This window comes from Strongylocentrotus purpuratus, unplaced genomic scaffold (assembly GCF_000002235.5).
Source record: "Strongylocentrotus purpuratus isolate Spur 01 unplaced genomic scaffold, Spur_5.0 spur5_scaffold_2, whole genome shotgun sequence".
NCBI lineage: Eukaryota > Metazoa > Echinodermata > Echinoidea > Camarodonta > Strongylocentrotidae > Strongylocentrotus > Strongylocentrotus purpuratus.
Genome location: NW_022145605.1, coordinates 39786980 through 39931158, shown reverse-complemented (window position 1 = coordinate 39931158; position 144179 = coordinate 39786980). Strand labels below are relative to the sequence as shown.

General features: G+C 36.3%; 5 protein-coding genes and 2 long non-coding RNA genes across 9 annotated transcripts; 3 read left to right on the top strand and 4 right to left on the bottom strand.

Annotated features, from left to right (window-relative positions):
- The first annotated feature begins 27626 nt into the window (after positions 1-27626).
- Positions 27627-28709, top strand: LOC115926872. Its single transcript, XR_004065321.1, has 2 exons — positions 27627-27911; positions 28575-28709. It is a non-coding gene; the product is annotated as an uncharacterized LOC115926872 (long non-coding RNA).
- Positions 28710-32850: 4141 nt separating this feature from the next.
- Positions 32851-33948, bottom strand: LOC115926871. The gene is made up of 2 exons (XR_004065320.1): positions 33706-33948; positions 32851-32935 (listed from the first exon to the last, which is right to left on the bottom strand). It is a non-coding gene; the product is annotated as an uncharacterized LOC115926871 (long non-coding RNA).
- An 11630-nt stretch (positions 33949-45578) lies between these two features.
- Positions 45579-49632, top strand: LOC105441769 (uncharacterized protein K02A2.6-like). Its single transcript, XM_030991292.1, has 2 exons — positions 45579-46091; positions 46129-49632. The coding sequence occupies exons 1-2, from the start codon at positions 45579-45581 to the stop codon at positions 49630-49632; spliced, it is 4017 nt and encodes a 1338-aa protein (XP_030847152.1).
- Positions 49633-51003: 1371 nt separating this feature from the next.
- LOC115926514 (lactadherin-like) lies at positions 51004-56533 on the bottom strand. Its single transcript, XM_030991291.1, has 7 exons — positions 56527-56533; positions 55353-55537; positions 53960-54115; positions 53630-53771; positions 52770-52954; positions 51367-51519; positions 51004-51174 (listed from the first exon to the last, which is right to left on the bottom strand). Exons 1-7 carry the CDS (start codon positions 56531-56533, stop codon positions 51004-51006), a joined length of 999 nt encoding a protein of 332 aa, XP_030847151.1.
- Positions 56534-69797: 13264 nt separating this feature from the next.
- LOC594558 (lactadherin) lies at positions 69798-94735 on the bottom strand. Of its 3 annotated transcripts, none has more exons than XM_030992432.1 (9): positions 94541-94734; positions 84501-84685; positions 83097-83249; positions 82783-82924; positions 72863-72937; positions 72293-72477; positions 71370-71522; positions 71036-71177; positions 69798-70099 (listed from the first exon to the last, which is right to left on the bottom strand). In XM_030992432.1, exons 1-9 carry the CDS (start codon positions 94716-94718, stop codon positions 69963-69965), a joined length of 1350 nt encoding a protein of 449 aa, XP_030848292.1. In that variant the 5' UTR covers positions 94719-94734; the 3' UTR covers positions 69798-69962. The 3 variants fall into 3 exon arrangements, with proteins under 3 accessions (XP_030848292.1, XP_030848294.1, XP_030848293.1); XM_030992434.1 differs by lacking the exon at positions 94541-94734 and adding an exon at positions 86438-86571; XM_030992433.1 differs by lacking the exon at positions 72863-72937 and having other exon boundaries at positions 94541-94735.
- Positions 94736-103766: 9031 nt separating this feature from the next.
- On the top strand, positions 103767-107394 carry LOC115926870. Its single transcript, XM_030992431.1, has 2 exons — positions 103767-104854; positions 106970-107394. Exons 1-2 carry the CDS (start codon positions 103862-103864, stop codon positions 107021-107023), a joined length of 1047 nt encoding a protein of 348 aa, XP_030848291.1. The 5' UTR covers positions 103767-103861; the 3' UTR covers positions 107024-107394.
- Positions 107395-111232: 3838 nt separating this feature from the next.
- Positions 111233-125530, bottom strand: LOC756501. Its single transcript, XM_030991290.1, has 22 exons — positions 125462-125530; positions 124558-124710; positions 124244-124385; positions 123500-123684; positions 122596-122748; positions 122282-122423; positions 121539-121723; positions 120635-120787; positions 120321-120462; positions 119573-119757; positions 118669-118821; positions 118355-118496; positions 117603-117787; positions 116698-116850; positions 116385-116526; positions 115645-115829; positions 114741-114893; positions 114427-114568; positions 113673-113857; positions 112769-112921; positions 112467-112608; positions 111233-111488 (listed from the first exon to the last, which is right to left on the bottom strand). The coding sequence occupies exons 1-22, from the start codon at positions 125528-125530 to the stop codon at positions 111352-111354; spliced, it is 3381 nt and encodes a 1126-aa protein (XP_030847150.1). The 3' UTR covers positions 111233-111351.
- Positions 125531-144179: the final 18649 nt, after the last annotated feature.

Here is a 144179-nt window from a genome sequence, read left to right as displayed (position 1 = left end):
ATGATGATCATGATGAACATGGTGATGATCATGATAGTAAAGGTGATGATGATGATGATAATGATAATGTTATATGACGATAAAAACGATAATGTTAATGATGATGATGAGCATAAGCATGATCCTGACAACTGATTGAAAAAATGAGGAATTTTTTAGATAGCAAATAGTCTCAGCTACAACATACTAAAATTTGGGAGAAAACTGTTGAATAACAACCGAGATACTGGTCAAAACACATTGTCATGCAGATTCATGTTTTGAAAAAAGTGACCTCCCATAGACATAACACGCAAATATAACAAATTATGCATTGTCGTCTTTAATCGAATATTTAACTATGATGACGTAATTGAAATGAAAAATAAATGCATATTTTTGATAGAAAATTATCTCAGCTACAACATATCGAAATCTGGGAGAAAATCGATCACTGATAAGCGAGATAATCTCAATTAAACAAAGACAAAAATGACGTCATCAACAAAATACATTTTCTTTAGTTTAGATGCAATTATGAAGATTTTGTTTCACTTTGTACGAGTCAGGGTGGTATGAAATCATATCTCCAACTCATGCTTTTTCCAACCATGATATAAAAATTGGGGGTCGACGGACTATCTGAAGAGCTATTTCGATTTATAAAGTAGCATGTTTTTGATCAAATTTACATTATATTGCCCATAGCAGCACGCGCGGAATTTGAACTTTGACGCGCGCTCACGGCCTTATGAAAGGTCAAGAGTGACTGAAATTAATGTAAATTGTCATTTACGGTAAGAGGAATCTAAATCATGTAAACAAATTGAATTTGACCTTTTCCGCGCGTTGTGAGCGCGCGCACCGCGCGCGGGGACAAGTACGGACGAAAATTTTTGAAATGCTTCAAATGACCTGATTCGTACTCTCCTTTAGTAGTTAAGTGATTTTGAGAAATTTTAAATTTTGACGCGCACATACGCGCGCGTCATGACCTTTATGTGACCTTTGATGACATGACCTGTTGACCCTTGACCTGAAGTATATGTGATATGAATATGAATGAACTTTGAGTACGCATCATGAAGATATGATGGATAACGTGATTTAACAAAATGGCGCCTGGATGACGTCACGATGACCTGATGACCTTGAAAAGGTTACTGTCACGTCTCATGACAAAGACCTATGACTATGTCAAAATTGAAAGAAATTAACACAACCGATCTTGAGTTAACCGATGAACAAAAAACGGGGAGAAATAAAAATAAATAATAACTAGACTTTAATTCGTCACTTTGACGAATTAGGTGATACGTAGCTATTTTTCTATCATGAAAGTGTGCCGATGATGATCATTAATACGATAATGAAGACATTTGACTTGATTTGATTTGATTTGATTTATTGGTTTCTGCATCTTTTTTTCTTTTTTAATCATACATTTTCATGAACATAATATGGTTTGATACAATATTTTAAGTGTATATAATTTTTAACAGATAATAAACGAATTTAAGCAAATATATTGAATACATAATTTTTTGGTTTTAAATGACGATGACCATGATTAAAAGTGGTATAGCGCCCCCTTCAGGTATTCGATAGAAAATTGTTATATGATATAACTACTAATTTACCAAACAAGCTCAAATTTTCGCCTGATTTTTTTTCTTCAAGTAATGCATGGAACTGTAGGTAGCTGAAGATATTATTTGGAAAGGAAAGGAGCTTAGCAATTATCGAGGCCAGGATGGTAAAAAAAGAGACGAAAATGGAAGTTTGATTTTGACCCATCGTCTTTGACCCCAATTTCCTTCATGATTCCGTCATCAAGAAAGAAAATAAGTTGTATAAGGAACTTAGATCATAACCTCAGCTACTACATATTAGAATTTGGGAGAGATTCGAATAAAGATAAATGATATATGGTTAAAAGTGCATTGTCGTTGATTACGAAATCAATTAAAATCGATTGAAATTAAATGATTTAACTTTAACGAGCAATATGATGATGTCGGGAAATTCGATTAGCCAAAAAGATGTAGGAAATAATATCTACAACTCATACTCTATCCACATATAATAAAACAATTGAGGTATCCGATCATTTTGAGAAATTATGGCCAATTAAACATAGGCCTGTTTTTTTTTTCTGGGAAATGTGCGCACGAGCGTGCTGTTATCTTTGACGCGCGCATATTACATCAATTTGAGTCAAAAATGACTGAAATTTACAGGGATTGTTAATGAAATTATCGTTAATCCAAAACGAGCAAAAAAACTAAGAAATTAGATCTGCGTGCGATACAAACGCAAATACGCGCGCGCTGACCGGCACGCGCGGAAATTTTTGAAACGCTCAAAATTGGCTGAAACGTATGCAAAACTACTTAGTTTGAAGTTTTGAGCATTTCGTTTTTTAATTTCTTTTTGACGCACGTGTACGCGCACGTTAGAGGGGGCAGACAAATTTGCGTGGGCTAAATTTCTGACCCATGACCTGAGCATGATTGATACCAAATTTGAATTGAAATCGATATTGCATGGCTGAGATACGACCATTAATGACATTTTACATAATGACGTCATGATGACGTCACAATGCCCTGGCGTCACTGAAAAGTCACGCAGTTCTAAGTTGAACTAAGATCGATCTTCAGAGAAAGTTTCATGACAATGGCTTCAGCCATTCTTGAGATATCCTGCGAACAAAATTGAGGAAGAATAATAAAAATTTCTTCTATACAGACACAAAATAAATACTAGACTTTAATTCGTCACTTAGACGAATTAGGTGATACGTATGATAATGGTCTACATAACGAATAATGCATTACACGATATATTATTTTGTAAAATGCTTCTCCAATTCATATGCTTCTCCCATTATGATCTAGTCATATGTCAAGATTAAATTGTGTCTCCTTGATCATCATGGATCTAGGGAAGATAGACTGAAACAATATATGACCTTTGACCCTGTGCAGTAACCAGTTACACATTTGACTCTAATTTACATCATGAAGAACACCTTTTGACGATTTTTATCTTATTCAAAGAAATGAAAATTTAACTGATAAATGATTATCATCATTATGATAATGATTATCATCATTATGATAATGATGATCATGATGATCATGATCATGATCATGAGCGCGATCATGACATCTTATTGAAAAAATGAGGGTCGATTTAGATAGCATATAGTCTCAGCTACAACATACTCAAAAATCAACAAAATCCAAGCCGAAATAACGGCGATATTGCTCGCAAAAGACAGGAATGTAGACTCCAGATTTTAGAAAAAGTCATCTCCCATAGGGATTACACGCAAAAAGTAATGGATTAAGTAAAAATAGGGTAATAATAAAGTAAAAAGCGTTATTTATGACATTATTTGCGAATCTACGTGTTTAAATAATCAAAGGAGAGGGTACAGTGAAGGTCAAAAGGAAAAAAAAGTAAGAAAAAAAAAGTGTTGGAGACACCCGGACTCGAACCAGGGATCTCGAGGTTGGAAGTCAAGTGCGTTACCGATATACCAAAACATCTCCCATAGCGATTACACGTAAACGGGAAATGGAATTCAGAAATCCTACTTTGCAAGTGAAATATGAGCATAATTCTGGCATCTAATCGAAAAATAAAGGGCACACTTTTGATAGCTCATTGTCTCAGCTACAACATATCCAAAGCTCAGCGAAAACAAAGCTAAAACAACGGAGATTTTGCTCGCGAAAGACAGGAGTGTAGAATCCAGTTTTGAGAAAAAGTCATGTCCCATAGAGAATACACGCAAAATGCGAAAAATTGACATGCCTCATTTAATCGCAAAAATACACCATGATAATTTTGTCAAAAATAAAAATTGTGAATACTACATTTGTAGAAAATTGTCTCAGCTAGAACATATCAAAATTAAAAAGAAAATTGATCCATATTTACAGAGATACAATCAATTTTCCAAAAATATGCTGACGTCATAATATGCAAATTAAAATTTTGAGTTTGGAGGCCATTATGATGACGTCATGAGTTAATTGAGGATAAAATGAGACATGAAATCATATCTCCAACTCATAATCTATATAAATATGAAAAAATATTAGGAGTTTCTATCTATTCTAAAGAGTTACAATGAATTTTATATAGGCATGTTTTCGCCCATGTATTGTGGATAAAGATAACGCAAATCCGCGCGTGCTGTCAACTTTGACGGACGCTCATTGCGTTAATAAAAGGTGAACAAATTATCAAAATGCTTGGAAAAATGTACCGAATATGATGACAGAAAAAAATCGGCGATTCTATGTTGCAAAATGCCAGTACGCGCGAAAACGCGCGCGCAAGCGCGTGTGCGTAATTTTTTTATCAAATGCTCCATATGGCCTGAAACGTATGCAAAAAATTTTTTGGATGATTTGGAGCATTTTAAATTTTTGCGCGCGCGTAAACGCGCGGACGAACGCGCACGCGCGCATTTGCGCACTTTTATTGACCTCAACTTGACCGGACGGATATTTATCTTAATCGTGATAATTATGAATGAGAAATACTTTTCCGTTATGAAGATATGATCATTAGTTGATTTTCACAAAATGGCGCCTGGATGACGTCACGATAATTTTGACTCTCTAAAAAGTCACGCAGTTCTAAGTTAGACTAAGATCTATCATCATGGCAAGTTTCATGATAATGGCTTTATTCAGTCTTGAGATATCCTGCGAACAAATTCGAGGAAGAATAATAATAAATAATAATAAATAAATAAATAATAAAAATCTTGACGAAATCAAAAGGTGATACGTCTACGTACGTATCACCTAACTAGACTTTAATTCGTCACTTAGACGAATTAGGTGATACGTATGATAATGGTCTACATAACGAATAATGCATTACACGATATATTATTTTGTAAAATGCTTCTCCCATTCATATGCTTCTCCCATTATGATCTATTCATATGTCAAGATTAAATCGTGTCTCCTTGATCATCATGGATCTAGGGAAGATAGATTGAAACAATATATGACCTTTGACCCTGTGCAGTAACCAGTTACACATTTGACTCTAATTTACATCATGAAGAACACCTTTTGACGATTTTTATCTTATTCAAAGAAATGAAAATGTAACTGATAAATGATTATCATCATTATGATTATGATGATCATGAAGATCATGATAATGATCATGAGCGCGATCATGACATCTTATTGAAAAAATGAGGGTTGATTTAGATAGCATATAGTCTCAGCTACAACATACTCAAAAATCAACAAAATCTAAGCCGAAATAACGGCGATATTGCTCGCAAAAGACAGGAATGTAGACTCCAGATTTTAGAAAAAGTCATCTCTCCTAGGGATTACACGCAAAAAGTAATGGATTAAGTGGAAATAGGGTAATAATAAAGTAAAAAGGGTTATTTATGACATTATTTGCGAATCTACGTGTTTAAATAATCAAAGGAGATGGTACAGTGAAGGTCAAAAGGAAAAAAATAAGTGGAAAAAAAAGTGTTGGAGACACCCGGACTCGAACCAGGGATCTCGAGGTTGGAAGTCAAGTGCGTTACCGATATACCAAAACATCTCCCATAGCGATTACACGTAAACGGGAAATGGAATTCAGAAATCCTACTTTGCAAGTGAAATATGAGCATGATCCCGGCATCTAATCGAAAAATAAAAGGCACACTTTTGATAGCTCATTGTCTCAGCTACAACATATCTAAAGCTCAGCGAAAACAAAGATAAAACAACGGAGATTTTGCTCGCGAAAGACAGGAGTGTAGAATCCAGTTTTGAGAAAAAGTCATGTCCCGTAGAGAATACACGCAAAATGCGAAAAATTGGCATGCCTCCTTTAATCGCAAAAATGCACCATGATACTTTTGTCAAAAATAAAATTTTGAATACTACATTTGTAGAAAATTGTCTCAGCTAGAACATATCAAAATTAAAAAGAAAATTGATCCATATTTACAGAGATACAATCAATTTTCCAAAAATATGCTGACGTCATAATATGCAAATTGAAATTTTGAGTTTGGAGGCCATTATGATGACGTCATGAGTTAATTGAGGATAAAATGAGACATGAAATCATATTTCCAACTCATAATCTATCTAAATATGAAAAAATATTAGGAGTTTCTATCTATTCTAAAGAGTTACAATGAATTTTATATAGGCATGTTTTTGCCCATGTATTGTGGATAAAGATAACGCAAATCCGCGCGTGCTGTCAACTTTGACGGACGCTCATTGCGTTAATAAAAGGTGAACAAATTATCAAAATGCTTGGAAAAATGTACCAAATATGATGACCGAAAAAAATCGGCGATTCTACGTTGCAAAATGCCAGTACGCGCGAAAACGCGCGCGCATGCGCGTGTGCGTAATTTTTTATCAAATGCTCCATATGGCCTGAAACGTATGCAAAAAAAATTTAGGATGATTTGGAGCATTTTAAATTTTTGCGCGCGCGTAAACGCGCGGACGAACGCGCACGCGCGCATTTGCGCACTTTTATTGACCTCAACTTGACCGGACGGATATTTATCTTAATCGTGTTAATTATGAATGAGAAATACTTTTTCGTTATGAAGATATGATCATTAGTTGATTTTCACAAAATGGCGCCTGGATGACGTCACGATAATTTTGACTCTCTAAAAAGTCACGCAGTTCTAAGTTAGACTAAGATCTATCATCATGGCAAGTTTCATGATAATGGCTTTATTCAGTCTTGAGATATCCTGCGAACAAATTCGAGGAAGAATAATAATAAATAAATAAATAAATAAATAAATAACTAGACTTTAATTCGTCACTTAGACGAATTAGGTGATACGTATGATAATGGTTTACATAACGAATAATGCAATACACGATATATTAATTTATAAAATGCTTCTCCCATTTATATGCTTCTCCCATTATGATCTATCCATATGTCAAGATTAAATTGTGTCTCCTTGATCATCATGGATCTAAGGAAGATAGATTGAAACAATAAATGACCTTTGACCCTGTGCAGTAACCAGTTACACATTTGACTCTAATTTACATCATGAAGAACACCTTTTGACGATTTTATCTCATTCAAAGAAATGAAAATGTAATTGATAAATGATTATCATCATTATGATAATGATGATCATGATGATAATGATCATGATCATGATCATGAGCGCGATCCTGACATCTTATTGAAAAAATAAGGATTGCTTTAGATAGCATATAGTCTAAGCTACAACATACTCAAAAATCAACAAAATCCAAGCAGAACTAACGGCGATATTGCTCGCAAAAGACAGGAATGTAGACTCCAGATTTGAGAAAAAGTCATCTCCCATAGGGATTACACGCAAAAAGTAATGGATTAAGTGATAATAGGGTAATAATAAAGTAAAAAGGGTTGTTTATGACATTATTTGCGATTCTATGTGTTTAAATAATCAAAGGAGATGGTACAGTGAAAGGTCAAAAGGAAAAAAAAGTTAAGAAAAAAATTGTTGGAGACACCCGGACTCGAACCAGGGATCTTGAGGTTGGAAGTCAAGTGCGTTACTGATATACCAAAACATCTCCCATAGCGATAACACGTAAACGGGAAATGGAATTCTGAAGTCCTACATTGCAAGTGAAATATGAGCATGATCCCGGCATATGATCGAAAAATAAAGTGAACACTGGAGATAGCTTATTGTCTCAGCTACAACATACCCGAAGCTCAGCAAAAACAAAGCTAAAACAACGGAGATATTGCTCGTGAAAGAGGGAAATGTAGAATCCAGTTTTGAGAAATAGTCATGTGCCATAGACAATACACGCAAAATGAGAAAAATTGACATGCCTCCTTTAATCGCAAAAATACGACATGATACCTTTGTCAAACTGGAAAATTGTGGACATTGCATTTGTTGAAAATTATCTCAGCTAGAACATATCAAAATTTGCAAGAAAAAAAATCAATATTTACAGAGATACAATCAATTGTCCAAAAATATGCAAACGTCATACTATCAAAATTTAAATTTTGAGTTCGGAGGCCATTATAATGACGTCATGAGTTAATTAAGGGTCAAATGACACATGAAATCATATTTCCGACCCATAATCTATCTAAATATGAAAAAAAATTGGGAGTTCCTATCTATTCAGAAGAGTTACAAAGAATTTTGTATAGGCATGTTTTTGCTCATGTATTGTGGATAAAGAAAACGCAGGTCCGCGCGTGCTGTCAACTTTGACGGACGCTTATTGCGTTATAAAAAGGTTAACAAGTTATCAAAATGCTTGGAAAAATGTGCCAAATATGATGATAAAGAAAATTCGGCGATTCTATGTTGCAAAATGATAGAACGCGCAAAAAACGCGCGCGCATGCGCGTGAGCATAATTTTTTGTCAAATGCTCCATATGGCCTAAAACGTATGCAAAAAAAATTTAGGATGATTTAGAGCATTTTAAATTTTTACGCGCGCGTAAACGCGCGGATGAACGCGCACGCGCGCATTTGCACACGTTTATTGACCTGGTATTGACCGGTAGGATATTAATCTTAATCATGATAATTATGAATGAGAAATACTTTTCCGTTATGAAGATATGATCATATGTTGATTTTCACAAAATGGCGCCTGGATGACGTCACGATGACTTTGAGTTTTTGAAAAGTCACGCAGTTCTAAGTTAGACTAAGATCTATCATCATGGCAAGTTTCATGATAATGGCTTTAGCCATTCTTGAGATATCCTGCGAACAAAATTGAGGAAGAATAATAATAATTTCTTCTATACAGACACAAAATAAATACTAGACTTTAATTCGTCACTTTGACGAATTAGGTGATACGTAGCTATTTTTGTATCATGAAAATGTGCCGATGATGATCTAATGATAATATTCATTAAATTGATAATGACGATATTTGATTTGATTTGATTTGATTTTATTTCATTTATTGGTTTCTGCATCTTTTTCCTTTTTTTAATCATACATTTTCATGAACATAATATGGTTTGATACAATATTTTATGTGTATATAATTTTAAACAGATAATAAACGAATTTAAGCAAATATATTAAATGCATACTTTGTTGGTTTTAAATGACGATGACTATGATTAAAAGTGGTATAGCGCACCCTTCAGGTATTCGATAGAGAATTGTTATATGATTAAACTATTAATTTACTAAACAAGCTCAAATTTTCGCCTGATTGCAGAGCCTACTACTCATTGAACTGATATTTCGACGTACTACATACGCAACATAATGAACAAGTCTAGACTGGAATGTAGTATCAATCACCTCCCATAGGCATAACAGGCATATTAAGCAAAAATCTAACGACGTCATCAAAATGAATAAATATTGGTAATAATCTTGTGAAGAATTGTCTCAGCTACAACACATCAAAATTTAGAAGAAAATTGATCAATATTTGCAGAGATACACTCATTTTCCGTAAATATGTTGACGTCATAATATGCGAATTCGTATTTTGAGTTCTAAGGTCAATATGATTATGTAAAAATATACTTAATGGCCAAATGAGACATGAAATCATATATCTCCGACTCATACTCTATCTAAATATGAAAAAAGAAATGGCAGTCCTTATTCATCCCGATGTACTTTTTATAGGCATGTTTTTGCCCTTATATGCTATGTAATACATGAGCTAGCACGCACGGATATTTATCTTCAACGGACGCTCATTACGTTGTTAGTAGTGATAAAGAGATGAACATGGTATCAAATTGTTCAGAAAAATATGAGGAATATCCTGTCAAAAAAAATTGAGGGGTAATTATTTTTCGTTCGGCCGTGACGAACGAAAACGCGCCAAAATGCGTGTTTTGCGCGATTTTTTATGAAATGCTTATAATGGCCTAAAACGTATGCAAAAAAAATTTAAGACGATTTTGAGCAATTTAAAAATTTAAGCGCGCGTAAACGCGCACATCTAGGCGTACGCGCAGTTTTGCGCGCATTCATTGACCTGAAATTGACCGGACGGATATTGATCTTAATCATGATAAATATGAATGAGAAATTACTTTTCGTTATGACGATATGATCATAAGTTGATTTTCACAAAATGGCGCCTGGATGACGTCACGATAACCTTGAGTCTTTGAAAAATCACGCAGTTCTAAGTTAGACTAAGATTTATCATCATGGCAAGTTTCATGATTATGGCTTAATTCATTCTTGAGATATCCTGCGAACAAATTCATGGCAGAATAATAAAAATAATAAAGAAAATCTTGACGAAATCAAAAGGTGATACGTCTACGTACGTATCACCTAATAAAAATCTTGACGAAATCAAAAGGTGATACGTCTACGTACGTATCACCTAATAATAAAGAAAGAAAATTCTGACGAAAACAGGTGATCTGTCGTTGACAGACCACCTAATAATAAATAATAAATAATAAAGAAAAATCTTGACGAAATCAAAAGGTGATACGTCTACGTACGTATCACCTAATAAATAAATAATAATAAAAATCTTGACGAAATCAAAAGGTGATACGTAGACTTCGTTACGTATCACCTAATAAAGAAAATCTTGACGAAATCAAAAGGTGATACGTAGACTTCGTTACGTATCACCTAATGATTCCGTCAAAATTTGCAATTTCAACTTTCGATTGAAAATTCCGACATGATCCCAACATCCGATGAAAAAACAAAGTACACCGTTTTTATAGCCCATGGTCTCAGCTATAACATACCCCAATTTGGGAGAAAACAGAGCACACATAAGATAGATAGTGCTCATAGATGAATGCCATGCAGATTCATGATGTGAACGAAATTCACCTTCCATAGACATAACACGCAAATGACGAAAATTCTGACATGTGGCCTTTAATTGAATTTTGTACTATGATGACCTCATTAAAATGAAACTTAGTGAAAAGTGATCTTGTAGAAAATTGCCTTATCTACAACATATCGACATTTCAAAGAGAATCGATGAATATTGAGAGAAATACACTACATTTTCCATAAATACAATGACGTCATAATATGCAATTTTGTATTTTTGACTTCCAAGGCCATTATGATGACGTTAAGATGTACTTAATGGCCAAATGAGATATGAAATCATACCTCCGACTCATACTCTATCTAAATATGAAAAAAAAATTGGCAATCCCTATTCATCCCAATGGACTTTTTATAGGCATGTTTTTGCCCATATATGCAATGTATTACAAAAATCGCGCGTACGGACGGTTATCTTGAACGGACGCTCATTCCGTTTTTAATAGTGATAAAGAGCTAAACATGGTATCAAATTTTCCGGAAAAATATGAGGAATATTCGGTCAAAAGCTTTTGCGGAGAAATTATTTTTCGTTCGGCCGTGACGAACGAAAACGTCCAAAAATACGTGTTTTGCGTGATTTTTTATGAAATGCTTATAATGGCCTGAAACGTATGCAAAAAAAATTAAAGACGATTTTGAGCAATTTAAAATTTTACGCGCGCATTAACGCACGCGCCTACGCGTACGCGCATTTTTGCGCGCATTTATTGACCTCAAATTGACCTGACGGATATTGATCTTATTCATGATAAATATGAATGAAAAATAACTTTCCGTTATGAAGATATGATCACTAGTTGATTTTCACAAAATGGCGCCTGGATGACGTCACGATAATTTTGAGTCTTTGAAAAGTCACGCAGTTCTAAGTTAGACTAAGATCTAACATCATTGAAAGATTCATGACAATGGCTTTATTCAGTCTTGAGATATCCTGCGAACAAATTCGAGGAAGAATAAAAAGAAATAATAACTAGACTTTAATTCGTCACTTAGACGAATTACGTGATACGTATGATAATGGTTTACATAACGAATAATGCATTACACGATATATTATTTTGTAAAATGCTTCTCCCATTTATATGCTTCTCCCATTATGATCTATTCATATGTCAAGATTAAATTGTGTCTCCTTGATCATCATGGATCTAGGGAAGATAGATTGAAACAATATATGACCTTTGACCCTGTGCAGTAACCAGTTACACATTTGACTCTAATTTACATCATGAAGAACACCTTTTGACGATTTTATCTTATTCAAAGAAATGAAAATGTAATTGATAATTGATTATCATCATTATGATAATGATGATCATGATGATCATGATCATGATCATGAGCGCGATCATGACATCTTATTGAAAAAATGAGGGTTGATTTAGATAGCATATAGTCTCAGCTACAACATACTCAAAAATCAACAAAATCCAAGCCGAAATAACGGTGATATTGCTCGCAAAAGACAGGAATGTAGACTCCAGATTTTAGAAAAAAGTCATCTCCCATAGGGATTACACGCAAAAAGTAATGGATTAAGTGAAAATAGGGTAATAATAAAGTAAAAAGGGTTATCTATGACATTATTTGCGAATCTACGTGTTTAAATAATCAAAGGAGATGGTACAGTGAAGGTCAAAAGGAAAAAAAAGTGAGAAAAAAAAAGTGTTGGAGACACCCGGACTCGAACCAGGGATCTCGAGGTTGGAAGTCAAGTGCGTTACCGATATACCAAAACATCTCCCATAGCGATTACACGTAAACGGGAAATGGAATTCAGAAATCCTACTTTGCAAGTGAAATATGAGCATGATCCCGGCATCTAATCGAAAAATAAAAGGCACACTCTTGATAGCTCATTATCTCAGCTACAACATATCCGAAGCTCAGCGATAACGAAGCTAAAACAACGGAGATTTTGCTCGCGAAAGACGGAAATGTAGAATGCATTTTTGAGAAATAATCATGTCCCATAGACAATACACGCAAAATGTGAAAAATTGACATGCCTCCTTTAATCGCAAAAATACACCATGATACTTTTGTCAAAAATATAAATTGTGAATACTACATTTGTAGAACATTGTCTCAGCTAGAACATATTAAAATTAAAAAGAAAATTGATCAATACTTACAGAGATACAATCAATTTTAAAAAAATATGCTGACGTCATAATATGCAAATTGAAATTTTGAGTTTGGAGGCCATTATGATGACGTCATGAGTTAATTGAGGATAAAATGAGACATGAAATCATATCTCCGACTCATAATCTATCCAAATATGAAAAAATATTAGGAGTTTCTATCTATTCTAAAGAGTTACAATGAATTTTATATAGGCATGTTTTTGCCCATGTATTGTGGATAAAGATCACGCAAATCCGCGCGTGCTGTCAACTTTGACGGACGCTCATTGCGTTAATAAAAGGTGAACAAATTATCAAAATTCTTGGAAAAATGTACCGAATATGATGACAGAAAAAAATCGGCGATTCTATGTTGCAAAATGCCAGTACGCGCGAAAACGCGCGCGCATGCGCGTGTGCGTAATTTTTTTATTAAATGCTCCATATGGCCTGAAACGTATGCAAAAAAAATTTGGGATGATTTGGAGCATTTTAAATTTTTGCGCGCGCGTAAACGCGCGGACGAACGCGCACGCGCGCATTTGCGCGCTTTTATTGACCTCAACTTGACCGGACGGATATTTATCTTAATCGTGATAATTATGAATGAGAAATACTTTTCCGTTATGAAGAAATGATCATTAGTTGATTTTTACAAAATGGCGCCTGGATGACGTCACGATAATTTTGACTCTCTAAAAAGTCACGCACTTCTAAGTTAGACTAAGATCTATCATCATGGCAAGTTTCATGATAATGGCTTTATTCAGTCTTGAGATATCCTGCGAACAAATTCGAGGAAGAATAATAATAAATAAATAAATAAATAATAATAATAAAAATCTTGACGAAATCGAAAGGTGATACGTATATTTCATACGTATCACCTAATTATTATATCTTCATCAATTTTCAATATAGGATAAGACAATGAACGGATAATGACAAAGGGGCCTACTATGAACTGTTATGATAATAATGAAGTTTGGATAGATAGCAAACAGTTTTATAATTATGATATTTTTTCTCACATCCGGGTTAATGGCGGCTGGGGTATTGATAACAACCTTCATTTAATAATGCCCTTAATAATATCAAGTTATCATCCTGAACACCTAGTGGGGGTATCTGGTATAACACTTATTATCAGACTCAAGGTTTTATAGAAGCATCACTTCTGTAACTAGGCATGATAGTAAGGGATCCCTAAAACGACTTCCCCCAACATGGATTTCTAATCCTTTACATTTAGATTATAGCGTGTCTAAGTACCAGCAAAAAATATGTACCGTGGCGCTATGTAGAGTATTAAAGTATCAAGTATCGTGTTTTTTTTTTTATCACATGCGCATCATATTTCCAACATTTTCTTTTCATGAAGCTTCGTAATTCCGAAAAATTTATCCTGTACCAGAATGTTCATGTATGAGAAAATGGAATTGGGTTAATGATTCAAAATTGTTGCTTTACTCTAAAGGTTCATTGGTCTGAAAATGAAATTGTTCCGAAGCTTAATAATTCTGAAAGTGGGATGGGGGCTCCATTACACCAAATAGAACATGTAGTTACCAATGTTTAGCAACCATTACATCATATTCATAAGCGAGAGAGCTCTCTGTATTTCATTATTATTTGATTTTGTATATTTTGATAATTTTGATAATTAGATTAGGTAGTGAATTTTTTATATAATTTAATTTCTGCATTTTTCTAAATACAATAACTGAATAACAGTAACAATCATATATATATATAAAAACGAAACTTAATTTTTCTATAATATATTATTATAAATTTAAAGTATTATCCGAACTCTCTGTGTAAAAAGTACAGGAGACTGCAATTAAGGACGATGCTTTTCAAAAATGGGGGATGGGGGATATATCCCCCCCCCCCCAATATTTCAGGTGGGGGATGGTCTGTACAATCATCCCCCCCCCCCAATAATTCACCATCAAAAAAAATGAAGAGAAAAATTAATGATGAGAGCCCGATGAGAGTAGTTAATGGTTATTACTCGCAAGATAACCATCAATATACACATTTTGCTACCTCATTTTTATAATACATATATATATATATATATATATACGAAGTAAATGAGATAACCGTATATGAGACAAGAATAAATTGAATTCCCGCTCATACGGCTTCATCAGGAATTTATGAATTTATTCAATCAACTGCATCATAGAAATGCAGAGCGCCAAATGCAAAGCCGCAGCGTTAAAAAGCAACGAGCAACGAGCTAAATATTATGCTACCCACCACTCGGGCTGTGCATGCAAAGATTTGCGAACGAACGTTCCAAACGTACTTCATGTGGGGAAACTGAATTAAGACAAGGATTAATATACAGAGCAGTAAAACGAGTCGTCTTCTTTCTCTAATAATTAAGTTCAACGGCTAAGCTTCCGCGCATTGCGCGGGAGGGGGGCAACTGAATTCAGACTAGGATTAAGAGTTATAATTAAATGAAACGTCAAAGTACACGATACAACGAATCGTCTTCTTTTTCTAATAATTTAATGAAACTTGAAAGCTTCCGCGCTATCCGCGGGATGGTTGAAAGTGATTTCAGACGTGGATTAAGAGTAATAATCAAATGAAAGGTCGAAGCTTCCGCGCTTCTCGCGGGATGGGGGAAAACTGAATTCAGTCAGACAAGGACACGATATACAAAATCGTCTTCCTTCTCTAATAATGTAATGAAATGTGGAAGCTTGCGTGCTTCGCGCAGAAATGAGCGAAAATTAATTCAGACAAGGATTAAGAGTAATAATTTATTGAACCGTCAAAGCTTCCGCGCTTCGCGCGGTAAAGGGGAAACTGAATTCTATATCATCATCTTCTTTCTCTAATAATGTAATGAAATGTGGAAGCTTGCGCGCTTCGCGCAGGAATGGGCGAAAATGAATTCAGACAAGGATCAAGAGTAGTAATTTATTGAAACGTCAAAGCTTCCCCGCTTCGCACGGGAGGGGGGAACTGAATTCAGACAAGGATTAAGAGTCGAGAATGGTACATCGAATCGTCTTCTTTCTTTAATAACCTAATGAAACGTCAGAGTTTCCGCGCTATGCGCGAAAGAAGAGGAACTTGATTCAAACTTTAAGGATTAAGAGTCGAGAATGGTACATCGAATCGTCTTCTTTCTTTAATAATCTAATGAAACGTCAGAGCTTCCGCGCTATGCGCGGAGGAAGGGAAATTGATTCAAACAAGGATTAAGAGTCAATAACGGTCCAACAAATCGTCTTCTTTCTCTAATAATTTAATGAAACGTCAAAGCTTCCGCGCTTCGCGGGGGAGGAGGGAAACTCCTCCCTCCCTGAACCCAACCCTATATGGGGAGCGCGCTTCGCTAGCTCACTACCGACCTCCTAAAATGAAATCCTGGCTACGCGCTTGGGAAGGGGATACAACCTGCCACATGCTTCTACCCCTTGGTTGCTTAATTGATCCATTGCCGAAAATATTTTGGCACCTGTCATCCCCCCAACCACGGATACAAATCGACACCCTTGATAGTCGGCAAGTAGCGCCAAGCGGCGGCAAGTTCAAACCAATTTGGCGACCTTTGGCACAAACTAATCACCAAGTGGCGCAAAGTAGCCGTCTATTGGCGCGAATGGCGCCAACAGGGTGAATTTTGGAATCAAATGGCCGTGTAATGTCGCGAACTGGCGCAAACTGGCGCAACATTTTGGAGCAAGCCGGGTGGCATTTGGCGCACGCCATATGGCACCCAGTTTATTCCACTTGGCGACACATGCCGAGCGGACATTAATTCGGCGCCACAGCGAGCCACTACGCGCCAATCACATAATCTTTGGCGCGAACTGGCACCAACTGGCGCTGGCCCAGTGGACTTCTAGCATTAAGGTGAGCTTTAAAATGAAAATGTGTTTATACAATCTTTGTGTATAAGTTTGTGAGTGTTATATGTGAGTGTATTGTGTGTGTGAGTGGATAGTGTGCATTTTGGTCGACAAAGGAATGATGATAAAGAACTTAAAGCACTCATTGTATGATGTATTCTTTTATGTCTTCTTTAATTTAATTTTATATTGTTCCATACCTTGATTATTTGTGTATTATCAGTGTCCATATCTTTCCATTCGTTGTTATGGAATGGATTTGAGTTTTGTTTGTTGTCTTGTTTTTTTCCTCTGTATTGAATTGTTTAGTGAGTTATTAATAAACTGTATTAAGAACAATAAAAAAACAAAAGAAAAAGGATTTTTTTTTTTTAGGGGAAGCGGAGGGGATTTAAGGGGAAGACGCAGTTTGAGGTATTTTATGTTATACCTCAAACTGTAAGTGTTGTGAAATAGGGATGGGAGTTGATTATGAGAATATTTATACGTAAAATATGCCTGTCTGACAAATGTGAAAATCTTTTAGTTTTCATGTTTAAAAGGTTCCGTGATTATGTGATAACTAATTGAGTTATTAATCATGCGAATTGCTCTTTTTCGAAACTCAACTTTTTAGAAATGTGATTTTCTCTTTGAAATTCAGATACCGTCCGCCGACTTTTTGGTTTCCTCTCTTCATATTCATTTTAATCACTAATGCGCGAAATATGCATTTTATGAGTTGCATCGAATGAAAGAGGAGGATCTAAGCATTCCAAATATGTGTCATGTATCAATTATAATCGTGATACAGTTATGATAAAACATCGATAATTCTCGGTTTTGTATTTTTCTGGTACGCACTGTATAATATAATGATAAATCTTTCAGAAAGATTGTTTTAAATACTTATACAGTATTCCAATATTCTTTTAAATTGATGTTACATCAATTTGTAATATGCATATTACGTAAATGCTCATTACGTCAATTTTAAATGAGAGTCAATAGTGACTCCAAAGGTTACATATTCTTTGTCAATGAGAGGCAAGCCGTAAATATCAATATTACAATTCCTTTTATCATGCATGTTAGCCCCAGATGTTAGTCTTTTTAAATTAAATGAAAAATGTCTTACTAAACATTTAATGATAATTTTTAAGACTTAGACCAGTTAGAAAATGTTCATTAACTCACAATTTAACTGCGTCATGACGGTTACGATGGTTGTATTAAGAAACTGGAAAGATGTTCTTCTGGCAAAAAAGACCATCAGACCATCGTGCCATTGACGAAATCAGGGCCATACGCATCTGGGACCAAGTGACTATAATGCAGTAACTCTCTGTGTACATTTAGATAAATGTTTGGTAGCAACCTTTGCCCTACGTGTTACTTACCACCTTGCCCTGCAATCCAAAAGGCAGATACGAGGATCAAAATCAAAGTAGTTGCGTCTTGATCCATTGATGATGCCGCCAAGAAAACCACTCGAAAATATAAATTAAATCAAGCAATGAGGCGTATAGACTGCACTGTCCTGGAAATGTTCTGATCATCTATCTGAGGTGCTTTAATAATTCATTGAAGCTACATCTAGTTGATATTATATACCGAATGTAAAGAGTCAAGGACTCTGATTGTTCAAAAATGCAGGCATGATATTCACTACTGAATGTATAGCGGAAAAAGAAATATCAGCCGGCCAAGGTTCTACTCGCGTGAACAATGCAAGGACGCAATAGATACGCATGAAGTTAACAATGGATTTTTAAGAATCCACAACAATCCACAAGCGGAAATGCGGTATATTAATCATATATTAATTATTTGACTGCCTAATTTATGGGTAATGTTAAAGCTTATCTGTACTATTTAATAAGAGGGAAAGACTACAATGCAAGGTCACTGGACAGGTGGTGATCTCATGAACTCAGCTCTCAATTAACATAAGAAAAAGAGGATCGTGGGGGACCAATGGTCACCAATTAGGCATTGTTTTCTATATAGAGGGAACAAGTAGCTACAAGTAGGACAGTGTGGCTTTAAAACTCTAGATCTTCAGTGATCTCGAGCCTGCACTATACCCTTAGACCTCGTTTCCAAGCAGTCATTATTTGTGTAATATCACTAGACAGATAATGAACGAAATAGTGAACTGTTAACAAATCGTGAAAGGGACTTGGTAACATTGTTCAGATGAGAGATAGTGGTGCCAAGGTAGTGACTTCAATGCTAGATGTACAATTAAAGATAATCTGAAAATTTGAGTGAAAACGGATCATTATTCATGGTACAAATTGGGAAAAACTGATCTGATTGATTCCTTAATTCTCCCAACTATATTATTCTACTTCTATTCTGCTACTTGTCAAAGCCTGTTCAGCATCAAGACAAGGACAATTTAATTACATTTTAGGTGAATGTAAATCGTCACAAAGCAATAAAATGGCTCTACATTACGTTCCAGACATTTAAGTGTTGACAGATTTTTATAGCCTGTTTTATGTATTTTTCTCATGGAAAAACGGTTGGGAAAATTCAAAAATGGTTGGGAGAATTTAATGTTAATCACTAGTAGAGGGTGCCTCACATCGACGCCTTCAAAGAAAACCATGGATATCTTTGTCAAGGTAGTTGCGTCTTGATCCATTGATGATGCCGCCAAGAAAACCACTCGAAAATATAAATTAAATCAAGCAATGAGGCGTATAGACTGCACTGTCCTGGAAATGTTCTGATCATCTATCTGAGGAGCTTTAATAATTCATTGAAGCTACATCTAGTTGATATTATATACCGAATGTAAAGAGTCAAGGACTCTGATTGTTCAAAAATGCAGGCATGATATTCACAACTGAATGTATAGCGGAAAAAGAAATATCAGCCGGCCAAGGTTCTACTCGCGTGAACAATGCAAGGACGCAATAGATACGCTAGAAGTTAACAATGGATTTTTAAGAATCCACAACAATTCACAAGCGGAAATGCGGTATATTAATCATATATTAATTATTTGACTGCCTAATTTATGGGTAATGTTAAAGCTTATCTGTACTATTTTATAGGAGGGAAAGACTACAATGCAAGGTCACTGGACAGGTGGTTATCTCATGAACTCAGCTCTCAATTAACATAAGAAAAAGAGGATCGTGGGGACCAATGGTCACCAATTAGGCATTGTTTTCTATATAGAGGGAACAAGTAGCTACAAGTAGGACAGTGTGGCTTTAAAACTCTAGATCTTCAGTGATCTCGAGCCTGCACTATACCCTTAGACCTCGTTTCCAAGCAGTCATTATTTGTGTAATATCACTAGACAGATAATGAACGAAATAGTGAACTGTTAACAAATCGTGAAAGGTACTTGGTAACATTGTTCAGATGAGAGATAGTGGTGCCAAGGTAGTGACTTCAATGCTAGATGTACAATTAAAGATAATCTGAAAATTTGAGTGAAAACGGATCATTATTCATGGTACAAATTGGGAAAAACTGATCTGATTGATTCCTTAATTCTCCCAACTATATTATTCTACTTCTATTCTGCTACTTGTCAAAGCCTGTTCAGCATCAACACAAGGACAATTTAATTACATTTTAGGTGAATGTAAATCGTCACAAAGCAATAAAATGGCTCTACATTACATTCCAGACAGTTAAGTGTTGACAGATTTTTATAGCCTGTTTTATGTATTTTTCTCATGGAAAAACGGTTGGGAAAATTCAAAAATGGTTGGGAGAATTTAATGTTAATCACTAGTAGAGGGTGCCTCACATCGACGCCTTCAAAGAAAACCATAGATATCTTTGTGGTTTGAGAATTTGTTCAGGATTTGTTTGCATGTCAGAGGGTTAGTATAGTAGAAGGAATATTGTAAGTAACATTTCATACAAAAATTAAGCCATTTTTTTCATCAACCTTCAACAATGTTACCGAGTCACTTGAAAGCCACAGGTTAGCTTAATACCCCCTGCAATATGAATTGTATGCGTCCTTCTCCGTAGTGGAACCTTTCCCTGTTATACGACATTACCATCATCACTGTTATCCCAATTAGTAGTATCATATTGATTTTGTTTACTCTTTTTTTAATACGCATTCATTTAAAGATATTTCAAGAAATAAATTAAAGGGCAATGTCTTTTCATTATGTTATGTCATTGCCTGTAGCAATCATGCTTGAATGACTCAATATGCCATTGGTTTCAACAGAATAATTTACCAATAAACTAAGAGAATATTACAGCTATTTTAAAACATTCAAATTAGAAGAGTTTGGCATGAAACGTGGGTGTCTGGTCGTGTATGTGTGTGTATCGTGTGTGTGCGTGCGTGTGTGAGTACATAAAATAACATGGCAGTGAAATTATCTTTCATGACATTAAATGTTAGAGGAATAAGAGATAGGTTAAAAAGAGTGAATATTTTTGAATGGTGCAAAATTAAATAGAATAGTATAATTTTCTTACAAGAAACATATAGTACAGTAGAGATAGAAGAGCGGTGGAAACAAGATTGGGGAGGGCCAATGTTTTTTAGTCATGGGTCAAACCATAGTAGAGGGGTTCTTATTTTATTTTCTAATCATTTAGATTTTGAAGAAAAAAAAATTAAAGTAGATGAAGAGGGGAGATACATTATTTTTAAAGGTGAAATACAAAGGGTTAAAATGCTATTGGTTAATGTTTATTTTCCAACGAGAGATAAAGAAACTTTACAAATTGAATTTTTGAAGAAGTTAGATGAAAGTATTTTTGATCAGTGTGATCGGGACTATTTAGTTTTATTAGGAGGTGATTTCAATAGTATATTGGATGGAAAATTAGATTATGTGGGGTCAAAAACACTTGATTTGATTAAGGAATTTTTAAATAAATACGATTTAGAAGATATATGGAGGAAAAAAAATCCGAATGTAAAGCAATTTACTTTTCGACAAAATTGGCCGGTGGTGCAAAGCCGTTTAGATTATTGGTTTATACCTTGTAGTGTTGAAAAATTGGTGGGTACGTGTGAGATTTTGACATCTATTACGCCAGATCATTCTGGCATTAGGCTAGAATTTAATGATCTGGTTGATAAGTTTGTTTGGGGGAAATCATATTGGAAATTTAACAGTAGTTTATGTATGGATAAAGATTTTGTTGAAGAGATGAATAAGGAAATACAGGAATTAAAAGCTGAATGGTCATTACAGATTTTGAATAAATTAGTATTTTGGGATTTTTTAAAGATGAAAATGAGAGAATTTATTATAACATACTCGCGGAAAAAGGCAAAAGCAAGGAGGGTTGAAATAGAACTGTTAGAGAAACAAATCAAGGATTTAGAAGGCGAACTGGTAGTGGGACCTCCTAAATATATTGTTGATTGTATTGAGGAGAAAAGGGATAAACTAAATAAATTGTATGATTTTTCTCGACAGGGCATTAAAATAAAATCAAGAGCACCTTGGTTTGAAGATGGAGAAAACAATACGCAATATTTTGAACAGTTGTTAAAATCGAATAAAAGGAAAAGTGTTATTAGGGAGGTGTACAAAGAAAATGGGGAAACTACTAGAGATAAGGAGGAAATTTTAAAGGAAATTAAACTATTTTATAAAGATTTATATTCTTTAAGGGCTGATATAAATCAAAATGACCCATTCTTTTTTATATAGATATTTTGATATTTCAAAGTTAAATGAAGACAATAGGGAAATCTGTGAAGGTAAATTAACTAAAGATGAATGCTTGAAAGTTTTAAAAGAAATGAAATTGAATAAAACCCCGGGAAATGATGGGTTAACAGTTGAATTTTATTATACTTTTTGGCCAGCTTTGGGTGATTTGTTAGTAGAAGTATTGAATGAAACATACGAAAGGGGGGAATTAACGGCATCTCAAAAACAAGGGGTAATTACCTTAATTGAGAAGGAAGCGAAAGATACTCTCCATATCAAAAATTATCGACCCATCACGCTTTTGAATGTAGATTATAAAATTGTATCTAAAGTTCTAGCAAAAAGAATGAATGAGGTTTTAAATGAAATAGTTCATCATGATCAAGTTGGATATATAAAAGATAGAAATATTGGGGAAGCTGTACGATTGATAGATGACATGTTATTTTATTCTATGCATTATGGGGAACAAGGGAAAGGGTTTTTGTGTGCAGTGGATTTTGAGAAAGCTTTCGACTCTGTATCTCATAGATATTTATTTCAAATATTGAAATTGTTCGGTTTTGGAGATTCATTTTGCTCTTGGGTAAAATTATTGTATAAAGGGATAAGTAGTTGTGTTATGAACGGTGGTCACTCCACGGGGTATTTTGAAATAGAAAGGGGAGTAAGGCAAGGGGATCCATTATCGCCATATTTGTTTTTGGTTGCCATCGAAATTTTGGCGCATGCAGTAAGGAGGGACAACGGTATTAAAGGGATTACATTTGGAAAATCTGAAATTAGGCAAGTGTTATATGCAGATGATATGACAATATTTTTGAAGGATATTGATTCGGTTAGAAGGTTGCAATATATTTTTGAATCATTTGAAAAAATTAGTGGTCTTAAAGTGAATAAAACAAAGACACATTTTATGTGGATGGGTGAGGATGAAAACAAACCTGATGGGCCTTTATTTGGAAATTTGGTTAAGGAAATACATATTTTAGGGGTTAGTTATTCATTAGATCGAAGATTAAAAGATGATTTGAATTATAAAGAAATTCTAAGTAAAATAAAAAAAATTGCTTGTATGGTGGAAACAAAGAGATTTAACTATTATGGGTAAAATACATTTGCTAAAAACTTACGCGCTTTCAAAATTAAATTATATTTCATCTCTCGTTATTGTCCCTCATTGGGTATATAAAGAAGTTGCAAAAATTTCATTTGAATTCATATGGAGGGGGAAAGATAGAATTAAACGGGCAATAATGTATTAGGATTATGACTTTGGAGGATTAAGAATGATTAATTTTGAAATGTCCGTTAAAATACAGCGCATAATGTGGATAAAACGTCTTTTATATGGAGAGAAAAGTTTGGGATGGAAATTGTTTTTTGATCATTGCTTACAGTTTGTGGGTGGTAGATTTATTTTTTTATGTGATTATGATTTAAACAAGATTAAACTCGTTTTAGATATTCTACCATACTATATGGAAATGTTGCAAGCATGGCAAGAGACAAGTAATTTAAGATATTTGGAGGGTTATATTAATCCAATTATTTTTAATAATCAGAATATATGTATAAATGGGAAAAGTATATTTGATAGATACTTGTTTGAAAGAGGGATTGTTCAACTGAATCATTTGGTTGAGAAAGGTCATGTTAAGCCTGTTAAATATTTTATGAACCTCGGTATGAAAGGTAATAATTTGGTTATGATTATTGATATTTATGATGCGATACCCAGGTTATGGAAGGATGATTCAGGGTTAATAGAATTCCTCGAGGTTGATTTGATAAGCTTTAACACTTATTTCCATATTTCTAGAAAAAAAATAAAGTTTGTGGATGTGGGTTCAAGAACAATCTATGATTATTTTATCAAAGCACTGCAACGAACGTATGATCTGCAGGTAAGGGATGGGCAAAATGATTATGATTTTATAGATAAAGAATTAAAAGAAATATTTGTTAGACCAAGAATGACTATACTCATTAGAAAACAACGTGAATTTCAATTTAAATTATTGCATGGAGCCATATACACTAATGAGCATCTTCATAGATTTGGTTTTGTTGGTGATAATTTATGTTCGTTTTGTAAGCAGGAAATAGAAATATACAAACATTTATTTTTATCTTGTGGGAGCGTTCAAAGGTTATGGCAGGCTTTAATACAGCTTTTTGAGTTAGATGAAATTAAAGATTTAGAATGGCGAGATATATTTGTTGGGTTGGTAGGTAGTTCATATAGAATAAAAATGTGTAATACTATCATTTTCATGGTGAAGTATGTTACATTTATGTCAAGATCGGGGGGGGGGCGAGTACTAACTTTAGAAAAGATGAAAAAAAGCATTTTTAAGTATAGGGATGAGGAAAAGAAAATAGCAATTAAAATGGGAAAGCTAGGATCACATTTCTTAAAGTGGGAGCAGCTTAAGATTAATTAAGATTTGCTTTCTTCTCCACCGTGAGCCTGTTAAAAGCGTAACTCGATTTTGCGGCCTGGATAATTTATTTAGTATATTTTTCTTGAGTTGAGAATTTTGACAGACATCCACTGAGTGAGTACTGTGTGTGTGTGTGTGTGTGGGGGGGGGGGGGGTTGGTGGGGGTGGGTGAGTATGTGTGTGAGTGGGTGAGTATGTTTGTGTGATAGAGGGTGAGTATGTCTGTGTGATGGAGGGGGCAGGGAGGGGGCAGGATTGTTTCAGTAAAATTACCTCCAGATTTTTTTTGTTGTTGTAATATATAAGTAAATAACATTTACAATTGACATATTATGTTTAGGTACTTATACGTTTACTTTGTTGCTAAGTTATATTATACTGCAAATAAGTTTGTGTTTAATTATGTTTATGTAAAAGCATCAATATTGAACACGTTTATTTTATTCAATTGTATGTCATGGTTTGTATTACACATCTGGAGAAAAAAAACAAAATTGTTTAAAAAAAAAAAGTGTGTGCGTGTGTGTGTGTGATATGTGTGCGCGCGTGTGTGTTTGTGTGCTGGAGTTATGCACTGAAAACGATAACAACATCACCACGGCTGCATTGCGAGCTAGATCCTAACTAGAGTCACAGCTTTCACTTCATATATAAAGAGAATTAGAGAGACAGACATAGAGAAAAAGAGAGAGAGAGAGAGAGAGAGACAGTTAGACAGACAAACATATAGGAAGAGCGAGAAGAGAGAGGGAAGGGGAGGGGGTGGGTAGAGAAAACAATATTTACTCGCGCATTTTAATCTCGAATCTAATTGTGAGCTTTGACGACGTTTTGCAGTTTGTTCCATATCAATTCCTTGTGTGCGGTGTTATACGTAGTAGTGGCATACGTATCGGTGAAATAATGACATATGAAAACGGTTACTTAGTGCGGAAGTGACATCTTGATAGGGAAATCCAACACAAATATACAACTATTCTAAAAGAAGGCAGAACAATCAGAGAAGCAAACTGATAAAAGTTTTAATTAAATCGCACTAAATATGAGCAAACTATGAATTTTTGCACGTTGTAAGCAATTTAGGTATAGGCACTTCAAATTAGCTGAAGTGGTAATGTCAATGTATAAAACATGCAGAATAACTAAAATTTGGACAAAACATGCTATCTATAATATATTTGAGTAGTGCCAAAAGAAAGAAGGAACTTACGAGAAAAAAACACAGAAATTAATGATATTTGTGTACACGGCAAATGGGAGATTTATCCACTACCTACGTCACAATCCACTGACCGTACTACTAATATGAGATTAGCATAGACTTAGTGATCTCATATTTCAAACTTTCATAACTTGCTTATCATTGGTCGGATTCATTTCAAACTTTTGCCATTCTGTTTCTGTGATCTTTTAATGAGGTCAAACAAAAAGTATTCATGAAGTACCTCTACCACTTCGGCAGAGAATATTTTAAAATACGCAAAGTTAGACTTCTCGATACATGTGTAGATGATCTGTACATACTTAGGCTCAACTGTACTATCTCCGAAGTGATCTATAGGTTGGGCAGGATGTTTAGCCATTTCTTCAGAAACCGTTGATGGAGGCTTCGGCCAAATGTGGGATTTCCCTTCTCTTTAGTTTCGCCTTCACTAGTCTATCAATTTTATTTTGGCAGGGGCGGATCAACCAGGAGAGAGAGAGGGGGGGGGGGGTGAACGAAGTTTAACCATATCACATTTTCACTTGGCTGCCAAGTGAAAATGTGATATGCATAGAAAAACGCCATCATTTGTCCAGCCCACACAGTATCCGCATCGTCATTTGGTCAAACCCCGCTTCCCCTCTCTGGATATAACTTTGTATTAAACTGTTACTTGATTTTAAAAGACGTTATCATGCGCTGCTTTTTATGGTCTCCATTGTGTTAGTAGATGCCAGGAAAACATCACTTACGGGGCTTCAAGAAAGCCCCCCCCCCCCCCCCAAACAAAAAACCAAATAATAAATCGACTCGCCGCTATGCGGCTCGTGGATGATATGCCCCGCATAGTTATTGAGTCGACCCCCCACTCTGGATATAACTGTGTAATAAAATGTTACTTGATTTAAAAAGACGGCCAGGGTTACGCTCTAATTAATGTAATGAGTATAGGTATTGTTTCAGGACTGAGGTCAGTGAGAAATATAGGGAGCATAGAAAAGAAGTGCTTATGATAGAAGTTGAGTGTTTAAAAGCATTGCATGTTGTTTGTATTTTTGTTGCTAAGGGGATATAAATTATGGCACTTAAAACAATGATGATTAAACTTTGTCCGACTATTTAGCCACACGAGGGTTTTATAGCGCCCTCTCTCATTGTAAACTTTATTTCTCATCTTGCAGATTGCTATAAAAGAATATTTTTACATGTTAAATTGATATGGAATAATAGGAGTAAGAGCTCGTGTTTAGGGTTAGACCAGGAGATTATTGGAGTTTGTTTGGAAGTAAGAAAAGCATGGAAGATAAATATTTGGATTGGAGTGGTTGGTGAAAGTTGTATTTGATGCAGATATAAAAAGATTTATAGTTTCCAGGATTTATCAATGTTTCTGGTTTTGGGATACTGTGATTTTTTTAAATTCAATTTTATTTCCAATTTACAAATCAATAAATGTGAAAGTTGTAATCTTGTATTTGTCAGTTAAAGTCATTTTATTTAGTATTTATTGATTTAGCTTGACATTGCAATAATAGAACAACAGAGGGCGTTTGGTCAAAGATTATTTTGACAGTTCTTATTTAAAGTTTTTCTAGTTTGAAGGTCAGAAACTTGTTTGGCGCCACCTGTTGTTGGCTGATTTGAAATGATCATGTTTGCAACATGATTTCTGTTTTGTGAGGAAAATCTGTGGTTTTCTGGAGCATCCTTTGTTCCTGAGAGCTGTTTCTACAGTATTATGGAGGCACAGAGGTTAGTTAAACCACATATTTGAGCATTATGAAAATGAATGTCAAAAAGGTAGTTTTTAAGATGTTTACATTGTATGAAACTTACACAGTAGCACAGTAATTTGTATGGCAAATGTATAACATGTGTATACTGTGTACCCACACATAGGATAGACTAGAGATATCTATTGCACATTTAATATGTCATTACATCTATAATTGATGTTTAGTTTTACTTAAAGTTGAAAGAAGTATAGTCAAGTAAAATGTATGATGCAGAATAAGACATTCTATGATGAAAAGGGATGAGGAATGTGAGCATACTTGTGTGAATGACAGGTCAAGGTCATGACTTTGTTATTGTATTCCTTGACTATGATAAAGTCATTCAAGCTCGTTAAATATGGTCACATTTTTAGTTGAAACCGTGTTAAATCTGGTTTAGACATGCTAGAGATGATATAAGTTTAATTGTGTGTTAGCTGTGACATTCTACATAAAGTTCAGATAGATTTGTCAAGACAGTGTCTGACTTATATAAGATTTACAAGCAAACATGAAAAGGAGTTATAATTCAGATAATGTCTTTGATTTAGTAGAATGCTATATCTGCTTTAATATTGTGGAACTTATATTCATGAACACATACTTATTATGCATTCCTGTTATGCTTTATCATGTACAGTTTTCACGGAATGAAGGGAAGAAGAACGGAATAAAGCAGTGAAAGGAGTAAAGATAAAGATTCGTTCGTCAAAGACAGAGTTGCATTTCCCTTTGATGGTTATGACTCTAAAATAAACTGACATTCCCGTAAAAACCTGAGTCGTTGTAATTATTCAGCGTTTCGCCTCACAGACAGTCACAATAAACATATACATATGAATAATAGTGGCGGGGTCATGAAAAGCACTAAACTGGTTTATTGAAAATTACCCGTTTACAAGTATTTACATAATGTACAATAATTTAAAGCAGTGATATTTTGTCTTTATTCCATTATTATTCCATTGTTAGTTTCATTATTCATTCTTTACTATGTGCTTACTTTGAAAAAGGGAAACCAGGATAGCCCTATTGAAGTTTATGTTATTAGAATATTTGCATTGTCCCAATAATATAATGTACAAGTTAAATGTATATTTTATTGAACAAAAATTAAGTAGTGATATAGAGGTCACATGATAAGGTTATTAAACCTAGCGGGGTGTGTTTGTTTATCCATATTTGTGAATGTGTTGCTCTATATGAGTTTAATATTGACTGCTACGTATTTGCTCAAGTATTTGGCATAGGTATTTACCTGTGTTAAAGTTGAGAGTTTCAGCTACATTGTACTGTGGCAACAATTTTTTAAAAGGCAAATGTATTCGTTTTATATTTGATAAAATGACATGTTTTCGGGAATGCATGATCGCCATGAGAATCAGCATTATTAAGTGATATGTAATGTGTCAGTTACTGATTACTACTAATAAACATACCTTTTGCTTGTCCCTCTCACAGGATCCGTCTGTCTGTCATTGATCTCGAGATCTCGACCACCTCACAAAAAGAAGGGTGACTTTTGTGAAAGCACACAATTATTTTTGCGCTTTCCCATTTTTTAAAATGGATTTCCCTTGTGAAAAACTGTTCTTGAAATGCCTCCCCAATAGTCCACACATGCCTAAAATGTATTCAAATTGCTCTCCTGATTTTTGATGCCGCATGCAAAGTATTGTTTACTCGTACTTGCGTGCAGAGCTTCTCATTGTCAGTGGTTAGAAAAAGATTAAGTCAATAAATTGTCATTTCATGTTTTCATTACCTAACAATACCTACTTGATCAACCATTCTACATAACTTGAGGACAATATCTTAAACTATGCAATCACGTGACCCGTTTCTAACCTGTAATTCTTCCATTGAGGTGTCCATGGTTGTTGATGCTTCAGTTGATACTGGGGTTAAACAGAAAATACTTACCTTTTTTATTTAATTATTCATTTATTTACTCTTTTACATATTGAATTATTCATCAAGTTTTTCATATATTTATTTTGTATACCATTTAATCCCTTCAGATAATTATACATTTAATGCAGGGCTCATTGAGAAGTGATCTGCGATGATGTTCTGTTAAAAACCTCTATACCTATTTCATCAAAGAAAACAATAATTACACTGCATTATTACATAGTAACACAAAATAGAGCATAATAGAAAGATATAAAAAAAAACGATATGTTCAGTTCAGTTCAGTTTATTAAATTCCATCTTTAAAAACATTTTTACAAGTTAAAAACATGCAATTTCATGTAAAATATAATACATAAATTGGGACAACATATACATGTGAAATTAATTAATACAAAACAGAATAAGGCACAGCTGTAAAAAAAAGAAAGGAAAATAAGAAGAAAAGGTTTTGACTTGACAGCTTCCTATCTAAATAGATATAATAAATATAGTAAGAAAACAAGTAGCAATTAAAGTTTTGGATAGTTTCATTCAGAAATTGCATAACACTGAACCGGCAAAAACCAAGTACACGAAATGCATTATGATATGATGCAAAAGTCAGAAGATGTCAAAGGCTAAATGTGAGGGGGAAAAGAAGAAAGGAGAGAGAGAGAGAGAGAGAGAGAGAGAGAGAGAGAGAGAAAGGGCGATAACAAGCTGGCTAAATACATTCAGTGTGAGTCATGCGCAATCAAGAAACTTTTGAGATAAGTTTAAAACTGTTGTAAGATGAGATGGAATTTATATTAGTTGGAAGCAAGCTCCAAATTTCAGGTGCATGATGTCTGCAAGAATATGATGCAAAATTTGTATTAACACACCATCGATGATATTTCTTCTTATTTCTAGTATTATAGTTATGTATTGTACTGTTTGTTATTAACATATTGGATACGTTTTTAGGAAGCAGAGATATCATTCCTAAATAAAAATATTGCACACAAATATTAATTTAACTGGTAAACATTTAATATGTTAAGTTGTTTAAAAATTGGTCTTGAATGAGACTGCAACCCTCTTTTTTTTTTAGAATATATAAACAATGCAGTATGGTTGGGTAATTATTTGCCCAAACAATGTTGCAATAACTAAGAAACGGAAATATAAGTGTATTGTATAACATAAGGAGAACAGATTGAGGCACAGTATGGCGGAGTTTGCTGATGACGCCAGTATTCCTAGACATTATCTTATTAATAAGGGATATATGTGTTTTCCAGGATAAGTTTTCGTCAATAAAAATACCCAAGAACTTGGTATGAGCAACACGATTAAGAATATTATCATCCATTTTGATTTGATATGAATTGAGGAGCTCTATAGAATCGGTTTATATTTGGAATCAAAATATATAAAATTTGACTTTCTAGCATTCAAGATTAATCTATTGCATTTGAACCAATTCGATACTTTACGCATATCAATATTAAAGTGCTATATAAAAAAAAACAATATCATTTCAAGTGTAGAGAATATTGGTTTCATCAGCAAAAAGAATGAATTTCAATTCATCTGAACAATATGGGAGGTCATTAATATAAATTAAAAACAGTAGGGGCCCTAGGATTGACCCCTGGGGTACAACACATGAGACTTCCGAATAATCAGAAAAAACACCATAATATGATACACATTGAGTTCTATTATGTAAATAACTTTTGAACAAGATGAGTGGTAAACCTCTTATCCTATAACAGGCAAGTTTAGATAATATAGAAAAATCAATTGTATCAAATGCCTTGCTTAAATCTAAGAAGACACCAATAGCATGTAATTTGTTTATTAAATAATCTTGAAGATAAAAAAAAAGCCAATATCGACACATGCTTTACAAAACCGTACTTACTTTCATCCAACATAGAATTTGTGCATAAATAACTATAATTTGTACGATTATAGACGAGCCTTTCTAGGATTGTTGAAAAGTAAGGAAGTATAGATATATAGGCCTATAATTATCAACCTTATGAATATATGAATTTATGAACAGATACAACTTTTGCAATTTTTAATCTAGAGGGAACGACTCCACTAGAAATCGATAAGTTGAAATATAGTGTATTACATTCTTTATGACATCAGGATTGAATTCATCAAGACCACAACTGTTTGTACAATTTAATTTATTCACTACATCAATAATTTAATTTTCAGATACAGCTTTAAAATATACAGAATTGGAATTTTGCTTTGGCCAAAATTTTGCAAAGTTGTCAGTATTGCTTAAGAATAAGGATCTTTTTCAAAGACAGACCAACATTTACAACAAAAAAAGTTAAAATGACTGGCAATATCTTTAGAATTAGATAGTTGTTTCCCATTTACATTCGTGAAATTAGGTAAAGCATTGTGAAATTTACCCAGGATACCATTGATTAATTACCATGTTTTTATCTTCATATTTCCCTTTATTGCATAAAATTTCATCTTGTAGTAGTTTTTGTGGGCAAGTTTTAATAACGTATTAGTGTTATTTCGTATTTGAACGTGTTTCCTCTTGTTATTTTCTGTACGTGAATGACAATACCTTCCATTTATTTTATTTTGAAACCTTATCTTTTTATACAAGTCAAATGTAATCCATGGTTTTCTAATCTTTTTACGAACAGATTTAAAGATTTTCTTTACAATGCTCTGTTATACAGTATTGATAATGTTGCCGAGAACTTTACAAAAGCTGCGACTACATCGCTAAATTTGACGGTATAGATCATGACTAACAGGAGCGAGAAAAGGATTTAAAGCGCAAGAGAGAAGGAAAGAAGGGGAGAGATGAGAGCAAAGAGAGAGAAAGAGTGAGTGGAAAGAAAGAGAGAGAGAGAGAGAGAAAAAAAAAAGAGAGATAAAGAGAAGGGATGAAAGAAAAGACAATTTATTCGTTATATACAAGGAGAGTGGTATCTCAATTGACATGCCTTTCACTCATGTAATTTCAAATGTTACGGCTTTTTTTTTTCCGTCGTTGGTGTGATTCTGCAGTCATCAATATGAGATTCTTACAAGTTCATACATCCGCTGAGGGCGTTCTTGGTCTGGTTCCACCTTTGGTAGGGAGGTAGAAGAAGGATTGAGAGAGAGAGAGAGAGAGAGAGAGAGAGAGAGAGAGATCGAAAGAGAGCTAGATTTTATTTGTCAAGACAGTGCACGTAAAAAATAAAAAGTATACTAACATTCAATCTTACAAAAACCAAGTGAAATCGATACTCCAACACTATTACATTTGATAATAGTTATATTCTTTGTGAATTGAATAGGCTGCTCATCAAAGTGTGATTATGGATGGCTGAGCGCTAACAACGTATAATAAATATAAAACTAAAATGGTCGCAACTACATTAGAAACATCAACTTTAGAGCAATTCAGCACCCCATTGTTAATATGCCATAGAAATCACGATCGGATTATGTAAAACGTCATTGTAATGTTCGCATGTTTCAAACGGTGATAGAGGGAGCTATTGAACTTCCCTTAAGCTAATATTTCGAAAGTGGTCGCAATCATGCGTGTTAAATCGCCTTTACCTAAGTTGGAATGAACGATGTTCAGGAGTTGAATAATAAGATGTTTTCTGATTCATGTCGATTTTGCCTCTGCTTAAGTTTTGAAGAAATACAGTATGTGTGAGTACTTGCTATTCATATAAAAACCATTTAACGAAAGTTTTGATTGACTTTTATTTATTTTTTCTTCAAAACTTAGGCAGAGGCAAAATCGACATGAATCAGGAAAAACAATACTGTTTAGCTGTCTTTGCCAAGATTCAATCAATTAAGTTGTCAAATCAAATCGTTAGTTTAAATATTTCGCTCACCTCTTTTTTCTTTAGTCCTCTAATCCAAAGGACGATAAAGCGCAGAAGGAGAGCCAGCATGAGAAATGTGAAATAAAAAATCAAGGGCGTCGAAAGTCCAAAAGTTACGGTTTCTGCCTCGTTCATATCCGCTAAAACACGCAACAGACCTGTATCTTCATTATACAGAAGCACGATAATGTACATGACTCAACTGCGATGTAGCTTTACTCATCATGACAAATATCATCTTATTCTTAACAGCTTTAGATTTGAATAAAATACTTTAGAAAGACATGATAATTTAATCAATAATCAGTTATAAATCAATTCCTATTTAAATTTCAAATTCGCAACATATTGTTCAGAAATACACTACGTTTCGGTACATAGCTATTAAAATGGCGGGAAACGCCAATTCAGATATACTATCTACGCATGTGCAGATTAAAGGCCGGGTATACAAAACTGTAAAGCGATTCGAATCGAAGGCTGGAAAAGGATTCTTGAAAATGAGGCTATCATCAACGAGGATGTCGTCTATGCTACACAAGCGGAAGTATTTTCTTCATGAGGTCAAACAACAGGTACTCACGAAAAACCTCAACCACTTGGGCAGAGAATACTCTAAAATGAACAAAGTCTTTAACTGTACAAGCAGACGCGGATCCAGGGGGGGGGGGGCCGAGCGGGCCTTGGCCCCCCCCCCCCGCAAAAAAAAAAAAAAAAAAAAAGAGAGAAGAAGGAAAAGAAGGGAGAAAGGGAAAAAGGAGAAAAAGGGAAAGAAAGAAGAGGAAGAAGAAAAGTAAAGGGGGAAGAAGGAGATCGGGGGGGCCGAAAGGGCCTTGCCTCCCAGGCTGTTAACCCCCCCCCCCCCCCCCCCCCCTCCATCAAAACAAAATAAGAGAGAAGGAAGGAAAGGGAAAGAAAAAAAAGGAAAAGAGGAGATACTGGCGTACTGATAGAGGGGGGGGGGGGCTTGGGGGAAATCAAATTCAAACGTGGTTTATTTCTGATTCCACAACGGTGTATTACAAATAATGCTGAAATGACATAATTTCCGAAATGTTTCCTCACTTTTTAGTAAATTATACGTTTGTATGTGTTTGTTGGAAAATAAAAAAATTCCTAAATTTACAACCAGGCAAAAAATATGATTCTTGAGATTCCTACATGTCAGGGCCCGAGGTACGGCGGGGATCGAGAGCCTCGAGGCATTAAAATATGCTCATCTGACCGTGATTAAATGCCTAAAACCCCTAAGCTTCCGGGGGCTTTGCCCCCTGGATTCCATCTAGGGCCCTACGGCGGGCCCTTAGATGATCATCTGACGGTAATTTAATGCCTAAAACCCCTGATTTTTTGGGGCTCCGCCCCCTGAATCCCACGCCAAATAGTGACTTGCCAGTGTCACAAAATAATAAGGCATACACAAAAATATGCTCATCTGACCTTAATTAAACGCCTAAAACCCCTGAGCTTCCGGGGCCGGCTCCGCCGCCTCGACCCCACCTCTTTGAAATTCAGACAAGGATTAAAGAGTATAGAGAACGGTACAACGCATCGTTTTCTTTCTCTAATAATAAAACGTCAAAGCCTCGCGCAGGAGGGGAGGAGGGGGGGGGGGGGGGACTGAATTGAGACGAGGATTCAGAGGCGAGAACGGTAATACCAATCGTTAATTATTTGATGAAACGTAAAAGCTTATGCGTTTTGCGCGGGATGGAGGGGGAACTAAATTCCGATGAGGATTATTTTCGAGAACGGTACAATGAATCTTCTTCTTCTCTAATGATTAAATGAAACGTAAAAGCTTCCGCGCTTCACACGGGAGGGGGGGGGGAACTGAATTCAGACGAGGATTAAGAGTCAAGAACTGTACAACAAATCGTCTTCTTTCTCTAATGATTTAATGAAACGTAGAAGCTTCCGCGCTTCGCGCAGGAGGGGGAGGGGGAGGAACTGAATTTAGACAAGGATTAAAAGTCGAGAACGGTACAACGAATCGTCTTCTTTCTTTAATAGTTTAATAAAACGTCAAAGCTTCCGCGCTTCGCGCAGGAGGGGGAGGGGGAGGAACTGAATTTAGACAAGGATTAAGAGTCGAGAACTGTACAATGAATCGTCTTCTTCTCTAATGATTAAATGAAACGTAAAAGCTTCCGCGCTTCGCACGGGAGGGGGGGGGGGAACTGAATTCAGACGAGGATTTAGAGTCGAGAACTGTACAACAAATCGTCTTCTTTCTCTAATGATTTAATGAAACGTAGAAGCTTCCGCGCTTCGCGCAGGAGGGGGAGGGGGAGGAACTGAATTTAGACAAGGATTAAGAGTCGAGAACTGTACAACGAATCGTCTTCTTCTCTAATGATTAAATGAAGATTAAAAGCTTCCGCGCTTCGGGCGGGAGGGGGGGGGGGGGGAACTGAAATCAGACGAGGATAAAGGGTCGAGAACGGTACAACGAATCGTCTTCTTTCTCTAATGATTTAATGAAACGTAGAAGCTTCCGCGCTTCGCGCAGGAGGGGGAGGGGGAGGAACTGAATTTAGACAAGGATTAAGAGTCGAGAACTGTACAACGAATCGTCTTCTTCTCTAATGATTAAATGAAGATTAAAAGCTTCCGCGCTTCGCACGGGAGGGGGGGGGGGAACTGAATTCAGACGAGGATTTAGAGTCGAGAACTGTACAACAAATCGTCTTCTTTCTCTAATGATTTAATGAAACGTAGAAGCTTCCGCGCTTCGCGCAGGAGGGGGAGGGGGGAGGAACTGAATTTAGACAAGGATTAAGAGTCGAGAACTGTACAACGAATCGTCTTCTTCTCTAATGATTAAATGAAGATTAAAAGCTTCCGCGCTTCGGGCGGGAGGGGGGGGGGAACTTAAATCAGACGAGGATAAAGGGTCGAGAACGGTACAACGAATCGTCTTCTTTCTCTAATGATTTAATGAAACGTAGAAGCTTCCGCGCTTCGCGCAGGAGGGGGAGGGGGAGGAACTGAATTTAGACAAGGATTAAGAGTCGAGAACTGTACAACGGATCGTCTTCTTCTCTAATGATTAAATGAAGAATAAAAGCTTCCGCGCTTCGCGCGGGAGGGGGGGGGGGGAACTGAAATCAGACGAGGATAAAGGGTCGAGAACGGTACAACGAATCGTCTTTTTTTTTAATAGTTTAATAAAACGTCAAAGCTTCCGCGCTTCGTGCAGGAGGGGAAGGGGGGGGGGGCTGAATTTAGACAAGGATTAGGAGTCGAGAAAAGTACAACGAATCGTCTTCTTTATCTAATGATTTAATGAAACGTAAAAGCTTCCGCGCTTCGCACGGGAAGGGGGGAACTAAATTCAAACGAGAATTATTTTCGAGAACGGTACAACGAATCGTCTTCTTTCTTTAATAATTTAATAAAACGTCAAAGCTTCCGCGCTTCGCGCAGGAGGGGGAGGGGGGGGCTGAATTTAGACAAGGATTAAGAGTCGAGAACTGTACAACGAATCGTCTTCTTTCTCTAATAATTTAATAAATCGTAAAATTTTCCGCGCTTTGCGCGGGAGGAGAAAAACTAAATTCAGACGAGAATTATTTTCGAGAACGGTACAACGAATCGTCTTCTTTCTCTAATAATATAATGAAACGTCAAGCCTGGGAGGGGGAAACTCGCCCCCCCCCCGCATTACGTCACTGTTGGTCACCATAACGTTCCAATATTTGGCTCGCATAATTTCAAATTTGGGCCCCCCCCCCCCCCCCTAAGAAATCCTGGATCCGCGCCTGTGTACAAGTTCTATCTTCTAAGTGGTCTTCTAAGTAACGCTCGGCTGGAATGCTCCACAGGGAGTGGAGATTGTGCACACATGCAGTGTGTGCGGGCAAGCACTGAATCCTATGACCGGGTAAATAGTATATTTGTAAATCGCTTAGAGACATTTGTATTAAGCGCTATATAAAAATTAAATATTATTATTACACAAAGGATATTAAGGCAGGATATTCAGTCATTTTTTAAAAAAACAGTTGATTAACGCTAAGGCAAAATGTGGCATTTCCCTTTTTAGTCAGGTCAAGATATGAAAAAAAAGGGGTCAACCTAGAACTAATTGCAACAGAAACGATTCCACTTGCATATAATCTGGAATAGCCATGAAAACAACATACTCAAAGTTGACAAAAATTGAAGTGGTGGATCAGTGCCTAATTTGCATAAATTCAAAATGGCCGCCATGTCAGACCCTGGTAGACACACAAAACCTAGTTTAGCCTATATCTCTAGATCTTAAACACATAGAACGCTAAACGAAGTGTCTTTACACATGTTTGGGGGTCAATAAACATGATTATAGCATTATCAGCAGCTAAGAACTACTCCTTGACTCTTAATTTGCATAAATTTGCATAAAATTAACCCTTTTTAAAGTCAAAATGGCTGCCATGTTTCATGTTTAAAACTATTTCTCATCTGATACTTACAGAAAGTTGATTTAAGTGCCCTTATCCATGTTTAGGGGGTCAAGGAAAAATAATTATGGCTTTATCGGCAGCTTAGAACTATTCCTTGACTCCTAATATGCATAAATTTGCATATAATTAACCCCTTTTAAATTCTGAATGGCTGCCATTTGTTCATGTTTAAAACTATATCTCTAGATCTTATACACATAGAAAGCTAAACGAAGAGTCTTTACCAATGTTTAGGGGGTCAAGGAACATGATAATAGCATTATAATCAGCTTACAATTACTCCTTGACTCCTAATTTGCATAAATTTGCATATAATTAACCCTTTTTAAAGTCAAAATGGCTGCCATGTTGCATGTTTAAAAGTATTTCTCATCTGATACTTAAAGAAAGTTGATTTTAGTGCCCTTTTACAAGTTTAGGGGGTCAAGGAACATAATTATAGCATTATCAGCAGCTTAGAATTACTCCTTGACTCCTTATTTGCATAAATTTGCATATAATTAACCCCTTTTGAATTCTAAATGGCTGTTTTTCATGTTTAAAACTATATCTCTAGATCTGAGACACATAGAAAGCTAAACGAAGTGTCTTTACTGATGTTTTTGGGGTCAAGGAACATAATTATATCATTATCAGCAGCTTAGAACTACTCCTTGACTCCTAATTTGCATAAATTTGCATATAATTAACCCTTTTTTAAAGTCAAATTGGCTGCATACGTTGCATGTTTAAAACTATTTCTCATCTGATACTTATAGAAAGTTGATTTAAGTGCCCTTATTCATGTTTAGGGGTCAATGAACATATGAGCAATGATTATATAATTAAGGTGCATGTATGATTTAATACTTTCTTTAGAGTAGCTCACAATATACGTCACGGTGTTGCCAATTTATGTGTGCTTGATTACAACTTTAAAAAATCATAATTTTCTTTAATATTTCTTCTTGTATTTTGCTCAAACCTTCACTGATCTGTTTCTTTAATTTTTCTGCTTCTGTTAAAACCAACTTCTAATCAGGGTGGACTTCTCATTAAAGTTTGGTGTTTTAACCATTTTCTTTGGTTAACAAACTTGACTGTACCATTTACTTCAATTCAATTCGTTTATTCGTCCATGTAAAAATATAAAAATAAGCTTCAGTCATATAGCGTGATGGATTTAAAGCAATTATAATGAGTTTAGTGTATAAAAATGTAATGGCAAGTCAAACCATTCAAAAGGGGATATGACCCGATTCTGATAACTAAAATCTTTTGCTTGTAAATACACAGGATATGGGTTAATTAACACTCAAAGAAACCAGACTTTCAAATTGAAAAACCCCCGGAATGATATTAAGGACGGCATTTGTTCCCTCTTGAAACGCCGAAAAATACCCCGGTGTGTGCAGCTGAATATACAATGGCGTCTTATTTTGTTTACAAGCGACACATTCCTTTAGTTTTGTATCGCTGCATTTGTCATCAAAATAAAAACATGCGCGGGGTTTAGAGTGAGGCAATAGATTATACATTTAGCCTGAAGGTAGTGAAGTAAGAGAAAGAACTCAAGAGAAGATGAAAACACAGGCACTGAACATGTGTGAGATGTCATGGGACATCGTCTGCTTGTGCAAATCATGTCCATACTGTGATCTCACACATCTTAGCAGCGTTCAGAGAACTCTTCAGGTGCTATTCCGGGGCTGTATTTAAGCGTTTTGAAATTTATAATAATCAGTACTTCGAATGTTTCCAAGCATTGAATTTTGATATCATTGTTGAATCAAAGTTTCAACTTTGCAATAATGAAAATAGAGTAAGTTTTTAGAATTAATGAATATCTACTTTAATTTCTGTCTCCCTTACAGCTTTGACGATAAGAGACACGACGTTAAAACCGTCTGTGTTTCTTTCATCACTGTACGTGGATGAAAATAAAGTTATTTTTTAAAATCAATGAATATCTACTTTAAGCAAAATGACAAGGCTCACCTAGTGTTCAGAAAATTAGAATGGTTCTTAACAGTTTGCTAGGAATGCTTTCTGATTAAAATAAGGACCTATGCATTTATACCAAATACAACTTGATGACACTAATTTGCAAAGTAGAAAGAAAATCATGAAAACAAATGAGCATCCATATTAGAATATGATGCATTTATCAATCATTGGATGTAAGGTGCAAATGTTTATGGTTGATTATCTGGCAACCTGTGGATAAAAATAAGAATTAGAAGTTGTGCTTCTTAATGTCTCAACCATTTTGCAAAAGTATCTACCATTTACATTTATATTTCTTCCAAGAAAAGTGCTGCTTCAAGGCCTTGAAGATTGCGCACTGTGTGTGTATGTGAGGAGCCTGTGTGAGCCTGCTGGCCAGGATCCTTGTGCATATATGTACAGGGTGCAAGTAAAAACTTTTAATCCTGTGGGGGCAGTTAGGGGTGCTTAAATGCCTCAAGGGAGAGTGAGCAGGCTGGATCTACTGGAAGGTTGTTCCAGTCCTTGGTAGTTCTGGGGAAGAAGGAGATGATGTAGGCTTGGCTAGTGCACAGTGTCGCTCCGAAGCGGAATCCGTGACCTCTTGTTACAGATGTTGCTGCCTTAAGGTATTGTTGCCATTCAATGTCAACAAGACCAAAGCGGATGCGATACAGCATTGCAAGATGGCTTTGCAGACATCTACTAACTAGCGAGGGCCATTTTACTTTCTTCATCATAGATGTAACACTGCTGGTACGATCGAAGTCGCCACAGACATACCACGCACTCCTGCATTGAACCATTTCGACCTTGTTGATGTTTCTTTGGGTGTGTGGATCCCATGCTGTTGCAGCATACTCCACTATGGGCCTAGTGTATGTGACATACGTAGCCTCCTTGATCTTGTGGTTGCAGTGTCGAAAGTTACGGCGCAGGAAGGCACAGACAGAGTTAGCCTTCTTGACTGTGGCATCTACATGGGCATGGGCGTCAATCCTGGGGGGACGGGGGGGGGGGGGACACGTCCCCCCCCCCCCCACGAATTTTCAGGTGGTGAAATGTCCCCCCATGATTTGGGGTTTAAATATTTTTTTTTTGTTCTCTCTTTCTCTCTTTCTCTCTGTGTTGAGAAAAATCAAGCAAAATCAGGCGATCAGATTTTATTAAAAGAAGCGTCATTAATATTACATTCACATTACCGGAAGTTCAAACATTGGTTACGATGAAGACAAAAAATCTTTTCACCAACTGAAAAAAAAATCTCCCTTGTATCTTCCAAACCTTATGGCTGATTGTTCAATGGAAACGACAAATTCATCCATCTACCCCCTTGCATTCTTGTTCCTGTTATTTGATCTTAAGACTGTTTTCTCTTTAATTTGGCAAAAATTATGCCCCAAATCAAGCCATCTATCCATCAATTTAACTTCTGAGGGGGGCACATCCCCCCCACAGAGACCCCCTGCGTTCTTGTTCCTCGTTAATTGAACTTAAGACTTGTTTTCTTTTTAATTTGGCAAAAAGTATGCACCAAAGCGAGCCATTTAAGCATAAATTTGAAACAAAATCTTCAACTTCTGAGGGGGCACATCCCTTCAGACACCCCCCCCCCCCTGTGTGGCGCAGCCCATTCGCCTCCCTAACAAAATAACCTGGCGTCGCCCTGTCTGAACTTGTGTCCCCCCACTCCACGGTCTAATTTGGATTGACGCCCATGTACATGGGCATTGAAGTTCAGCTTCTGATCAATGTGGACCCCGAGGTACTTGGTTGAGTTGACCTGCTCCAGCTGATGACCATGGATGGTGTATTGGCCTAGGAGTGGCTTCTTCTTGTTGGTCACTCGCAAGACCTGGCACTTGGAGGGATGGAATTCCATCTGCCACGTCTTCTCCCAGTCCTGGAGCCTGTCTAGATCTTCTTGCAGTTTGTCACAGTCCTGGATCGATCTGATTGGTTTGTAGAGCAGACAGTCGTCAGCATAAAAGCGTGTGGTTGAATGCCTAATGCAATCTTGTAGGTCATTGATGTAGATCAAAAATAACAATGGACCTAGGACGCTACCCTGGGGTATGCCAGATGTGACCTTGGCTTCCGAGCTGAGTTGGCCCTCCAGTATGACTTGTTGGGTACGGCCAGTCAGGAAGTTCTCGATCCACTGAAGAGTAAGGCCGTGTATACCACAATCTTTGGCTTTGAGAAGGAATCGTTTGTGAGAGACCTTGTCAAAGGCCTTAGCAAAGTCTAGTACGATTACATCATACTGACCCGTGTCTTCCAGTCCTCTAGCAAGGTCATGGATGGTGAGGGTCAGTTGTGTCTCACAAGAACGGCGCTTCCGAAAGCCATGCTGATTGTCAGATAGAATGTCATGATGGATGAGGTGGTGGATAACTGCACAGTGAACAACATACTTACACAGCTTGCATAAGATCGCAGTCAGTGAAATCGGCCTGTAGTTACCCGGGGATGACTTGCAGCCCTTCTTGTGGATGGGAACTACAAGTGCCTTCTTCCACATCGATGGAACGCATCCTTGATGAAGGGAGGCTTGGAAAAGCAGGGTGATCGCAGGGGAGATCTGATCGGCAGTTTCCTTCAACATTCTGGCAGAGATTCCGTCTGGCCCTGTTGCTGTTACTCGACAAAATCAAAATTGTTTTTGCAACCACTGGATTATTTATTTGGAATGGACCAGTCATCTGCCAGAGCACAAAAATTGTGTTGGATTCAAAGAATAAAAGAAGCCGATAAACAAGGATGGTTTCAAATTCTTCAATTGTATCTTTAAAAGAACAGTAGTTTGTTCCTGCTTAACTGTAACTATGGTTATAAAATGTTAGACAAAAACATTCCTAAGTTCTACCAAGCTATTTTCCTTGACCCCCTAAACATGAATAAGGGCACTAAAATTAACGTTCTATAAGTATCAGATGAGAAATAGTTTTAAACATGCATCATATTATGGCAGCCAATTTGACTTTTATATAAAAAAGGGTTAATTATATGCAAATGTATGCAAACTAAGAGTCAATGAGTAGTTCTAAGCTGCTGATAATGCTATAATCATGTTCCTTGACCCCCTAAACATCGGTAAAGACACTTCGTTTAGCTTTCTATGTGTATCAGATCTAGAGATATAGTTTTAAACATGAAAAAATGGTAGCAATTTAGAATTTAAAATGGGTTAATTATATGCAAATTTATGCAAACTAGGAGTCAAGGAGTAGTTCTAAGCTGCTGATAATGATATAATCATGTTCCCTGACCCCTTAAACATGGATAAGGGCACTAAAATCAACTATCTATAAGTATCAGATGAGAAATAGTTATAAACATGCAACATGGCAGCCATTTTGACTTTAAAAAGGGTTAATTTTATGCAAATTTATGCAAATTAGGAGTCAAGGAGTATTTGTAAGCTGCTTATAATGCTATTATCATGTTCCTTGACCCAAAACATTGGTAAAGACTCTTCGTTTAGCTTTCTATGTGTATAAGATCTAGAGATATAGTTTTAAACATGAACAAATGGCAGCTATTCAGAATTTAAAAGGGGTTAATTATATGCAAATTTATGCATACTTGGAGTCAAGGAGTAGTTCTAAGCTGCCGATAATGCCATAATTATGTTCCTTGACCCCCTAAACATGGATAAGGGCACTAAAATCAACTTTCTGTAAGTATCAGATGAGAAATAGTTATAAACATGCAACATGGCAGCCATTTTTACTTTAAAAGGGTTAATTTTATGCAAATTTATGCAAATTAAGAGTCAAGGAGTAGTTGTTAGCTGCTGATAATGCTATAATCATGTTCCTTGATCCCCCAAACATTGGTAAAGACACTTTGTTTAGCTTTATATGTGTCACAGATCTAGAGATATAGGCTAAAATAGGTTTTGTGTGTCTACCAGGGTCTGACATGGCGGCCATTTTGAATTTATGCAAATTAGGCACTGATCCACCACTTCAATTTTTGTCAACTTTGAGTATGTTGTTTTTATGGCTACTCCAGATTATATGCAAGTGGAATCATTTCTGTTGCAATTAGTTCTTGGTTTTTTCCTATTTTGACTGTATTTCTTTGCTTTAGCTTTCACTAATCTATCCATTTTATTGTAGGGAACAATAATATACGAGGTTTACCTTGAAGCTGCGGAGGCGTTGTTCTGGTCGGTGTGGTCATACCGACAGTTCGTTTACTTGATGTCTTCAAGGCTTTTGATGCTGTACTGGTCGTTCCTGGATCATTTTGTGTCGTTTCCAAATAAACGGTAGTCTCACCTGCAGTACTCTAGGTTTTTTTTTAAAGAGATGGGTAACTTTTGTGTTAGCGGAAAATTATTGTTGCGCTTTCGCATTTTCTTTTTATTGATTTCCCTTGTGAAAGAATGTCATAGTAGCAATGCCATAGGCTCTTCTTGAAATGCCACCCCAATAATCCATACATGACCAAAATATATTCAAAATGTTCACCTAATTTGAATGCCGCATGCAGGGTGATTTTTACTCGTAATGTAGAGCTTTACATTGTCAGTGAATCGAAAAAGATTGAGTCAATTAGTTGTCATTTGATGTTTTCAATACCTAAAAATACCTACTTGATCAACCATTCTACTTTAGTTGTGTGAACAGAATCTTAAACTATGAAATCACGTGACCCGTTTCTAACCTGTAATTCGTTCATCGTGGTGTCCATGGTTGTTGATGCTTCAGTTGATACTGGAGTTAAGCAGGAAATACTTCATTATTCATCTAATTATTCATTTATTTATTCTTTTACATATTTGAATATTTATTAAGTTTTTAATTTAATCATTTTTCTTATAAACTCATTTAATGAAGTCACTTAATTATACATGTACAGAATAGCTCAATTAAAATTGGTCTTCCATAAGGTTCTGGTAACAACCTTAATACCAATGTCATAATAGAAAACAATAATTAGACTGCATTATCACGAAGTGAAACAATATTGGGCAAAATAGACAAAATTGGAGACAGTATTTCTTCCTTTGGCTGAGATGCTGTGCTTAAAGCCTGTAATATGTGATCTTATATATTGACTCAATGCTACATGCTATACACACATACACACAGTTAATGTACACTGTGGTGTATGGGCTCTTCTATACACAATATAACCAGTCATGCTGGATTGCAACTTCACTCTGATGTTTCTCTATGTGTCTTCATTTGAGTACTAACCATACAGCTAAACAACCCCACATTATATGGTGGCAGCGATATAGAACCTACTGGACAATATTTGTGAACTTTGCATCATTTTGGAGAGATTTTGGAGGCCATCTTACTGACACACTGTCATGGGATCAACAGGTGCTCCTTTCTACAGTCCCATATGATGGTTTTACTGTAAGTAAAATGTGCATTGACATTTGCATTACTATTGGAGTTTGAGTAGCTGGTATGAACTATGAATGAATCATTTACACCCCGCATGAATTGGGAAGACCCCGACAGAGCCAATGCTGTTAAGATTTTTCATCAGCAGTGTGACTTATACTTCTCAGTCAAGAATGTTGCGATTGGTAAGCAAGTGGATCATGTTCTTTTGTTCACTGGTGCCACGGGTATCAAGCTTTACAACTCGTGGGGTCTGGAAGGTGACGATAAGAAGAATCCAACTGTTGTTTGGGAGAAGTTCGAGACACAACTGAAGCCAAGGGCAAATTTCCGTGTAGCTAGGCTATACCTTCAGAAATATGTGCAGAAAGAGAGGGAAAGTGCAGATGATTATATCTCGCGCCTGAAGCTGCAGGCATATGACTGTGAATTTCGTGATGACACTGAGCTCCAAGAACGCATCATTGAGCAGTTCATCACAGGCACTAGATATCCTGAGCTCCAGAAAGATCTTCTAGGGAAGAACAAGTCCCTCACTCTTACACAGATGCTTGAGCTGAGTAGAACATTTGAAGCATCGCAGATGCACATGGCTCAACTAGCGCAAGTACAGACACATATTCAGCCTGCATCGATTGATGTAGTTCGTCGGAAGACTAACACTAGTAACAAGTGGTAATCATGCTCGCAGTCCACGGGAAGCATGTCCGGCTTATGGCACCAAGTGTAACAGCTGTGGAAAGTTGAATCACTGGAGGAGTGTTTGTCGGTCTCCAGCTCCAAGTACACAGTGGTCTGGGAGATCTCCAGCTTCAAGTACCCAGAAGTGGAAGCAGAAAGCTAAATACGCTACGCCACATCGTGGAGGCAAGAACGTTCACTCCATTCAAAGCACGAACAATATTGAAGCAGCAGCAGCGGTCCCACTACTGAATGACGCTGTGGATGTCCTGTCGTTCAATCGAATTATTGTGTCAGGTATTAGTGCTGTGCAGGTGGATGACAGGGACGACCTAACAATAGCGTACGTGGAAGTCAGACGGGATGAGAGAACCATAATGAAACTGCGTTCGAAGGTTGACTCCGGTGCGGAGGGCAACACACTTCCTCTTCGGATGTTTCGAGGGATGTACCCTGGGCATCTCACTAAGGATGGAGTTCCTCACCCTCAATCAGTGCATAATTCAAGTGCACGGTTGTTCGCTTACAACGAAACACCAGTGATGCACTTCGGTTCGGTTCGGCTGCCCTGTCGTTTCAACAACTCAACTTGGCTTTATGCTACATTCTACATCGTTGAGTCCAGGGGTCCAGCGATTATCGGATGTGACACAGGCTTGAAACTGAAGCTGCTTACTCTACACACACGCATCAACGAGATCAAGCATTCAGCACAGATAAGCTCTACTGATGACCTAGTAAGGCAGTATCCAGACCAGTTTGACAAAATTGGCAACTTCCCAGGAGAATATCGTATTGTTCTTGATCCAGACGTTCAGCCTGTTGTCCATGCTCCTAGACGGTGCCCAATCCACCTACGAGATGAACTGAAGCGTGAGTTTGATGACATGGAAGGTAATGGCGTGATCACTAAAGTCATTGAGCCTTCAGCATGGGTCAGCAGCATCGCTGTTTCAAGGAAGTCGAATGGCAAACTCCGTGTCTGCTTGGATCTCAAGGATCTCAACCGAGCTATTCGACGTTGCCATTATCGCACTATCACGACAGATGAGGTGATACACAAGCTATCAGGTGCTCGACACTTCAGCAAACTCGATGCCAAGAACGGTTATTGGTCTATCAAGCTCGACCATGACAGTTCACTTCTGACTACCTTCAACAGTCCCTTTGGACGGTACAGATATCTCAGGATGCCTTTCGGTCTAGCAATGTCTCAGGATGTATTCCAGCAGCGAATGGACGAAATCCTCGAAGGTTGCCCCGGCACAATAGGGATCGCTGACGATATTGTTGTGTTCGGCAAGAGTGAAGCAGAGCACGATCAGAATCTGCACCACCTCATGTCCAAAGCTGTGAAGTACGGTCTGCAGTTCAACAGTGGCAAGTGCAGCATAAAGGTCAACCAGATTTCCTTCTTCGGTATGATCTACGATGCAGATGGCGTCCATCCGGATCCTCACAAGGTCGAGGCAATCAAGTCAATGTCTCCACCTGAGAACAAGAGCCAGCTTCGTGAGTTCCTTGGTATGATAACCTACCTTAGCCCATTCATACCAAATCTTTCAGCCCAGACTGCAAGCCTACGTGGTCTTTTGAAGCAGGACGCTGAATTCCAATGGACTCCAACGCACCAGTCTGCCTTCAATGATTTACGTGACAAGGTATGTCACGATGCAACTCGGGCGTATTTCGATGTTAACAAGCCTACGGTACTGCAGGTAGATGCTTCTCTGCAGGGCTTGGGAGCGACTCTACTGCAGGATGGAAAGGGTATCGCGTTTGCATCAAAGGCCCTCAGTGATGCAGAGACGAGGTACGCCAACATAGAGCGAGAGCTGCTTGCAGTGGTCTTCGGCTGTGAACGATTCCACATCTTCCTGTACGGGAAAAGTTTCATAGTTGAGACGGACCACAAGCCCCTGGAGATGATCCAGTATAAGCACCTGGCAGCGGCTCCACCTAGACTCCAGCGTATGTTACTTCGTCTACAGCCATACAAGCTGACAATTGTCTACAAGCCTGGTAAGGATGTACCAGTAGCTGACTGCCTATCCAGACGTCCTCTTGGTCCTCCAGAACACATCCACCTTGACCTGCAAATCAACTTTGTACAGTTTGCTCCAGACCGTTTGAGTCAGTTGAAGGAGGAAACAGCCAAGAATGCAGAGTTTGCAGCACTACAGACGGTGATTGTGAAAGGGTGGCCAGAGAAGAGACGTGAGCTACCACTGCAGCTGCAGAGATACTGGGCCTTTCGAGATCAACTTGCAGTTGAGGATGGACTGATCCTGAATGGTGAACGAATCCTTATTCCACACTCCATGAGGGAGTACATACTGAGCAAGCTTCACGAAGGTCATCAAGGTATCGAGAAGACACGACTTCGGGCTAAGGCTTCTGTGTACTGGGAATCAATCAATGACGATATCGAGGTCCTGGTGAAAGGCTGCTCAGTCTGCCAAGAGTACAAGCCCTCGCAGCCCCATGAGACTCTTCTCCAGCACGAGATACCTACACGATCCTGGCAAGTCTTAGGTACAGACTTATTTCACTTTGAAGGGAACAATTATCTCATCATTGCAGATTACTTCTCAAAGTTCCCTTTCATCCGGAAAATGCCTCAAGAGTGTACCAGTGCTGCAGTAGTCAATGCGACCCGTCAGGTGTTCGCAGAACAAGGAGTTCCAGAAAGAATCGTTAGCGACAACGGAAGACATTTTGACTCCTCAACATACAGAGATTTTGCTACACAGTGGGGATTCAGCCATGTTACTTCCTCTCCCCACTACCCCAGGTCAAATGGCTTCATTGAGCGAATGATTCAAACTGTCAAGAATACGCTCAAGAAAGCTAAAGCGAGTGGCATCGACCCCAACATGGCTCTACTATGTATCCGTGCCACTCCCATTGACAGCCGCATACCAAGCCCAGCTGAGCTTCTTTACGGGAGGAAGATGAAGGACAACTTACCAACTCGAATCCGCAACAACTCCCCTGGTCGTGATGATGTTAACCATCGTATGCAGCTTCGACAGCAGAGCCAGAAGTATCATCACGACAAATCAGCCCATGACCTAGCACCACTCTCACCTGGGCAGCTTGTGAGAGTCCAAGACCAGACATCACGTCACTGGATAACAGCTACTGTTCGTGAGCAATGCCATGAGCCTAGGTCATATCTCGTCGAGACGCCTAATGGAAGGGTGCTACGCAGAAACCGGCAACACCTCGCTGATATTGAGCCCAGGCGTATCCATCATGATGAGGAGGTAACCAAGACACCCGATCCTCATACACGCGAAGAGATGACGCTTGATCCAACGCCCGACATCAGAGGTTCTCCTGCCCCAACCCCTGCCCCAAACCCTGGCCCAAACCCTGGCCCAAACCCTGTCCCAATCCCCAACCACCAGCAGACCACCCGCAGTGGCCGGGTAATCAAGAAGCCAGAAAAACTGACTTATTGATAGGACTTCATCTTTGGATACTTCAAGTTTGGACATTATGGACTCAGTTTATTTTTCTGTAAGGGGGATGTAATATGTGATCTTATACATTGACTCAATGCTACATGCTATACACACATACACACAGTTAATGTACACTGTGGTGTATGGGCTCTTCTATACACAATATAACCAGTCATGCTGGATTGCAACTTCACTCTGATGTTTCTCTATGTGTCTTCATTTGAGTACTAACCATACAGCTAAACAACCCCACATTATAAAGCCCAAGTCCACTCGAAAAATAACTTACTTTCAATAGAACCAGACAAATCAGAAAAACCAATCAAAATAAGTTTGAGCTGAATCGGATAACTAATAAGAAAGTTATGAATTTTTAGTGCCATGAAAAACTTTGAAAATCACTACACAAATTGGCAACTCACTCATGAATCTGTGACATATGGTCCTCACTATCCACTAATTATTTTCTGTACATTGATAATATAAATTTTCTATTTTCACCCTAAGAATCTTATTTCTTCACACCAGCATCCAAGTTAGATTGTTAGTAATTATGTGTTTGTGTGGATGCACAAATAAAGAGTAATTTTTGTCAAGTTAAATCATGAGAAAATTGAATTTTGATAAACTATTTATATAAAAATCAATAATTATGAAATACAATATTCAGAAAATAGTATCAATTCTTCAAAATTCATAAAAGTTTTTGGGAAATGTCATGAACGCAATATGATACAAATCATATAACCTGGGCAAAGGTATTGGGAAATCAAGTTTTGGGGATAAAAAGGGAAATTAATGGGATTAAACTATGTAAAGCAATTGATAAGTTGTGAGGACATGACGTCATAAATTGATAACCATCTTGTCAATTTGTGTTGCGATTCTCATTGTTCCATAGTTTTACATACTTTTTCAAAAATTTATAACTTACTTATTAGTTATCCGATCTTGCTCAAACTTTTTTTTGATTGGTTTGTCTGATTTTTCTGCTTTTTTTGAAAGTAAGTTATTTTTCGAGTGGACTTGTCCTTTAAATCTACTGACATGACTGTAGAGCTGATTTAAAGTTGCCTTACAACTATGATTTTTGTTGTTGTTTGTTTTCATATTTTTCTCGAACTTTCACAGTTCTGGGATGTTTCTCTTCTTCTCATTTGTTCTAATTTAATGATTAAACGGTAAAACTCAATAATGTTTTGTATTCTACAACATTAGAGAACCTGATAAGTTGTTGTCTTTACTCTGTAAACCGTGAACATCCCCCATTTCTTGGGTACGTGTTTCCTCGGGCAAAAGCCCGGGACCGTCACCCTGATACACTAGCTCATTTAATATAAATATACTATGTCACATTCTACCCTTTCTTTATACGAATGAAGGTGATTGAAACTCACGAAGAAGTTCTCCAAAGAGCTCCATACGAAGAGAAATACGTTCACGCCAAGTGTAAGGTAACAGGCGAACATATCGGCACAACATTGGCACGGGAAAGCGATTGTAAATCACGGTGTTTCGGTCACTATTGCCGGCAAAGATCTGAAGAAAACACGCTAGATCAATTACTTGAGAATAGAATAAAGTGTAATTTCAAAGAGAGAGAGATAAATGCTATGATTAACATCATGACAAATAAAAGAAATTGAGAAACGCTCAATAAACGAATCACACGTGACCGGTAATCGACCAATTAACTGATACGGGTCGAAGGATGAGTAAATCGGTACGTACGTTGTCGTTGTCGATGGTATTCGGGTCTTTCACTGTATCAAAGGTAATACTATTCAAACTGCAGGCAATCTTGAAGCTGGATACCCACTGGAACTGGTCCTGACGACCTTGCGTTGCCATTCCTACGATGGTGTACGTAGCTAAAAGATCAACCTGAGATTTGAATGATAAAGACGTTGAAGATAATAGATTTTTTAGATTTTTGTTAATGTTCATGTATATATATATATATATATATACCATTTTGTTTGTATTAACAGGACATCTATATACAACCCCACATGAGTTACCTCGTCAATTCCTCAAGAAAATATTTAGCAATAGTTAATCGTTCTCCGCTCATTGACTCAAGATGTAATTCGATTTATTATATTGTTCCTTCTCATGCTTATTTTCTTTATAACGCGCATTTCTCTTTCCTTATGTCCTTTTCAACCCCACATGCAGCTCATCATTTAGTATTATTTTCTGTACCCTCGATCTCTCACTCCTTTTTGCCATTGTCTACTCTTTGTATTATGACCGGGTTCTTCTATCTTTGCCGTGTAAAGTATTGTCTTATCCCTTTCTCGTCTCTGTTGGCATCCCCCTTTTTCTTTCGCCTATTTTGTACTTCCTTTTGTAGTTACAGATTAGTTAATTTAATTACTCATTATTCCTAAGTTTCATTTGAGGTGTTCATACTTGTACAAGCATTGCTTTTTAGTGAACCCTCTGTTTCCAACATGTATTTCTTAATTTTTTTTTTAAATGCTTATAATTGATTTGTAATGTTTTGTTGGAAACATAAATGAATTTGAAATCTTCAAATCTTGTTAGCAATAATTTAGAAAGAGCCTCATGTTAGTCTGTCGGCTGCTCTGAAAATTAGTTTTTTGATTTTCGTCATTTGAATCTTGTTTTTATTCTTTTTTTTTTTTTTTTTTTCTTCTTTTTCTGAAAGGGAGTTGGGGAAACTGTTTGCCATATTCTGATATTTTTTGGTTTATTTTATTAAAACTGCGTTCCTTTCCTAAAGAAAGTTCTGCAATAGAATGCAGATGTTGATTGGTCACGTGGTTCAATTGTGGGATAGCCTTTTCTTGCACGCTTGATCGGAAGTATTTATGACTATTTGTGAATATGTATCTGTAGTAATACGGCTCATCGCTCGGACTGCATGGATGTGTGCATCAAATACTAAATTAATACATGTATAATTGAAAATGCTGTAGATCATGAGCCCTGAATACGTCGGGATTAAATGATACATATATGTAGTTCAAAATATTCTGTCTGTCAGTATTTTTGGAAGGAATTAATATTTGACGGAACCTTTTTTTGTTTAATCTCTTGGTTGAGCGTGTAATGAGGTGAGATAAACTTCAAACAAACAAGAACAAAAATCAGGAAAAGAGACTGACCTGAATCCATTGGTTTAAATCGTTTGTTTTGGCAGTCCATGCTCCGAATAGGGCTCCGACTTGAACTACGTTTAACCGTCCTCGACGCGGACCGTGGTTGGCGTCCCACTCACTAAAAGCTGTCAAGCTCGAATCTGGGATTGCCCCACTTTCTAGGCCTACAGGGCTAGCATCCTGGATAGGACCTTATTTTCAAAGAAAGAAACTATGGCTTTATAAACGAAATAGATTCATCCATCCTAACAAAAGTCATGTACGTATAAATAATACATATTGGCCGGAGCTGCATAGTCTTCAAACTCAATAAAGCTACTGGACCTCACTCATTGGCATTGTATTTGTATGTCAGCAAATTTCGAAGACATTTCGTAAACAATCAAAGAAATCATTGCAGGCAGAACGTCTTTCTCTGGCTAAAATGTTATGCTTAAATCTACTGAAATGACTGTAGCGTTGATGAAAAGTTGAGTTTAAATATTATTTTTTTTCTTTTTAATTCTCTTTTATTTTTTTATATTTTTTTTTCTTCTTCTTTTTTTTCCTTCTTTTTACTTCTTTTTTCATATTTTTCTCGAAGTTTCACTGTTCTGGGATTTTTTTTCTCCATTCATTTGTTAATATTTCCAATATTTAAATGACAAAAGTAAATAATTTTTTTCATTCTAAAGCATTTCATAACCTGAGTAGTTATAGTCCTTACTCTGTAAACCTAGACTCCCAGCCCCCCCCCCCGAACATTTCCGGGTCGTTTCTGCTGGCAAGAGCCCGGGACCGTCACCCTGATAAACTAGCTCATCTAATATATATAGACACTACATAACATTTTACCCTTTCTTTGTTTAAATGAAGGAGGAACTCACCAAGGGGTTTCCCAAAGAGCTCCATACGAAGAGAAATACGTTTACGCCAAGTGTAAGGTAACAGGCGAACATATCGGCACAACATTGGCACGGGAAAGCGATTGTAAATCACGGTGTTTCGGTCACTATTGCCGGCAAAGATCTGAGGAAAACACGCTAGATCAATCACTTGAGAATAGAATAAAGTGTAATTTCAAAGAGAGATAAATGCTATGATTAACATCATGAAAAATAAAAGTAATTGAGAAACGCTCAATAAACAAATTTCACGTGACCGGTAATCGACCAAATAACTGATACGGGTTGAAGGATGAGTAAATCAGTACGTACGTTGTCGTTGTCGGTGTTATTCGGGTCTTTCACTGTATCAAATGTAATACTATTCATACTGCAGGCAATCTTGAAGCTGGATACCCACTGGAACTGGTCCTGACGACCTTGCGTTGCCACTCCTACGATGTTGTACGTAGCTAAAAGATCAACCCGAGATTTGAATAAAATGACGTTGAAGATAATATTTTTTGGGGATTTTTTTTAATGTTCATGTATATATATATTCATATATAAATATATACCATTTTTGTGTATTAACAGGACATCTATATATAACCCTACATGAGTTACTTCGTCAATTCCTCAAGAAAATATTTAGCAATCGTTAATCGTTCTCCGCTCACTGACTCAAGATGTAATTCAATATTGTTCCTTCTCATGCTTATTTCCTTTCTAACGCGCATTTCTCTTTCCTTATCCCCTTTTCAACCCCACATGCAGCTCATCATTTAGTATTATTTTCTGTACCCTCGATATCTCACTTCTTTTTGTCATTGTCTACTCTTTGTATAATGACCGGGTTCTTCTATCTTTGTCGTGTAAAGTATTGTCTTATCCCTTTCTCGTCTCTGTTGGCATCCCCCCTTTCCCCCCTATTTTGTAGTTCCTTTTGTAGTTACAGATTAGTTAATTTAATTACTCATTATTCCTAAGTTTCATTTGAGGTGTTCATACTTGTACAACCATTGCTTTTTAGTGGACCCCTGTTTCCAACATGTATTACTTAAATTTGTTTTAAATGCTTATAATTGATTTGTAATGTTTTGTTGGAGACATGAATGAATTTGAAATCTTGAAATCTTGTTAGCAATAATTTAGAAAGAGCCTCATTTTAGTCTGTCGGCTGCTCTGAAAATTAGTTTTTTGATTTTCGTCATTTGAATCTTGTTTTTCTTCTTTTTTTTTTTTTTTTTTTTCTTTTTCTGAAAGGGAGTTGGGGAAACTGTTTGCCATATTCTGATATTTTTTGGTTTATTTTATTAAAACTGCGTTCCTTTCCTAAAGAAAGTTCTGCAATAGAATGCAGATGTTGATTGGTCACGTGGTTCAATTGTGGGATAGCCTTTTCTTGCACGCTTGATCGGAAGTATTTATGACTATTTGTGAATATGTATCTGTAGTAATACGGCTCATCGCTCGGACTGCATGGATGTGTGCATCAAATACTAAATTAATACATGTATAATTGAAAATGCTGTAGATCATGAGCCCTGAATACGTCGGGATTAAATGATACATATATGTAGTTCAAAATATTCAGTCTGTCAGTATTTTCGGAAGGAATTAATATTTGACGGAATCTTTTTTTGTTTAATCTCTTGGTTGAGCGTGTGATGAGGTGAGACAAACTTCAAACAAGCAAGAAAGAAATTCAGGAATAGAGACTGACCTGAATCCATTGGTTTAAATCTTTTGTTTTGGCAGACCATCCTCCGAACAGGCCTCTGACTTGAACTATGTTTAATCGTCCTCGGCGCGAACCGTGGTTGGTGTCATACTCACTAGAAGCTGTCAAGCTCGAATCTGGGATTGCCCCACTTTCTAGGCCTACAGGGCTAGCATCCTGTAAAGGACCTATTTTGAAAGAAAGAAACTTGGCTTAAATGAAATAGATTAATGTGTTCTTACAAAAGTCATGTATCATAAAAAATATTACAAATTGGCCAGAGCTGAATAGTCTTTTAACTCAATAAAGTTACTGGACATCACTCATTGGTATTTTAATTGTATGCATATCGCTCCGTTTAGTCTCATTACACAACGCCCCCTATCGTCAGAGTCAGCAGCTTAACATGTTGGAATTTTACCCCCCCAAAATCGTTAAAAAATCTTCTTTTTTTTGTTAAAACGAAAAGCACATCAACCCCGACGTACGTTTTCACTAGCTCTTTCATTGGAACCCGCATGTCCCATTGACTTTTGAAAGTTCACCCACCGTAATTTGATCAAAATGGGTTGCAAGCTCGTCATTGCCTATAATACACATGTGAAACAAGTCGAACTTTGGACTCAGTTTGCCAAGCGATTTTAAGATTATAGGTCAAGCACACGAAGGATAAGAAGCATGAATTATCATAGATCTCTTCTGCTTGGTTCATTTAGTCCATTTCATCCAACCCCCCCACCGTAATTTTTCCATTTAGTAAAAGAAAACATTTTGCCGAGGTAAGCAAAAACATGAATATTCATGAACGGTCAGACAATACAGCCTTTTAGTACGTAACGTATAGTGAATAGGAATGGGCGATGATCCGTCCAGGAGGTAGAGGTCAGTGGTTTGTGCTGGCAATGTTCCAGCGAGCGAAAATGAGACAACCGGAGCGATATGTCTACAAATTATGAAGACATTTCTTTGAGCAAAAAAATGTTTGCAGTGCAAAGAAATATCGATGTCTGGAAATAAGTTTTACACATCATTAATTACAAAAGTGACACAATTACTATTTTGCATAAAAAAGCAAAAGCAACAACTTTAAACTGCTTCAACTTATTCCCTGTTAGCATCCAATGTTCCCATCTTTACCAAAAAAAAAATCCTGTGTCAAAATATGAACCAGAAATACCCTTCATGTATATCCGTGCAGGACCGAGACTCGAATCTTAAACCTATACATCAACTGCCAAGTGTTAAAACCACTTAAGCACCACATTTCCGACTCTGGCACTTCTTGTATAAATGATGTCTTCGAGTGATATCTGTTTCATAAACAGTCTAGGCCTACTGTCAATTGCATTACCTTTCAATTATCCTACTGGTGAAAATATTCACAATGTATCTATTTTCTTTATTCCCCTTTCATTGGTTTAGATGGATGTTTCATTCATAAACAAGGATATCATTTGGCAATTTGTTGGCCTCGGTTGGCTCGTCCACTATTTGATCATAATCAGCCCCCCCCCCCCTCTATTGTTCTCATCTACGTACATGACTTGTATATGCATATGCTTTAACTGATGCTGGTATCGTTTGTTGCTTTTATCTCTTCGATTGCTATCTTTATTTAAAAGAAAAAGATATGCCTAATCCATTGCGGTAGTAAACAACACATAATTGTCTTTTCATTAATTTTGTCTTCGAGGTTAAATAGCTATTGAGTTCATAACGTCTTCGAGTTTCTACAGGCAACATGGTGTAACCGACAAATAAATAAACGTGAAAATAATAGCACGATTATCATCTAAAGTACTACAAACTTACTGATATATCTTCCCCTCTACGAAAAAATCCCAAGAAGATCAAGAACAAGCAAAAGAACAACAACATCAACAACAAACACAACAACAATGAAACAACCTTTTTTTTTTACCAACAGTGGGTTGAGATGTCAGAGTTTCCGCCTGTACAGGTGTCAGTGTTGTTGGGTTAGTCATGGGTTCGGTCGTTGCTGTAGGAATAAGAGTGGGGACTATTGAAAACAAAGATTACAATAATGACTGGGAACTGTGAGGGACGGAAAGATGAACGATTACGATGAGGTAAAATTGTATAAAATGTATATAGTAATGATAAACAATAACAACAATAGTTTAAAATACACAATAAACAAAACAACAACAACAGTAACATTAACAACTAAAAAGATATCAGAGCAAGTAGGAAGAAGCGAGAAGAGAATTAACTCGGAGCATATTTGTTAAAGCTCCTTTCGTTTAGGGATATGTTTTGGGATATCTGGACCACAAAGCGAAAGTTAATATACTTTACTTGCAAGTTAAATGGCAATGCAGTTAGTTAGCTCTTAAATCCTGTTAAGGTACCCTACCTAAACAGTTTTGCTTAGAGTAGATAGACAAGGTTATCAAAATTTAATGCTTGGAAACATTCGAAGTAATGATTATTATAAATTACAAAACACTTAAATACAGCCCCGGCATAGCACTTGAAGAGCTCTCCGAACGCTGCTGAGATGTGTGAGATCACAGTTTGGACATGACTTGCACAAGCAGACGATGTCCCATGACATCTCACACATTTTCTCTCAAGTTCTTTCTCTTACTTCACTACCGTCAGGCTAAATGTATAATAAACCCCGCGCATGGTTTTATTTTGATGAAAAATGCAGCGATACAAAAATAAAGGAATTTGTCGCTTGTAAACAAAATAGGACGTCATTTTATATTCAGCTGCACACACCGGGGTTTGTTCGGCGTTTCAAGATCCTGTTAAGGTACCCTACCTAAACAGTTTTGCTTAGAGTAGATATTCATTGATTTTAAAAACGAACTTTATTTACATTATTGCAAAGTTGAAACATTGATTCGACAAGGTAAGAAATTAATGAATTGATATGTAAAGTTTTACTAAATCGAAGATTACATTCTGTATATGGGACACGTTGGATTAATGATGTAATTTTTAGCAATTCAGATAATAATTTTCCAGAAATACCATTATAGGATAGAAAGAACCTTTGGGAGTTAATCAATGAAGAATATAGTTTGTATGTGTATGCGTGTGCGTGTGTGCGTGTGTGTGTGTGTGTGTGTTAGGGTGCGTGCGTGTTTGTCTAATAAGAGGGAAACAGTGGAAAGGGAATTGTATGATGAAAATGAATGTGTTGAATATGATAGGAACATAATTTTGGCGATGATTAGGAAGTTTTATTCAAATTTATATGCGGAAAAATTAAGTGTTTTTAATAAGGACACGAACAATTTGTTTTTCAAAAATGTTAAAAAATTAAGTAAAAATGGAAGGAAAGAATGCGAAGGTAAAAATAACAAAAGAGGAGTGCTTAAAGGTATTGAAGGCTATGAAATTAAACAAGTCTCCTGGCAATGATGGCCTTACAGTTGAATTTTATATTACGTTTTGGTTAAGTATCGGAAATATTTTGCTAGATGCTTTAAATGAATGTTATGTCATGGGGAGTTTATCCATATCACAAAAACAAGGGGTCATTACTTTGATTGAAAAGGAATGGGAAGACCCTCGATACATAACAAATTATAGGCCGATCACGTTATTAAATGTTAATAGGTGTTAGCTACAAGAATTAAAGGAGTACTTGAGGAAGTCATACACGTAGACCAGGAGGGCTACATGAATAATCGTAATATTGGAGAAGCGGTACGTTAAATTGATGATATGTTGTGTTTTTTAAATGAGGAGTCAGATGATAAAGCCAGTAGTTATTTGATTGCGGTTGATTTCGAAAAAGCATTCGATTCCGTATCTTATACTTTCCTCTTTAGAGTCTTAGAAAGGTTTGGGTTCGGTCCCTCATTTTGTTCATGGGTAAAAATTATTTACAGTAATATAAGTAGCTGTGTTATGATTAGGGGTTTTGCTACTGGGTATTTTGATATTAAGCAAGGGGTTAGACAAGGAGATCCACTCTCGCCCTATTTATTTATTCTCGCTATTGAGATATTGGCAACAGTAGTGAGGAATGATGAGGCTATTAAAGGCGTTAATATTGGAGGAATTGAAGTCAAACAAAGTTTTATATGCAGATGACATGACAATATTTGTTAGAAATAAAGAATCCGTAGAAAGAGTAAAGGAGATTTATACGTTATTTAAGAAAATAAGTGGTTGACGGGTTAATGCGGACAAAACTAATATTATGAAATTGGGGATAAAAAAAGACAAATCAGAAAAACTTCCCTTCGGGAATGTGGTGAAAGAAATTAAGATTTTGGGAGTGTATTTTGCGTTAGACGTCAGAATAAGAGAGGAATTGAATTATAAGCAAATTTTAAGCAAGATAAAAAGACTTCTCAGAAGGTGGAAACAGATGGACCTTACGGTGTTTGGAAAAATTCTTGTATTAAAATCATATGCTTTATATAAATTAAATTACGTTTTTGCTTCACTAGTGGTTCCAAAGTGGGTCATATCGGAAATACAGAAAATATGTTTTGAATTTATATGGAATGGGAAAGATCGAATTAAAAGATTAATATTGTATCAAGGTTATGATGAAGAAGAGTTACGAATGACTAATTTTGACTCGTTTGTAAAAACCCAACGGGTAATGTGGGTGAAAAGACTATTGTAGGCTCGGTGTAAAAATGTCAGAGGAAAAAATGTCAGAGGTAAAAATGTCAGAGGTAAAAATGTTAGAGGTAAAATATATAAAAAAAAGCATGTTACAGGTTGAATATTGGTAATGTTTTTATATTTGGCTTATCGAAAAGATATAACGAAGGATGCTCTGCAGTCAATAATTTCAGCGCTGCTTTATTTTCTTCTTTCTGTAACTTTTATTTACCTTTCTGCCCGAAATTGGGACTTTTTGCCCGATTATTTCCGAGGGCAGACGGGGGGGGGGGGGGTGTATCCTTCTTTTGGGGGCATAGTGACCCGGCTGCTTCCCCCTTATATGCCTTTGTCTTAGCAAGTGATACTGGTACTGAGCAAACTTCTGGGTCAAAATAATGTCTAAAATCGAGTAGTTTGGCCATGAATAATTATAGGCCGAGTTGTGGCTCGATGGTGTAATCATTAAATAAAAAGAAAATTCATCACAGCCCCCCCCCCCCCCAAAAAAAAAAAGAGGATTAGATATCACGCTGTGAGTCCTCCGCCCCTACTTCCCCATCCATTCTGAAGATTGATGGACATTTTTAACGTGGCAATGACTACTATAAAATGTAATTTCCTACAAAAGCATATTTCAAACAATTTCACTTTCTTGTGGGCTCGATACTTTGATACTTTGATACAAAGCAGAAAGCCGCCCATGTTACATCTAATGCTAACCGCACCGTCACATTCCAGAGAAGCGCGCACTTTGCAAAGAGTTGATTGTCGATCACTTTTGCGGTTTAAATAGTCTGGGAGAACATCAATAAGCAGCTTTGATACTCTGATACAAAGCAGAAAGCAGCCAATGTTACATCAAATGCTAACCGCACCATCACATTCCAGATAAGCGCGCGCTCTGCAGAGGTTCTGTTTAAACTACATCGTTCTATAATTATTTGCTGTGAGAGATCAAACTCTGAAATTAATCTTGAAAGTAACTGTTAAGGTGACATGTAATTGTGTCCCCCCCCCCCCAAGCTCAAACTCGGATTGACGCCCTTGATCATGATGCTATAAATGTGTACAGTAAAACTATGTTTCTGATATGTTATAACATATTCATTTAGGGTTGTCTGGTAACTCCCCACTAAAAAAAATGTTTTATACAATTATTTTTGCATTGAAATATTGGATATATAGATGCAGGGGAAAGTCCGTAATATTGTCTTTGGGGGAATTTCAAAAAGAACTGTTAAAATTTAGGGAAGAAGAAAAGAATATTGCAGGGAGGGCAGGTAAATTGGCCTTACATTTACAGAAGTGGGAACAAGTAAAGTTTTCATGAACTTTTTACACTGGACTATTGTAGTCTCGTTTAAATGATTTTGTTTTAAAAGTTTAAATAGATTGTTTCGGTTTTGTCTGTCGCTCCAATTTGGGGTATTCTGAGGGGGCTAGGAACAGTGTGTGGTGGAAGTGTGGTCGGATGGAGTGTGTGTCGCACGATGGGGAGGGTGGGGGTGGGTAGTAGTAGTAGTAGTGTATTTGGTTGGATGGGGTTATTTTTTTATGATACAACTGATTTCATTTTTGTTTTCATCAATTGTACAATGTATGTAATGTAAATGTTTTGAATTATGTCAAGGGAAAAAAAGTACTTTATTTCTAAAAACTAATTTGTATTGTTTGGAATCAATAAAAAAAAAACTATTAAAAAAAAAAAAGTGTGTGTGTTGGGGGTGCCTGCGTCCCCATAATTTTCTTATTGCAACCCCTTGGCTTAGCTTGCATGTATAGTTCCATATACTTCTTTTTAACAAGTAAAGGGAAAGGGCATCGTTCTTCCAAAGTTTTCTTTGGAAAAAACGATTCCTATAACAGAATTTGTATAATTCAGAAAATAGCATCGAATTAATGATCATCAATTGTTGCATTACACTAAAGGTCCATCGGTCTGGAAAAGTAATACAGTTTATAGTTCTTAAGCTAAGTAATTCTGAAAATTACACGGGGGTTCTATTGCACCCAATAGAACATGAAATTACCAATATTCTTAAACCGCTATAGCAAATTCTCGAAGCGAGATGCTCTTTTTTATTTCAATATTATTTCATTTCGTATATTTTGATATTTTATATAATTAGATGAGCTACATGACATTAAAGGCGAAATTGATGGGGCCTTATACGTATATGGGACTACATGTAAGTGATTAAACATATTTGGGCTTACACCCAGTAAATGAGATCGATTGATCGATCTGTTTTGAAAAGCAATACACAAATATGTTTGAATAATTGAAATTTCTCACAGAAAGCATTATATTTATATATTAAAAAATGTAAGTGATTGTAGTACAGTTACTCCCAGTTTACATTTAGATAAATGTTTGGTAGTAAACTTTACCCTATTTATTACTTACCACAGCGCCCTCCAGTACAACATATTGATACAATGATCAAAATGAAAGCAGTTGCGTCCTGAAACATTACTGAAGCCGCCAATAAAAACACTCGAAAATACCAAATGGAAAACACCTTCAATCAAGCAGTGAGGAATATAGACTATACTGCCTTAGAAATGATTTGACCATCCATCTGAGGAGCTTCAAGTATTCATTAACTAAATGTAGTTGGTATTATATAACGAATATAAAGATTCGAGGCCTCTGATTGGTCAAAACTGCAGTCATGATATTCACTACTGACTGTTTAGGTCAATGACCCACAACCAGCAACTTTTTTTAGTTTCGACTGTCTACTGTCCGTTTTCTCCTTCATTTTTAAAAAATGCATTTTGGCTCTGCTCGTATTCACTACTCATTTTTTTAGTATTTAGTATTCATGACGTATAATACCTGAATTTCTTGAGTTTTTGTGATTTCTTTTCTTTATTCTTGCTTCATACAGTGTCAGATTTAATGGTACAGTTTAAAGAAAAGTACTATCATGTGTCTGTTTTAAGAATATTATGGAAGAAAGTGTGTTGTTTAAAAAATAATATATATTGATAGGAAATAATATCAAGCATTCTTGCTTATGATAGTTGGCCTCTGCATTTATCTTGATTAATTTTTACTTACCTTGGCACTTTCAAGCTTTCAATTATGCATTTTCTATTTGTGTGTATTTAAGTTGTCACTCTTTGTGTTAATCAATTATATTATATACTATTATTTGATGAATAAATGCGGAAACATCTGCTGAAAAAATGGAAATTGCGTATTTTGAACTGAGTAACTGTTATTATTTGTTTTAGAAATGTTAAAGGAGAATGATATATCTACTTTAATATAATAATATACTAATAAATTAAGAGAAAATGACAGCTATTTCAAAGCATTAAATAAGAAGAGTTTGGCATTGTACGTCAGTGTGTGCGTGCGTGGATGTTTGTGTTGTGTTGTGTTTGTGTGTGTGTGTGTGTCAGATCAAATGCCTGCCTGTTGCATAGGGGTTCAATGAAATCTAAAACGATAACACCATCACCACTGCAGCATTGCGGGTAAGAACCTAACTAAAAACACAGCTTTTACTTAAAAAATATCACATGATTTAAATTATTAATTATGTTACATGAATATTTTGTGCTAGAAAATACCATGTAATATCATACTGATACCAAATTTGACTGTAAAATTAATGACTGACAGGAAACGGAAGGGGATTCAAAGCGCAAGAGAGGAGAGAAAAGAGGGAGTGGAGAGCGCTTGATATATAAACACTGTCGCTCATATAGTTGGAATATTTTTGTTTTACTCCAATATATGGAATTATTTTAAAAATAATTTTAAAAATGTAGATCTCGATAATAGTATACATTCTCAGATTTTATTGAATAATAATTTGCCAACGTGTGTTTTTTGCGTGACTGCTAAAGCATGTGTATGCTTCTATGCTTATCAACTAGGGGACCTACGTCCTTAAGTCATTAATGACAGTAATGAGGATTAATGCCCCACAAAAGGGCACTAATATAGCATATCGACACGGTTTTGATCCTGGGGCCTCACAGTTACGAGGCCATTGCTTTGTCACTGAACTATGACTGTACGCAGCGGGGGCTAGGGTATGGGGCAGTTTTCATAAATTGAAAACAAAAACAGAAAATGCAATAAATTTTCAATATTTTATTGCATTTTATCCCGGTCCCCAACATAAAAAATCCTCTGGACGGCCATGCATTATGGCTCAAGGCATGGGCACACAGAGGATTATTTTTTACCATAACCATTTGGCAAACGGTTTTAAAAATGTGTAATTCTAATCATAAATATCTTGATAAACAGACAGACGATCGGCTTGTAAAAGTCATGCGGTTTCTGGCTGACCTATCATTGCAGCATGAGCTAAATCCAGGACTTTGTTTCAGAATCTGGGACAATGTAACCGGATCCCTTTAAAGAGAATCAAACCTTGTTGTTGATAATGATGGGCAATGGGTTCCATGTTTTCTAACCAGATGATTTCGATACCAAGCACTCATGTTAAGGTGTGTTTGCTGAATGACAAAAAGGCGAGTTCCATCTGACGGACAATGTATTTTGAAAGTGAATTAGCTCGCATATATATAATCATCCTACACTTGTACTCCCATAGACCTTGAAGGTAGGGTTCAATTCCAATGCTAGATCCTGTATCCTGCACTGGACCGGGTTCGTGTAGTGACTCAAGAAAATCATGTCACACTCATACAATAGGAGCGACAGATAATTTTAAAGTATATATTCATTGATTTTAAAAACTAACTTGATTTCAATATTGCAAAGTTGAAACTTTGATTCGACATGGTTATCAAAATTCAATGCTTGGAAACATTCGAAGTAATGATTATTATAAATTATAAAACGCTTAAATACAGCCCCGGCATAGCACCTGAAGAGCTCTCCGAACGCTCCTGAGATGTGTGAGATCACAGTATGGACACGATTTGCACAAGCAGACGATGTCCCATGACATGACAAAATAAAGTCATCTTTTACAAACCAGGTTTTTAAAAAACGCGTCAAAACGCGTCATATGACGCATGAAAACCAAGGTTTGTCGACAAAACTCCTTTGTAAATTCGGACCAATGTGTATGTTATCTTGTTCCAACACAATTGCTCTCTTTTTGCATTGACTATTAGACAGTAAGGAAAAAAGTGATAACATCAACTTAAACTCAAAGAAATGCTTATTACAAGCAAAATTTATGAAATTCTCTTCGTTATGGTGATTAAAGTTTTGCCTTCATTCTCATCCCTTGTTTAAGGTAAACTTCCAATTGAGTGATAACAAATTGATAGGGTTTATCAAGGATGTTACCTTATATTTAATGAATGTCTTTCGTCAATTTCTTCGATGTTTACCATCGTAAATGTTCTTTCTTGCATTGGGTATAAAAGTAACCTTTGATTTTTCGATCGCTATTCGATATAAATACCTTATGCTCCTTACGCGTATGAAATGGCGCAGTATACAAGTGAGCAGAGAGAACTTAGATATCATAATACAAGAAATTAGTAGACTGTTTAAAATAAATAAAGGTTATCCTGTCGATTGATACAAGCTTCTGTGAAAGCCTATTTACATCTTTTTGAACAATGAAGCACTGAAAAAGGCAGAATTTAACTTTTTTTTATTATATGGCCTCACTTTAATACATTAGTGCCTAAGGCACAAACTTGGAACAAGACGATTTTGTCAACACTTTTTAAAGACCTTGCTGCTCATTCACCCGTGGCAGAAATTATTATCAATAGGGTATCATTGGATAGGAAATAGGTTTTGATTTGATTTGATTTGATTTATTGGTTTCTGCATCTTTTTTCTTTTTTCATCATACATTTTCATGAACATAATATGGCTTGATACAATATTTTAAGTGTATATAATTTTTATACAGATAATAAAAAAGGTTACTTGTTATCATGAAAACAATCCCAAGGTCATATTGGTTATGAATGTTCAATTAGGAGCAACCAAAGTAGGGTAAACTTGTTATTGATACACTCTGTACAATTTTACTTTGTTGAAAATACAAATATTTCAAGAGATTATTTTACAAACATTATGAACATGCAATTTCCATGAAAGTTTATCACTTACTATTATTCCCAGGAATTTCGTAGAACAGACTTTATGTATGACAGTATTATCAAGTACAGTATTTCCTGGTCAGTTATCAATAATATTAATAAAGAGCATAAACTTTTTTGTGTGTGTAAATTCAATGAAAATTTATTTGCCTTGATCCAGTCAGCATCTACTCGTAATTGATAGTTCATTGTTATCAGTTAAATTTCGGGGTCTTGATGAGAACACAAAATGTTAGAGTCGTCACCAAACAAAAGGAAGGGCAGGGTTGTTGAGGACATGTAAAAGTCATCAATACGTACAATAAAAAGTAATGGACCTAACTAGAACCTTGAGGCACACCACATTCAATGGTCTTTATTAATGTGCATCATCTAGGAGTCATATTGCTTTCTACTGTGGAGGTAGTTCTTAAACCAATCTAAGGCTATTCCTCTGATTCCGTAGTTAGACATTTTTGTATTTTGTTTTCGTGATTTATCGTGTCTAAGGCCTTCCAGAAATCCAAGAAAAAAAAAACCGTATGGACGAAATTGTCAATAGAGCGAACCACCTTCTTTACTTAGAGTCAAAAGGGCATGTGTTATACTGTGCTTTTACGGAAGCCAAACTGTGACATATAGGAAATATTACTAGTACATAGTTATTCATTTACAACTGCAAGCCATGCATATAAACATTACCTGTTTGATTGGATAATTTATACCTCGTCTGTTTATTGCATCTGTAGTTCATAATCATTTTGTATCTTAATATGTGAAACCTATGTCCCGGATCTGCTCTCTCTATTGGAGGATTTTTTCTCGGTTCTGCATCATAATTGGATCATTAGAGTTTAAATGTGAGGTAGAATTGAGAACAGATTGATTCCTGATAAACTAAGTATAATATTACTAATCCATATGTTACTATTAAAGGTAATACAAAGTTTTGGTATGGGGTCATGAATATGGTTCAAATGAACATATTGGAAGCACATACGATCCTACAATATTCAGTGATCGTTGTCGCGGTCGAAATCGACTCTAAAGTTATGAAATTGCAAAAAATAAACACTTTATGTTGAATAGCTCCCTCTCAAGGTCGAGATATTAATTAAGCTATAAAACAATGTTTATTGACTAAAGTCGACCGATTAGCTATTCACGTTCGGAAATTATATACCACAACTACATACTCTGAGATTTTCATGGTTGCAGCTACCATTGTACGGCCGTAAGAGCTATTTGAAATTTATCAACATTTACCGGGAGCACCGGTAAATTTTTATATTCAATTTTTCTCGAAAGCGGAAGTGTTTTAGGGGCTAAAATTCTGATGTTTTTAATACATCCACAGGGGCATCCAAATATATCAAAATTGTAAAGAATCACTATCCACCCATTTTTCAAAATTTCCCAAAACTTTGTAATACCTTTAAGACATCAAATACGCTGCCAAGTAGTGCAGTGATTCCGTAACAAAGTGTTTCATCAAAGGGTTCCATAATTGTTAATGTACTTTATATGGTTAAGGTGCTCAAAATGTGCGAGCTTGTCATATTGAAAGATAATCATTTAGTAAACGCTTTAGGATCTCATCATCATTCATTCTTATGTTATGCATTTCATGTTAACCTATCATTATCTCCTCACATTCCATTCTCGTTTCATAGCAAGTTCACTACCACCATCATACTAGTACGACACAGAAACTTTACATGCAACCCAGCTATTATACCTTTAATCAAATAAATTGGTAATAATGATTAATATTCATGAATAATGATGTAAAACTGTTATCCATTTTCAATACAACAATGTATCTTCTGATGAATTTAGTTTTCACAAAGCACACCATAAATGTAGGGTACTTTTAATATGTAAATGGTACAAGTTTAGGCAAAAATGTTGATTCTTTGCAAACATTGCTGCATACTCTTAATAATGTTCCCTTTTCCATTATTGGTGTCACTGAAACTTTGGTTCATATCACTTCGCGTACTTTATTTCACTTGCAAAATCTTACATTGATCAGACTATGGCCATGTATTATAAAGCCTTGTGATTGACCGTACGGTTGCTATGGAGCGTAAGTCTATGGCTTATCGTGTATTGATTAATATAATATCAGTCATAACTCTTTATAATACCCGACCTAGATCTTGAAGAAATACAATGAGGTGGTGTCGCATGTTATGTCAATGAACATTTACAATTTAAATCCGAAAAGAACTATCTTTAAAACGAAGTGAATCATTATGTTTAGAAATATTAATCCAAACAACACACAAATAATCGTTGGATTAGTTTATACAACCCCTCATGGTCATACAGATTTATTTTGTGAAGATCTTGATATATTCTTTCATACTCTTACTGGAGAAAGTAAACACTTATACTTAATTGGTGACTTCAATATTGACCTGTTATCTAATTGTAGCTACCAGGATACACTTTGTTATCCACATATAAATACACCAACCATAATTTAATGGTCAATTTTCAACCCATATAGACAGTATTTTGTTCATATATCTTTGATAAAAATATTACCGGTGGATTAATATATTCTGATATATCTGATCATTTGTCAATTTGTTTTAAAGTAATAATGACATTTCAATGAAAAAGTCAGCCTAATCAAACATGTACAGAAAACTCCACCCTAATAAAGTGTATCATTAAAAGTTGATCTACAAACAAAGAATGGTTGGGGTCTTTCATGAATCAAATGCAGATATGGCATACACAAAATAAAAAAATCAAACGAAAAAAAATCAAAATTACCGACATATTTTAACCAATTTTTTTTTCTAGTATCAGCTAACAAGAAAAATAAGCGTCGTAAAATGCAATGGATAACAAAAGAAATTCTACGGTAGATACACACAATGAATAAACTGTACCAGGCTTATAAAAATGAACTCTACCATTCATATTAAACATACCAATTTTTTAAAATTAATTATAAATAATTTGATTGGAAAGAAAAAAAATGCCCAATTAAGATTTTACAATAGTTGATACAGTTATAAAGTCTGAAGATATATCCGATACCTTTAATTCCCATTTGTAAATATAGGACCTAATTTATCAAATAAACTTGATACACCCAATGAAAAATTACTACCCTAAATATATTACTTATTACGGATATAGTATCGAAAATAAACCGCTGGTGACATTCGTTTGTCTCACAATGTATCGTCAACAAGGGATCTAAAAGATCACGACGTTTCGTGTGCCGCTGCTACAATTCGTCAGGTGATAAAATATATTGTAAGCAAGCGTCTTTTATACTCTACGGATGGACCGGGTGGACCGGCGGTCGAATAGTTAGAACAATAACGGACCATGCCTATTGGTCGAGTACGCCAATGTTCTCCCCGGGCAGGCGAGCCGAGGCGACGGCCTGTTGATTGGTTGAGCACCCGTGTGCTTTGATCAATTGGCTTTGTCCGGTATTGTTTTAATTATTGACAGCCGCTCCACCCGGTCCATCCCTAGAGTATAAAAGACGCTTGCTTAATAATATATTTTATCACCTGACGGAGTGTAGCAGCGGCACACGAAACGTCGTGATCTTTTAGTTCCCTTGTTGACCATACATTGTGAGACATACAAATGTCACTAGCGATATCATTTTCGATTTAGGAGTTGTTACGAGTTATTACGAGCTATTTACGGTCTATCACGGATTGTTACGAGTTATTACGATGTATTTACGGAAACAATTTTACGAGTTGTTACGAGTTGCGACGGATAACTATGAGCAAATTACGGGCATTTCATGACCTTTTTACGAGTTGTTACGAATGGCTACTTGTTAGTTACGATTTTTAGTTGCGATTTTGTAGATTTCGTACGTTTTCCAAATCGTAAACAATACGTAAAAATACGTAAAGTATACGTACCTATTCGTAAAGTACTCGTAACTACGTGTTAAGTGCTCGTAATAGCTTGTACCATTCAGTAAAGCCATCGTAGCACGACCCCGAATAGAATCGTAAACAGCTGTATGGGCTTTGTACATGTTCTGGGCGATGCGTTCATAGCGACAGCTCCTTCACATGATGTATTCAAGGTTGTTGATACTTCAGTTGATGCTGGAGTTTAATAGAAAATACTAAATTGTTTATTCAGTTATTCATCTATTTACTCTTTTACACATTAGATTATTTATTAAATTTTTCATATATTAATTCCTTACATCATTTATTCAATTCAAATAATCATACATGTACAGGATGGCTCATTTAAAAGTGGTCTTCTATGAGGTTTTGCTAAAGGTATAGACCAGTTCTGGGAACGCCCCCCTCTCAAAAAAAAAAGAAATGGAAGCTCTTATTACCAATACGTTTTGACTAAAACGTGATGATACAAATTTTGCCGGGAACCCGCCTAGTAAATTATATAATTGGTAAATTTTCATATCTATCCGGCCAGGATAGATATCGCGTAGTCCCATATACGTCTTTATGTGTACAGCGCTTGTGACTTTACCAAGAGTGGGCCAAATTTCTTACTTTGAAGATTCCAGAACCTTGCAGTACACACCAATACCTATATGGTAGATGATCAACCATTTCTGATCGATTCCACTACGTTTCTTTCACAATGCAATCGCATGACAACCTCCATACCAAATTTTATTATAGACAACACTCATTAGACTGCATTATCACATAGTGACACACCATTAGGCATAATAGGATGATATATATACAACATTATGTAATCCAAATTAGTCCGTAAATAATCATAGAGCAAATTGCTGTTCTGGGAATTTGTTTTTCTTCTTCTCATTGGTTAATATTTCCAATGATTAAATGATTAAAGTTAATAATGTTTTTCTTTATTATAAAGCATTTCATAACCTGAGCTGTTATATTCTTTACTCTGTTAACCATGAACCCCCCCCCCCTTCAAATATTTCCATGGGCAACAACCCGTGGCCGTCACCCTGGTAAGCTAGCTCATGTAATATATACCACATCACATTTTACCCTTTCTTTATTTGAATTAAGGCGACTGAAACTCACCAAGGAGTTCTTCAAAGAGCTCCATACGAAGAGCAATACGTTCATGCCAGGTGTAAGGTAAAATGCGAACATATCGACACGATATTGGCACGGGAAAGCGATTGTAAACCACGGTGTATCGGTCACTATTGCCGGGAAAGATCTGAGGAAAACACGCAAAATCAATCACTTGATAATAGAACAACGTGTAATTTCAAAGAGAGAGATAAATGCTATAATTAACATTATTAAGAGAACAATACTAATTAAGAAACGCTCTATAAAAGAATCACATTTGACTGGTAATCGACCAATTAACTGATTAGGGTCGAAGGGTGAGTAAATTGGTACCTACGTTGTCGGTGTCAGTGTTAGTGGGGTCTTTCACTGTATCAAAGGTAGTACTGTCTATACTGCAGGCAATCTTGAAGCTGGTTACCCACTGGGAATAATCCTGACGACCTTGTGTTGCAACTCCTACGATGCTGTACGTAGCTAAAAGATCAACCTGAGATTTGAATGATAATGATATCGAAAATGGAAATAGTAAGAACTGTGTTTGTATATATATATACAAACTTGTTGTATTCACCCTACGTGAATTACCTCGTTAATTCCACATGAACAAAATTAGCAATAGTTAATACTAAAGTCCGGCTAACATAATAGCGGCAAACGAAGGAATCACAACGAAGCTTCATTTTATTCTGACGACTGCTCTAAACATTTGTTTGGGGATTTTGGGCATTAAGACCTTGTTGTTGTTCCTTTTTTTTTGTAGAGGGTGGTATTTCCGGAATTTGTTGACATTTTCTGTTTATTTAATTAAAACTGTGTCCATTTCCTGAAGAAAGTTCTTCAATAGAATGCAGATGTTGATTGGTCTGGTGTTTCAATTGCGGGTAGCTCATTCTTGCATGCTTGATCGGAAGTATTTATGTCGATTAGTTAATATGTACCTATAGTAATACAGCTCAGCGCTCGGAATGGGTGTGTGCATCAAATACATGTATAATTGAAAATGTTGTTGATCATGAGCCCTGAAAACGTCGGGATTAAATGTTAGATATAGATAGTTGAACAGATTTACAGTCTGTCAGTGTTTTTGGAAGGAAATAACATTTGAAGGAATATTTGTTCTTGTGATCTCTTGGTTGAGCGAGTAACAAGGTAAGACAGGTTTCGTGTTGTGACGGAGAGATACCCTTTATGAGCTTGAGAAGCTTCAGGAGTGAGACTTCAAACAAACAAGAAAAAAATTCAGGAATAGAGACTGACCTGAATCCACTGGTTCAAATCGTTTGTTTTGGCAGACCATCCTCCATACAGGGCTCCGTCTCTGGCTATGTTTAACCGTCCTCGAAAAGGACCGTGGTTGGCGTCGTACTCACTAGAAGCTGTTAAGCTCGAATCTGGGATTGCCCCACTTTCTAAGCCTATAGGGCTAGCATCCTGGAAATGCCCTATTTTCAAAGAAAGAAACTTGGCCTAAATGAAATAGATTCATTTGTTCTTACAAAAGTCATGTATCTAAAAATAATACATACTGACAGGAGCTGCATGCTCTTTTAACGCAATAAAGTTACTGGACATCACTCATTAGTATTTTAATTGAATTTCTTCCTATTTAATTCATAACGTCTTCGAGTTTATATAGGCAACATGGTGTAACCGACAAATAAATAAACGTGAAAATGAGAGCACGATTAACATCTAAAGTACTAAACACTTACTCATATATAGATGTGCCCTTTTACCAAAAAATCCCAAGAAAATCAAGAACAAGGAAAAGAACAACTACAACAACAAAAACAACAACAACAACAATCAAACCATTTATTTCTTTACCAACAGGGATTAAAGATGTCACAGTTTCTGAGTGTACAGGTGTCAGTGTTGGGTTTGTCGAGGGTTTGGTCGTTGCTGTAGGAATAAGAGTGGGGACTATTGAGAACAAAGATTACAATAATGACTGGGAACTGTGAGGGACGGAAAGATGAACGATGGCGATGAGGTAAAATTGTGTTAACAACGAAATGTATATATTAATGATGAACAGTACAAAATAGTGTAAAATAAACAATAAACAAACAACAACAACATCAACAATAACATTAACAACTAAGAAGATATAAGAGCAAGTAGGAAAAACTTCTATTTGGTAGGGTTTTAAAAAATTTCCGGACATGTTCCAATCGGCAGGTGTTAAGCAACGACTGTATGGACCATTTTGAGTGGAGCAGGAATGATATTCTAATACTATGAGATTTAAGTAGTTTGGTTATGAGTACTGTTCTTACGTATGAACCAAAGCACCATTTCTTTTCTTGGGTCAATGCAAACACTACTTTGCATAGTTCTGAACAGGCGCGTACGCAGGGGGGGGGGTTTGGGGGGTTAAACCCCCCCCCCCCTTTGGAATTTTTTTGTGTGTAAACCCCCCCAAAAAAAACCTAAAACCCCCCCCTTTTGGATTTTTTTTTTTTTTTTTTTTTTTTTTTTTAATTATTTAAAAAAAAAAAAAAAAAAATTATTCCCATGGCCGACCTAAAAAAGGTGACCTTACCCCCCCCCCCAACGGAGCAAAATGTCAAATTCAAAATTTCGAGACCAAAAAAAAAAAAAAAAGTGTCCTCTTAGCTTATTCAGCGGTCGACTGAGTCGTTGCGATTTTTTTGGGACCAAAAAAAAAAAAATGTGTCCTCTTACGCATTCAGCGGTCGGCTGAGTCGTTGCGATTTTTTGGGACCAAAAAAAAAAAAAATGTGTCCTCTTACCCCCCCCCCCCCCCCGCTTATTCAGCGGTCGGCTGAGTCGTTGCGATTTTTTTTGGGACCCAAAAAAAAAAAATGTGTCCTCTACCCCCCCCCCCCCCCCCCCCCCCCCCCCCCCCCCGCTTATTCAGCGGCTGGCTGAGTCGTTGCGAATTTTCGGACCGATTTATAAATGTTAAAACCCCCCCCTTGAAAAAATCCTGCGTACGCGCCTGGTTCTGAATGCATGTATATCAATTAAGATCAGCAACCCCATTACATTCTTAAGGCTAAATTCGTTCCACGATGCTTTCACATCGGATCGGGTAGTCTAGTTACACGAACATTTGCGAAAACATTCCCCCCATATATCCATGAAAGGTCGGGTAATTCAAATGATAATGCTAATCTTTTACACATTTCTGAAAACTATCCAATGCAATGTCGATGTGTCGATAGCTAACTATTTTACTAACTCTTATGTGGATTATTCACCTCGTATTCAAAAGTATGGGGTCAAGTTGCGACTTTTTGTAGCTTTGCTGTAAGTCTTTTAGAAAATGTTCGGGTATACTTGACATAACGCTTTGGTGATACGAGGAGTGCATTCACAAGTGCTGCATGGGGAATTAGGGGTTGATCATTCACAAAAGTAAGTTGATTTTTGTTGTTATTCTCTTATTCTAACTAAAATACTTCATTTCATCAATGTTCAGTATGAGATAAGACACTGAACGAATCATACCTAAGGGGCCTATTCTTGGACTGTTATAATTATGTTGGAGTTGGGATATAAATCTGTTATTCAACTGTTTTTTTTAAACCCGCTTAAATCTGATCAAGGTAGCTGTGGTATTGATAACAGCCTTCCCATAACTATAGTGCCCCGAGTAATATCGAGTTCATCATCTTGCTCACCTGTTAATTGGTGCTCACTGATATACTTTTTACTCGGGTCAAGATTTATTAGAAGCATCCCTTATGTAATTCCGCATAATGGTGAGAGATCCGTAAAACGACACCCCCAAAAGTGGTTTTCGATATTCAGTTCATTTAGATTATAACGTGTTTAGCGTACCAGCAAAATATTATATAGTGGCGTAGAGAAGAGCAATTAACTATTAAGTATCGTTGCTTTAAAGTGCCCGTTCAAAGAAAATCACAAATATGGCAAATAACGTATCACTAGAAACTGTTAGGCTAACAGATGGCAATCGTACGAGTTTAGCTCAACTACATATCGGGTGATTTATAAAAAGATAAATAAACCAAAAACATAGCATTTAGGTTATACGAGAGATTCTCCAGAAAAATAAAGATTTTTTTCAATGAAATCACATTATTAACCGGTTTCGCCCAACCAGACGACGAAGAATAAACATAATTGCAATGCTGTTAGTTCTCACATTATAATGAGTTTAGTGTATATAAATGTGATGGCATTTTACACCATTCAAAACGGAATATGAAACCGATTCTGATGACTAAATTCTTGTATTTTAAATACACAGGATAAGGTTTAATGAACAATCAAAACAACCACACTTTCAAATTGGAACCACCCCCCCCCCCCCCCGAATGATAGCGTAGACGGCATTTGTTCCCTCTTGAAACACCGAACATACTGCGGCGTATGCAGCTGGATATACAATGACTTTATTATTTTATCCCTGCATTTTTCATCAAAATAATTCCATGCGGGGGGTCTAGAGTAAAGCAATAGATTAAACACTAAAGCATATCAATTCCTTTCATAGCAAAAGTGCTCCTCACAATTTCTGTAAATTTGACAGTTTAACGCTACAGTTCAACGCCTTGACCGGACTGTGCGGTATCTGTGCAGTTCTGTGTGTAGAGAGGTCGGGCCGTATTCATTATTTCTTGGGGGTGCATAAATTGCTCTAATTATACGTACGCGTGTAATGCGCAATTTCATTGTGACGGCACTAAACCCATCCCACTCATTGTTCCCCTATTTTCATAATGGTACTGACCCAATGAAATGTGCAGTGCGCTCGTACGCGCTGCGCTGCATGTGTACATGTACTGTACTTATGCATGTTCAGTTATATGTGTATGCATAGCATTACGTACATGTATGCATACACGGCTAGCTGGCACAAAACCCTGGGTCGGGCTTCTAAAATGGGACATGAATGATTTGACATGAACATTGACGGGGCTAAAATGAATCAATCAAAATGAGCTTTATATGTATGAAAAGCTTACGTATTATATGTCATTGTCTGGGATTGAGGATTTACAAATTTGACGCAAAACGCGTTGCTGCAAAGTTGAAGATTGGTATATTGAAAGGCAATCGAGCACAGTGCGACCGATCAATGGACATTATGTATGAGAAAGTAAAACAAGTTAAATGGATTGTAAAGTTTAACGTCAAAATGACGGAGGTTTTTTTTCAAGTAAGGGCATGGTTTTACATGGAATGTAAAGGAAATGTTTCCTTCTTCTCATATCTCGATTGAGGATATTATACTCAATTTCGATTTTTTTATGGTAAAGAAAAGTGTAAAAAGATGTCGAGAATTTTACAATATGTCATGTAATATAAAATGCGCGCCGGTCGGTTGATCTCCCAAAAGGAGCGCGAAGGAATTGATATGTTAGTTTTAAAAATCAATTAACCTTCTCTTTAATGGTCAAAGATCCACAAATGCCTCTGCGATCGTGTAACATTTGAAACCTTCAAAGTATAAGTACACTCTACCATGAAAATATGAAGGAGTATAAGCGACTCGAAAATACGGTGAGAAATTAATTAAAGTTTTACTAAATCGAAGAGTACATTCTGTATATGGTACACGTTGGATTAATGATGTAATTTTTAGCAATTCAGATAATAATTTTCCATAAATACCATTATAGGATCAAAAGGACCTTTGGGAGTTAAGCAATGAATAATATAGTTTGTGTGTGTGTGTATGTGTTTGTGTGTGTGTGGGCGTGTGTGTGTGTGTGTGCGTACCCATTATTCTCGTATTGCAACCCTTGGCTATTAAAGATTGCATGTATAGTTCCAGATACTACTTTTAAAAAAGGTTAAGGGAAAGGACATCGTTCTTCCAAAGTTTTCATAGGAAAAAACGAAAATCTGTACTAGAATTGTTATTATTCAGAAAATAGCATCGAATTAATGATCATCAATTGTTGCATTACACTGAAGGTCCATCGGTCTTGAAAAGTAATACAGTTTATAATTCTTAAGCTAAGTAATTCTGAAAATTACACGGGGGTTTCATTGCACCCAATAGAACAGGAAATTACCAATATTCTGAAACCGCTATATAATATTCCTGAAGCGAGATGCTCTTTTTTATTTCAATATTATTTGATTCCGTATATTTTGATAATTCTGATAATTAGATGAGGTTATCATGGCATTAAAGGTGGATTTTTTTTCCAGCTAGCTTCAATAGCTTAACAAAAACCATGAAACAAACTGGAAAGTTGGTTTTCTAGCAAGAGACGTTTGATATTCTATCGATCCATTGGCGAAATTGATGGGGCCTTATACGTATATGGGACTACATGTAAGTGATTACTTAAACATATTTGGGCTTACACCCAGTAAATGAGATCGATTGATCGATCTGTTTTGAAAAACAATACACAAATATGTTTGAATAATTGAAATTTCTCACAGAAAGCATTACATTTATATATTAAAAAATGTAAGTGATTGTAGTACAGTTACTCCCAGTTTACATTTAGATAAATGTTTAGTAGTAAACTTTACTCTATTTATTACTTACCACAGCGCCCTCCAGTACAACATATTGATACAATGATCAAAATTAAAGCAGCTGCGTCCTGAAACATTACTGAAGCCGCCAATAAAATCACTCGAAAATATCAAATGGTAAACACCTTAAATCAAGCAGTGAGGCATATAGACTATACTGTCTCAGAAATGATCTGACCATCCATCTGAGGAGCTTCAATTATTCATTAACTAAATGTAGTTGATATTATATAACGAATATAAAGATTCGAGGCCTCTGATTGGTCAAAACTGCAGTCATGATATTCACTACTGACTGTTTAGGTCAATGATCCAAAACCAGCAACTTTTATTAGTTTCGACTGTCTACTGTCTGTTTTCTCCTTCATTTTTTTAAAAATGCATTATGTCTCTGCTCGTATTCACTACTCATTTCTTTATTATTTAGTATTCATGACGTATAATACCTGAATTTCTTGAGTTTTTGTAATATCTGTTCTTTATTCTTGCTTCATATAGTGTCAGATTTAATGGTACAGTTTAAAGAAAAGTACTATCGTGTGTCTGTTTTTAAGAATATTATGGAAGAAAGTGTGTTGTATAATAATATATATTGATAGGAAATAATATCAAGCATTCTGCTTATGATAGTTGTCCTCTGAATTTATCTTGAAAATAAAAAAAAATAAAAAAAATCCTCTGGACGGCCATGCATTATGGCTCAAGGCATGGGCACACAGAGGATTTTTTTAATGTTGGGAACCGGGGTAAAATGCAATAAATTGTTGAAAATTTATTGCATTTTTTTTTTTTTTTAAATTTATGGAAACAGCCCCTATCCTAGCCCCCGCTGCGTACAGTCATGGTTCAGTGACAAAGCAATGGCCTCGTAACTGTGAGGCCCCAGGATCAAAACCGTGTCGATATGTTATATTAGTTCCCTTTTATGGGGCATTAATCCTAATTACTGTCATTTATGACTTAAGGGCGTAGGTCTTCTAGTTGATAAGCATAGTATTATACACATGCTTTAGCAGTCACGCAAAACACACATTGTCAAATTATTATTCAGTAAAATCTGGGAATGTATACTATTATCTAGATCTATTATTTTAAAATTATTTTTAAATTAATTCCATGAATTGGGATAAAACACAAATATTCCAACTTAATGAGCGACAGTGTATATATATATATACATATATATATATATATAATATATAAAGAGCAACAGACAGAGAGAAAGAGAGCGTGAGAGAGTGTAAGGCCCGAACAGACTGACAGAAAGACAGAGGCAAACAGACAGTGAGAAAGTGAGAAAGCAAGAGAGAGAGAGAGAAACAGACAGACAGAGGGGAAGAGAGAGAAAGCGAGAGAGAAGGGGGAGGTAGGGAAAACAATATACATGTAATCGTACATTTTAATCTCGGATCTAATTGTGAGCTTTTACAACGTTTTGCAGTTTGTTCCATATCAATTACTTGTGTTCGTTGTCATCGGTAGTAGTGTCATACGTAGTAGTAAATATTGATGTTCACATATCAAGGCGTTGACTTTAGTTCGGAAGGGGTATCTGTAAGCATCGTCTGCAGAGAACGAAGAGGGCGATGTCTTAATTGTCATGAATGAAAATTAGAGCAGGTAAAGGCATCGTTTAACAATGTTAAATCTAAAATGCACGGCCCTACGTGTTATCAGTGTCTCTGATATGGTGTGATATTGAAGCCCTAAAAGAATTGCACTTCAAAATGATCAAGAAGTACCTCAAAAAACCAAAAATATTTGAGTGACCGGTTTTACCATACTTGTTTTCCCCAACTTGTTTTCCCCAGTAGACTGTACTATGTTATGAAAACCGTTTGGCAAACGGTTTTAAAAATGTGTAATTCCAAACATAAATATCTTGATAATCAGACAGACGATCGGCTTGCAAAAGTCATGCGGTTCCTGGCTGACCTAAAGGTTTATAATTATCACTGCAGCATGAGCTAAATCCAGGACTTTGTTTCAGAATCTGGGACAATGTAACCGGATCCCTTTAAAGAGAATCAAAACTTGTTGTTGATAATGCTGGGCAATGGGTTCCATGATTTCTAACCAGATGTTTTCGATTTAAAGCACTCATGTTAAGGTTTGTTTGCTGAATGCCAAAAAGGCGAGTTCCATCTGACGGACAATGTATTTTGAAAGTGAATTAGCTCGCATATATATAATCATCCTACACTTGTACTCCCATAGACCTTAAAGGTAGGGTTCAATTCCAATGCTAGATCCTGTATCCTGCACTGGACCGGATTCGTGTAGTGACTCAAGAAATTCATGCCACACTCATACAATAGGAGCGACAGATACTTTTAAAGTAGATATTCATTGATTTTAAAAACTAACTTAATTTCATATTACAAAGTTGAAACTTTGATTCGACAAGGTTATCAAAATTCAATGCTTGGAAACATTCGAAGTAATGATTATTATAATTTATAAAACGCTTAAATACAGCCCCGGCATAGCACCTGAAGAGCTCTCCGAACGCTCCTGAGATGTGTGGGATCACAGTATGGACACGATTTGCACAAGCAGACGATGTCCCATGATATGACAAAATAAAGTCATCTTTTACAAACCAGGTTTTTAAAAACGCGTCGAAACGCGTCATATGACGCACGAAAACCAAGGTTTGTCGACAAAACTCCTTTGTGAATTCGGGCCAATGTGTATGTTATCTTGTTCCAACACAATTGCTCTCTTTTTTCGTTGACTATTAGACAGTAAGGAAAAAGTGATAACATCAACTCAAACTCAAAGAAATGCTTATTACAAGCAAAATTTATGAAATTCTCTTCGTTATGGTGATTAAAGTTTTGCCTTCATTCACATCCATTGTTTAAGGTAAACTTCTCATTGAGTGATAACAAAATAATAGGGTTTATCAAGGATGTTACCTTATATTTAATGAATGTCTTTCGTCAATTTCTTCGATGTTTACCATCGTAAATGTTCTTTCTTGCATTGGGTATAAAAGTAACCTTTGAGTTTTCGATCGCTATTCGATATAAATACCTTATGCTCCTTACGCGTATGAAATGGCGCAGTGGACAAGTGAGCAGACAGAACTTGGATATCATAATACAAGAAATTAGTAGACTGTTTAAAATAAATAAAGGTTATCTTGTCGATTAAAACAAGCTTCTGTGAAAGCCTAGTTACATCATTTTGAACAATGAAGCACTAAAGCACGAGGCACAATTTAACTTTTTGTATTATATGGCCACACTTTAATACATAAGTCCCTAAGGCACAAACTTGGAACAAGACGATTTTGTCAACACTTTTTAAAGACCCTGCTGCTCATTCACCCGTGGAAGACATAATTATGAATAGGGTATCATTGGACAGAAAATAGGTTACTTTTTATCATGAAAACAATCCAAAAGTCATATTGGTTATGAATGTTCAATTAGGAGCCACCAACGTAGGGTAAACTTTTTATTGATACGCTCTGAACAATTTTACTTTGTTAAAAATACAAATATTTCAAGAGATTATTTTACAAACATTATGAACATGCAATTTCCATGAAAGTTTATCACCTACTATTATTCCCAGGAATTTGGTAGAAAAGACTTTATGTATGACAGTATTATCAAGTACAGTATTTCCTGGTCAGTTATCAATAATATTAAAAAAGAGCATAAACTTTTTTTTTGTAGTATCTGCTTACAAGAAAAATCAACGTCGTAAAATGCAATGGATAACAAAAGAAATTCTACGGTAGATACACATAATGAATAAACTGTACAAGGCTAGTCAAAATGAACTCTACCATTCATATAAACAAAAAAATATAAAACATACCGAATTATATTAAATTAATTATAAATAATTTGATTGGAAAGAAAGAAAAAAAAATGCCCAATCAAGATTTTACAATAGTTGATACAGTTATAAAGTCTGAAGATATATCCGATACCTTTAATTCCCATTTGTAAATATAGGACCCAATTTATCAAATAAACTTGATACACCCAATGAAAATTTACTACCCTAAATATATTACTTATTGCGGATATAGTATCGAAAATAAACCGCTAGTGACATTCGTTTGTCTCACAATGTATCGTCAACAAGGGATCTAAAAGATCACGACGTTTCGTGTGCCGCTGCTACAATTCGTCAGGTGATAAAATATATTGTAAGCAAGCGTTTTTTATACTCTACGGATGGACTGGGTGCCGGACCGGCGGCCGAATAGTTAGAACAATAACGGACAAGGCCTATTGGTCGAGTACGCCAATGTTCTCCCCGGGCAGGCGAGCCGAGGCGACGGCCTGTTGATTGGTTAAGCACCCGTGTGCTTTGATCAATGATTTTGACGATGATTTATTTCTACTAGATCTAGATAAAAGTATACATTCTCAGATAACAACTAGGGAATATGGGAATAATAACAACTGGGGATAATAACAACTGGGGAGTGTTTGTTTTGCGTGAATGCTAAAGTATGTTTGTGCTACAGTGCTCATCAACTAGAGGACCTACGTCCTTAAGTCATAACTGACAGTAATGGGGATTCAATAATTCATTGTATTTTGCCCGACCCCCAACATTAAAAAATCTTCTATGTGGGCATGCCTTGAACCATAATGCATGGCCCTACGGAGGAATTTTTCCTAAAGTAATGAATTGTAAATAATACACTCTTTATGTTGTATAGCTCCCTCTCAATGTCAAGTTATTAATTAAGCTATGAAACAATGTTTCTTGACTGAAAGTGACCGATTAGCTATTTTCGTCTGGATATTATATATCACATCTACATATTCTGAGATTTGCATGGTCGCAGCTACCATTGTACGGCCGAAGGCGCTTTTTGAAAGTCATCAATTACCGGGAGCACGGGTAAACTTTATACTTAATTTTTTTCGAAAGCAGAAGTGTTTTAAGGGCTAAATTTTCAAGTGCTGTCAATACATCCACAGGGACCTCACTCATTAGCATTTTATTTGTATGTCAGCAACTTTTGAATACATTTCGTAAACAATCAAAGAGAAATTGCAGGCAGTATGTCTTTTCATGGCTTAAATATTGTGCCTAAATCTACTGACATGACTGTAGAGCTGATGAAAGGTTTCCTTTAAATAATGATTTTTCTTTTTCTTCATATTTGTCTCGAAATATCACTGTTCTGAAATATTTTCAACAACAAAAAATCAGGGTGCGTTCCGCGGGCAATAGCCCGGGGTGTCATCCTACTAGCTCATCTACAAACTCACCAAGGAGTTCTCCAAATAACTCCATACGAAGGGAAATATGTTGATGCCATGTGTAAGGTAAGAGGCGAACATATCGACACGACATTGGCACGGGAAAGCGATTGTAAACCACGGTGTTTCGATCACTATTGCCAGGAAAGATCTGAGGAAAACACGCAAAAAGAACAACGTGTAAATTCAAAAAGAGAGATAAATGCTAAGATTAACATCGTGAAAAAAAAGGAATTGAGAAACGCTCAATAAACGAATCACACTTGACTGGTAATCGACCAATTAACTGATTAGGGTCGAAAGATGAGTAAATCGGTACCTACATTGTCGTTGTCGGTGTTAGTGGGGTCTTTCACTGTATCAAAGGTAACATTATCCATACTGCAGGCAATCTTGAAGCTGGTTACCCACTGGGAATAATCCGCACGACCTTGTGTTGCCACTCTTACGATCCTGTATGTAGCTAAAAGATCAACCTGAGATTTGAATGATAATGATATCGAAAATGGAAATAGTAAAAACGGTTTTTGTATAAACACATATATGTACAAACTTGTTGTATTAACAAGACATCTATTTATATAACCCTAAGGAGTTCTTTCGTTAATTCTTCATAAAAAAAATAGCAATAGTTAAACTTAGCAATTTGTTTTTGGATTTTGGGGCATTTGAACTTGTTCTCCTTCCCTTTTTCTTCTGTTTTTGGTAGGGGGAGGGGGTGGGGGTATTTTTCGGAATTTGTTGATATTTGTTGTTTATTAAATTAAAACTATGCCCCTCATCTAAGAGAAGTTCTTCAATGGACTGTAACTGTTGATCGGTCATGTATTTTATTCTCACAATACTCGGCTTTGTAACACATTTCATTCATGGAAAGTAAAATGTTCATTCTCTCAAAAATCTGTAAGACATAGTTTGCCAAACAAATGGAACACTCTACCTCCAGTCATTCGCCTATATAAAAACAGTCCAATGTTTAAAAATTAAATAAAACTGACCTTTTATTTTGAATACCATTAAATTTGCCTTCTAAACCCTCCCCCCTCCAATTTTAAATTATTTCATACTTGTTTTGTAGTGTTTTTATTTCTTTTTATTGTGTTTATCGCTGTATTTTGTGATATCTTTAACTAATATATGCTCAGTAATATAAATAATATAAATTATAATATTCGGGGAACTTCTTATACAAGGCCATCATGGGCTTTTCCTTTTTTCTCCCATTTCATTTGAAACTATTGTATTAACTGAATATTCTTTGTATCTATATAACCTTGTATGTTTTTTTGCATTTGTTGTGTTTTCTATGAAAAAGAAATGAATAAACGAACTCGAACTCGAACTATTCTTGCACGCTTGATCGGAAGTATTTATGTCGATTCGAGAATATGTACCTCTAGTAATACGGCTCAGCGCTAAGACTGGGTGTGTGCATTAAATACTAAATTAATACATGTATAATTATAAATGCTGTAGATCATGAGCCTTGATTACGTCGGGATTAAATGTTAGATATAGATCGTTGAACAGATTTACAGTCTGTCAGTGTTTTCAGAAGGAATTAATATCTAATGGAAAATTTGTTCTTGTGATCTCTTGGTTGAGCGAGTAACAAGGTGAGACAGGTTTCGTGTTGTGACGGAGAGATACCCTTTATGAGCTTGAGAAGCTTTATGGAGTGAAACTTCAAACAAACAAGAAAGAAATTCAGGAATATAGAGACTGACCTGAATCCACTGGTTCAAATCTGTTGTTTTGGCAGACCATCCTCCAGCTTGGCCTCCGACTTTAGCCATGTTTAACCGTCCTCGACGCGGACCGTGGTTGGCGTCCCACTCACTAAAAGCTGTCAGACTCGAATCTGGGATTGCCCCACTTTCTAGGCCTAGAGGGCTACCGTCCTGGATAGGGCCTTATTTTCAAAGAAAGAAACTTGGTTTAAATGAATTAGATCAATTTGTTCTTACAAAAGTCATGTATCTAAAAAATAATATATATTGGCAGGAGCTGCATGGTCTTTTACGCAATAAAGTAACTGGATATCACTCATTGGTATTTTAATTGTATGCATATGGCTCCGTTTAGTCTCATTTCACAACGCCCCCTATCGTCAGAGTCAGCAGCCTAACATGTTAGCCTATGGAATTTTGCCCCCCGAAATCGTTAACAATTTTTGTTTTTTTAAACGAAAAGCACATCCACCCCGACGTACGTTATCACTAGCTCTTTCATTTGAACCCTCATGTCCCATTGACTTTTGAAAGTTCACTCACCGTTATTTGATCAAAATAGGTTGCAAGATCGTCATTGCCTATAATACACATGTGAAACAAGTCGAACTTTGGACTCAGTTTGCCAAGCGATTTTAAGATTATAGGTCAAGCACACGAAGGATAAGAAGCATGAATTATCATAGATCACTTCTGCTTGGTTCATTTAGTCCATTTCATCCAACCCCCTCCCCCCCCCCCCCCCCCCCACCGTAATTTTTCCATTTAGTAAAAGAAAACATTTTGCCGAGGTAAGCAAAAACATGAATATTCATGAACGGTCAGACAATACAGCCTTTTAGTACGTAACGTATAGTGAATAAGAATGGGCGATGATCCGTCCAGGAGGTAGAGGTCAGTGGTTTGTGCTGGCAATGTTCCAGCGAACGAAAATGAGACAACCGGAGCGATATGTCTACAAATAATGAAGACATTTCTTTGAACAAAAAAATGTTTGCAGTGCAAAGAAATATCGATGTCTGGAAATAAGTTTACACATCATTAATTACAAAAGTGACACAATTACTATTTTGCATGAAAAGCAAAAGCAACAACTTTAAACTGCTTCATCTTATTCCCTGTTAGCATCCAATGCTCCCATCTTTACAAAAAAAAATCCTGTGTCAAGATATGAACCAGAAATACACTACATGTATATCCGTGCAGGACCGAGACTCGAATCTCAAACCTATACATCAACTGCCAAGTTTTGAAACCACTAAAGCACCACAGTTTCGACTCTGACACTTCTTATATAAATGATGTCTTCGAGTGATATCTGTTTCATAAACAGTCTAGGCCTACTGTCAATTGCATTACCTTTCAATTATCCTACTGGTGAAAATATTCACAATGTATCTCTTTTTTTTATTCCCCTTTCATTGGTTTAGATGGATGTTTCATCCATAAACAAGTATATCATTTGGCAATGTGTTGGCCTCGGTTGGCTCGTCCACTATTTGATTATAATCAGCCCTCCCCCCCCCCCTCTATTGTTCTCATCTACGTACATGACTTGTATATGCATATGCTTTAACTGATGCTGGTATCGTTTGTTGCTTTTATCTCTTCAATTGCTATCTTTATTTAAAAGAAAAAGATATGCCTAATCCATTGCCTCGGTAGTAAACAACACATAATTGTCTTTTCATTAATTTAGTCTTCGAGGTTAAATAGCTATTGAGTTCATAACGTCTTCGAGATTCTACAGGCAACATGGTGTAACCGACAAATAAATAAACGTGAAAATAATAGCACGATTATCATCTAAAGTACTACAAACTTACTTATATATCTTCCCCTCTACGAAAAAATCCCAAGAAGATCCAGAACAAGGAAAAGAACAACTACAGCAACAACAAACACAACAACAATGAAACAATTTTTTTTTTAACCAACAGTGGGTTGAGATGTCAGAATCTCCGACTGTACAGGTGTCAGTGTTGTTGGGTTAGTCGTAGGTTCGGTCGTTGCTGTAGGAATAAGAGTGGGGACTATTGAGAACAAAGATTACAATAATGACTGGGAACTGTGAGGGACGGAAAGATGAACGATGACGATGAGGTAAAATCGTATAATTTTATATAGTAATGATAAACAATAACAACAATAGTTTTAAAAAAAACAATAAACAAAACAACAACAACAGTAACATTAACAACTAAAAAGATATAAGAGCAAGTAGGAAGAAGCGACATGAGAATTAACTCGGAGCATATTTGTTAAAGCTCCTTTCGTTTAGGGATATGTTTTTGGATATCTGGACCACAACGCGAAATTTAATATAATTTACTTGCAAGTTAAATGGCAATGCAGTTAGTTAGCTCTTAAATCCTGTTAAGGTACCCTACCTAAACAGTTTTGCTTAGAGTAGATATTCATTGATTTTAAAAACGAACTTCATATACATTATTGCAAAGTTGAAACATTGATTCGACAAGGTTATCAAAATTCAATGCTTGGAAACATTCGAAGTAATGATTATTATAAATTAGAAAACACTTAAATACAGCCCCGGCATAGCACTTGAAGAGCTCTCCGAACGCTGCTGAGATGTGTGAGATCACAGTTTGGACATGACTTGCACAAGCAGACGATGTCCCATGACATCTCACACATTTTCAGTGCCTGTGTTTTCATCTTCTCTCAAGTTCTTTCTCTTACATGGTTTTATTTTGATGAAAAATGCAGCGATACAAAAATAAAGGAATTTGTCGCTTGTAAACAAAATAGGACGCCATTGTATATTCAGCTGCACACACCGGGGTATGTTCGGCGTTTCAAGAGGGAACAAATGCCGTCCTTAACATCATTCTGGGGGTTTTCAATTTGAAAGTCCGGTTTCTTTGATTGTTAATTAACCCCTTTCCTGTATATTTACAAGCAAAAGATTTTAGTTATCAGAATCAGATCATATCCCCTTTCGAATTGTTTGACATGCCATTACATTTATTAACACTAAACTCATTATAATTTGAGAAATAATAGCTTTGCAATTATGTTCATTCTCCATGGGATGTCGTCTGCTTGGGCAGTGTTGGTCCATATAGTGACGTCATTAAAACATCGTTATTTTTCCGGCGAATCTCTTGTATATCCCAGCTGCTATGGAGGTGGTTGTATTTGTATTTTTATAAATCACCCGATATGTAGTTGACCTAAAACTTGTACGATGGCCATCTGTTAGCTTACCAGTTTCTAGTGATACATTAGTTGAAATAATTGTGATCTTCTTTGAATTTCACCTTTAACTGGCAGGGTTCATGTAATCCACCCTGACGGAAAATGTCATTAAAATAAGGAACCCAGGATGTGTATTAGTGGTGTAGAAGAAAAGCATCACAGTAGTGTCGGATCGAAGGTCGTCATAAGTGCACGTGAGAAAAGATATGTGCCCCAAGATGTACAGCAATTGTAGCCCGTTAAGTTTTTCAGAGAACTTCTTTTTTTATTTTTTTATTTTTTTATTTTTTAAAATTTCCGGACATGTTCCAGTCGGCAGGTGTTAGGCAACGACTATATGGACCATCTTGAGTAGAGTGGGGATGATATTTTAATACTGTGAGATAAACCTAGTTTAGAATATTTAAAATACCGTAGTCCTACATTAACCAAAGTGCCATTTCCTTTCTGGGCGCAATGTGAACACTACTTAGATCAGCGAAAATGTGGTGTCGTGGTCAAGTGGATACGTCGCCGGACTGTCGATCGCAAGGTTCGCGGTTCGAGTTCCGCCGTGGCACTAATGTCCTTTGGCAAGACATTGATCTACATTTGCCACACTCAACCCAGGTGATGTAAATGGGTACCTGGTAGGAATTAATTCCTTGAAATGCTGGATAGCTGTATAAACGGCTGCTAGGCTAAAGCCAGGGTAATAATAAATGTGCCTAGGAATAGAATTATCTAGATAGATGGCGCTATAGAAATGCCAATTTGTATTATCATTATTATTGTTAGCTTGGCATCTGGGGCCAAGGAAACCTACAGCACAGTACTCCCATCTTATCAAGGTTTTGGTAGTGTAACACCAAACAGAGTCTTCATTATCCGGGTTTCTGCAATAGTTGTCGTCTAGTTCCGCGTTAGGATAGTTTATAGCTGGAGTCCTAGTGTAATTATGGGGATACTGAGAGGTCCATGCTTGACAAGTATGACCGTGGATTGTCTGAGATAAGTTCCCTCTGTAGTTCACTCCTGTAGGATCTTCATGACATGCAGCTGCGTCTTAAGAAACACAATCAAACGATGTTGTTATAAACATGACAAGTCTGAAACTCTGAATAACAATTTGGTCCACCCATTTTACCCGTGACATTTAAATTTAAACACGGATGCGGATACTAGTATGCAGTCCACCCATGGATGGCATCAAAGGGAGTAAAACCGAATAAAAACAAGCCCTAGCTAGTTGATTTTTTTTGTTATTCTCTTGTTTTAACTAAAATACTTCATTTCATCAATTTTCAGTATAAGATAAGACACTCATCGAATCGTACCTAAGGGGCCTATTCTGGGACTGTGATAAATATGTTGGAGCTGGGATATACAACTTTTATTCAACTGTTTTTTTAAAACCCGGTTAAATCTGATCAAGGCAGCTGTGGTATTGATAACAGCCTTCCCTTAATAGTGCCCCGAGTAATATCGAGTTTATCATCTTGTACACCTGTTGATGCTCACTGATATACTTGTTACTTGGGTCAAGGTTCATTAGAAGCATCTCTTATGTAATTCCACATAATAGTGAGAGATCCGTAAAACGACACCCCCAAAAGTGGATTTCAATATTCTGTTCATTTAGATTTAATACTGTGAGATTTAAGTAGTTTGGTTATGAGTACTGTATTTGTATGAACCATGGACCTTACTCATTAGTATTTTATTTGTTTGTCAGCAACTTTTGAATAAATTTCGTTAACAATCAAAGAGAAATTGCAGGCAGTATGTCTTTCCCTGGCTAAAATATTGTGCTTAAATCTACCGACATGACTGTATAGCTGATGAAAAGTTGGCTTTAAATAATTATTTTTCTTTTTCTTCATATTTGTCTCGAAATGTCACTGTTCTGAAATATTTTCTTATTCTCATTTGTAAATATTCCTAATGATTTGATGTAAAAGGTTTATAATTTATTTCATTCTAAAGCATTTCATAACCTGAGCAGTCAAAATCTTTACTCTGTTAACTATGACCTCACCCCCCCCCCCAAAAAAAAAAAATCCAGGTGCGTTCCGCGGGCAATAGCACGGGGGCGTCATCCTGGTAAACTAGCTTATCTAGAAACTCACCAAGGAGTTCTCCAAACAGCTCCATAAAATAAAATAATACATATTGGCCAGAGCTGCACAGTCTTTTGACTCAATAAATTTACTAGACCTCACTCATTGTTATTTTATTTTTTATAAACATGAAAAGTCGGCAGACGTTCTATTCTGAATAACAACTTGGTCTACCCATTTTACCAGTGACATGTACATTTAAACACGCATGCGGGTACTAGGATGCAGTCCAGTGTAGATGGCATCAAAGGGAGTAAAACCCAACCAAATAAGTCCGAGTTTAATAGTTTTTGTTTTTATTATCTCATTCTATTCTTGCAATAATAATAACGTGGTAAATGATTATATTTATATATTATATTTATATTTCATGCCTACTCTTGGTCTGTGAGGCCATTATTCAATTGTTTTTCCTAAACTCGGTTACATCTGATCAAGGCAGCTGAGGTATGAATAACAACCTTCCAATAGTGCACCGAGTAATATCGAGTTTATCCTCTTGTACACCTGCTTGGTGGGTAAAGCTGGTATACTTGTTACTCGGGTCAATTATTATCAGAAGCATCTCTTATGTAATTCGGCATACTAGTGAGAGATCCCTAAAACGACTTCCCCAAAAGGGGATTTCGATAAAAGGCTATACATTTAAAGCGTGTTTAGCGTACCATTAAAATATTCTACCGTTGCGCAAAGTAGAGCATTAATTGAATTGGACTTAGTAACATTGTTCAGATGAGAGAAAATGGTGCTTAGGTAGATACTTTAACGCTAGATGTACATCCTGTGTTATTTATTCTAGCTGTACACTGCTAATCTCAATCTCATACGACCATCAGACCGACATAAAATGGAAAGAGAGAGGCTAGGGGGTAAAGAACATGTATAGCCCCTCCCTCCCCCGCCGGTAGTCGGTCCTGCTGGACAGCCGGGGCATAATGCATGATATAATCTGACCTTTTCTAATACAAAATAGAACATAGTACATCAAATACACCACAACATGAACGAAACAAAAATGTGTAACAAAGACAAAACAAATCTATCCCTTGAAACGTTTGCACATCAAATAACATTTATCATTACGCAACGCGGAAATACTTGATGATGTTTTGCCACTTTGCCATCATATGGAAACGTTGTATCATCCGCTCAATCTGACTTGCGTGCACAGGACAAATAAGCATTTTTCCATGAAAAAGTGAAGTTTTCTAAAATGTGCGTTTCTTTCCAGCATTGGGGCGCCCGGAAGTCACTCGGGTAACATTTCATAAAGTATAATATAAAAAGACCATATGCAAATTGTCTGTACTTTCGTCAAAAAAAAAATACAATATCCAGCACAATGTCGTCTCTTTTTGCGTTGAAGAATAACAAATAGCGAGTTTCAATCACACTTTTGCCGCTCTCGCAAGCTCTCACTCGTTTCACTGTGGTCAAGCGACTTTGGGGCTAGCGGTTAATGAAAATACTAATCGTTAGCTTTCTTCTGGTATTAAACTTGTTTTGTTTGATTGTATAATTATGTCGGAATAAAGGAAACAAAACGGCTCGACCAATAACTTATCAGCGTCTGAATTGACCTTTTAACCTTGAATTCCCTGATGCAAGCGCACTAATGAGTCATCTTCGCTAAATCGGTGTCTTTTATCGTAAAATGCGACACTTTCACAATGTTTATACATCTTTTTTAATTATTAGTAAGATATAACATATTTTTTTCTGATATCACTGAAGTTTTGGGTTTTATTTAATGAGTAATTTTAAAATAAGAGCCATTTTACTGTTTTAATTTACTGGATCGTACCATTAAAGTGGCAGGGTAGAAAGATCCATTTCCAACAGCGCCAAATTTAATTTACGTTCCGACATTCTGTTGAATGGGTTCGTGTTGTTAAGAATCCACTGCTTTCTGCTCCAACCAACGTTCACATGCGGAGTCGTTTATCAACTAAATTATTCAAATTTATGGATGCTTCCTAGCTGCCCAGGTGTTTGTGTTGCTGTTGAAGCATTTTATTCACCTGCTATCATTCTTTGTACTCCAATTGCCAGAACGCAATTTTCATTTTGGTTTTATAGTTTCATCGGAGTCGTTTATCAACTATATGTATTCAAATTTATAAATGCTTCCTCCCCAGGTGTTTGTGATGTTTAATGCATTTCATTCACCTGTTATTATTCTTTGTACTCCCATTGTTAGAATACAAAATGCATTTTGGTTTTATAGTTTCATGCAATAAGTAAGTCAAAAAAAGAGTACGTTCTGCACGATAAAAACAATGTGTATCCCCAGGGGTGTACGGAGGGGGAGGGGGGGTTGGGGGTTCAAACCCCCCTTTGGTATTTGTATGTATGTAAACCCCCCTAAAAAAACCTAAACCCCCCCCTTTGTTTTTTGTTTTTTTTATTAAAAAAAAAAAAAAAAAAAAAAGTATACCCACGGCTAACCTAAATAAGGTGACCTTACCCCCCACCCCCCTCAACGAAGAAAAATGTCAAATTTTGAAATTTCGAGACCAAAAAAAAAAAAAAAAAGTGTCCGCTTACCCCCCCCCCCCCCCCCCCCCCGATTTTCAAATTTTCGGGAGCAAAATATTTTAAACCCCCCCCCCCTTTAAAAAATCCTGCGTACGCCCCTGTGTATCCCTATTGTACAATGTGATGTGTCCCCTCATTTTGTAATAGTTAATTCACCCATTCACATAATGGAACTCCCTGCGCGATGAAGCCAGTGGCCTGTGACCCCTGAGCACTCAACACCGTGTGGGAGTCAGTTTGTGGTCAAATTCTTTTATGAGACAAATACAAGGAAACGTTTCCATATGATGCTTCTTAAATTAGTTTTTCTTTTTTGCAATATCTTCTTCAGTGGATCTATAAGACAAAATATAATTATTAAATTGTTTCAAACTAGGCATACTCTCTTGATATTTACAACATCAAATGAACTGTTTACCAAGTAAAGTAAGAAAATCAAAAGCTGAGGTGGCTTGCCTTTTTCGTTTAGTAATTCCAAATAAACTGATTTTGCCTGTAAGAAAATGAACGGGATTAAAATCCTTCACTCTTTTGCGTAGCCTATTCCAAAAGGCTGCAATATAAGGACATGTGAAAATAAATGATCCATTGTCTCGGGTGTCGCATTGCAAAAAGAGCGCAGTGAGCTATTTTTCCTTCCTATACGTGCCTGCCATTCATTAGTTGGTATTGGTTATTTATTAGTTGGTATTAGGTTATTCAAAATTTTAAAGCGCGTAATTCGGAGTCTGGAGTTAATTGTAACATTTGCTGAAAGAGTGAAAAGATTTGACACTTGTTGCTCATTTCTGGTTATTAAGTCTTAGAAAAGTTAGATAAAGTTGCTTCGTCATTATGTTATGGATTTGTTTGAATTCGGAATCACAGATAGCAGTAAAAAAAATATCTTAAATCTTTAACGAGATGGTGATAGTTTTGCTGCAAAAAGAAATGCTTCCATGCTCCTGTTTAAAAAAAAACAATCTAACGATACAAAATACTCAGTGAGTTGTAGTCCCTATTCTTTAAAGTCTTTTCATCGCAGTGGACGTCCAAATTCATATCTGCAACTTTTACAAAACCTTTTTCGTTTATTTCTGGTTTAAATATAGATTTTCCGTTTAATATGATAGTTTTGTTATTCCAAATACATTAGTTAGCCTTATCGGTTTTTTATTCAAAAAATGTCCCTGAACCATTTTGACACTTCATTGTTTAAATATTTCATATCAAAATTACAATAAAAAATATATTTTTCGCCAACGGGTGACAATAGTTCTAAGCATATGTTTTTCCAACCTATAGAATTTGACGTGAATAGTCTTGTAGCCCATTCAATTTTCTGAGCTTGAAGAGTCGATTTTAATACAAGTCATCTTTAAACCTCCCTCATTGTACTCCTTTACCAAGACTTCACGTTTTATTCTATCTGGGCCCCCCATACGAATTTGTATAGTACCGTGTAAACCTTATGAATAAATGCCTCGGGAAATGGACACAATGCTGGCTACATACAACAGCTGGGAAATAGCAACAATGTTAATTATTTGAATTTTTCCATATAGTGACAGATTCCTGGCTTTTCATAAGTTTAGTTAAGATTTGATAACATTTTTTGGAGTTGTGCAATTCTATTTTCAAAAGAGTAGGAGATATCGTTTCCGAGAATTGTCAAAACATTATCAAACTTTATATTTATTTGAATAGCTGAGTTTTGTACGTTAAAGTGTCCTATAAACATTTTCTTCGTCTTTTTGTAATTTAGTGAAGATGACGAACAAATTTGAAAATCATAAAGCATAGCCGTTAAATAAGAATATGATTCGAAATTGAATAAAAACCTGCTAGGTCGTCTGCGTACATAGATAATTTAATTTCGTCAATATTGTTTAACCTGATGCCCTGGATATTTTGGTTTATCCTACATTTATTGCCAGAGTTTATATAGCTAAAATAAAGAGGTACGGAGAAAGGGGGTCCCCTTTTCTTACTCTTTTTCCTACTGGATAAAATCCAGTTGAAATGCTATCGTTCATTAATCATTACGCAGCTTTCCATGTCTTTGCAAAGAACATTTACAAAATTGCAACAATTATTTCCGAAATTGAAATATTTCAACACTTCTATTAGAAATTGATGATTTAGAGTTTACATTAAGACACATGTTTTGTAGTAAACTTTGCCCCATTTGTTACTTACCACAATGCCCTCCAGTCCAACAGATTGATAGAAGGGCCAGAAGCAAAATAGTTGTGTCTTGTTCCATTGCTGAGGGCTGATGCCGCCAATAAAAACGCTCGAAATTATCAAATAGTAAACACCGTAAAACAAGCAGTGAGGCATATAGACTAGGCTGTCTTAGAAATGATCTGACCATCCATCTGAGGAGCTTCAATAATTCATTAACAGTAAATGTAAATTATATTATATAACGGATATAAAGATACCAATCATCTGATTGGTTACAGCTACAGGTATGAAATTCACTATTATATAAAGGTGGGTTCTAGAATCGAAGAAATCCGATTGGTCAATTGACATCAAGTGGGCGTGCATTTATTTTTTCCCACCGTGCAAAACATCTCCCATCAAAAAATGATATCGCTTTTGCGTAATTCAATCTCAATATGCGGGCGACAGCTGTACTAATGCAAGGACGCAAAGTTAACAACGAAAGCGCGCTTTTCATCAATGGACATTTCAAAATACATTTTGAACGGTTTTTTGTTTTACTTTTCGAACCGACGTGTCAGCCGTAACGCGACCCCCTTATCGGTCACCGTGCGCGCATATCATGCATTCGATCGTGCGCGCATTCATTCGTACGTACGTACACACGGTTTAGAAAACGTATTGCATTGTCCTAAAAAAAACGCTTAAAATTCGACCATAATTATGAGCTTCAATGTTGACTTTGGATTAGTTATTCTGCATTTGTGATCATTTCTATTTTGGTCATTTTAATCGTATTTAGGTCTAGATCTAGACCTCTAGACCCTAGTGCATCTTAGGATGTTCTGGATGTTTTGACACCATACTCATAGATGTCTAGATCTAGACTAGGCAGTAGGCTAGGCGCGCCTAATCATACTCATCATAGGCCTAGCCTAGGTCTAGACTAGACAAGGGCAGAAATTGTAGAATTAGATCTAGATGCTACCCAAAACTCTAGTACTAGGTCTAGAGTTCCGGCTTAATACGCTCGTTGGCTCTTAATTAGACTAATCCATGATTGTCTTATAAATAGAGATTTAGCTCTAGATCTAGGCCTACAGGTCTAGGAATTACTCTGAACTCTTATCCAACCTTACAATTTTATTTTAACTCGCCTTTGTTTAGATCGTTGGCGTTGGGACGCAATTCGAAAATGTTTATTGCACTCACAGTTTCAAAACTACGTGAGCTTTACGTTAAACTAAAGGTATGGGCCTACTATATTTGTTTTCATCTGCAACAAAGTGATACGTGTTGATTTAGATCCTACTTTGGTATTTTTTTAGTTTCAAGGATTGTCGTACTATATAAATCACACAATCTTATATAAAATACAACATCTGAAGACTTAGAAAATATTAGGCATAAAGATTCAATAAGCAAATGAAGTATCCAAATTAATGTTCAAACTTGCCGAATGCATAAATTCGCAAGGCCAACTTTCATCATCCGCACGCGATGTGTGTGTTGGAGTCAGCGAGCTAGCAATTGCAAATCGCTGTTTGTTTGCCTATTTAAAAACGACAGCGATGCAAAAAAATCATTGTCGCCATGATTGTGAAAGGTTTTTTTCTTCCACAAGAGGTCTCTCCGGTCTCATTATTTACAATAATTCGTCGTAATGCCTTTTAATGGTGTCTTCTTCTTCTCTGAATATCCAACAAATAGGTAGACCTGACTTAAGCCAGACTTAAACTAGGGCGGGTACCCCATGTTTAAATATGTGTACAATTTCCACAGAGTTAGACCAAGCTTATATCTAGGTTTAAGTTAAACCTGACTTCAGAAACGCAATGTTAAACCTAGGTTTAAATCTGAGAGTTCGGCGAGGCTTAGACTAGACTTAAACCTAGGTTTAAATACGGGCAATTGCCTTTATTTTTTTGTTTTTGTTGAAATAAATCTTTATTCAGATAAAATCATGGAAAACATAATAGTACATAAATATGCATAACAAAGCACTAAATCACATGTCTTAATGAGGTCAAATCAAATTATATCTCTATTTATTTGATAGCAGATTTTAAATTAGTAATTGTCTTCTTCCACTTAATAATATTAAAATTCGTTGTCTTAGTTTTGTTTTTCTCTATAAATCATTCTTCTGTTACGTAATATGTCATTGTCATGTTCACACATTTTCTCAAGTAACGCTGATCCTTGAAAGTCTCTGCGATCGTGTTTATGGCTTTTAGTCTTAACATTAATAATTTAAATAATCAACAAATTTCATTTCTGTAATTAATCTTATTGCCACGTTCGGAATAAACTAGAATAATCCATTTTTTTAAAACTTAGTCCGACTTGGACTTTATTTACATCTATCTGCCTAAAAGGCTTACATGAATGTTGAACTATTTGCATTTAAAAGCCATCGAAGAACTATTGAATACATGGCAAGGTTGGTAGTAGTCTGTTTGGTTAAGAATTATAACCAAATTATTCCACTTTTTGCATATTAAAGAGGAATGTTCTTGACACTTCAAGTGGTATCTGTCATAACTGGTCAATGATCCACAACCAGCAACTTTTATCAGTTTCGACTGTCTACTGTCTGTTTTTCTCCTTCATTTTGTTAAAACTACATTATCTCTCTGCTCGTATTCAGTTATCATTTCTTAAGTATTTAGTATTCACGACGTATAATAGCTGAATTTTAGAGTTGTTGAGATTTCTTTTCTTTATTCTTGCTTCATATAGTGTCAGATTTACTGGTATAGTTTACAAAATAATAATAGCATGTCTCTGTTTTAAGAATATTAAGAAAGAAGGTGTGGTGTTTAACAAATAATATATATATTGATAGGAAATGGAAATTGCGTATTTTGAACTGAGTTACTGTTATTATTTGTTTCAGAAATGTTAAAGGAGAATGATATAATTATTGAATCAATAGAATAATTTACAAATAAATTAAGAAAAAAATGACTGCTATTTTAAAGCATTAAGATTACAAGAGTTTGACATTGTACGTGAGTGTGTGTGTGCGTTGATGTGTGTGCTGTGTTTGCGTGTGTGTGTGTGAGTTTCAGGTCAATTGTGTGCCAATTGCATAGGAATTCACTGAAATTTAAAACGATAACACCATCACCACTGCAACATTGTGGGTAAGATCCTAACTTAAAACACAGCTTTCACTTAAAAAATAACACATGTTATAAATTACAAATTACGATACAGGAATAATTTGTGCTAGAAAATATCATATCATATAATACCATACTAATACCAAATTTGACTGTAAAAATCATGACTGACAGGACACAGAAGGGGATTTAAAGCGCATGAGAGGAGAGCGAGGACAGAAAAGAGGGAGTGGATAGCGCGCGGTATATATAAAGAGAGCGAAGGACAGAGAGAAAGAGAGAAAGTGAGAAAGCAAAAGAGAGAGAGAGAGAAACAGAAAGGACAGAGGGGAATAGAGATAAAGCGAGAGAGAAGGGGGAGGTAGAGAAAACAATTTAAATGTAATCGTAAATTTTAATCTCGGATCTAATTGTGAGCTTTAACAACGTTTCGCAGTTTGTTCCATATCAATTTCTTGTGTGCAGTGTCATTGGTAGTAGTGTCATACGTAGTAGTAAATATTGATGTTCACATATCAAGGCGTTGACTTTAGTTCGGAAGGGGCATCTGTAAGTATCGTCTGCAGGGAACGAAAAGGGCGATATCTCAATTAACATGATTGAAAACTAGAGCAGGTAGCGCATTAAAGAAGACCAAAACTTGTTGTTAATAATGTTGGGCAATGGGTTCCATGATTTCTAACCAAATGATTTCAAATATCAACCACTCATAACGGGATAGTTGAGTTCTGTTGCAGAGGGCGCTATACAAAAAAAATACATAGTGAGATAATGAAAAACTGAGTGTCAAATTTGAAAGAACATACAATTTAAATGACAAAATCATCTTTGTTTGATCAAAATAGGTCACCGTATTTTTTTCGAAGTGGAGCTGAATTGGTATGATCGCATTAGCTAAATCTCACACATTTTGGGGTCTAAAATTACCTTCATAGCAATTTTAGGTTCTAAAATGGCACTAGAAATGTCATAGATAAGAATGAGAGAAGTAACCATGTACTTTGAAGGCATTTGCGGTCTGAAAACAGAACTCAACTATCCCTATAAGGGTTGTTTGCTGAATGCCAAAAAGGCGAGTTCCATCTGACGGACTATATTTTGAAAGTGAATTGGCTCGCATATATTATCATCCTACACTTGTACTCCCATAGACCTTGAAGCTAGGGTTCAATTCCAATGCTAGATCCTGTATCCCGCACTGGACCGTGTTCGTGTAGTGGCCCAAGAAGATCATTCCAGTTAATTTTAATTATTTATCCTCAAATGTATATGTATATAAAATGTATGCATAAAATGTATGAAATAGTATAATATTGTTTAGTAGTCGCTCAATGCAGAGCAAATCTATTTCATTTTATACACATTACATGAACAATGACAAGATAATCACAATGACATAAGCGTAATGATATAACACAACATGAGCATGGAAATATCTTCGACATTGTTTTTTGTTTTTTTAATCTTGCAATACGAATTATTTAGTTACCAGAAATGAAAAACGAAACTTCTAGGAAGCAATACTTGTTTGCTTTAATTTCGCACAATAATAATTAAAACTGTTTACATTCACAAATAACCTTCTTGTTATTGGTAGGTGATAAGAGCTAGCTTATCTTGTGGGATAACTATGGAATTCAGTATTTTTGTTTCATATATTGGAGAGAATTTGAGGCATGTCATTTGTCTGAAGTGTGTCCATAAATATTACAAGGTCATAGGAAAATAAGTCGTGTATCTTCGAAACATTATTTGCGTGAAAGAGTTCGTGAGTATGAGCGAGGAAATTTATGTGACATATAATTCGCATTGCTTTCCTTTGTAACATTAAAATTCTACCGAGTTCAGTATTTCCATAGGTGTCCTATGAAAGGATTTCATAATGCAAGTAAGGAAGTACTATTACAGTCGAGTACAAATTAAGCATTATACGAGATGGAAATTACAGTGCGTATCAAAAAAGGTGTACCTAGTTTTAGTAGCTTTTAATTAAAAAGTTAAAACCTCTGCGACCTTGAATCATATTTCATTGTAAAGAAAAACTAATACTCTGTCTAATTACACCATTTTCATAATTGTGCTGCCAAGGATGACTGAACGGCAGGCTTTTCAAAGAAGTATTTACAAAATCATCTTAGTTTAGGCTAAAGGAATACATGTGCGTCAAGACCCATTATGTTTGTGTTATCTTGTTCCAACACAATTGCTCTCTTTTTTTCATTGACTATTAGGCAGTAAGGAAAAAGTGATTACATCAACTCAACCTCAAAGAAATGATTATTACAAGTAAAATTTATGAAATTCTCTTCGTTATGGTGATTAAAGTTTTGCCTTCATTTACATCCCTTAAAGGTAAACTTCTCATTGAGTGATAGCAAATGGAAAAGGTTTATCAAGGATGTTACCTTATATTTAATGAATGTCTTTCGTCAATTTCTTCGGTGTTTACCATCGTAAATGTTCTTTCTTGCATTGGGTATAAAAGTAACCTTTGACTTTTCGATCGGTATTCGATTCGATACCTTATGCTCCTTACGCGTATGAAATGGCGCAGTGGACAAGTGAGCAGAGAGAACTAATGCTAGGAGTACACTGGGCCAGCGCCAGAGTTGGTGCCAGTTCGCGCCAAACATTATGTGATTGGCGCGAAGTGGCTCGCTGTGGCGCCGAATTAATGTCCGCTCGGCATGTATCGCCAAGTGGAATAATCTGGGTGCCATATGCCGTGCACCAAATGCCACCCGGCTTGCTCCAAAAAATGTTGCGCCAGTTTGCGCCAGTTCGCGCCATTACACGGCCATTTGATTCCAAAATTCACCCTGTTGGCGCCATTCGCGCCAATAGACGTCTACTTTGCGCCACGTGGTAATTAGTTTGTGCCAAAGGTCGCCAAATTGGTTTGAACTTGCCGCCGCTTGGCGCTACTTGCCGACTATACAAATACCGGCCATCGGCTACCTGGTTCAGACCCTCCTCAGCTGCTGTATGAACAACATCTCTACTAAATATTTACAATTTTGATAGGCGGCAAGTGGCGCCGAATTGCGGGCAACCAGGTGGCATTTGGCGCGAAGTAGTCACCAATCGGTTGCCGTTCGGCTCGCGCCACTCCACATTTAGCGCGCCACTTGGCGCGAAATCTCAATGGGGCAACTTGACGCGCGCCATTATGCTAGGAGTCCACTGGGCCAGCGCCAGTTGGTGCCAGTTCGCGCCAAAGATTATGTGATTGGCGCGTAGTGGCTCGCTGTGGCGCCGAATTAATGTCCGCACGGCATGTGTCGCCAAGTGGAATAAACTGGGTGCCATATGCCGTGCGCCAAATGCCACCCGGCTTGCTCCAAAATGTTGCGCCAGTTTGCGCTAGTTCGCGCTATTACACGGCCATTTGATTCCAAAATTCACCCTGTTGTCGGCTACTTTGCGCCACTTGGTGATTAGTTTGTGCCAAAGGTCGCCAAATTGGTTTGAACTTGCCGCCGCTCGGCGCTACTTGCCGACTATATAAATACCGACCATCGGCTACCTGGTTCAGACCCTCCTCATCTGCTGTGACCTACATCTCTACTAAATATTCACAATTGTGATATGTCTGAGGCTTTTGATAATGTTGGAGTGATGATGCAGCTCAATCAGAAGATGATGAGAGATGCTGAGATGATGGCGCCAAGTGGCGCCATGTGGCGCCATGGGGCGCGAAATCTCATTGGCGCAACTTGGCGCGCGCCATTACATTCCTGTGCATTCCAATAGGCGGATTGTTTGCGCCAAGGGGCGATATGTTCGGGCCATTTGGTGCCACTTGGCGGACACTTGGCGCTGATTGCTCAATGCAAGTGGCGCGACGAAAATTTCAAACATTTTGAAATTTTCTTGCCGCCACATTCAAATTTGGTGCCGTTACGGGCCACCACGAGCCAGTTGGGAGGCAGTTTGAGCCACTACACGCAACTAGGCACCACAGTAAATTGCATTGGCGCAAACTGGCACCAACTGGCGCTGGCCCAGTGGACTCCTAGCATAAGATATCATGATACAATAAATTAGTAGGCTGTTTAAAATAAATAAAGGTTATCCTGTCGATTGAAACAAGCTTCTGTGAAAACCTAGTTACATCATTTTGAACAATGAAGCTCTGAAGCACAAAGCACAATTTAACTTTTGGTATTATATGGCCTCACTTTAAAACATTGGTCCCTAAAGCACAAACTTCGAACAAGACGATTTTGTCAACACTTTTCACCCGTGGCAGAAATTATTATGAATAGGGTATCATTGGACAGAAAATAGGTTACTTTTTATCATGAAAACAATTCCAAAGTCATATTGGTTATGAATGTTCAATTAGGAGCCACCAAAGTAGGGTAAACTTGTTATTGATACGCTCTGTACAATTTTACTTTGTTCAAAATACAAATATTTCAAGAGATTATTTTACAAACATTATGAACATGCAATTTCCATTTAAGTTTATCACCTATTTCCTGGTCAGTTATCAATAATATTAATAAAGAGCATAAACTTTTTTTGTGTGTAAATTCAATGACAATTTATTTGCCTTGATCCAGTCAGCATCTACTCGTAATTGATAGCTCATTGTTATCAGTTAAATTTCTGGGTTTGATGAGAACCAAAAATGTTAGAGTCGTCACCAAACAAAAGGAAGGGCAGGGTTGTTGAGGACATGTAAAAGTCATCAATACGTACAATAAAAAGTAATGGACCTAACTAGAACCTTGAGGCACACCACATTCAATGGTCTTTATTAAAGAATGTGCATCATCTAGGAGTCATATTGCTTTCTACTGTGGAGGTAGTTCTTAAACCAATCCAAGGCTATTCCTCTGATTCTGTAGTTAGACATTTTGTATTTTGTTTTCGTGATTTATCGTGTCAAAGGCCTTCCAGAAATCCAAGAAAAAAAAAACCGTATGGACGAAATTGTTAATAGAGCGAAGCACCTTATTTACTTAGAGTCAAAAGGGCATGTGTTGTAATGTGCTTTTACGGAAGCCAAACTGTGACATATAGGACATATTACTAGTAAATAGTTATACATTTACAACTAAAAGCCATGCATATAAACATTACCTGTTTAATTTGATAATTTATACCTCATCTGTTTATTGCATATTGTCAGGAAAGAAATTTATTTGTTTCGCTCTCTGGTCTGGAGTGTTCTTTGTTAAGGTCAGGTGAAGATATTAAGGTCAGATGTTTTCTTTTCAGGCCAAGATGTATTGTTCCTTATGAATAGGCCTGGGGAAGTCATTAATTCAGTGTACATATTTTATTTGTTGTTTGGCACACATTTAGGAAGCCTCTTTTCAATACAAATATTTTCCTTTGTAAGATCATTTCCTCTCCAAATATTTGTAGTCATGTTTTTAGAATTTACTTAGTAACCGTAGGGTATATTAAGAGGTGGATTTTCTGCAATCGAGGAGAACCACCTAAGCTATAATAGACTTAACGACATGTTAGAAGTCGGCAATTAAAGTCAATATCTGAGGGTAATTCCACGTCGGGACGAGAGGCTAGCTCAACTGCCACCCGGTTCTCCATAGCTTTCGTCGGGGGCTAGCTCTTGTCTGGGATCGGGACGCACACCATCGTATCTCAGTCTGCGGAGGTCAAGAATACGGGGCGACTACCGGGGCCAAGTGGAGCAAAGACGCTGTCTGCGGAGGCCAGGGCCAAGTGGACGACACGAGATGTGACCGGCGTCGATGTCAGACGGGAATCTACCCATCCAGAATTATTTTGTTAAAGATAAGTTTAATTACATACTGTATTATTACTGAAGCCAAAACAAAGTGTGTGAAACAGGAAAAATGATTGGAAATTAAACGTTACAATTTAACTTTAATTAACAAGCTCTATTTCCCTTTATTTTTGTGTGTCCGTAGCAATAATAAAAAATAAAAAAAAGTCTCTCACGTGACAATTTGGAGGTCCCACCGAGACCTTGCTACTTATAAATAATTTCAAGACGGGAATTGGATATTTCTCCCCCTCTTTTCCCCGCATACGAATTTGATGTTTAATTGATGTTTGGGGTTGAAATATAGGTTAAAAGAAATTATCAATGCTAGGTTGATAAAAGCAATAATGTCAAGAGTTAATGCAATCTTATAATCTCACTGAGGAGGGGTATAGGCGTAGTTTCAGATCTGTTAGGCCTTTGAACTTTGAACGCCCAAAACAGTTTGCTAATCGGATGAAAGGTCATTTTGATAATTGGATAGGAGCGTCTAAGATAGACAATAGTAGGGCTGCTCTTGAGGATCTGATGTTGCGAGAGCAATTTTTGATTGATTGTCCAAGAGAGGTTGCTAGGTTCATCAGGGAACGGAAATGCACGAAGTTTGACGAGGCAGTGGAGTGTGCAGAGGTTTATGTTAGTGCACACGGACCTCATGTTTTCTTTGGTGGAGAGAAATCCGAAAGAAGCCGATCAGATCCGAAGGGGGGTAGTAAGGGCCCTAATCAAATAGGTAAGACTAATGCGAAATTGTGCGAGGTTCAAGCCAGGGCAAAGAAAGTGGAAGGTGGTAAGCCCTTCCAAAAGAAGGGGTGTTATATGTGTGGGAATCCCAATCACATGAAGAGGGAGTGTCCCCTGTTATTGAAGTCTATGGCGGCTCAGGGTATGATGTTGTTAGGGGGTAATGAAGTCCCCGGGGTATATGCTGTTCATAATGAGCCTAATGAGGGTGAGATTGAATCTGAGGCCGTAGAGTTGACAGCAGCTTGCATTGCCGAGTCGGTGGTCGATAGTGAAGTCATTGAAAAAGTTGGAATGGCTTACGATGATATTGAAGCGATGGTCAATGATATGCCTGTCGTGTCTGGGAGGTTGATGCCTGGGAATGTTCCCGTTTCCGTGCTACGCGGTTCAGGTTGTAGTACTTGTGTTGTGAAAGAAGCGTTAGTTAGGAAAGAGCAATTCACAGGTCGTCATGTTAGAGTCAGGTTAATTGATGAAACGATAAGGCGTTTCCCCTTGGCAAGAATCGTTGTCGATTCGCCTTATTTCGAAGGAGAGGTGGTGGCAGTGTGTATGCCTAGATGTTTGAATGACGTAATCATTGGTAATGTGAGAGGGGCTCGTCCACCAAAAGAGCCTAATTTCCATTGGGTTCCTAAGGCTGACATAGAGGTCACGCCGGAGGTCGTGCCGGAGGTCACTGGTTTGGAAGATTCGAAGTTGGATAGAGAATTTTCAGATGAGTTGAAGTCTACCGCTGAGGGCGTTTGTTCTGATGAGGGCGGTATTAGATTACAAGCTGTTCAGACTAGGGCAAAGATTTAAGTTGAAAGATTCCAAGCCTAGTAAGGGTTTGCCGGTGGCTGACCCAGTTGCTAATATTCAGTCAAATCACTTTCTGCAAGAGCAAAAAGATGACGTACCATTGCGCCCTCTGTGGCAAAAGGTTGATAATGTTGACAAGTCGCAATTCATGTTTTTGCGTGAGCAAGGTTTTCTCTTTAGGCAGAGAAAGGATGTCAATGCTAAGGGTATAGGCCCTAAATTACTTGTAGTGCCTAAGCCTCGTAGAGAAGAGCTAATGCGAGTTGCACACGATTCTCTTTTAGGTGGACATATGGGTATTAATAATACGCTGTCAAAACTCAAGGCGCAGTTTTATTGGCCTGGGATGTCGGAAGATGTTGCCAATTTCTGCAGATCATGTGATGTCTGTCAAAAGACTGTTGATAAAGGGCGGGTGCCGAAGGCTAGTCTTGGTCGAATACCACTTATTGGTGTTCCATTTCAGCGGATTGCTATTGATCTTATGGGTCCATTCATACCTTCTGCCCGTAAGCATACCATAGTGGATTATGCTACAAGGTATGTCGAGGCGATCCCGTTGAAGTTTATCGACTGTCGATGTGGCTGAGGCCCTTGTTTCGGTCTATAGAAGAGTTGGTATTCCAGCAGAGGTCTTGTCGGACTTGGGTACGCAGTTCGTATCGGATTTGATGCGTGAAGTTTGTAGATTGTTGTCGGTCAAACAATTGAGGAGGGGTATAGGATGAGCAGACTATTGTAAAATATAGTGAAATTGTTGTAAAAGGCGAATAACCAAACAAGGACAAATTATAATGGTCCATTTTATTTGTATGTGTTTATGCTGTATAGCAAATGACTAATGAAGCTTTCTCATTTCTTTCAGGAAAACGGGAACCAGCAAATCGCGGTCGCCGTTATGTTTAGTTGGTTAAGCTTTAGTTACCTTAAGGAAACATTGTCTGTTAGTGCTTAGTTGTAAATTAGTATAGGTTAGTTTAGGGCCGTTAGGATTAAGTTAGGTTGCTTTAAGATTGTGAACGTAGTTTAAGAAACAAGCTTCATGATTTTATGCGTTGTCGTAGATGTAAAAAAAAAAGAAGATGTAAACAATTTGTTAAAAAAAAAAACAATGAAGTTATTTTAATGGATGAAAAAAATACATATACCATAATCAAGACAAGCATGAAAAGTTGTTATCGGTTGAATGTTATATGCAAGAAATGAATCAATATAGTGCATTTCAGATGACAGTTTGGTTATAGTGAATATAGAAAAGTTGCTTAATAACTGCAAAAGTACATTCAGAGTGCAAACATAGATTGAGCAATCTGAATTTATATTGCCTGTTTCATAATCTCTTGTCTTTTAATATGCTTATATTTTTAAAGAAAATGATCAAACAAAATAATGATATATATTTCATACCAGGTGTATGATTTCCTAATCATATTCAAAAGAAAATGCGAGCCATGTTTTTCATGGAGAGACAGAACTCATAGCATAACAGTCAAACTTGCTTGTAACACGGTTTTGGATGCTGTGGTTTATAGTTCTTTGGTTTTTATACATACATGTACTGTAAAAAAAAAAGAGAATTGAATCATTAGTGTTTCCTGTAGGTTATGTATGTTATATTCTTATTCTTAAAAAGCTTTTCAAATAAATGTTTTTATAGTGGATATCAGTTAGATCCCCTAATTATATCTTGAGGTGGGGGATATTGTCAGAAAAGAAATTTATTTTTTTCGCTCTCTGTTCTGGAGTGTTCTTTGTTAAGGTCAGGTGAAGATATTAAGGTCAGATGTTTTCTTTTCAGGCCAAGATGTATTGTTCCTTATGAATAGGCCTGGGGGAGTCATTAATTCAGTGTACATATTTTATCTGTTGTTTGGCACACATTTAGGAAGCCTCTTTTCAATACAAATATTTTTCTTTGTAAGATCATTTCCTCTCCAAATATTTGTAGTCATGTTTTTAGAATTTACTTAGTAACCGTAGGGTATATTAAGAGGTGGATTTTCTGCAATCGAGGAGAACCACCTAAGCTATAATAGACTTAACGTCATGTTAGAAGTCGGCAATTAAAGTCAATATCTGAGGGTAATTCCACGTCGGGACGAGAGGCTAGCTCAACTGCCACCCGGTTCTCCATAGCTTTCGTCGGGGGCTAGCTCTTGTCTGGGATCGGGACGCACACCATCGTATCTCAGTCTGCGGAGGTCAAGAATACGGGGCGACTACCGGGGCCAAGTGGAGCAAAGACGCTGTCTGCGGAGGCCAGGGCCAAGTGGACGACACGAGCTGTGACCGGCGTCGATGTCAGACGGGAAACTACCCATCCAGAATTATTTTGTTAAAGATAAGTTTAATTACATACTGTATTATTACTGAAGCCAAAACAAAGTGTGTGAAACAGGAGAAATGATTGGAAATTAAACGTTACAATTTAACTTTAATTAACAAGCTCTATTTCCCTTTATTTTTGTGTGTCCGTAGCAATAATAAAAAATAAAAAAAGTCTCTCACGTGACACATCTGTAGTTCATAATCATTTTGTAAACTAAATATGTGAAACCTATGTCCCGGATCTGCTCTCTCTATTGAAGGATTTTTTTCTCGGTTCTGCATCATATTTAAATCTTTAGAGTTTAAATGTGAGGTAGAATTGAGAACAGATTGATTCCTGATAAACTAAGTATAATATTACTAATCCATATGTTACTATTAAGACATCAAATACGTTGCCAAGTAGTGCAGTGATTCCGTAACAAAGTGTTTCATCAAAGGGTTCCATAATTGTTAATGTACTTTATATGGTTAAGGTGCTCAAAATGTGCGAGCTTGTCATAATGAAAGATAATCATTTAGTAAACGCTTTAGGATCTCATCATCATTCATTCTTATGTTATGCATTTCATGTTAACCTATCATTATCTCCTCACATTCCATTCTCGTTTCATATCAAGTTCACTACCACCATCATACTAGTACGACACAGAAACTTTACATGCAACCCAGTTAGTATACCTTTAATCAAATAAATTGGTAATAATGATTAATATTCATGAATAATGATGTAAAACTGTTATCCATTTTCAATACAACAATGTATCTTCTGATGAATTTAGTTTTCACAAAGCACACCATAAATCTACTTTACTTTTAATACGTAAATGGTACAAGTTAAGGCAAAAATGTTGATTCTTTGCAAACATTGCTGCATACTCTTTATAATGTTCCCTTTTTCATTATTGGTGTCACTGAAACTTTGGTTCATAACACTTCGCGTACTTTATTTCACTTGCAAAATCTTACATTGATCAGACTATGGCCATGTATTATAAAGCCTTGTGATTGACCGTACGGTTGCTATGGAGCGTAAGTCTATGGCTTATCGTGTATTGATTAATTTAATATCAGTCATAACTCTTTATAATACGTGACCTAGATCTTGAAGAAATACAATGAGGTGGTGTCGCATGTTATGTCAATGAACATTTACAATTTAAATCCGAAAAGAACTATCGTTAAAACGAAGTGAATCATTATGTTTAGAAATCATTAATCCAAACAACACACATAATAATCGTTGGATTAGTTTATACACCTCCTCATGGTCATACAGATTTATTTTGTGAAGATCTTGATAAATTCTTTCATACTCTTACTGGAGAAAGTAAACACTTATACTTAATTGGTGACTTCAATATTGACCTGTTATCTAATTGTAGCTACCAGGATACATTTGGTTATCCACATATAAATACACCAACCAGAATTGATAGTCAATTTTCAACCCATATAGACAATATTTTGTTCATATATCTTTGGTAAAAATATTACCAGTGGATTAATATATTCTGATATATCTGATCATTTGTCAATTTGTAATTGTGTCATAATAATGACATTTCAATGAAAAAGCCAGCCTAATAAAACATGTACAGAAAACTCCACCCTAATATAGTGTATCATTACAAAGAATGGTTGGATGTCTCTGATGAATCAAATGCAGGTATGGCATACACAAAAAAAAAAATCAAACGAAAAAAAAAATCAAAATTACCGACATATTTTGACTAAAATGTTGTTTTAGTATCAGCTAACAAGAAAAATAAGCGTCGTAAAATGCAATGGATAACAAAAGAAATTATACGGTAGATACACACAATGAATAAACTGTACAAGGTTAATCAAAATGAACTCTACCATTCATATAAACAAAAATATATACAACATACCGAATTATATTAAATTAATTATAAATAATTTGATTGGAAAGAAGAAAAAAATGCCCAATTGAGAATTTGCAATAGTTGATACAGTTATAAAGTCTGAAGATATATCCGGTACCATTAATTCCCATTTGTAAATATAGGACCCAATTTATCAAATAAACTTGATACACCCAATGAAAATTTACTACCCTAAATATATTATTTATTACGGATATAGTATCGAAAATAAACCGCTAGTGACATTCGTTTGTCTCACAATGTATTGTCAACAAGGGATCTAAAAGATCACGACGTTTCGTGTGCCGCCGCTACAATTCGTCAGGTAATAACATATATTGTAAGCAAGCGTCTTTTATACTCTACGGATGGACCGGGTTGACCGGCGGTCGAATAGTTAGAACAATAACGGACCATGCCTATTGGTCGAGTAGCCAATGTTCTCCCCGGGCAGGCGAGCCGAGGCGACGGCCTGTTGATTGGTTGAGCACCCGTGTGCTTTGATCAATTGGCTTTGTCTGTTATTGTTTTAATTATTGACAGCCGCTCCACGCGGTCCATCCCTAGAGTATAATGCTAGGAGTCCACTGGGCCAGCGCCAGTTGGTGCCAGTTTGCGCCAAAGATTATGTGATTGGCGCGTAGTGGCTCGCTGTGGCGCCGAATTAATGTCCGCTCGGCATGTGTCGCCAAGTGAAATAAACTGGGTGCCATATGGCGTGCGCCAAATGCCACCCGGCTTGCTCCAAAATGTTGCGCCATTTTGAGCCAGTTCGCGCCATTACATGGCCATTTGATTCCAAAATTCACCCTGTTGGCGCCATTCGCGCCAATAGACGGCTACTTTGCGCCACTTGGTGATTAGTTTGTGCCAAATGACGCCAAATTGGTTTGAACTTGTCGCCGCTTGGCGCTACTTGCCGACTATCTAAATACCGGCCATCGGCTACCTGGTTCAGACCCTCCTCAGCTGTTGTATGAACAACATCTCTACCAAATATTTACAATTTTGATGTGTCTGAGGCTTTTGATAATGTTGGAGTGATGATGCTGCTCCATCAGAAGATGATGAGAGATGCTGAGGTGGCCACTTCCTATCAACTTATGCTGGCCAATCCTGAAGAAGAAGAGCCTCCTAAGAAGAAAAGGAAGCACAACTGGTGGTTTAGACCCATGCTCCACCCACAGTTGAGGGCCGAACGTGGACAGTACCATACTTTGATGGAAGAGCTGAGGGAGAATGACAGGAGGAACTACACCAGGATGTCCCCAGAGATGTTTGATGACCTGTTGGTCAGGCTTACACCCCACTTGCAGAAGAAGGACACCCACTTCAGGAAGGCCATTCCCCCTGGTCTCAAGTTGTCCGTCTTCTCATTGGCGCAACTTGGCGCGCCATTACATTCCAGTGGATTCCGGTGGATTCCAATAGGCGGATTGTTTGCGCCAAAGGGCGATATGTTCGCGCCATTTGGTGCCACTTGGCGGAAACTTGGCGCTGATAGCTCGATGCAAGTGGCGCGACGAAAATTTCAAACATTTTGAAATTTTCTTGCCGCCACATTCAAATTTGGTGCCGTTACGGGCCACCACGAGCCAGTTGGGAGGCAGTTTGAGCCACTACACGCCACTAGGCACCTTATTGGCGACACTAGGCGCCGCAGTAAATTGCATTGGCGCAAACTGGCACCAACTGGCGCTGGCCCAGTGGACTCCTAGCATAAAAGACGCTTGCTTAATAATATACTTTATCACCTGACGGAGTGTAGCAGCGGCACACGAAACGTCGTGATCTTTTAGATCCCTTGTTGACCATACATTGCGAGAAATACGAATGTCACTAGCGATATCATTTTCGATTTAGGAGTTGTTACAAGTTATTACGAGCTATTTATGGTCTATTACGGATTGTTACGAGTTATTACGATGTATTTACGGAAACAATTTTACGAGTTGTTACGAGTTGCGACAGATAGCTATGAGTTAATTATGGGTATTTTATGACCTGTTTACGAGTTGTTACGAAAGGCTACTGGTTAGTTACGATTTTAGTTGCGATTTTGTAGATTTCATACGTTTTCCAAAATCGTAAACAATACGTAAGAATACGTAAAGTATACGTACCTATTCGTAAAGTACTCGTAACTGCGTGTTAAGTGCTCGTAATAGCTTGTACCATTCAGTAAAGCCATCGTAGTACGACCCCGAATAGAATCGTAAACAGCTGTATGGGCTTTGTACATGTTCTGGGCGAAGCGTTCATAGCGATAGCTCCTTTACATGATGTCTTCAAGGTTGTTGATGCTTCAGTTGATGCTGGAGTTTAATAGAAAATACTTAATTGTTTATTCATTTATTCATCTATTTACTCTTTTACACATTTTACACACTTTTACACAGATTATTTATTAAATTTTTTACATATTAATTCCTTACATCATTTATTCAATTCAAATAATCATACATGTACAGGATGGCTCATTTAAAAGTGGTCTTCTATGAGGTTCTGCTAAAGGTATAGACTAGTTCTGGGAACGCCCCCCTCTCAAAAAAAAAGAAATGGAAGCTCTTATTACCAATACGTTTTGACTAAAACGTGATGATACAAATTTTGCCGGGAACCCGCCTACTAAATGATATAATTGGTAAATTGTCATATCTATCCGGCCTGGATAGATATCGCGTAGTCCCATATATGTCTTTATGTGTACAGTGCTTGTGACTTTACCAAGAGTGGACAAAATTTGTATCACTTTGAAGATTCCAGAACCTTGCAGTACACACCAATACCTATATGGTAGATGCTCAACCCTTTCTGATCGATTCCACTACGTTTCTTTCACAATGCAATCGCATGACCAGAAATGGTCTTTACCTTTAACAACCTCGATACCAATTTTATTTTAGACAACACTCATTAGACTGCATTATCACATAGTGAAACAGCATTGGGCATAATAGGATGATATATATATAACACATTATGTAATCCAAATTAGTCCGTAAATAGTCATAAAGCAAATTGCTGTTCTGGGAATTTGTTTTTCTTCTTCTCATTTGTTAATATTTCCAATGATTAAATGATTAAAGTTAATAATGTTTTTCTTTCTTCTAAAGCATTTCATAGCCTGAGCTGTTATATTCTTTACTCTGTTAACCATGAACCCCCCCCCTCGAAATATTATCACGGCGGGCAACAACCCGTGGCCGTCACCCTGGTAAACTAGCTCATGTAATATATACCACATCACATTTTACCCTTTCTTTATTTGAATTAAGGCGACTGAAACTCACCAAGGAGTTCTCCAACGAGCTCCATACGAAGAGAAATATGTTGATGCCAAGTGTAAGGTAAAAGCCGAACATATCGACACGTCATTGGCTCAGGGAAGCGATTGTAAACCACGGTGTTTCGGTCACTATTGCCTGGAAAGATCTGTGGAAAACACGCAAGATCGATCACTTGAGAAAAGAACAACGTGTAATTTCATCATGAATAAAAAGGAATGAACAAACATTCAATAAACGAATCACACGTGACTGGTAATCGACTAATTACCTGATTAGGGTCGAAGGATGAGTAAATTGGTACTTACGTTGTCGTTGTCGGTGTTATTGGGGTCTTTAACTGTATCAAAGGTAACACTATCCATACTGCAGGCAATCTTGAAGCTGGTTACCCACTGAGAATAATCCTCACGACCTTGTGTTGCCACTCTTACGATGCTGTACGTAGCTAAAAGATCAACCTGAGATTTGAATGATAATTATATTGTAAATGGAAATAGTAAAACGATGTTTGTATATACACATATATGTACAAACTTGTTGTATTAACGTGACATTTATATTTAACTCTACGGAGTTCCTTTCTCAATTCCTTTGTGAAAAATAACAATAGTTAAACTTAGCGATTTGTTTTTTGATTTTTGGCATTCGGATCTTGGTCTTCTTCCTTTTTTCCTCTTTTTTTTTTGGTAGGGGGAAAGGGGTGGGGGTATTTTTCGGATTTGTTTTCTTCTTTTTTTCATTTAGTTAAAACTGTGCCCTATATCTAAATTAAGTTCTTCAATAGAATGTAGATGTTGATTGGTTACGTGGTTCAATTGCAGGATAGCTTATTCTTGAACGCTTGATCTGAATATTTATGTCTATTTGTGAATATGTACTTGTAGTAATACGGCTCAGCTCTCGGACTGGGGGTGTGCATTAAATACTTAATTAATACATGTATAATTGAAAATGCTGTTGGTCATGAGCCCTATATACGTCGGGATTAAATGTTAGATATAGATCGTTGAACAGATTTCCAGTCTGTCAGTGTTTTCAGAAGGAATTAATATGTAAAGGAATATTTGTTCTTGTGATCTCTTGGTTGATCGAGTAACAAGGTGAGACAGGTTTCGTGTTGTGACGGAGAGATACCCTTTATGAGCTTGAGAAGCTTTATGAAGCGAAACTTCAAACAAACAAGAAAGAAATTCAGGAATATAGACTAACCTGAATCCACTGGTTCAAATCGTTTGTTTTGGCAGACCATCCTCCAGTCAGGGCTCCGACTTTAGCCATGTTTAACCGTGCTCGACGCGGACCGTGGTTGGCGTTGTACTCACTAAAAGCTGTCAGGCTCGAATCTGGGATTGCCCCACTTTCTAGGCCTAGAGGGCTACCATCCTGGATAGGGCCTTTTTTCCGAAGAAAGAAACTTGGCTTAAATTATATATATTCATCTATCCCAACAAAATTCATGTACGTTTAAATAATACATATTGGCCGGAGCTGCATAGTCTTCCAACTCAATAAAGCTACTGGACCTCACTCATTGGCATTTTATTTGTATGTCAGCAAATTTCGAATAATTCGTAAATAATAAAACAGAAAACTGCAGGTAGTATGTCTTTCCCTGGCTAAAATGTTGTGCTTAAATGTACTGACATGACTGTAGAGCTGATAAAAAGTTGCCTTTAAATAATTATTTTTCTTTTTCTTCATATTTGTCTCGAAATGTCACTGTTCTGAAATTGTTTCTTCTTCTCATATATAAATATTCCTAATTATTTAATGAAAAAGGTTTATAATGTGTTTCGTTTTAAAGCATTTCATAACCTGAGCAGTTGAAATATTTATCTGTTAGCTGTCAACTCAACGCCCCCCCCCCCCCCAAAAAAAAAAAAAAAAAAAAAAAAAAAAATCAAGGTGCGTTCCGCGGGCAATAGCCCGGGGTGTCATCCTACTAGCTCATCTACACACTCACCAAGGAGTTCTCCAAAGAACTCCATACGAAGGGAAATATGTTCATGCCATGTGTAAGGTAAAAGGCGAACATATCGACACGACATTGGCACGGGAAAGCGATTGTAAACCACGGTGTTTCGATCACTATTGCCGGGAAAAATCTGAGGAAAACACGCAAAAAGAACAACGTGTAAATTCAAAAAGAGAGATAAATGCTAAGATAAATATCATGAAAAAAAAGGAATTAAGAAACGCTCAATAAACGAATCACACTTGACTGGTAATCGACCAATTAACTGATTATGGTCGAAGGATGAGTAAATCGGTACCTACATTGTCGTTGTCGGTGTTAGTGGGGTCTTTAACTGTATCAAAGGTAACACTATCCATACTGCAGGCAATCTTGAAGCTGGTTACCCACTGGGAATAATCCTCACGACCTTGTGTTGCCACTCTTACGATGCTGTACGTAGCTAAAAGATCAACCTGAGATTTGAATGATAATTATATTGTAAATGGAAATAGTAAAAACGATTTTTGTATATACACATATATGTACAAACTTGTTGTATTAACGTGACATTTATATTTAACTCTACGGAGTTCCTTTCTCAATTCCTTGTGAAAAATAATAATAGTTAAACTTAGCGATTTGTTTTTTGATTTTTGGCATTCGGATCTTGGTCTTCTTCCTTTTTTCCTCTTTTTTTTTGGTAGGGGGAAGGGGTTGGGGTATTTTTCGGAATTTGTTGATATTTTTTGTTTATTCAGTTAAAACTGTGCCCTATATCTAAATTAATTTCTTCAATAGAATGTAGATGTTGATTGGTTACGTGGTTCAGTTGCAGGATAGCTTATTCTTGAACGCTTGATCTGAAGTATTTATGTCTATTTTTGAGCATGTACTTGTAGTAATACGGCTCAGCTCTCGGACTGGGTGTGTGCATTAAATACTTAATTAATACATGTATAATTGAAAATGCTGTTGGTCATGAGCCCTATATACGTCGGGATTAAATGTTAGATATAGATCGTTGAACAGATTTCCAGTCTGTCAGTATTTTCAGAAGGAATTAATATGTAAAGGAATATTTGTTCTTGTGATCTCTTGGTTGATTGAGTAACAAGGTGAGACAGGTTTCGTGTTGTGACGGAGAGATACCCTTTATGAGCTTGAGAACCTTTATGAAGTGAAACTTCAAACAAACAAGAAAGAAATTCAGGAATATAGACTAACCTGAATCCACTGGTTCAAATCGTTTATTTTGGCAGACCATCCTCCAGTCAGGGCTCCGACTTTAGCCATGTTTAACCGCGCTCGACGCGGACCGTGGTTGGCGTTGTACTCACTAAAAGCTGTCAGGCTCGAATCTGGGATTGCCCCACTTTCTAGGCCTAGAGGGCTACCATCCTGGATAGGGCCTTTTTTCCAAAGAAAGAAACTTGGCTTAAATTATTTAGATTCATCTATCCCAACAAAATTCATGTACGTTTAAATAATACATATTGGCCGGAGCTGCATAGTCTTCCAACTCAATAAAGCTACTGGACCTCACTCATTGGCATTTTATTTGTATGTCAGCAAATTTCGATGATATTTCGTAAATAATAAAAGAGAAAACTGCAGGTAGTATGTCTTTCCCTGGCTAAAATGCTGTGCTTAAATGTACTGACATGACTGTAGAGCTGATAAAAAGTTGCCTTTAAATAATTATTTTTCTTTTTCTTCATATTTGTCTCGAAATGTCACTGTTCTGAAATTGTTTCTTCTTCTCATATATAAATATTCCTAATTATTGAATGAAAAAGGTTTATAATGTGTTTCGTTTTAAAGCATTTCATAACCTGAGCAGTTGAAATATTTATCTGTTAGCTGTCAACTCAACGCCCCCCCCAAAAAAAAAAAATTAAAAAAATAGGTGCGTTCCGCGGGCAATAGCCCGGGGTGTCATCCTACTAGCTCATCTACACACTCACCAAGGAGTTCTCCAAAGAAGTCCATACGAAGGGAAATATGTTCATGCCATGTGTAAGGTAAAAGGCGAACATATCGACACGACATTGGCACGGGAAAGCGATTGTAAACCACGGTGTTTCGATCACTATTGCCGGGAAAAATCTGAGGAAAACACGCAAAAAGAACAACGTGTAAATTCAAAAAGAGAGATAAATGCTAAGATGATATCATGAAAAAAAAGGAATTAAGAAACGCTCAATAAACGAATCACACTTGACTGGTAATCGACCAATTAACTGATTATGGTCGAAGGATGAGTAAATCGGTACCTACATTGTCGTTGTCGGTGTTAGTGGGGTCTTTAACTGTATCAAAGGTAACACTATCCATACTGCAGGCAATCTTGAAGCTGGTTACCCACCGGGAATAATCCTCACGACCTTGTGTTGCCACTCTTACGATGCTGTACGTAGCTAAAAGATCAACCTGAGATTTGAATGATAATTATATTGTAAATGGAAATAGTAAAAACGATTTTTGTATATACACATATATGTACAAACTTGTTGTATTAACGTGACATTTATATTTAACTCCACGGAGTTCCTTTCTCAATTCCTTGTGAAAAATAATAATAGTTAAACTTAGCGATTTTTTTTTTTGATTTTTGGCATTCGGATCTTGGTCTTCTTCCTTTTTTCCTCTTTTTTTTGGTAGGGGGAAGGGGGTGGGGGTATTTTTCGGAATTTGTTGATATTTTTTGTTTATTCAGTTAAAACTGTGCCCTATATCTAAATTAATTTCTTCAATAGAATGTAGATGTTGATTGGTTACGTGGTTCAGTTGCAGGATAGCTTATTCTTGAACGCTTGATCTGAAGTATTTATGTCTATTTTTGAACATGTACTTGTAGTAATACGGCTCAGCTCTCGGACACGGTGTGTGCATTAAATACTTAATTAATACATGTATAATTGAAAATGCTGTTGGTCATGAGCCTTATATACGTCGGGATTAAATGTTAAATATAGATCGTTGAACAGATTTCCAGTCTGTCAGTATTTTCAGAAGGAATTAATATTTAAAGGAATATTTGTTCTTGTGATCTCTTGGTTGATTGAGTAACAAGGTGAGACAGGTTTCGTGTTGTGACGGAGAGATACCCTTTTTGAGCTTGAGAAGCTTTATGTAGTGAAACTTCAAACAAACAAGAAAGAAATTCAGGAATATAGACTAACCTGAATCCACTGGTTCAAATCGTTTGTTTTGGCAGACCATCCTCCAGTCAGGGCTCCGACTTTAGCCATGTTTAACCGCGCTCGACGCGGACCGTGGTTGGCGTTGTACTCACTAAAAGCTGTCAGGCTCGAATCTGGGATTGCCCCACTTTCTAGGCCTAGAGGGCTACCATCCTGGATAGGGCCTTTTTTCCAAAGAAAGAAACTTGGCTTAAATTATATAGATTCATCTATCCCAACAAAATTCATGTACGTTTAAATAATACATATTGGCCGGAGCTGCATAGTCTTCCAACTCAATAAAGCTACTGGACCTCACTCATTGGCATTTTATTTGTATGTCAGCAAATTTCGATGATATTTCGTAAATAATAAAAGAGAAAACTGCAGGTAGTATGTCTTTCCCTGGCTAAAATGTTGTGCTTAAATGTACTGACATGACTGTAGAGCTGATAAAAAGTTGCCTTTAAATAATTATTTTTCTCTTTCTTCATATTTGTCTCGAAATGTCACTGTTCTGAAATTGTTTCTTCTTCTCATATATAAATATTCCTAATTATTTAATGAAAAAGGTTTATAATGTGTTTCGTTTTAAAGCATTTCATAACCTGAGCAGTTGAAATATTTATCTGTTAGCTGTCAACTCAACGCCCCCCCCCCCCCCCAAAAAAAAAAAAAAAAAAAAAAAATCAAGGTGCGTTCCGCGGGCAATAGCCCGGGGTGTCATCCCACTAGCTCATCTACACACTCACCAAGGAGTTCTCCAAAGAACTCCATACGAAGGGAAATATGTTCATGCCATGTGTAAGGTAAAAGGCGAACATATCGACACGACATTGGCACGGGAAAGCGATTGTAAACCACGGTGTTTCGATCACTATTGCCGGGAAAGATCTGAGGAAAACACGCAAAAAGAACAACGTGTAAATTCAAAAAGAGAGATAAATGCTAAGATGAATATCGTGAAAAAAAAGGAATTAAGAAACGCTCAATAAACGAATCACACTTGACTGGTAATCGACCAATTAACTGATTATGGTCGAAGGATGAGTAAATCGGTACCTACATTGTCGTTGTCGGTGTTAGTGGGGTCTTTAACTGTATCAAAGGTAACACTATCCATACTGCAGGCAATCTTGAAGCTGGTTACCCACTGGGAATAATCCTCACGACCTTGTGTTGCCACTCTTACGATGCTGTACGTAGCTAAAAGATCAACCTGAGATTTGAATGATAATTATATTGTAAATGGAAATAGTAAAAACGATTTTTGTATATACACATATATGTACAAACTTGTTGTATTAACGTGACATTTATATTTAACTCTACGGAGTTCCTTTCTCAATTCCTTGTGAAAAATAATAATAGTTAAACTTAGCGATTTTTTTTTTGATTTTTGGCATTCGGATCTTGGTCTTCTTCCTTTTTTCCTCTTTTTTTTGGTAGGGGGAAGGGGGTGGGGGTATTTTTTGGAATTTGTTGATATTTTTTGTTTATTCAGTTAAAACTGTGCCCTATATCTAAATTAATTTCTTCAATATAATGTAGATGTTGATTGGTTACGTGGTTCAGTTGCAGGATAGCTTATTCTTGAACGCTTGATCTGAAGTATTTATGTCTATTTTTGAACATGTACTTGTAGTAATACGGCTCAGCTCTCGGACACGGTGTGTGCATTAAATACTTAATTAATACATGTATAATTGAAAATGCTGTTGGTCATGAGCCTTATATACATCGGGATTAAATGTTAAATATAGATCGTTGAACAGATTTCCAGTCTGTCAGTATTTTCAGAAGGAATTAATATTTAAAGGAATATTTGTTCTTGTGATCTCTTGGTTGATTGAGTAACAAGGTGAGACAGGTTTCGTGTTGTGACGGAGAAATACCCTTTATGAGCTTGAGAAGCTTTATGTAGTGAAACTTCAAACAAACAAGAAAGAAATTCAGGAATATAGACTAACCTGAATCCACTGGTTCAAATCGTTTGTTTTGGCAGACCATCCTCCAGTCAGGGCTCCGACTTTAGCCATGTTTAACCGCGCTCGACGCGGACCGTGGTTGGCGTTGTACTCACTAAAAGCTGTCAGGCTCGAATCTGGGATTGCCCCACTTTCTAGGCCTAGAGGGCTACCATCCTGGATAGGGCCTTTTTTCCAAAGAAAGAAACTTGGCTTAAATTATATAGATTCATCTATCCCAACAAAATTCATGTACGTTTAAATAATACATATTGGCCGGAGCTGCATAGTCTTCCAACTCAATAAAGCTACTGGACCTCACTCATTGGCATTTTATTTGTATGTCAGCAAATTTCGATGATATTTCGTAAATAATAAAAGAGAAAACTGCAGGTAGTATGTCTTTCCCTGGCTAAAATGTTGTGCTTAAATGTACTGACATGACTGTAGAGCTGATAAAAAGTTGCCTTTAAATAATTATTTTTCTCTTTCTTCATATTTGTCTCGAAATGTCACTGTTCTGAAATTGTTTCTTCTTCTCATATATAAATATTCCTAATTATTTAATGAAAAAGGTTTATAATGTGTTTCGTTTTAAAGCATTTCATAACCTGAGCAGTTGAAATATTTATCTGTTAGCTGTCAACTCAACGCCCCCCCCCCCCAAAAAAAAAAAAAAAAAAAAAAATCAAGGTGCGTTCCGCGGGCAATAGCCCGGGGTGTCATCCCACTAGCTCATCTACACACTCACCAAGGAGTTCTCCAAAGAACTCCATACGAAGGGAAATATGTTCATGCCATGTGTAAGGTAAAAGGCGAACATATCGACACGACATTGGCACGGGAAAGCGATTGTAAACCACGGTGTTTCGATCACTATTGCCGGGAAAGATCTGAGGAAAACACGCAAAAAGAACAACGTGTAAATTCAAAAAGAGAGATAAATGCTAAGATGAATATCGTGAAAAAAAAGGAATTAAGAAACGCTCAATAAACGAATCACACTTGACTGGTAATCGACCAATTAACTGATTATGGTCGAAGGATGAGTAAATCGGTACCTACATTGTCGTTGTCGGTGTTAGTGGGGTCTTTAACTGTATCAAAGGTAACACTATCCATACTGCAGGCAATCTTGAAGCTGGTTACCCACTGGGAATAATCCTCACGACCTTGTGTTGCCACTCTTACGATGCTGTACGTAGCTAAAAGATCAACCTGAGATTTGAATGATAATTATATTGTAAATGGAAATAGTAAAAACGATTTTTGTATATACACATATATGTACAAACTTGTTGTATTAACGTGACATTTATATTTAACTCTACGGAGTTCCTTTCTCAATTCCTTGTGAAAAATAATAATAGTTAAACTTAGCGATTTTTTTTTTGATTTTTGGCATTCGGATCTTGGTCTTCTTCCTTTTTTCCTCTTTTTTTTGGTAGGGGGAAGGGGGTGGGGGTATTTTTCGGAATTTGTTGATATTTTTTGTTTATTCAGTTAAAACTGTGCCCTATATCTAAATTAATTTCTTCAATAGAATGTAGATGTTGATTGGTTACGTGGTTCAGTTGCAGGATAGCTTATTCTTGAACGCTTGATCTGAAGTATTTATGTCTATTTTTGAACATGTACTTGTAGTAATACGGCTCAGCTCTCGGACACGGTGTGTGCATTAAATACTTAATTAATACATGTATAATTGAAAATGCTGTTGGTCATGAGCCTTATATACGTCGGGATTAAATGTTAAATATAGATCGTTGAACAGATTTCCAGTCTGTCAGTATTTTCAGAAGGAATTAATATTTAAAGGAATATTTGTTCTTGTGATCTCTTGGTTGATTGAGTAACAAGGTGAGACAGGTTTCGTGTTGTGACGGAGAGATACCCTTTATGAGCTTGAGAAGCTTTATGTAGTGAAACTTCAAACAAACAAGAAAGAAATTCAGGAATATAGACTAACCTGAATCCACTGGTTCAAATCGTTTGTTTTGGCAGACCATCCTCCAGTCAGGGCTCCGACTTTAGCCATGTTTAACCGCGCTCGACGCGGACCGTGGTTGGCGTTGTACTCACTAAAAGCTGTCAGGCTCGAATCTGGGATTGCCCCACTTTCTAGGCCTAGAGGGCTACCATCCTGGATAGGGCCTTTTTTCCAAAGAAAGAAACTTGGCTTAAATTATATAGATTCATCTATCCCAACAAAATTCATGTACGTTTAAATAATACATATTGGCCGGAGCTGCATAGTCTTCCAACTCAATAAAGCTACTTGACCTCACTCATTGGCATTTTATTTGTATGTCAGCAAATTTCGATGATATTTCGTAAATAATAAAAGAGAAAACTGCAGGTAGTATGTCTTTCCCTGGCTAAAATGTTGTGCTTAAATGTACTGACATGACTGTAGAGCTGATAAAAAGTTGCCTTTAAATAATTATTTTTCTCTTTCTTCATATTTGTCTCGAAATGTCACTGTTCTGAAATTGTTTCTTCTTCTCATATATAAATATTCCTAATTATTTAATGAAAAAGGTTTATAATGTGTTTCGTTTTAAAGCATTTCATAACCTGAGCAGTTGAAATATTTATCTGTTAGCTGTCAACTCAACGCCCCCCCCCCCCAAAAAAAAAAAAAAAAAATCAAGGTGCGTTCCGCGGGCAATAGCCCGGGGTGTCATCCCACTAGCTCATCTACACACTCACCAAGGAGTTCTCCAAAGAACTCCATACGAAGGGAAATATGTTCATGCCATGTGTAAGGTAAAAGGCGAACATATCGACACGACATTGGCACGGGAAAGCGATTGTAAACCACGGTGTTTCGATCACTATTGCCGGGAAAGATCTGAGGAAAACACGCAAAAAGAACAACGTGTAAATTCAAAAAGAGAGATAAATGCTAAGATGAATATCGTGAAAAAAAAGGAATTAAGAAACGCTCAATAAACGAATCACACTTGACTGGTAATCGACCAATTAACTGATTATGGTCGAAGGATGAGTAAATCGGTACCTACATTGTCGTTGTCGGTGTTAGTGGGGTCTTTAACTGTATCAAAGGTAACACTATCCATACTGCAGGCAATCTTGAAGCTGGTTACCCACTGGGAATAATCCTCACGACCTTGTGTTGCCACTCTTACGATGCTGTACGTAGCTAAAAGATCAACCTGAGATTTGAATGATAATTATATTGTAAATGGAAATAGTAAAAACGATTTTTGTATATACACATATATGTACAAACTTGTTGTATTAACGTGACATTTATATTTAACTCTACGGAGTTCCTTTCTCAATTCCTTGTGAAAAATAATAATAGTTAAACTTAGCGATTTTTTTTTTGATTTTTGGCATTCGGATCTTGGTCTTCTTCCTTTTTTCCTCTTTTTTTTGGTAGGGGGAAGGGGGTGGGGGTATTTTTCGGAATTTGTTGATATTTTTTGTTTATTCAGTTAAAACTGTGCCCTATATCTAAATTAATTTCTTCAATAGAATGTAGATGTTGATTGGTTACGTGGTTCAGTTGCAGGATAGCTTATTCTTGAACGCTTGATCTGAAGTATTTATGTCTATTTTTGAACATGTACTTGTAGTAATACGGCTCAGCTCTCGGACACGGTGTGTGCATTAAATACTTAATTAATACATGTATAATTGAAAATGCTGTTGGTCATGAGCCTTATATACGTCGGGATTAAATGTTAAATATAGATCGTTGAACAGATTTCCAGTCTGTCAGTATTTTCAGAAGGAATTAATATTTAAAGGAATATTTGTTCTTGTGATCTCTTGGTTGATTGAGTAACAAGGTGAGACAGGTTTCGTGTTGTGACGGAGAGATACCCTTTATGAGCTTGAGAAGCTTTATGTAGTGAAACTTCAAACAAACAAGAAAGAAATTCAGGAATATAGACTAACCTGAATCCACTGGTTCAAATCGTTTGTTTTGGCAGACCATCCTCCAGTCAGGGCTCCGACTTTAGCCATGTTTAACCGCGCTCGACGCGGACCGTGGTTGGCGTTGTACTCACTAAAAGCTGTCAGGCTCGAATCTGGGATTGCCCCACTTTCTAGGCCTAGAGGGCTACCATCCTGGATAGGGCCTTTTTTCCAAAGAAAGAAACTTGGCTTAAATTATATAGATTCATCTATCCCAACAAAATTCATGTACGTTTAAATAATACATATTGGCCGGAGCTGCATAGTCTTCCAACTCAATAAAGCTACTTGACCTCACTCATTGGCATTTTATTTGTATGTCAGCAAATTTCGATGATATTTCGTAAATAATAAAAGAGAAAACTGCAGGTAGTATGTCTTTCCCTGGCTAAAATGTTGTGCTTAAATGTACTGACATGACTGTAGAGCTGATAAAAAGTTGCCTTTAAATAATTATTTTTCTCTTTCTTCATATTTGTCTCGAAATGTCACTGTTCTGAAATTGTTTCTTCTTCTCATATATAAATATTCCTAATTATTTAATGAAAAAGGTTTATAATGTGTTTCGTTTTAAAGCATTTCATAACCTGAGCAGTTGAAATATTTATCTGTTAGCTGTCAACTCAACGCCCCCCCCCCCCAAAAAAAAAAAAAAAAAAATCAAGGTGCGTTCCGCGGGCAATAGCCCGGGGTGTCATCCCACTAGCTCATCTACACACTCACCAAGGAGTTCTCCAAAGAACTCCATACGAAGGGAAATATGTTCATGCCATGTGTAAGGTAAAAGGCGAACATATCGACACGACATTGGCACGGGAAAGCGATTGTAAACCACGGTGTTTCGATCACTATTGCCGGGAAAGATCTGAGGAAAACACGCAAAAAGAACAACGTGTAAATTCAAAAAGAGAGATAAATGCTAAGATGAATATCGTGAAAAAAAAGGAATTAAGAAACGCTCAATAAACGAATCACACTTGACTGGTAATCGACCAATTAACTGATTATGGTCGAAGGATGAGTAAATCGGTACCTACATTGTCGTTGTCGGTGTTAGTGGGGTCTTTAACTGTATCAAAGGTAATACTATCCATACTGCAGGCAATCTTGAAGCTGGTTACCCACTGGGAATAATCCTCACGACCTTGTGTTGCCACTCTTACGATGCTGTACGTAGCTAAAAGATCAACCTGAGATTTGAATGATAATTATATTGTAAATGGAAATAGTAAAAACGATTTTTGTATATACACATATATGTACAAACTTGTTGTATTAACGTGACATTTATATTTAACTCTACGGAGTTCCTTTCTCAATTCCTTGTGAAAAATAATAATAGTTAAACTTAGCGATTTTTTTTTTGATTTTTAGCATTCGGATCTTGGTCTTCTTCCTTTTTTCCTCTTTTTTTTGGTAGGGGGAAGGGGGTGGGGGTATTTTTCGGAATTTGTTGATATTTTTTGTTTATTCAGTTAAAACTGTGCCCTATATCTAAATTAATTTCTTCAATAGAATGTAGATGTTGATTGGTTACGTGGTTCAGTTGCAGGATAGCTTATTCTTGAACGCTTGATCTGAAGTATTTATGTCTATTTTTGAACATGTACTTGTAGTAATACGGCTCAGCTCTCGGACACGGTGTGTGCATTAAATACTTAATTAATACATGTATAATTGAAAATGCTGTTGGTCATGAGCCTTATATACGTCGGGATTAAATGTTAAATATAGATCGTTGAACAGATTTCCAGTCTGTCAGTATTTTCAGAAGGAATTAATATTTAAAGGAATATTTGTTCTTGTGATCTCTTGGTTGATTGAGTAACAAGGTGAGACAGGTTTCGTGTTGTGACGGAGAGATACCCTTTATGAGCTTGAGAAGCTTTATGTAGTGAAACTTCAAACAAACAAGAAAGAAATTCAGGAATATAGACTAACCTGAATCCACTGGTTCAAATCGTTTGTTTTGGCAGACCATCCTCCAGTCAGGGCTCCGACTTTAGCCATGTTTAACCGCGCTCGACGCGGACCGTGGTTGGCGTTGTACTCACTAAAAGCTGTCAGGCTCGAATCTGGGATTGCCCCACTTTCTAGGCCTAGAGGGCTACCATCCTGGATAGGGCCTTTTTTCCAAAGAAAGAAACTTGGCTTAAATTATATAGATTCATCTATCCCAACAAAATTCATGTACGTTTAAATAATACATATTGGCCGGAGCTGCATAGTCTTCCAACTCAATAAAGCTACTGGACCTCACTCATTGGCATTTTATTTGTATGTCAGCAAATTTCGATGATATTTCGTAAATAATAAAAGAGAAAACTGCAGGTAGTATGTCTTTCCCTGGCTAAAATGTTGTGCTTAAATGTACTGACATGACTGTAGAGCTGATAAAAAGTTGCCTTTAAATAATTATTTTTCTCTTTCTTCATATTTGTCTCGAAATGTCACTGTTCTGAAATTGTTTCTTCTTCTCATATATAAATATTCCTAATTATTTAATGAAAAAGGTTTATAATGTGTTTCGTTTTAAAGCATTTCATAACCTGAGCAGTTGAAATATTTATCTGTTAGCTGTCAACTCAACGCCCCCCCCCCCCCCCCAAAAAAAAAAAAAAAAAAAAATCAAGGTGCGTTCCGCGGGCAATAGCCCGGGGTGTCATCCCACTAGCTCATCTACACACTCACCAAGGAGTTCTCCAAAGAACTCCATACGAAGGGAAATATGTTCATGCCATGTGTAAGGTAAAAGGCGAACATATCGACACGACATTGGCACGGGAAAGCGATTGTAAACCACGGTGTTTCGATCACTATTGCCGGGAAAGATCTGAGGAAAACACGCAAAAAGAACAACGTGTAAATTCAAAAAGAGAGATAAATGCTAAGATGAATATCGTGAAAAAAAAGGAATTAAGAAACGCTCAATAAACGAATCACACTTGACTGGTAATCGACCAATTAACTGATTATGGTCGAAGGATGAGTAAATCGGTACCTACATTGTCGTTGTCGGTGTTAGTGGGGTCTTTAACTGTATCAAAGGTAACACTATCCATACTGCAGGCAATCTTGAAGCTGGTTACCCACTGGGAATAATCCTCACGACCTTGTGTTGCCACTCTTACGATGCTGTACGTAGCTAAAAGATCAACCTGAGATTTGAATGATAATGATATCGAAAATGGAAATAGTAAAAACGGTTTTTGTATATACACACATATATGTACAAACTTGTTGTATTAACAAGACATCCATATATATAACCCTACGAAGTTCCTTCGTCAATTCCTCATGAAAAAAATAGTAATAGTTAAACTTAGCAATTTGTTTTTGGATTTTTAGCATTTGAACTTGTTCTCCTTCCTTTTTTTTTTTTTTTTTTGGTAGGGGGAGGGGGTGGGAGTATTTTTCGGAATTTGTTGATATTTTCTGTTTATTAAATTAAAACTATGCCCCTCATCTAAGTGAAGTTCTTCAATGGAATGTAACTGTTCATTAGTTACGTATTTCATTCTCACAATATTCGGCTTTGTAACACGTTTCATTTATGGAAGGTAAAAAGTTCATTCTCTCAAAAATCTGTAAGAAATAGTTTGCCAAACATATGGATCACTCTACCTCCAGTCATTCGCCTATATAAAAACAGTCCAATGTTTAAAAAACAAATGAAACTGACCTTTTATTTTGAATACCATTAAATTTGCCTTCTAAACCTTTTTGCCCCCCCCCCTCCAATTTTAAATTATTTCATACTTGTTTTGTAGTTTGTTTATTTTTTTATTGTGTTTATCGCTGTATTTTGTGATATCTTTAACTAATATATGCTCAGTAATATAAATAATATACATTATAATATTCGGGGAACTTCTCATACAAGGCCACCATTTCCTTTGTTCTCCCATTTCATTTGAAACTATTGTATTAACTGAATATTCTTTGTATGTATATAACCTTGTATGTTTATTTGCATTTATTGTGTTTTTTATGAAAAAGAAATGAATAAACGAACTTGACCTCGAACTATTCTTGCACGCTTGATCGGAAGTATTTATGTCGATTCGTGAATATGTACCTCTGGTAATACGGCTCAGCTCTCGGACTGGGTGTGTGCATTAAATACTTAATTAATACATGTATAATTGAAAATGCTGTTGGTCATGAGCCCTATATACGTCGGGATTAAATGTTAGATATAGATCGTTGAACAGATTTCCAGTCTGTCAGTATTTTCAGAAGGAATTAATATTTAAAGGAATATTTGTTCTTGTGATCTCTTGGTTGATTGAGTAACAAGGTGAGACAGGTTTCGTGTTGTGACGGAGAGATACCCTTTATGAGCTTGAGAAGCTTTATGTAGTGAAACTTCAAACAAACAAGAAAGAAATTCAGGAATATAGACTAACCTGAATCCACTGGTTCAAATCGTTTGTTTTGGCAGACCATCCTCCAGTCAGGGCTCCGACTTTAGCCATGTTTAACCGCGCTCGACGCGGACCGTGGTTGGCGTTGTACTCACTAAAAGCTGTCAGGCTCGAATCTGGGATTGCCCCACTTTCTAGGCCTAGAGGGCTACCATCCTGGATAGGGCCTTTTTTCCAAAGAAAGAAACTTGGCTTAAATTATATAGATTCATCTATCCCAACAAAATTCATGTACGTTTAAATAATACATATTGGCCGGAGCTGCATAGTCTTCCAACTCAATAAAGCTACTGGACCTCACTCATTGGCATTTTATTTGTATGTCAGCAAATTTCGAAGATATTTCGTAAATAATCAAAGAGAAAATTGCAGGCAGCATGTCTTTCTCTGGCTTAAATGTTTAATGCTTAATTCTACTGACACAACTGTAGCGCTAATGAAAAGTTTTTTTTTCTTCTTCTTTCTTCTGTTTTGGGATTTTTATATCCATTCATTTGTAAATATTTCCAATAATTTAATGAAAAAAGTTAATAAAGTTGTTCATTCTAAAGCATTTCATAACTTGAGCAGTTATAGCCTTTACTCTGTAAACTCCACCCCCCCCCCTCCCTCGAATACTTCCGAGGTGTTTCTGCGGGCAAGCGCCCGGGGCCGTCACCCTGATAAACTAGCTCATCTAATATATATACATTACATCACATTTTACCCTTTCTTTGTTTGAATGAATGAGACTTAGTTTAAACCTTAAACTCACCAAGGCGTCTCCCAAAGAGCTCCATACGAAGAGAAATACGTTGCTGCCAAGTGTAAGGTAAAAGGCGAACATATCGACACGACATTGGCACGGGAAAGCGATTGTAAACCACGGTGTTTCGGTCACTATTGCCGGCAAAGATCTGGGGGAAACACGCAAGATCAATCAATTGAGAATATAATAAAGTGTAATTTCAAAGAGAGAGAGAGAGATCAGTGCTATGAAAAACATCATGAACAAATAAAGGAATTGAGAAACGCTCAATAAACGAATCACATGTGACCGGTTATCGTAATCAACCAATTGATTACTGATTAGGGTCGAAGGATGAGTAAATCGGTACGTACGTTGTCGTTGTCGGTGTTAACGGGGTCTTTCACTGTATCAAAGGTAATACTGTTCATACTGCAGGCAATCTTGAAGGTGGATACCCACTGGAACTGGTCCTGACGACCTTGCGTTGCCACTCCTACGATGCTGTACGTATCTAAAAGATCAACCTGAGATTTGAATGATAATGACGTTGAAGATAACATATATTTTATTTTAATTTGATTTACATGTATATATATATATATATATCAATTTTGTGTATTAACAGGACATCTATATCTAACCCTAAATTATGGTACCTCATAAAAAAAATACACATCATTTGAATGTCAGACACAGAAACATGTCGACGAAAATATTTTATGGTATAATCAAGATATTGTTTTTGAACAGAAAATGTTATTTTATGAAGACTGGTATAAAAGTGGTATTATATACTTCAATGAAATCTTTAAAAATTGTACTTTTTTCAGTAAATGAATTATTTATCCGCCTTAAAACTAGAAGAAGTAAACAATTTTTGATTTTTGACTATACAAAGCAACAAAAATAAATTCCAAACATTTGGATAAATGATAAGCATAGGATACCTTGGTTTGCAATGACCATAATTTCCCTATCCCCCACTTTCTATTTGGAAAATCAGTTTAGCCTGTTAGTCTTTTGAGTAGTAAACAGTGGTATAATATGATAAGTTTTGAACAAATTAAAATGAATAAATGTTGTTTGTATTGGGAAGATGTCTTGCAGAAGGACGTTAAATGGTCCTCTGTTTTTAATAGGAATTTGATTGGGATAAAAGATTTTCGTCTACGTTAATTTAATTTCAAGCTTTTATATAATATGTTACCAGTTCGTAAAAATCTGTTCAAGTGGGGTCTCTCAAACAATGACCTTTGTTTAAAATGCAAAAAGACTGAAGATGTGCTTCATGCTTTCATTTCTTGTAAGGCAAATGAAACTTTCTTTGAATATGTAAAGGACTTTAATAGTTTTACGTGATTTCAATCTTAGAATAGAGATAGATATTTTTTTATTACTCATAATGAATTTGAAAACCGAAATCGATTTAATAATGACGATTGGTTTTTGGTCTATTTATAAAATGATTATTTTTTTTTGTAATAAGTATGGTTATGATAATAAAGATTTTAGTTTGATTTACTTATTTAAGAGAGAAATGACAAACAGAATAGAAATAAACGAACATTTGAAAGTACAAAATATGAAATTTCCTGCGAATTTGCTTAGTTATATTTGAATAAATAACTTGTGTATTATTGACGTTCCATTGATTTGCTAAATTGTAAGCAAAATTATGTTACTGTTTGAATATTGAATAAACACCTCTAAGAGGCAGAGAGAGAAAAAAAAACATCTAACCCTACATGAGTTACCTCGTCAATTCCTAGAAAAAATATTTAGAAATAGCTACAAGTTAACAATAATTTGGAAATAGCCTCATTTTATTCTGTCGGCTGCTCTAAAAATTAGTTTTTGGATTTTCGGCATTTAAATCTTGTTTGTATTCCTTTTTTCTTCTTGTTTTTCTGTAAGGGATGGGGGGGGGGGGTTTTGGCACATTGAGATATTTTTGGTTTATTTTATTAAAGGTACTATGTCCCATTTGCAGGCCCAAGAAACAAAAAGGTTAAATTCCAACAGCATTTGAAAGACAATAATAAAACTTCCCTAAAAATAAGGGGGCTTGAAAATGTCTTTTAGTGGGAAAATAACGACTTGTAGTTGTCGAATCGACTTAGAAGCTATAGAGCCAGTAAGTAATAGTCTGATTTTTCAGACCCTTTTACCGAATGGTCGTACGTTTTATGCTGCGCAAAGATTCAATCAGTTTAATTTTGGCCATTACAAGAAGTGGGTTACCGATGTAGACAAATGCTCATGTACCCTTTACAGCTCATTTTGTATGTTATTACCATAGATGAAAAAGGCCAGTCAGTCACTCAATGGTGTCTGACAGTGAAGTCTAGCAAGTAAATGGGTTTCCTTGCATAACTTGAATATTAGAACATTGCTATTAAACGTTTAAATTTTACAGATAGGACATACATGACATATTCATAGTTCCTGCAAAGTTCTACAGAATTTGATGTTGGCTGCAAAAGGGACATAGTATCTTTAAAACTGTATCCATTTTCTAAAGGAAGTTATTCAAGAAACTAAAGGTTACGTGATTGGTAACGTGGTTCAATTGCGGGATAGCTTATTCTAGCATGCTTGATCGGAAGTATTTATGTCGATTCGTGAATATGTACCTGTAGTCATACGTGTCAGCGCTTGGACTAGGAGTGTGCATAAGATACTAAATTAATACATGTTTAATTGAAAATGCTGTAGATCATGAGCCCTGATTACGTCGGGATTGAATGTTAGATATAGATAGTTGAACAGATTTCAAGTCTGTCGGTGTTTTCGGAAGGAATTAATATTTGAAGGAATATTTGTTCTTGTGATCTCTTGGTTGAGCGAGTAACAAGGTAAGACAGGTTTCGTGTTGTGACGGAGAGATACCCTTTATGATCTTGAGAAGCTTTATGGAGTGAGACTTCAAAGAAGAAAAAATTAGAAATAGAGTCTGACCTGAATCCACTGGTTCAAATCTTTTGTTTTGGCAGACCATCCTCCGAACAGGGCTCCGACTTGAGCTATGTTTAATCGTCCTCGGCGCGAACCGTGGTTGGCGTCATACTCACTAGAAGCTGTCAAGCTCGAATCTGGGATTGCCCCACTTTCTAATCCTAGAGGGCTAGCATCCTGAATAGGACCTTATTTTCAAAGAAAGAAACTTGGTTTAAATGAATTAGATTAATTTGTTCTTACAACAGTCATGTATATAAAAATAATACATAATGGCAGGAGCTGCATGGTCTTTTAACGCAATAAAGTTACTGGACATCACTCATTGGTATTTTAATTGTATGCATATGGCTCCAATTAGTCTCATTTCACAACGCCCCCTATCGTCAGAGTCAGCAGCCTAACATGTTAGCCTATGGAATTTTACCCCCCCCCCCCCAAATCGTTAAAAAATCTTCTTCTTTTTTTTTTTTTTAAACGAAAAGCACATCAACCCCGACGTTCGTTAAGACTAGCTCTTTCACTGGAACACGCATGTCCCACTGACTTTTGAAAGTTCACCCATCGTAATTTGTTCAAAATAGGTTGCAAGCTCGTCATTGCCTAGAATACACATGTGAAACAAGTCGAACTTTTGACTCAGTTTGCCAAGCGATTTTAAGATTTTAGGTCAAGCACACGAAGGATAAGAAGCATGAATTATCATAGATCACTTCTGCTTGGTTCATTTAGTCCATTTCATCCAACCCCCCACTGTAATTTTTCCATTTAGTAAAAGAAAACATTTTACCGAGGTAAGCAAAAACATGGATATTCATGAACGGTCAGACAATACAGCCTTTTAGTACGTAACATATAGTGAATAGGAATGGGCGCTGATCCGTCCAGGAGGTAGAGGTCAGTGGTTTGTGCTGGCAATGTTCCAGCGAGCGAAAATGAGACAACCGGAGCGATATGTCTACAAATTATGAAGACATTTCTTTGAACAAAGAATCTCATTCAAAATATTGTTAATCGTCTATAAATCATTGAGCGGTCAAGCCCCTAATTACATCAAAGAATTACTTCAACTCAAAGTCCAATCACACAGTCGTAGCCTGCGCAGTTCCACAGATAAATTACTGCTTCAGATTCCCCATGGCAAAACTAAAGTAACTCTTGGGGACCGTGCTTTTGCTATTGCCGCCCCCAAATTATGGAATAGCTTGCCAATAGAAATAAGAAGCACTCCATCTCTCAATGTTTTTAAATCCAATTTAAAAACTTATTTGTTCAACTGAGTGATCTTATTTTGTAGAATTTAGTAAAAAGGAGCTCTTAACCAGCGCAGCTGAATATATTTTGTATAAAAGCTGCGCTATATAAATCTATTATTATTATTATAACAAAAAAAGGTTTGCAGTGCAAAGAAATATCGATGTCTGGAAAATAAGTTTACACATCATTAATTACAAAAGTGACACAATTACTATTTTGCATGAAAAAGCAAAAGGAACAACTTTAAACTGCTTCAACTTATTCCCTGTTAGCATCCAATGCTCCCATCTTTACAAAAAAAAATCCTGTGTCAAAATATGAACCAGAAATACACTACATGTATATCCGTGCAGGACCGAGACTCGAATCTCAAACCTATACATCAACTGCCAAGTGTTGAAATCACTAAAGCACCACATTTCTGACTCTGACACTTCTTGTATAAATGATGTCTTCGAGTGATATCTGTTTCATAAACAGTCTAGGCCTACTGCCAATTGCATTACCTTTCAATTATCCTACTGGTGAAAATATTCAAAATGTATCTCTTTTTTATTCCCCTTTCATTGGTTTAGATGAATGTTTCATCCATAAACAAGGATATCATTTGGCAATTTGTTGGCCTCGGTTGGCTCGTCCACTATTTGATCATAATCAGCCCCCCCCCCCCTCTTTTGTTCTCATCTACGTACATGACTTGTATATTCATATTCTTTAACTGCTGTTGGTATCGTTTGTTGCTTTTATTATCTCTTCGATTGCTATCTTTATTTAAAAGAAAACGATATGCCTAATCCATTGCCTCGGTAGTAAACAACACATATTTGTCTTGTCGTTAATTTAGTCTTTGAGGTTAAATAGCTATTGCGTTCATAACGTCTTCAAGTTTCTACAGGCAACATGGTGTAACCGACAAATATATAAACGTTAAAATGAGAGCACGACTATCATCTTAAGTACTTAACACTTACTCATAGATCTGTCCTTTTACGAAAAAATCCCCAAAAGATCAAGAACAAGGAAAAGAACAACTACAAAAACGAAAACAACAACAACTATCAAACAATTTTGTTTTTACCAACAGTGGGTTGAGATGTCACAGGTTCCGATTGTACAGGTATCAGTGTTGTTGGGTTTGTCGTGGGTTTGGTCGTTGCTGTAGGAATAAATTTATTAACAACGAAATGTATATATTAATGATGAACAATAACAAATAGTGTAAAATACACAATAAACACACCAACAGCAACAATAACATTAACAACGAAGAAGATATAAGAGAAAGTAGGAAGACGCGAGAGGAGAATTAACTCGGAGCATATTTGTTAATGCTCTTTTCGTTAAGGGATATGATTTTGGATATCTGGACCAAAAAGCGATATTTGATATACTTTACTTGCAAGTAAAATGACAATGCAGTTAGCTCTTAAATCCTTTTAAGGTACCCTACCAAAACAGTTTTGCTTAAAGGTAATTCAAAGTTTTGAGACATTTTGAAAACTCGGTGGATAGCCATTCTTTACAATTTTGATATATTTGGATGCCCCTGTGTATGTATTATAAGCACTAGTAGATTCAGCCCTAAAACACTTCTGCTTTCGTGAAAAAATTTAATATAAAAATTTACCGGTGCTCCCGATAGATTTTGATAAATTTCAAAGAGCGCCTACGTCCGTACAATGGTAGCTGCGACCCTGAAAATCTCAGAATATGTAGTTGTGGTATATAATTTCCAAGCGGGAATAGCTAATCGGTCGATTTTAGTCAAGAAACATTGTTTTATAGCTTTATTAATATATTGACCTTGAGAGGGAGCTATTATTACAACGCTATTTGAAATTTATCAAAATTACCGGGAGAACTGGTATTCAATTGTTCTCAAAAGCAGAAGCGTTTTAGGGGCTAAATTTTCTATTGCTTAAAATACATCCACAGGGGCATCTAAATATATCAAAATTGTATAGAATCACTATCCACCCAATTTTCAAAAATTCCCCAAACTTTGTATTATCTTTAAGAAAAAAATCAAAAGAGGTTCTTATAAACATGAAAAGTCGACAGATGTTCTATTCTGAATAACAATTTGGTCCACCCATTTTACCCGTGACATCTACATTTAAACACGGATGCGGATACTAGGATGCAGTCCAGTGTAGATGGCATCAAGGGGAGTAAAACCCAATCAAAACAAGTCCGAGTTTAATAGTTTTTGTTTTGATTCTCTCATTCTATACTTGTGATGACAATAATGTTTTAAATTACTATTTTCCACCATTTGTCTATAATAGATAAGATAATGTACGGGTCGTGCCAAGGGAGCCTACTCTCGGACTGTGAGGTCATCATTCAATTGTTTTTTCTAAAACCATGTTAAATCTGGTCAAGGCAGCTGAGGTATGAATAACAACCTTCCAATAGAGCACCGAGTAATATCGAGTTTATCCTCTTGCACATCTGCTTGGTGGGGATAATTGGTATATTTGTTACTCGGGTCAAGGTTTTATAAAAGCATCCCTTCTATAATTCGGCGTACTAGTAAGAGATCCCTAAAACGACTCCCCAAAAGGGGATTTCTATAAAATGCTATACATTTATAGCGTGTTTAGCGTACCATCAAATATTCTACTGATTCTCTCATTCTATACTTGCGATGATAATAACGTTTTAAATGACTATTTTTATCATTTTTCTATAATAGATAAGACAATGTACGGATCGTGCCAAGGGAGCCTACTCTGGGACTGTGAGGTCATCATTCAATTGTTTTTCTAAAACCATGTTAAATCTGGTCAAGGCAGCTGAGGTATGAATAACAACCTTCCAATAGAGCACCGAGTAATAGAGATCCCTAAAACGACTCCCCAAAAGGGGATTTCTATAAAATGCTATACATTTATAGCGTGTTTAGCGTACCATCAAATATTCTACCGTTGTGCAAAGTAGAGCATTTAACTTTGAATTGGACTTAGTAACATTTTTCAGATGAGGGAAAATGGTGCTCCGATAGTTACTTCAATGTTAGATGTACATCCTTTGTTATTTACTCTAGCTGTACACTGCTAATCTCAATCTCATACGACCATCAGACCGACACAAAATGGAAAGAGAGAGACTTAGAGAGTAAAGAACATGTATAGCACCTCCCGCCCCCGCCGGTAGTCGGCCCTGCTGTACCGCCGGGGCATAACGCATGATATAATCTAAACCTTTCTATTACATAATAGAACATATAGTACATCAAATACACCACAACATGAACAAAACAAAAGAAATGTAACAAAAACAAAACAAATCTATCCCTTGAAACGTTTTGCACATAATATAACATTTATCATTACGCAACGCGGAAATACATGTTTTGCCACTTTGCCATATGCTATTCAAATTTGTTTTTTTTACTTTATGCAATATTTTCTTCAGTGGATTTATAAGACAAAATATAATTATTAAATTGTTTCAAACTAGGCATACCCTCTTGGTATTTACAACGTAAAATGAACTTTTTACCAAGTAAAGTAAGACAATTAAAAGCTGAGGTGGCGTAATTCCAAATAAAATGATTTTGCCTGTAAGAAAATAATCGGGATTAAAATCCGCCGCTCTTCCGCTTAGCGCATTCCAAAAGGCTGCAATCTTAGGACATGTGAAAATAAATGATCCATTGTCTCGGGTGTCGCATTGCAAAAAGAGCACAGTGGGCTATTTTTTCTTTCTATATGTGCCTGTCATTCGTTAGTTGGTATTAGGTTATTCATTAGTTGATATTAGGTTATTCAAAATTTTAAAGTGCGTAATTCGGAGTCTGGAGTCAATTGTAACATTTGCTGGCCGAGTGAAAAGATTTGGCACTTGTTGCTCATTCATACAGCTCATTGAAACGAGTAAATACTTTAAAAATTTCTGGTTATTAAGTCTTAGAAGTTAGATAAAGTTGCTTCGTCATTATGTTATGGATTTGTTTGAATTCGGAATCACAGAAAACACTAGGAAAATCTTTTAGATCTTTAACAAGATGGTGATAGTGCTGCAAAAAGAAATGCTTCCATTCTCCTGTTTTTTTTTAATAACAGTCTAACAATACAAAATACCCAGTGAATTTAAGTCCTTTTTTTACAGTCTTTCCATCGCAGTGGACGTCCAAATTCATATCCGCAACTTTTACAAAACCCTTTTCTTTTATTTCTGGTTTAAATATAGATTTTCCATTTAATATAATGGTTTTGTTATTCCAAAAACATCAGTTAGCAATATCGATTTTTCTATTTAAAAAATGTCCCTGAACCCTTTTGACACTCTAATGTTTAAATATTTCATATCAAAATTACATTAAAAATATATTCTCCTCCAACGGGTGAAAATAGTTCTGAGCATATGTTTTTCCAACCTATAGAATTTGACGTGAATACTTTTGTAACCCATTTAATTTTCTGAGCTTGAGGAATAGATTTAATACAAGTCATCTTTAAACATTCCTCATTGTACTACTTTACGAAGGCTTCACGTTTTATTCTTTCTGGGCCGCCCCATACGAATTCGTATAGTACCGTGTTAACCTATGAATAAATGGATCGGGAATGGACACAATGCTGGCTACATATAACAGCTGGGAAATAACAACAGTTTTAACTATTTGAATTTTTCCATATAGTGACAGATTCCTGGCTTTCCATAAGTTCAGTTGAGATTCGATAACATTCTTTGGAGTTGTTCCATTCTATCTTCAAAAGAGTAGGAGATATCGTTTCCGAGAATTGTCAAAACATTATCAAACTTTATATTTATTTGAATTGCTAGGTTTTGTACGTCAATATCGTTTGACTTTAAGTCCAGGATATTTTGGTTTATTCTTATATTTATTGCCAGAGTTTCTATCGCTAAAATAAAGAGGTACGGAGAAAAGGGGTCTTTCAACACTTATATTAGAACTTGATGATTTAGAGTTTACATTTAGACAAATGTTTGGTAGTAAACTTTACCCTATTTGTTACTTACCACAATGCCCTCCAGTCCAACAGATTGATACAAGGACCAGAAGCAAAATAGTTGCGTTTTGTTCCATTGCTGAGGGCTGAGGCCGGCCGGCAATACAAACACTCAAAATTATAAAATAGTAAACACCATAAAACAAGCAGTGAGGCGTATAGACTAGGCTGTCTTAGAAATGATCCGACCATCCATCTGAGGAGCTTTAATAATTCATTAAAAGTAAATGTAAATGATATTATATAACGGATATAAAGACACCAATCATCTGATTGGTCACAACCACATGTATGACATTCACTATTATAAGATGGGTTCTAGAAGCTGAGAAATCCGATTGGTCAATTGACATCAAGTGGGCTGGCATTTAATTTTTCCCACCGTTCAAAACATCTCCAATCAAAAACTGATAGCGCATGCTCGATATCTACCGATATCGCTTTTGCGTAATTCAATCTCAATAGGCAGGCGACAGATGCAAGGACGCACGAGATGGGCATGAAGTTAACAACGAAAGCGCGCTTTTCCTCAATAGACATTTCAAAATACATTTTGAACGGGGTTTTTACTTAATGGGTTTCATTTGCCTTTTTAAGAATCCACAAACGGAATGCGGTATGTAAAACAAATGTTGACTGCTTAATTTTCGGGTCATGTTAAAACTATAGCTCCTCGGTGACCACAAGCCTGCATTACAGTTTTGAGATCACCTTGGGCTATAGTTTTAAATGTGCCCCTCACAATAGTGAACTGTGAACGTTTCGTGGAAGCCACTCGCTAGTGTAACATCCCCTGCAATATGAATTATCTGCGTCCTTCTAGATATCCGAAGGGGCATGTAGTCAATTACGCAAAAGATTTAGGAGTATTAGATTTGTATTATATCTTCTTTCTCTCTCCATCATCTTTCCCTGTTATACCACCATCAACATAATTCCTTTTATCCCAACTACTAGCTTCCTATTGATTATATCTACTTATTTAATACACATTCATTGTCAGATCTTAATTGCACCCTGATTATTATGGAATTGAATTTATATATGACCACTTCATGCGACTTAAGTTTATTTATTTTATTTTTTTAATACATACTGATGTGTCCAAGCCACCAGTTGGAGGTTGCGGTGGTCCGCTCCCGTGTGAGAATGGAGCCCGATGCCTCTCCAATGTGTGTGTCTTCAAGCTGGTTTCACCGGAACGTTGTGCGCAACTAGTCAATAGATCTTATTTTGAAGGTTTTTTTTTTTTTTTTTAATTGGGGATGTCGGGGGGGGGGGGAGCTAAGCACATTAATATGCCCTTGACGATAATAACTGTACAGTATATTTTGCTTGTTGGTTGATTGATAACAAGGCAAAAACAGAGTCATTCAATTCAATAAGGGTTTATTCATATGACGTTCTGGCAGCCGAAGCTGAATTGCAGGTCATTTATACAAGGTAAAAACATCATGATATTTAAAATACACTGAGCATTATACATGTTAAAATAAAATAAAATTAATTACATATAAAAGGATAAAATATACTAAATACATTTATACACATAATAGGCAACATCATTAAACATAAACATATACAAAAATACATGAAGCTTACTTTTTTGAATAATAATCGTTTAAGATACGAACAAAATAGGGAATAAAGCTATTATTAAAGCGGTTGGTTTTACAAATAAATTGAGAATATTTCTGTACATTTCGTAAATTAAATTTAACAATTCTTTGACTTGGTAGCCATAAAGAACACAATTCATGCTTTTCGAAATCAAAACAAAGTTTGTTCTTACGTTCTTCCAACGTTAACAAATTGCACAATTCTAGAGCATGATTATACGTTTCATAATGAAGTCCCAAAATAATTATAAATGCCCGTTTTTGTATTCGTTCAATATTATCTTTTTGTTTACGCGTTAGGTTGGATTGAAAAAGTGGTGCACGATACCCTAATATTGGTTTATGTATCCAGTATAAACAATAACAAGATCACTAATAGGTAAATTAAAACGTTTCAAGGTACGTAACATATATAACTTTCTATTGCAGTTCTTTAACATTTCCTTTACTTGGGTATCCCATTTTAAATCACATTGAATATAAACTCCAAGAACTTTGATTACATTTTCTTCATTTAAAAGTGTCTCATCTATATACAACAGTTTGTGAGTTTGATTTTTCATAAAATAGACCGTCATGGCAATGCATTTAGTTGGGTTAAGTTTTATATTAGAAGGTAGAACCAAAAATATTAACGGCAGTAATCTACTTTCTTGCATCAGTTCGATAAACGATCGCAAAGATTTTCAAGAAATTAACAACTTGAGGCAATCTCGTTTCAATATTTCAAGTCATTACCTTGATAAATCACGCTTGGATTGCTTGATTCGTTATGGTCATGTTAGCATATTTCCTCAAGTAATGCTGATTCTTGAAAGTCCTTGCGATCGCGTTCATGGCTTTTAGTTATCAAATTAATAATGTCAATATTCAATGAATTTCTTTCTGTAATTAATCTTGTTGCCGTTTGCAGACTTTACTAGAATAATCCATTATTGAATTTATTCTGACTTCGACTACTTTTACATCTATCCGCCCAAAATATGAATCTTACATAAATGTTGAACTGTTCGCATTTAAACGCCATCGAAGCTCTATGGAATATATGGCAATGTTGGTAGTAGACTGTTTGATCTAGAATTAGAACAAAACTATATCACTTTTTTATAATAAAGAGTAACATATATCTTGACACTAGAAGTGTTATCTTTCACAAGGGGGTCATCCAATGATCCACAACCAGCAATTTTTACTACCATCAAACAAACGCTCATTCATAAGTAAGGTCGCACTATTTATGAAACATTGGAACGCTTAGCATAAGCTATAAAGTGTATACTTTATATTCAATTTCTGTTTTAAAGCTCAGAATTACCCCTCTCAATACTACATATCGGAACTTGTTCATCAGGAAACCTTCACAATATATTCTTTCTGTTAAGCAGGGCTCCCACTTAGCCGAATTAGGACCCTCGAGTTGTGGCGAGCTGGCGCGATCTTATAGCAAGCCGTTTTATTATTAATTGATATCAATAAATAAATTCTTGTTATCAAGAAATAATTTTAGGTTGTAAAGCAATGGTAATTCTTGATATCAAGAATTCGATTTCGTGATATCAGGTATTCGATTTCGTAATATCAAGAATTTAATTCTTGATATCAAGAAATGTGTTTTAATGATAAAACTGCTTGCCATAAGATCGCGCCAGCTCGCCACAACTCGAAGCTCCAACTCGGCTAAGTGGGAGCCCTGCTTTACACCTACTAACACACAGACATAGGGCAATAGAGCCTCTTCAGTCTCCGTTCTTGAACTCTGGAATTCTCTACGTTAAGAAATGATAAGAAAGATTAACTCACTTGCAATGTTTAAGACTGCTGTCAAAACCTATCTATTTTCAAAGTAATTATTATTTGTTATAGGGAAATATCATTTGATGTAATTTAATTTGTATGTCATAATGCAATTATCTATAACTTGTATGAAATAATGTAGGCCTAATATGTAATTTTTATGTGATAATGTAAATTGTAAGAATATAATAATGTAAAGCGCATAGAGGATTGTCTTCGATGATTATTATGCGCTATATAGTTATACAATGTTTACCACTTAGCAATAGTCTATTCTGTAAATTTCTACTTCATTTATGATTTTCTTATACAGTTTAGATTGTCTGCCGTCTGTTTTGTTTAATTTTTTTTTATTGTGTGTGAACTGCATTATCTCTCTTCTCGTATTCAGCTCTCGATTCTTTGCTGTGAAATGTAATATTCATTACGTATATAGATAGATAAAAGATAGATAAATGGTATTTTATTGCAGCTTTCATGAATGGCAGTTTTACAACTGAATTGCGCATGAATTGCGCATGAATTACACACATTGGAAATATACGCATTGTAACAATGTACAAAACATTTAGTTAAAAATCATTAAAACGTGTCTTGTTACTATTGATTTAAAGGTAATACAAAGTTTTGGTATGGGGTCATGAATCTGATTCAAAGGAGCATATTGGAGGCAAATGCGATCCTACAATATTCATTGATCGTCGTCGCGGTTGAAATCGAGTCTAAAGTTATGAAATTGTAAATAATAAAGTCTTTATGATGTATAGCTCCCTCTCAAGGTCAAGATATTAATTAAGCCATAAAGCAATATTTCTTGACTAAAATCGACCGATTAGCTATTCCCGTTTGGAAATTATATATCACAACTACATATTCTGAGATTTTCATGGTCGCAGCTACCATTGTACGGCCGTATGCGCTATTTGAAATTTACCAAAATTTACCGGGAGCACCGGTAAATTTTTATATTCAATTTTTCTCGAAAGCAGATGTGTTTTAGGGGCTAAATTTTCTAGTGCTTATAATACATCCACAGGGGCATTCAAATATATCAAAATTGTAAAGAATCACTATCCACCCAATTTTCAAAATTCCCCAAAACTTTGTATTACCTTTAAGAAAGATTATATAACAGTTCTTCATGCTTCAATAGAGCAATCGTACAAATAATATTCTGTTCCTGTATAGAGCATATCCTATTATAACGTCTCTATGCGCTTCCAAAGAGCAGTGGTATAAACAATTGAAAAGGAGATAAGGAACGTGAAATGATTGGTAAGAGAGATAGATACAATTCATTCAAGGCTTGAGCGATGGAAATTTAGTGGTATTTGAAATAATTATACAAATTTAAAAGTAAATAACAAACAGATATCATCAAAACATATTGGTACAATAAATAAAATCATTAATCAAGACATTAAAACGATAAATTATATCTATGGTTATAAACACGAACAAAGTAACTTTTATTATACATGCGAATCACGTTTAAAATACGACAATATGGCATGCGAATTGTTTTATAGCTAAAATCCAGAATTTTCTTTGAATTTCTAAGTGTTCGAGTCCACTGTTTTTGTGGGAGAAATTGCTTTAAAAGAAAACGATATGCCTAATCCATTGCCTCGGTAGTAAACAACACATATTTGTCTTGTCGTTAATTTAGTCTTTGAGGTTAAATAGCTATTGCGTTCATAACGTCTTCAAGTTTCTACAGGCAACATGGTGTAACCGACAAATATATAAACGTTAAAATGAGAGCACGACTATCATCTTAAGTACTTAACACTTACTCATAGATCTGTCCTTTTACGAAAAAATCCCCAAAAGATCAAGAACAAGGAAAAGAACAACTACAAAAACGAAAACAACAACAACTATCAAACAATTTTGTTTTTACCAACAGTGGGTTGAGATGTCACAGGTTCCGATTGTACAGGTATCAGTGTTGTTGGGTTTGTCGTGGGTTTGGTCGTTGCTGTAGGAATAAATTTATTAACAACGAAATGTATATATTAATGATGAACAATAACAAATAGTGTAAAATACACAATAAACACACCAACAGCAACAATAACATTAACAACGAAGAAGATATAAGAGAAAGTAGGAAGACGCGAGAGGAGAATTAACTCGGAGCATATTTGTTAATGCTCTTTTCGTTAAGGGATATGATTTTGGATATCTGGACCAAAAAGCGATATTTGATATACTTTACTTGCAAGTAAAATGACAATGCAGTTAGCTCTTAAATCCTTTTAAGGTACCCTACCAAAACAGTTTTGCTTAAAGGTAATTCAAAGTTTTGAGACATTTTGAAAACTCGGTGGATAGCCATTCTTTACAATTTTGATATATTTGGATGCCCCTGTGTATGTATTATAAGCACTAGTAGATTCAGCCCTAAAACACTTCTGCTTTCGTGAAAAAATTTAATATAAAAATTTACCGGTGCTCCCGATAGATTTTGATAAATTTCAAAGAGCGCCTACGTCCGTACAATGGTAGCTGCGACCCTGAAAATCTCAGAATATGTAGTTGTGGTATATAATTTCCAAGCGGGAATAGCTAATCGGTCGATTTTAGTCAAGAAACATTGTTTTATAGCTTTATTAATATATTGACCTTGAGAGGGAGCTATTATTACAACGCTATTTGAAATTTATCAAAATTACCGGGAGAACTGGTATTCAATTGTTCTCAAAAGCAGAAGCGTTTTAGGGGCTAAATTTTCTATTGCTTAAAATACATCCACAGGGGCATCTAAATATATCAAAATTGTATAGAATCACTATCCACCCAATTTTCAAAAATTCCCCAAACTTTGTATTATCTTTAAGAAAAAAATCAAAAGAGGTTCTTATAAACATGAAAAGTCGACAGATGTTCTAT

Excerpts from the sequence above, each read along its gene's own strand:
- LOC105441769 (XM_030991292.1), top strand. The coding sequence starts at position 45,579 with ATGAATTGGGAAGACCCCGACAGAGCCAATGCTGTTAAGATTTTTCAT. Across the intron at positions 46,092-46,128 it reads ACATGGCTCAACTAGCGCAA|TTCGTCGGAAGACTAACACT; the intron begins GTACAGACACAT and ends CGATTGATGTAG.
- LOC594558 (XM_030992432.1), bottom strand. The coding sequence starts at position 94,718 with ATGGTCAGATCATTTCTAAGACAGCCTAGTCTATATGCCTCACTGCTT. Across the intron at positions 71,523-72,292 it reads ATTTGAACCAGTGGATTCAG|GTTGATCTTTTAGCTACGTA; the intron begins GTCAGTCTCTAT and ends TTCAAATCTCAG. Across the intron at positions 70,100-71,035 it reads GCTCTTTGAAGAACTCCTTG|CATCAACTGAAGTATCAACA; the intron begins GTGAGTTTCAGT and ends ATTAAACTCCAG.
- LOC115926514 (XM_030991291.1), bottom strand. Across the intron at positions 54,116-55,352 it reads ATTTAAACCAATGGATTCAG|CGGGTTGATCTTTTAGCTAC; the intron begins GTCAGTCTCTAT and ends TTATTCAAATCT. Across the intron at positions 53,772-53,959 it reads ATAACACCGACAACGACAAC|ATCTTTGCCGGCAATAGTGA; the intron begins GTACGTACTGAT and ends TGTTTTCCTCAG.
- LOC115926870 (XM_030992431.1), top strand. The coding sequence starts at position 103,862 with ATGAAAGGTCATTTTGATAATTGGATAGGAGCGTCTAAGATAGACAAT. Across the intron at positions 104,855-106,969 it reads GTTTGGAAGATTCGAAGTTG|GAGAACCACCTAAGCTATAA; the intron begins GATAGAGAATTT and ends TCTGCAATCGAG.
- LOC756501 (XM_030991290.1), bottom strand. The coding sequence starts at position 125,530 with ATGGCTAAAGTCGGAGCCCTGACTGGAGGATGGTCTGCCAAAACAAAC. Across the intron at positions 118,822-119,572 it reads ATTTGAACCAGTGGATTCAG|GTTGATCTTTTAGCTACGTA; the intron begins GTTAGTCTATAT and ends TTCAAATCTCAG. Across the intron at positions 112,609-112,768 it reads ATAACACCGACAACGACAAC|ATCTTTCCAGGCAATAGTGA; the intron begins GTAAGTACCAAT and ends TGTTTTCCACAG.